Source organism: Muscardinus avellanarius, assembly GCF_963383645.1.
Source record: "Muscardinus avellanarius genome assembly, chromosome: 4".
Lineage (NCBI taxonomy): Eukaryota > Metazoa > Chordata > Mammalia > Rodentia > Gliridae > Muscardinus > Muscardinus avellanarius.
The window spans coordinates 103,338,174-103,482,352 of NC_137789.1; the positions used below are offsets into that span (position 1 = coordinate 103,338,174).

General features: G+C 43.9%; 2 protein-coding genes across 3 annotated transcripts; both read right to left on the minus strand.

Moving 5' to 3' along the window:
* Window positions 1-3,656: 3,656 nt before the first annotated feature.
* VSTM4 (V-set and transmembrane domain containing 4) lies at window positions 3,657-102,048 on the minus strand (the record flags this gene model as incomplete). 2 transcript variants are annotated; one of them, XM_080694670.1, is made up of 8 exons in its annotated part: window positions 3,657-3,782; window positions 33,951-34,012; window positions 35,821-35,927; window positions 51,206-51,239; window positions 60,436-60,543; window positions 69,537-69,605; window positions 93,592-93,990; window positions 101,988-102,048. In XM_080694670.1, 8 exons carry the CDS (start codon window positions 102,046-102,048, stop codon window positions 3,657-3,659), a joined length of 966 nt encoding a protein of 321 aa, XP_080550796.1. The 2 variants fall into 2 exon arrangements, with proteins under 2 accessions (XP_080550796.1, XP_080550795.1); XM_080694669.1 differs by having other exon boundaries at window positions 3,657-3,822; window positions 33,934-34,012.
* A 12,950-nt stretch (window positions 102,049-114,998) lies between these two features.
* On the minus strand, window positions 114,999-117,346 carry FAM170B (family with sequence similarity 170 member B; the record flags this gene model as incomplete). The annotated part of the gene is made up of 2 exons (XM_080694796.1): window positions 114,999-115,741; window positions 117,217-117,346. 2 exons carry the CDS (start codon window positions 117,344-117,346, stop codon window positions 114,999-115,001), a joined length of 873 nt encoding a protein of 290 aa, XP_080550922.1.
* Window positions 117,347-144,179: the final 26,833 nt, after the last annotated feature.

Here is a 144,179-nt window from a genome sequence, read left to right on the forward strand (position 1 = left end):
TATCTTCAGAGCCTGGGAAGGGTCTAGTCAGGCAGCACAGCCCATAATACAAGGGAGCTCACAGCTTCAAGGATCAAAGGTCTTCATATCCACAGGTTTCTACCCACAGATTCAACAAACTGTGTATAGAAAATATTTGGAGGTAAAAACTACATCGACAACAAATAGGTATAGACTTTTTTCCTTGTCATTATTCCCTAAATGATACAGTATGATAACTATTTACATATGATAGCATTTACATTGTAGTACATATGATAAGCAATCTAGAGATGACTTAAAGAATACAGAGGGATGTGTGTAGGTGATATGCAGATACTATATGTATTATCTTTTACATAAGGCACTTGAGCATCTGCCAGTTGGGTATCCACTGGGTCCCTGGAACTGCTTTCCTCAAAACATTAAGGAATGTGTCTACAGTCTTTGGGTGTGGTATGAGCAGGCTCCTTGGGTAATACTGTGCAGTGGATTTTGATTTCTTTCTGTTCTGGGAAGCAGATTTGATGTACAATCTCTTAAAAATCCTTTCTTCTACAATCTGACTGGCTAGATCAAACTCAAGATCTAAGTACAAGGATAATGAGGTAGTCCATGGGATTATAAGAAGATCTGAAGAAAAGAGAAGAGTCTGAGGATTTTTAGGGCCTGAGACTGGGATTCTATGCTTGCAGGTCAAGCCCTCCCCATGTCTTTCTTTGTCTCTGTCATTGTCCAAGGTTTCCCCACTTGGCAGAGATGCTGCTGTGGGCCAATCTGCTATGCACCATCCTGGCTTCCCTGCCCAGGGAAGAGAGTTTCTTTCTCCTGAGGTTCTGATTGTTTCAGATGTGCCACATGCATGCTTTAGGCTATTTTTGTAGCCAGGAGCATGAGCGCCATTCTTGGACCAGCCTAGGTTGTAGACACACATATCAGAGTGAAAAGAAAGGCCACAAAGAGTCCCTGAAACTGACTCTTCATGCTTATGGATGGGTGGGCCCACTCACCTAAGTATTAAGTATGCATTCAGAACTCTGAAGTGCCCTGTGTCATGTTCATATCAATGAGAAAATGAAGGTGGCAGGCATGGCTTTTTCTTCTTTTTCCTGTGTGCTAACAGTCACAGTGCTGTCACGAAGAGGTTATTTAAAGTTCTTTCAGCTTTTCCTCCATGATGGCTGCTTTCTTGCAGGATTTGGGCTTTGCCTTGTTAAGAGAATTCATTCAGGTGTAAATCTCCTTGCTTCTTGTGATGGGTTTCATCACATCAACCATGGCCAAGGCCAAAATTCCTCACCCAATTTGAGCAAGCCTGCACTCTCCTGTAAGAAGCCTCTGCAATTTGAAGGACAGGTCCTTATTTGTTTTAACTTCATCAAATGCAGGCAACTCTCCACACTGGAAATGACTCAGTATAGTTGTTTCCATGGATACTATATAATAAGAACAAATTGAAGAATTTTTCCTAATTTTTAGTTGAACGCTGCATTTCCCCCTTACTTGGCTTTAGAAACATCAGTGCATGGCCAGTGGTATACCTGACGGAGAATGAATGAGTGAACTTGGGGTTTAAGCTCATGATGGAAAAGAATAACAAAATTTGTCACCTTAAGTAAGTACCAGGAACAAATCATCCATTGCCTCTGTTCTGAGAAGTTCTTGCACAGTGCCTTCAAAGCACTGCACAACCCTCTGCTGGAAGACGGCTGGGAGAATGTTAAAAATTCCCTATTATGATTTCATGTGAAAGCTGTGCTAAGCACATGCCCTCCTTCCCAAAGATGATGCCCTGGGAAGTTCTCAAAAGCTACATGGTAAACTACTACCTTTCAGATCTGCCTGAGAGGGTAAGGAATGAGAGGCAGGTGTTGGCTGGAGAAGATAGATTTCCACTTTGTAAAAAAGCAGGCCATTTTTGCTTTCAGGAAACCAGCATCTCTTTCCATTTGGAGCCTTTCCAATAAACCATGAATCACTCCTAAGGTCTCATGGGACTTTGGGAGCATTGCTTTGGGCTTCTTGTGGACAAAAATCTGTCATTTTGAAAGTGGCTACAATGAGAGCTTTAGAAATTTTCCTTTAGAAAATGCAAATTGGCTATGGTATGAATCTCAAAAAAGATAATTTGTGCAGCAATTTATCATTTCAAGAATCTGGCAATACTCCTTATCCCAGTTTACTTAAGAATTCTATGAGACGTTAGTTCACCTTTACTTACACACAGAGTCTGAGGCTATTAGGGGATAAGAAACTCCAGCAAAGTCACATAGTAATATAGCACATAGTAATATAGAGGGGCACAGCTCACATCCCAACTGTGTTTAAAATAGATAATTTAAGCCGGGCGTGGTGGCGCACACTTGTAATCCCCACTCTTGGGAGGCGGAGACAGGAGGATCACGCAGGTTCGAAGCCAGCCTCTCTGGCTTAAGAGACCCTGTTTCCAAATAAAATATAAAATAGGTCTAGGAGTGTAGCCTGGTGGTAGAAGGGTTCATCCCCCAGTACCACAAAAAATAGATAATTTATCATACATACATGGTCTATTATATAGCCAGTTGTAGAGTATGTGATTAATGGCCATCCAGACTACATTCACACATCAAGAAACATCCTTAACACCGGAGTGACAGGGTGTCTTCCTGAATGAATCCACTGTCTGTGAGCCTGAGATTCCTGTACATTGTGCAGCTCCACAGCACAATCTCCTCAGGGATTCACACTCACATGGCATCCGTGACGCCCACCCAAGCCCACTACAGGTCACGTCCAAGGCCACGACGGGCACAGCACTTGGCGAGCACAGGGCCTTCATGGCACAGGTTTCTAGGTGGCTTGTGCTTCTGAATCCTCTGCACTGAGGGAACCGGGCAGGCTCTGCTTTCCCTCTCATGGCCGGTCAGTGCGAGTTGACTGAGCTCAGCACTCTTCCAAGGAGCCTACTTGCTCCAGTGCACCCAGTTGGTGAAGAACTTGCCTCTTTAGGAAAGGGCTGGGCAGTGCATTTCTCAGTCGGTCTAAGCTCTACCCCTTTACAATGGCCTCCTTCTAAGTTACCTGTGTCCTCGGGGAATTGTGGGTGGGGACACAGGTGCCAGAGTTTTCAGAGACAAACCTTGCATTTCCCCAGAATGAATCCCTCTGCCCTTAAATTGCCAGTATGGAGCATCTATTGTAAACAATGGATGTGCCTTAAGTGGCTGCTCACCTCCAAGGACTGGCTGTGCTCTGGATGCCCTGGCAATGTTATCTGTGCCTCAGAAAACCAATTGCTTCATATCTGCCAGCATTTACACCTTGGTCAATAATGGCCTTTCCCATAGCTATCAACTAGGAACTTGGAATTAAGGGATACAGGAAGGATAGAATTAAAATTCAGATTTTCAAAAAGATTTTAAACAAAATAAACCCAGGGAAAAAAGAGAAGAGGTGGGGGTGGCTCAGCAGTCTCTGGGTGCTCCAGACAGAAGCCCTTGCCACAGAGGCCTCTCTGTGGGCTGCAGTTCCTTTTCCTTCAGGGAGGGGCATGGGGCCCATTCCAAAGCACCTAGAATATAGTCGGGAAGGGGCTCTCACCACACGGGAGGCACAGGTGGAAATACAAAAATAGAAACTTTGTCTCTGAGATTTCATAAATAATTGGGTGGCAGGGCCACAGACGAGGAGAGGCAGAGCTAGAGCTTGTTCTCTTCAAAGAGGATCTGCGCGTACACGGTGCTGCTGGGCGCACCCTTGGCAGCCTGGTGGGGCTTGATCAGCTCCAACTCGGCGTAGGTCAGGTTTTCCTCCGCAATCTTTGGCTGTAAAAACAAGAACAACACAATTGTAACTGACCACGGGCTGTTCCGCAGCACACATTCATTCACCGCGAGTGTGTTTTCATAGCCTTGGGTTGGGGAGGACATCAAGGCAAAGGTAGATGCAGAAATAAAGAAAGGATACATGAACCCAGTAATGTAATTAATAAGAGAGATCTCGTTATCGTATACAGACTGCTATGTCCTGCAAAGAAATGCTGAAATTTGTGTTCAAGTTCCACTCACAAAAAGCAGTCAGACATTAGGCTACAAAGAAAATGTTAGCTGGGCACAGTGGCATACAGCTGTAATCTCAGTCCCTGGGAGACTGAGACAGGAGGATCACAGGTTCAAAACTAGCCTCAGCAACTTAATAAGACTCTCGGCAACCTAGTGAGACACTGTTTGAAAACAAAACAAAACAAAACAAAAAATATTTTAAAAGAACTGGGGAGTTGTCTAAAGGGGTTGAAATCAGAGAACTACAGTAACATATGCATATCCATGTTCATAGCAGCACAATTCGTAATAGCCAAAATATGGAACCAACCTAGGTCTCCATCAACAGATGGATGGATTGCAAAATTATAGGAATTGCACACAATGGAATTCTATTCAGCTATAAAGAAGAACAAAATCATGTCATTCGCAAGAAGATGGAAAGACCTGGAGAACACTATGTTAAGTGAGATCAGCCAAGCACAGAAAGAGAAGGGACATATGTTTTCTTTAATACGCCCAAATTAGGGATTATTAGAAATACCAGAGGGACTCCAGATAATGGAGGGAAAACCTCAGCAAAGCTAAAATGAAAGGATAAGAGAGGAAGAAGGCTGAGGTTAATTAATGGGGGGGCTACATCCGAATATGTGTAAAAGTATGAATGCAGCATGGTTAACCTGGACACTCATTGTTGGGAGAGGAGGAAGGAGAAGCGGGTGGGGGGGAGAGGGCACCAAGCACAGTCTAAATGTGTACCATTTTTAATATGTTCCACATAAAAATAAAAAAAAATTAAAAAATAAAAATAAATAAAGAACTGGGATATAGCTCAGAGGTAGAATGCCTGTGGGTTCAATCCCCAGTAAAACACACACACACACACACACACACACACACACACACACACACTCTAAAAAGTAAAAACATAATAGTTTCTGTTTAAAAGGGAAATATAAAGTTGAAGGCAGAAACACCTTCCTAGAAGTTAAAAAACCTAGAAATATTAAAACTTATATAAGGCTAAACTCATAGGCTTAAATACTTAAGTCAAACAGCCTGCACAGGACAAAGCACAGGCCACGAGCCTTGTGAACTTGTTCTTATCACACCAGACCTCACTGGGAAGTGTAACTGCAACGTGCTAATAAAATGATTAAATTTTTAAGAAAATAATAGAAAAAATGCAAAATACCGAAAAGAACAGCAAAGGAAAAAAATAGATAAAAACAAAACCAGACTGCATGAATAAGGAAACAGATGAATAATAGAATCCTTAAAAGCTGGTGCCTGGAAAATACCAATGAAACAAGTAACTGAAAAATAAATTAATCAATATAAAGAGGAAAAAGTACAAATTAATAAACTAGGTAATGAGGAAAGGAATGAAATATAGATGAAGGAAACTTTTCCAAATTTTTTTTTTCCAGTACTGGGGATGCAACCCAGGGGCATTCTACCTCTGAGCAACATCCCCAGCCCTAATTTTTTATTCTTTTTATTTTTGAAACAGAATCTCACTGAGTTGAAAGGGGCCTCACTAAGTAGCTGAGGCTGTCTACGAACCGTGATCCCCCAGTCTCTGCCTCCCGAATGCTGGGATTACAAGCCTGCGCCATGACGCCCAGCAACTTTTCCAAATTTTATGTGGCTATTTTGTTCAAGTTTTTGGAAAAGTTTTTGAAATCAGGGTGAGATGATAATGTTCCAAAAAATATAAATGAAAAATGTTAACTCCAGGAACTCTGAATATAATACTTACCACTAAAAATAAATTAAAAAGAGAGGAAGGAAAGAAAGAAGAAAGGATTATCTCTCAACAGTACCAAACTAGCAGTTTTTAAGGGAAATTTCTAAAAAAATTTTTTAGAAAACAGATAATTTCAATGTAATTAAGCTTATGAATGGACATAGGAATAGAAAGACAAATTCACATAGTTTAGGATGATATCTTAAATAGTTAAGCAATCTTAAATATTATTTAGGATAGTTATTATTATCCTAAATAATAATGATATACTAAATAATTATCCAATGCAATTAAGAGGATAAAGGGACATAAGAAAGAAAAGAAAACTTCACATATTTTAGGATGATAGTTTCTTAACATAAATTTTAAGTCAAATTTATTCAGATAGAATGAAGAAATGCATTGAAAGATGGATAATTATATTCAAGTTGATTCTATTCTAAGGAATGCAAACATAATTCATTGCCAGAAAAGTCTATTAATGCAATCCATAATAGTAAAAGATCAAAAGAGAACAATATATAATTATCTGTACAGATACTAGAAAGGCATTTAATAAAAATTGTTAAACATTCTTGCTAAATTTTTTAATAAAGTAAGCACAGACCTATATTTTAATATAATTAAGAAACATTATTAAAATAAAAAATAATTGGTGACCCACCTCTACTGATATTAAAAATAAAAAGCTAGACCAATTTAAATACTGTGATACTTGCAGATGAATGAACATATATACCAATGGGACTGGTGAGAAAGTCCAGAAATTAGCCTAAATGTTATTAGCCAGGCATAGTGGTACACACCTGGCATTTCAGTACTTGGAAGGTTGAGACAGGAGAATCCCAAGTTCAAGGACAGCCTCAGCAGTATAGCTAGATTCTCAGCAACCTAGTAAAATGCTGTTCCCAAAAAAAGAAACAACAAAAATATTTTTTAAAGGGGCTGGGAGTGTTGCTCAGAGGTAGAATATCCCTGGTTCAATCCCTAATACCATATAAAATATATACATTATTAAAAAAAAATCTCTTGGGATACTTGAGCAGCCACTTGAGAAAAAGATAAAGTCATAAGTCTTATCACTAACTCATTATTTACATTCAGAAAAAATTCAAATGAATTAAACATTTTAATGTGAAAAATAAGCCCATTAAAAATATTGGAAGATCCAGCATGGTGGCACGTGCTTTTAATCCCAACATTTTGGAGGCTGAGACAGGAAGCTCTTGGTTCGCGGTCAGTCTCATCTACTTAGTGAGGCCCTTTGCAACTCAGTGATGCCCTGTTTCAGAATAAAGAATAAAAAATAGGGCTGGAGGTGTAGCTTGGAGGCAGAATGCCCCTGGGTTCCAGCCCCAGTACCGCAAATATATATATATATATATGTATATATCCAGTGGTGGTGCAGTCCTATAATCCCAGTATTAGGAGACTGCAATTTGGCAAAATCCCCAGTAACTTATCAAGACTCTGTTTCAAAGTAATAAATAAAAAGGACTGGGGGTGTTGCTCCGAGGTAATGCCTCTACTTTCAATCTCCAGTAGCAAAAAAAAAAAAAAAAAAAAAGGAAAGAAAAAGTTGGAAAAATGTGTGAATAATTTTCAAACAATAATCTCAATAGTATGGAAGCAATAGAAAATCTAGGGACAACAGAAAAATGATGTACATTTTCATGATATACGTGGCAAGACACTCTCCAAATAAAGTCAAAAGACAATTGGGAAAAACATTCGCAGCCTACACCAAAGGGGCTTACAAGTCAACAGAGAGAATCTACTTGGAAAATAATCAAGGGATAATAGGAATCACCAGACTGCAGGAAAGGAAACAAAAGTGGGCTTGCACACAGAATGAGACGCAACCTTATCCATCTAAATCTTGATTTAAAGACACCCACGATGTTTTGTCTTTCAAGTTGCCAAATGCAGAAGAATTTTAAACATTTGCCCCCCAAAATGACAGGTTCTCTCATATATTGTCGGTGGGAATGTTTCTTGGGGAACAAGCGAAAACCTGAAACCACTTAAGTGGGCACCAATAGGAGCGTAGGGCGTTCATATAATGGAATGCACTGTGTAACCTAAGAAGATCAATGCACGGTGTATCTCATCATCATTGTAAATACATGTGTATGCATGTATGTGAGCAAATATGTGTATATACATCCTAGATCTCTAGAAAACCGTAGGACCACTGGAAACTACAAATGGAGAATTTATCAACCATGGCTTCTCCTAGGGAAGTACACTGGACAGTGGGAGAGAGATTCATGTTTTATGTTGTATGTTGGTTAAAACCTTTTGGGTTTGGTTGTAGGTGTATGTATTTAGACAATTAATTTTGGGTTATTTTGGTGGTACTGGGGTTCATGGAAGCCCTTCTACCTCCGGGCTACTCTCCCAGACCTATTTTTTATATTTTTATTTGGAAACAGGGTCTCTTAAGCCAGCACGGCTGGCTTCGAACCTGCACGATCCTCCTGTCTCCGCCTCCCAAGTGTGGAGATTACAAGTGTGCACCACCACACCCGGTGACAATTAATTAATTTTAATTCACAATTAGAAAATAATTTTGAATTAATTTTCATTCACAATTAGAAAATAAATGTGGTTACTAATTTTCAATTAAGGTTTGCTCTCTAAAATTAGGCATCAGACTCAAGGTATTTTGGCTTGAGGTTTTGGCTTTAGTTTATAGTCATTATTTTTATTTTTGTCTTTTTTTAAAAAATATTTTGTCCCAGGCTACCTTTCCTTCCATTGATGTTTCAGTGGAAAATTTAAGTGCCTTCCATGGAGAAGTAGCTTACAGAAAACATTTTGGCATATCAGAAAGACTGGGTAAGACTAGAAAGCTGGTATTCAAGCCAGGCGCTGGCTTAGTTATCTCATGGAAATTCAGGACAAGTAAACTATTTACATTCTACTTACATTTCTTGAAAACCATGCCAAAGCTGAAAGCCTCTTTTCTTCTAAGATGAATCAGTGTATCAGGATGGGAAGCAAGAGGCAGAGAGAGAGTAAAAAGAACTCCTTAAAGCCTCACCCTCTGGTCCGGGTCATCACCAGGCAACTGCATACATTTTCTTGCCATTTTTCAAGTTCTAAGTTAAGAACCTTTATGGAGCTGAGTCTCTGCTTGTCTCTTGACACTAAGAGTCTTTATATTGCTTCTTAGTTGTTCCTATCTTACAGGCCAGCAAAAACCCTGTTTACATTTCTGCCTTTCTGTTTAATTACATTTCATACTTAATGATTCTGTTTAGAAATGCCATGTGTTCTCAAATAAGCACTCAAAACCCAACTCATGTAAATTTTAGAACCAAGATTTATGAAATCATATTGTCCAGGTGTTTTATTACATTACCTTGAAATTGCATTGTTTTCTAGTGTAGATTATCTGTTTATTCTTAAGTTATTTTATTATGTTTGGATATGAAAAATAACACTAGTGTTCTCAATACAGGTCACCAGGCTGGTGTGGCTGATGTGTTGTTTTCATACATTTTTATGATGTTCCTATAGTAAGCATAATTTAATAAAGCCAAAGCACACTAAATAAATAATTGCATCTAGAAAAGCAATAAAAACAAATAAAATTAGCACTTTCATAAGTGGGAAAGGTACTTCAATTACTGCTACAAGCAGCAACCCACCATAAAGTGTGCGCAATCATTTCCCTTATGCATATTTCTGAAATATAATAATTTGATTGAAGCTATGAGGCAGCAACGGGAGGCTCAGGCTAGTGAAGGGAACACACTTTCCAAAGGAAAATGCATTATACCAGTCCTTGGCATCTTTAAAGAACCGATTGTTTTTCTGGCAGGCACACTTGGCCAGCACCATCAACCATGTACTTAATTACATTTCCAGCGTGTTTAACTGGAAGGAGATTCCGAGTGGCCAACAGAGAAACAAATGAATATTCTTCACGAGGCTACCTTTCTTCACATGGACGTTTCCATGGGAGACAGAGGTGTGTCTGAGAAGTAACTGAGAGAAAAACTTAGGGCACATAAGTAAGATGAAGTATTACTAGACAATTGTTAGCAAACCAGGAGCCAGGAAGAGTGTGTAATGGTTAAGCAGGTGGTAGCAATGTAATGGTTAAGCAGAGCCAGGTGAGGACCTGCTGTAGGACCCACCTGTGCTCATTCTGATTAGACAAATTAAATTTGCTTTTAAAGCTAAGAAATCATTCCCAGTGTTTATTGGCATTCCAGAACTGAAGAGCAGCAATCAGGTCTCTGAAGACGAATCGAGAAGAACTTTGCTAATCCCCTATGAACTGCTGACCCTTACAGCGGCCCTCTTCCAGCCCCCTTCCTACTCTACGGGTGCAGGAGAGATAGAAGTACAGTCAGTCTTCTATATCCATAAATTTCCCAACTGTGAATCTACCGATTGTGAATAGAAAGCATTTGGGGGAAAATATCTCATCTGTATTGAACATGTAGGCCCTTTTCCAGTATAATATCTATTTATATAGTACTTAAACTATTTCAAGTTCAACAAATTATCTTAAGTAACCTAAAGATGATTTTAAGGATATGGGAGGATATGCACAGGTAATATGCAAATGCCATATATAAGAGACTTGAGCATTTATGACTTTTTATATCTGTGAGGGGCCCTTGGAGCCAATCCCCCAGAGAATTAGAGGAATGACCGTGTATGGCGCTTCAGCGCTTAGAGTGTAAACTTAAATAATGTTGACCTGACTGTTCACAATTACTCATTTGTATAACATTAGACCCCACTAAAAGCATAAAGGGATATTCAGTTCACAGACCTCAGACCTGAGGGCCATTTATATCCAGAGGATTTCCTAGTTTCTGGAAAATAGGTAGATGATGCAGACAAATTGCTGAGAAGTCCTGGTAGGGCCCCTTAGAAAAAGGCCTAGAACTTTCCACATACATGACGGTTTCGTTTTATTTCCTTTTTCCTTTCACTCAGCCTCCAGAGACTCCTGGGCAGATTCTCTTTTTTTCTCTCAATTAAGGCCTGGTATTCATTGTGTATTTGATCCTCTGTATGTGATTCCAGGAATCCACAGATACCAACATCTAACAGAGCTCCACATCCTTTATATAATATGGTAAAGGATTTGCATAGAATCTATGCATACATCCTCTAGGTACTTTAAATCATCTCTGAATTACTTATAAAACCTAATACAGTATAAATTCTATGTAAATAGTTGTTGTACAGTATTGTCTAAGGAATAATGCCAAGAAAAAAATTCTGTATGTGTTCCCTATAGATGCAATTTTTTTCCAGATGCTTTCAATCTATGGTTGCTGAATTCACAACTACAGAACCCACACGTACAGAGGTCCAGCTGTGTTCACGATCGGTATTTCCTATGTACTCAATGCTTGTCTTATGATGTTAGATTTAGAATGTTCCCCAGAGCTGGGCATGGTGGTACACGCTTGTAATCCCAGCCCTTGGGAGGCTGAAACAGGAGGATCACAGGTTTGCGGCCAGCCTTAGCTACTTAGTGAGGCCTTCTGCAACAAATAAAGAATTAAAAAATAGGGCAGGGGGTGTAGCTCGGAGGTAGAATGCCCCTGGGTTCCATTCCTCAGTACCACACACACACACACACACACACACACACACACACACAGAATATTCCCCAGATCTCACAAGGCAGCCATGTTCAATGGGGGTTAGATGAGGCAGCCATGCTGGAGGTGGGGCTTGGTTGCTGAGGAGGAATCCTGGGGTGTAGCTTTGGAGAATATATATATATATATATATATATATATATATATATATATATATATCCCTTCCCCCCCCTCTCCTTCCAGGATGTGACTGAAATCTCCAGAACTATGAGTACATAAGTCCTCTTTCCTCTAAATTGTGGTCATCTGGTATTTTGGGTCACAGCAGCGAGTAGTTGACTGAAACATGCCTGTATCTTTAATCTCACTTTCACATATTTTCTAGCAATCATGGAGAACTATGAGCAAGAGAAGACAGAGGGTCAGAGACAGACAAATGTCAGTGAATCGGAGGAACATTTGCTGAAATAAGTGTCCTGCTCTCAGCTGAATGACAGTGTTCTTGGACAGGAGGTAGGGCGCAGTGCTTTGGTATCTGTGTAGCTACAGGGAGAATCTGGACCTCTGTCAGGTCAGTTGTGTGGCCTGGGGCTGTTCCATGGTCGATGAACAGCAACGATGCACAGAGTTGAGGATTTAGATGAGACACATGTGAACTCTTGGACAAAGAATCTGCCCATAGGAGTCACTAAATGTGCATGCTGAAGAAATCATAGTTTTAAGTTTCAGTGCATTGTCTTCCTGCTAGAGAGTAACCAAAATAGTCTCCATTTGTGCATTAGGAAGAACTATGTGAGCTAAGCAGCCTTGGATCGCTCTTGACTATAAGGAATAGATTCTACAAAATTAGTTGTTAGGGACTAAATTATGTTCGCCCCCTCCCCCAATTCCTATGTGTAAGTCCTAAAGCCCCGTACTCAAAATGGGGATGGAGATGGAGTCTTTAAAATGGTAGTAAAATTAGGATGAGATCATTAGCATGGGCATCTTGAGACCCCTGAAAATATCAAGGTCAATTCTAAGGATGTACAGTTGCCTGTGTAAGCTGCTGGGCATTCATCCGTCTGAAATTTCCAAGTTGTTTCTGTTTACCAATACCCTTGGCATGAAAGTCCCTCTTTCCCCATGGCAAGATGGATTCTCTACCTCTCCAAAACCCAACCAGGCCTCTGAGTGACCTCCTAACATGCTCCATGCACCAACCTGTGTGATGTTCTCTAGCACTACACTGGGAGATGCTGGAACCCTTCCTGGCCAAGGAGTAAAGAGATTTTATAGTCAATTGTAATAAATAAATATGTTTATATAAATAAAACCCGAGGACATGCTAAGTCTGACATGTTCTCAAAGGTGTGCAGGCACATACACATACACACGTACGCGTACACACACACACACACACACACACACACACACAGAAACCACATGTGTGCAAACTCAGCCCTACTCACACCTCCTGCTATGTCTCCTAGTCACATAAAGGAATTTTTTTTTAATGAACGACGGGGAGTAAAATTGACTTGTTAAGTGTAGAGTCCATGAACTGTGGCATGTGTATAGACTTCTGTAACCATGGCCACCATTGGGATGTGGCCATGACCCTCCCCTATTCCACTCTCTGTCACCTTCTGCCCCACTCTCTGACCACTGCAGATTTGTTTTCTATCACCATGATTTGATCTTTTAGTGCCACAAAAAAAGAAATTATATAGTATGTAATGTTTTAGAACTGTTTTTTTTTTAATTCCACATAATTCCCTCAAAGATCCACTCAAGTTGCTGTATAAATAGCGTGCCTTCTTATTGTTGAGAATGTCAGGGTGTCCTATGTACTACAGTTAGCACATGCATTCCCCTACTGAAGAGGAACTGGATTCTTTCTAATTTGGGGTGGTTACAAATAGTCTTGTCATAAAATTCATGCAGAGGTTTTTATGTGATGTTTTCAGCTTTTCTAGAGTAAATATCCCAGAGTGGGAATCTGGGCCCATATGGCAAGTGCATATTGAACCTTATAAAAAACAGCCAGCTGGATGCGGTGGCGCACACTTGTAATCCCAGTACTTGGGAGGCTGAGACAGGAGGATCCAGGTTCTTGGACAGCCTCAGCTACTTAGTGAGGCCCTGTTTCAGAATAAAGAATAAAAAGTAGGGCTGGAGGTATAGCTTGGAGGTAGAATGCCCCTGGGTTCAACCCCCAGAACCACACAAGAAAGAAACAGCTAGATGGCTTGTAAAGAGTATTTACTCTGCCCTTCCTGCTCATAACCTATGACAGTCTCAATTGCTCTGCATCCTTGTCAGCACTTACATTTTCTTTTAGCCACTGTAGTTGGTCTTTGTGGCACAGTAATCACCCGCCATGAGGAACCAAGTGATCCTAAATTTCAATTCAAGGGCTTGTTGATGACTGCTAGACCAGATTAAATCCTCATATAGTACAGCTTCCCCTCAGATAACTTAGGAAAGGATTATTATGAGACCAGATCTCCAGTGCATTGGTGAGGTCTCCTGGCTCTAGGCGTAACAAGGTGAGCGTGCAAAAGTTACAGCTCCAGATGGCCTTTCTGGTTTCCCCCATCATCCTGTCCCACCAGAGGTGAGGCACTGTACCCACAGATGACAGCTCTGGCTATATCTCCCACCTGTAATTTAAGCCTCCCCCCACCCCAGTTTTAGGGCAATGGTTACAGATAATCTATCCATGGGGAAGGAATAACTTGATTTAGCTGACACTGGAAAAACCGAACTTAAGGGATTAAAAGATCATCCATCTCTTTGGAACACATCCTACTTCAAACTCTTAACGAGCAGTTTCGGAGTATTTCATTTTGTGTGTGTGTGTGTTTCCATGATTCCAGCAGAAAATTCACATTCCTGCAGGAGAGGGGAGGGACTTAGCACCCTCTCTGCATACTCCTGAGAAGCAATAGTTTTCATGGGAATCACAGTTGGATGTGCGAGTTAAGTTTGAAGAAATAAAAGAAAAATGCAATTACAGCACTGCAAGTTCCCCGATGTCGAAAGTTCAATTGGATGATACCATTATCCCGGCAACAGATCGATAGTCAGGACACGGATGTGGATGCTAACGTCACCTTAGAGCTAAAACACGGGGCTGCAGTTCTACAGAGCTGCACTCTCAGGAATCTGTTTACCCAAGAGAGGAGGAGAATTGTTAGGAGCAGACTTCCTCTTCGCCCTTCAAGATAAGTGCTCATTTTTTATTCAACAGAGAGGTAACTGGTAAAAACAAACTCTCCCAATCAACAGCCCTTGCATATGCAACCATGGCCGGCAGGAGCTCTATGCTGGAGGGGTCTTTCTCCATAAGTCCAAGCTCAGGAAAGAAAAGTACGAGGCGGTCCCCATGGGTCTTACTGGAATCAACGTGCCTTGGATATGGACTTGCTTACTGGCATACTTACTTGCATTTTAAAATATTATGCAAACAGAATGTAGAGTTTTCTAATGTGCATGTTAAATAAAAATAAAGAATTCAAACCCAAAACAGAAATCCCTGCTTGGACGTGAGTGCCCAGCAGCAACCAGGCAAGCCACACAGGTAACAGTGGTCCCTCCCTCAGAAGCAGCCTGAGAGCCCAACAGGGAAAACAATTAAGGGTCCTGGGCACAAACCACATGAGGGGGAAGAGGCTCATCTCGGCAGGCAGCATGCAGTGCAGTGAGAGGGGTCCATCCTCATTGGAGACCTGGCTTGGTATGATGGACAGAGTGCCTGAGGCCACAGCGTTCTGCTGGCAGACATGCAGAGGGAGCGGCCAACAACTGCAAAGGCGCTGGCATGGGGGTTGGGAGAATCCGGCTGGAAAGTCTTCAGATGACCCTGCGTGTCTTTCCTCAGCCTCCCTCCTCCCGAAGACACCTGCCTCCAACGGGGCAGATGTATCTCTGACTGACAATGGGATGGAGGTGACCATGGTGCAGGCTCTGCTTTGGTCAGTCTGCATGTGAGTTGGCAATGGAAACCTAGCTGGAGGTGTTTGCTGGCTAGGTGAGATTATGTGGTGGAGTGTCAGACAGAGTAGAACTGGAGAAATTTAGTTTTTTTTTCTTAAGTAACTACCAAGAAGAGCCAATTGCCAGGTGTGCTCTCACCAGCTCCAAGGAGCACAGATCACTGGTCCACTAGGATCTCTGGCTCTAGAGAGAGAATCTGCAAAATTCTCAGGCACCACCTCAGCTGATAGAGCCAGAGGTCGCAGTGACCCCGTGCCTTCAGAGACAAGGGCTGGAATCCAGTGGCACTCTAGCATGTAAGCATGACTGTTGAATTAGGGGTACTTTGACAATCCAAGCTAACGTCCCAAGACACAGGGGACCCAGGCACAAAGCACCTCACCATCTGTAAAGCCTTGGGATTATATCAGCCTAGATTCCCACCTCCATCTCACCTGTTTGTGGCTACACAGTGACTAATGACCAATCACCCAATGGGTTCTAGGACTATACAAGCGGATAAAAGACCTGGATCTCAGAAAAGGAGCCCTGGATGGAGAAGAAGATTCTGGAGATGAAGATCCAGGTCCATTGGCCCCGTGGGTTGGAGGAACCACCAGGAAGTTCTGAGCAGAACTGATTCACATCATGCTCCTGAGTCCAGAGACCTCAACAGATGTTGAGCAAAGCTCATTCTCAGATTAAATTCAACATGACAGGAAGTCACATGCTCCAGGTAACTGCTCTTGGGATAGAGATGACGGCCAGAATCTGCCACACCACATGCAGAAAAGCCCAGGGCTAAGCTTACTGGTTTAAGGTTTTACAAGTCACCAGACAGATGTATACCTCTAGATTTCACCAATGCACGTTTTGCAGGCAAAAATGAGATTACGGATAATGGATTTGGAGAGGGCCCTGACACATGAACCTTTTCAGAGTTACATAGCGACCGCTGCATGATCTAATAGTCATTCATTTCCTCTTCCCTCTGGACCACGGATATATGACCTCTCAGCTGCTTTCCAAAAGTACTTTTACTGGCAGTATGGTTCAAGACGATGTTTTTTGCTTAGAGAGAGAGTGGTTTTATCCACCTCAACAAAGCAATGTACTTTGAGGATCTGCAGTCTTCAATATTCCCAGTCTTCTAACCACCTGAAACTTTTATTTATTTATTTATTTATTTATTTATTTATTTATTTATTGCACTGGGGATTGAACTCAGCGACATTCTCCCTTTGAGCAACACCCCCAGCCCAATTTTTATTTCTTATTTGAAAACAAGGTCTCACTAGATGGAGGAGAGTCTCACTACTTGCTGAAGCTGTCCTCAAAACTGCGATCCTCCTGTCTCAGCCTCCCAAGTATGGGATTACAGAGGTGTGCCATCATACGAAGCTTGCCTGCAACTTTCAACACTCTTCTCAGCTTGTTGAGTGTGTCTGGCGGTGCCTAGAGCATGTCCTCAGAGACAGAAGCGCTCTTTACAAGCTGTGTGACCTTGGACAAAGTACTTGACCTCCCTCCTTGTGCCTCATTTCCTCATCTACAATGTAGAGCTCATAATAGTACCTTTCCTGCAGTGTTATTTTGAGAATGAAGTGCATTAATGCATGTAATGTACTTAGAGAAGAACCATAAGCATATAGTAAATGCAATATAAGTGTTCTGTTATCATTACTATTGCTATTATTTTTATTATAGATTATGAACAAGTATTATCTTAATGATTGGTCCTTTGAAATATTTAGAGGCCGATAAAGAGGACACTCAGAAATATCTTGGAAAATAGTATGTGCTAGGAGCTGATGGATGCCCCTGGGCCTCAGGCCAGAGCCAAATAAATCCAGTGATTTGTTTTGTTTTTCTTTTTTTAATACTAGAAAAGAGCTTGGTGTGGTGGTGCATGCCTATAATTTCAGCACTTGAGAGGCTGAGATAGGAGAATTGCAGGTTCAGGGCCAGCCTTAGCATCTTAATAAGACCCTGTTTCAAAATAAAAAATAAAAATGGCTGGAGTAGTAGTTTTGAGGTATGTTCCTGGGTTCAACCCACAGTATTACATACACACACAAAAATGTAGTAAGAAAGAAGATTTTTCTAAATGATAAGCTAACTACACCCATCACTTAGCTGCAAAAATTTCCTACTGGTTTCTCATCATATGCAGAATGAGACTGATTCCTTACCAGGCAGGGTCTCAGGATGGTTAAAGATCCCATTCCTTCACAAGCTGATAGTCTACGCCCTTCCTCCTCGGCTCACACTGTGTGTCTCCCTTGCAGCCAAGGCTCCAGCCCCATTCGTTTCTCTGTGTTTCCTGGACACACCTGGTAGCATCCTTGATCAAGCCAAGCTCAGGGCCCTTGCCCATGCTGAGACGCCTGCCTGGAAGGTTCTTTCCTCACACTGAAGTTTGTCTGTCTCTTTTTCTTCATAACATAGCAGTGTTTAACAGATGAAAACAGGGATAAGCAGAAAAACTCCCAGCAGAGGAGGAGTCTCAAAAAGGGTTTCCTGCCTTGCTTCCTCTCTGCATTAAACTTCTTCTGCGCAGTGCGCTTCCCATCAACGCGCTCCCTCCCCACTCCATTGCCCGACTATCGCTCTCACAGTGTGCATGCAGGGCTCCTTGGCATTGGTTATCTTTTGTCTTCCTCCACCAGAATGTGACAAGAGTGCTTCATTCGTGTTTTATTAATTCAATAAATCCACCTGGATTAAAACATCCTTGTTTTGCACATGGAGACATGAAGGCAAAGAAAGGGTATGTGTGTCTGAGTCAACAGTTACACAGCAGTGTTAGTGCTAGAACTCAGCTCTACCACACCACCAAGCTCTGCACAGTTTACTGTTCAGATTTACTCAAGGCTGCATCCAATGGTGTGTGGGTAAATTCTGAGCAACAGGCTGAAAAGCACCTTTGATGTGTAGTGTTTACTGACTAATGTGTGTAAATGCCCTGCTTGTGAGTTTGGGATGAGATCTGTTCTCTCTAGCAGATGGCAATGAGTTCAAGCATGCTGCGGTCTGTGACCAGAGCTCCTAGAAAGATACCTGGTTCAGGTAATACCTGGCACATAGTAAGAATGCAATACCCATTTTTAAGTGAGTGAATGATAAAACACAGTGGAAGATAACCAGACTGATATTGTCATTTGAAACACTCCCATAGATATCCCTGACCTCGGGAATACATGGAGGGGATGTTCTCCCCAATTAACTCTCTTCAGTCCTGAGTGTCTCTTGGGGTCACATAATGACTCTACTTAGGAGGACACCTAGATTCTAGGAGCTGGAATCATAAAATATGCACACATCAGCCAATCATGATGATACATTCCTGCAATCCCAGTACTTGGTGGCTAGCAGCCAGCCTCAGAAACTTAGCAAGATTCTGTTTCAAAATAAAAACTAAGCCAGGCACGGTGACACATGCTTGTAATCCCAGCATTTGGGAGGCTGAGACAGGAGGATCGCAGTTCACGGACAGCCTCAGCTACTTAGTGAGGCCCTTTGCAACTCAGTGAGACTCTGTTTCAAAATAAAAAACAGGGTTGAGGTGTAGTTACAGTAGTTAGTACTGTAAAAAATTAAAAATATAAAAAAACAAATGAATCTGGAGGTGTAACTCAGAGATAGAGTACCGCTGGGTTCAATTCCCAGCACCACAAACAAAAATGGACATGGCTTTCAGGTCAGTTTAAAATATGGATAGATTATTGTTCAATTGATACACATAAATTGTTATCCTATTTCAGGGAGGGTACAAGGAAATGGTCATTACCACCCTTTGTTGATGGGAGAACACAGTAAGCAAGGCTTTTTTAATTGTGATGGTAAAATATTATAAAGATTGAAAATAAGGGCATATTTCCATATAACAACCCACTTTTAAAAATCTCTCCTACAGAAATACATTAAATAAAGTTGCCTGCAAAAATATATTTTCTGAGCATCCATCTAAATGTGAAAAATTAGAACAATCTACATAACTACAAGTTGCAGACTGATTAAAGAAATGACACATTACAGTCATTAAAAGGATGGGGTGGTTCTACTACATGCGATGGTGTAGAAAGACATGCCTGATGTGCTGTTAATGCAAAAACAATTCACTGTGTGAACACTACCATCATCTCAATTGTCATCACCATCACCACCATCATCACCACAGTACCACCACAACTGTTTTCATCACCCTCAGCACCATAATCACCATCACCATCATCATCATCACCGTCATCATCATCACAGTACCATCATCACCATCATGGTCATCATTAAGTAGCATCAGGTCATAGCCATGATGTAACGGGCACAAACCAAGAAGTGAAACCAAGTCTAAAATAGTAGCAGGAATGCCTGCCCATTTATTAAATTTATGTTGTATGTAATATAAGTGATAGACACATATAGACTGAGTTAATAATTTGTATTTTTCATCTTTCTATAAACACTTTCACCATAAATTCATGAGTCTGTGTCTTGGTGCCTTTAGGTTATCATATGTGTTTACTGACAATTTACAAACTTAGCTTTAAAAAGTTATAATAATAAACTATAATTTAATCAACCTAAGGGAGAAGAAACCCCTCAAATCTCCACAAATTTTGTTGTGAACTCAGAATTTCAAATAGAGATTTTCTTCCTGATACTTTGGATGCCTAGCTTGATGCTATAGATATGTCGATTTTTTTTTCATTCTTTCCAAAAATGACACTTCATTTCTAGTATTCTCCATTTGAGATTGAAAAAGTCTTTTAATAACAACTCTGAAGTACTCTGTGTTCAAAACTGAGGTTTTAAATGAAATAGACTTAAAAAATCAAATGTGAGCAGAAATGATATTGTTTCATGAGATTATAAAAATAAAAGAGAGTGAAAAACTTTTTAAAAAATTTCCCAGTAGTACAATGATCCCAGAAATGAAGTGCCCAATAAAGACAGCAAATCAGCCAAGCTGAGATGGAAAACAAGATACTGCTCCACAGGGAGGGACAGTCCCCAGAGACAGGCAGGGACAGGCCTGTCCTAGAGAGGAACCCAGGGCCCCCAGGAGCAGGACCGTTCACTATGGGGCAGGCCCTGCCAGACGTCTATCTCTCTGCCTCCTGTTCCCTCTGTCATGGAAACAGCCTTGTGCCCTATCCCCATAACTCCTCCTGTGCTGTCCATGAGTCCCCCAGTGACAAATGGGGAATAAATGGGCAGAAGACTGCCAGACGTCTATCTCTCTGCCTCCTGTTCCCTCTGTCATGGAAACAGCCTTGTGCCCTATCCCCATAACTCCTCCTGTGCTGTCCATGAGTCCCCCAGTGACAAATGGGGAATAAATGGGCAGAAGACTAGGAAGCCCATGTGGATGAAGTCAATGTCACAGTGACCAGGAGAAGCACTAAAGCCTGTGGTGCTCACCGTCCTTCTCAAACCATGAAGCCACACTACCCTTCCACAGGGTGGCAGCATCCTGGGTCTGCGGCACTGGTGTGTGGCCCCAGCTTCAATAATATCAGAGCCTCCCTAGCTTCTCCAGGCATCCAACACAGTGAAAGAGCGTCCTGCCTGGTCAGTTCTGTAGGAAACGCACAGCCTGTGTGGAGGTGACAACTCTGTGTCAGAGTGACCAGGCTCCCCGCTGGACAGTCTCCCTTCTACGTGATCTCCATCACAGCGCCTGTGTGTATGGACTGGGAAGCCCGGGAAACAAATGGCTCCTGTTTTTCTTGCTCTCCTCCCTTCCAAAGCTTCGGCATCCATTCTCCCTCCAGCCGACATACATAACTCCCCGTGACAATAATGGGATGTGCATGCGCACCAGGGGGAGCATAGAATTTTTATCTCTGTAAAAATGGTGCAAGCATGGTACAAGCAAAGTTTTTGTTTTTTTCCCAAGGCTTATACTTGGGCGATATATTGTGCATGTGGTTGTGGATTTTTTTCCCTCCTTTTTAATTTTAAATCGAGATTAGGAACATATTTTATGCAGGTTAATATATCCTTTTCATATAAAATTTAACCGAAACCAGCTCTAGCGCATTAACGACAACAAGAGAAATTCTCTGGCTTATTATAAACATTCTTCAAGAAACCTAAAATGCGTGTCCTCTGGAAATAATTTTGCTGGGATTTGGATTATTATTAAAATCCTCTGTGAATTCTATCACTGGTGTCTAATGTACCTCAAAGCCCTTTCCTGCAACTGATCACAGGAAAACTCTCTTTGGCTCTGGCAGCGCCTTCTCCATGATGAAAATGGGGCGGGGGAGGGGGAGGCTTCTTTCCAATACCAGGCAGCACAGAATAGAGAGTAGTCTCAGCCCTGGTTAACCAGTGCTTTCCACCTGGGCGGGGAATGGCAGGCCCCTCTGAGCTGTGATGAGTAACCGCTCCCTTGCTGTCCGTTTCTTGTGCTCTGACCTTTGGGTCTCATTGAGAGGAGAGAAGTTTATTAAGACTTTAAACTTGAGGCAATCCTGAGGGCAAGCAGGTTCCAGACACTAAGAATTCCCTATCGATGAGGGACCCTCGGAGACCACAGAGAGAGACTACATCTCACCATGGTGGAGATTGTACCATTTCAAATTCTCATGCTTAGTCTTTGTCTACTGATAAGGCAACCAGCCATTCTCCCGGGTAGACTGAATTCTTCTATTAAAATATAAGTAGAATTATCCCCAGATATCTGGGGCAGTAACTCTGAATCTTGACAATCTTGACCCAACGGAGGATGGCCACTTAGTTGAGCAGGATACTAAGACAATGCTTCTCCAACTTGAATGTTCATCAGCTTCACCTGGGATTTTGTGAAATTGCAGAAGAGGCTTCAGTAGGTCTGGGTCGAGGTCTGAGATTCTACTTCCCTAGCCATCTCCCAGGCAATGCCCTGGTCTCTGGACCACAGTGTGGGCAGAGGGGACCAAACACTCTAACCACAGATCCCTGACCTCAACCATTAATCTCTCCAAACTATCTGCAGAGTGTCTCCACACCCTGTCAGCTGAGAAAACACTGCCGATTCCAGGTTTCCCTGCTAAGGGCACTGCAATGAATAAAGCAGTTCTCACTGACATTAAACCAGTTCTCATGAAAATTTATAACACCTGGGCCTCTCCTAAAGAACATCTGTAATAGATTGAAAATAGGATGGATGAAAATAGTGCCAAGTTATGTATGTGAGGACTTGATGATCAGAATATATAAAGAACAACAAGTCAATAACTTCAACAATAACACACACACACACACACACACACACACACACACACACACACACACACCTGATTGAAAAATGAGCAAAGGACTTAAGTAGATATTTTCTCGGAGAAGGTTATAAATGGCCAATGATAACATGAAAAGATGTTCAATATCACTAATCATTAGGGAAGTGCATATTCCTGATTGCTAATGTCACTGAACACTTTTCATATATGTATATGAAATATAAACATATGTATGTATGTATATGCATGTATATATATGTGTGTGTATGTGTGTGTGTGTAAGTGTGTGTGAGATACTGGAGATGGAATCCAGAGGCCTTCTACCTCCAAGCTATACCCCCAGCCCTTTTATCTTTATCTTTATTTTGAAACAGGGTCTCGTTACGTTGATGAGAGGCTCGTTACTTGCTGAAGCTGTCCTCAAACCTCCAGTCCTCCTATCTCAGCCTCCCAAGTACTGGGATTACAGGTGTGTACCACCACGCTCAGCTTTTCTTTATATAGTTATTGGCCATTTGTATTTCTTTTTTGAAATGTGCCTATTCAGTTTCATTGCCCATTTTTGATTGAGTGTTTTTAGTATTGAGTTTCCTTTATATATTCTAGATATTAATCCTGTATCAGAGGACCAAATTTAAACTATTTTGAATTACCACCTCACATCCATTAAAATGTCCAAAAACGAAAAGCGGAAGGAGAAAGGGGCGGAGGACAACCAGTGACAAGGACCTGGAAACTGGAGGCTTGTTCATGGTCAGTGGGATTGTAACCTGGTGCAACATTTTGGAAAACACTATGGTGGGGCCTCAAAAAATTAAAAGTAGACTTACTTAAGACTCAGAAAACCCACATCTAGGTATATATCCTAAAGAATTAAAAGCAGGACCTTGAACATAGATATTGCCATGTCTACACTTAAAGGATTCACAGTAGCTGAATGGTGGAAGTAACGTCAGCACCATGGATGGATGGATGGATGGATACACAAACTGTTGTGCATTCATACAGTGAAATACTATGCAGCCTTAAGAAAAGAGATTCTGACACTGGCTACTACATAAATAAGCCTTGAGAACACGATGGGAAATGAACTTTCAGTCATTAAAAGACCAATATTGCATGATTCCATTTCTAAGAAGGCCTGAGAGTAGTCGAAGTTAATAGAGAAAGAAACTGGAACAGCAGTTTTCAGGGCCTAAGGAAGATGAAACAAGACAGGGAGTCATTATTTAATTTCAGGAGTTGGGGATGGGCAAACTAGGGGTCATTATTTAATGAGTACAGAGTTTCAACTTTGCACACTGAAAGAGTTCTGGAGATTGGTTGCACAACAATGTGAATGTACTTAATGCTACTGAATTGCACACTTAAAAATGGCTAAGATGCTCCTTAATCAAGATCGGCCTTTCTCCTCTCCTATCTTTCCATTAAAACTTAGCTAGTATTTCCCCTCTAATATCTGGGGTCCTACTGGTATCCTTTGTGTTTTCTAGTTTGGGCATATTAGAGGAAACATGTGTATCTTCTCCTTCTGTGCTTGGCTGATCTCACTTAACATGATGCTTTCCAGGGCTTTCCATCTTCTTGCAAATGATATAATTTTGTTCTTCTTTATGGCTGAATAGAATTCCATTGTGTGTATTTCCCACAGTTTTGCTATCCATTCATCTGTTGATGGTGATCTGGGTTGGATCCATATTTTGGCTATTACAAATTGTGCTGCTATGAACATAGGTATGCATATGTTGCTGTATTTCTCTGAATTCAACCCTTTTGGAAAGATACCCAGGAGTGGTATAGCTGGATCATATGGTGGATCTATTCCCACCTTTCTTAGGAATCTCCACACAGATCTCCATAGTGGCTGAACTAGTTTGCACTCCCACCAACAGTGTAAAAGAGTTCCTCTTTCCCCACATCCTCGCCAGCATTTGTTGTTGTTTGATTTCTTTATTTTAATGCAACCATTGGTGGGGGGGGGGAGAGAAAACGGGGGCGGGGGGGAGAGGGCACCAAATATAGTGTAAATGTATACTATTTATGTTCAATAAAAAAATTGTTAAAAAAATTACTTTTGTATCAAAGAGTTTAAGATTTCAAAAGATTGGTGTTCATATGATTGATATTTTTCTTTCTGTTTTCTTTCTCTTTCATGTTTTGAAATGTTATATCTATATATCTCAAAGTCATATTAATATACTCAAGATTTTCTAACGATTTTGTGATGTTTTTATCTTTAACTCTCCAGTGTATTTTGAATTCATTTTCTCATAAACTATAGGGCAGAAATAGTGTGATTTTTCAAAATAGGTAAGTTAATTAGGGACAAATTGACATGTTTACTAGATTGTATTCTCATTAAGAAATAAAACATTTCTCTCTCGTTAGTCAAAAATGTCTGTCACAGTTATGTGTAAATATTATACTCCCTAATAAATTTTAGAAAACTTAAAAAAAAAATGGCTAAGATCTCACAGGCTTGAGTCCAGCCACAGCAGCTTAGCACGGTCCTCAGCAATCTAGTAAGACCCTGTTTCAAAACAAAACCTAAAAAATATCTTGGGGTGTAACTTAGAAGTATAATACCTTGGGTTCAATGCCCAGTACCAAAAATAAATAAGTAAGTAAGTAAATAAATAATAATATATTAAAACAGGGTAGGGAATATATCTCAGATATAGAAAATCCCTAGGCCAATAATAACAGTACCACACACAAAAAAAACAAATAATTGCTAAGATAATGAATTTTATGTTATGTGCAGTATACCACAAATGAAAAAAAAATAGTTACCACCATTTGTGATATCTAAAATGTCTACGATGAGCTGGACGTGGTGGTGCATACTTGTAATTCTGGTACTTGGGAGGCTGAGGCAGGCAGATAGCAGGTTCCAGGGTAGCCTCAAACTAATGGAGACTTTGTTTCAAAACCAAGAATAAAAAAGGGCTGGGGGGTATAGCACAGAAGTAGAATTCTCCTGGGTTCAACTCCCAGTGCCAAACAAACAAACAAAAAATTTACACAAAAGGTGTCTATGAATGACCTTTGTAGTATAAGACACAGAGGTCACGTGGTATAAAAAAACCACCTGGTTCTATTAAGGCCGAGGCTCGAGGTATGGGAGGAAGATGGCGGTCACATGGGGCACTGTGGTGGTGCCATGGGAGGAAAGGACACACCGAGAAGGCACAGAAGGGCCCCAGTCACCAGTGGACAGGTTGAGCAGAACACACCAGATCCTGGATGGGACTCCATCACTGAGGCAAAGGTGCCCCTGGGGGAGCAGGCAGAGAGGCAGTGTGCTTGGGTGGACAGAGCGGCCGTGGGTCTCACAGCACAGTCAAGTAAGTAGTCACAAGACCTGGTCTGGAATTGCCTTGAAGATGCTGGTCCAGGGACGGATGGGCTGTGCAGGTGGCTGCCACGCATACGTATTAAAGTGTTGACTGTCCCAGGAAAAGCGCTCAAGAAGAGGAGCCTAGAGACAGCAGCCACTCCAGAGAGGTGGGGAGAGGAGGGTGGCCTACCCAATGGGAGGGAGCTGCAGCCAGGAAGGAAAGCAGGCAATAGGAGTCAGCGAGAGGCATGTCACAGTCACCTGCAAGGAGGATGAGTTTGGCAGTATCAATGCTACCAGGGATCAGACACAACAGGTGGACTGAGAAACTGTTCCGGAGGAGTCAAGCAGCCGAGCACTGGCATGAAGGCATGACTCTGATGCCTGGCTGAACCTAGATTTGCAGAGAAGTGGGGTTGGGCACAAAAGGACTCACAAAGACGGTGGCGATGAGCTCACTGCACTTTGGAGCTGAGCAGCAGCTCTGCAGGAGGATGAGGAGGGCAGAGATACGGAGCACATGGGGTGGGGTGGGGCCAAGGGAGCAGAGACAGATGAAGATGGCCCGCCTGCCACTCACAGGAAGCTGTGCTTCATCCTGGAGGCAAGGGGGAGCCATTCGAATATCTTTAAGCAGGGAAATGACATGGTTGGAGTGGAGTTTTAGGGAAATCCCTGGGTAGCAATGTGGAGGATGGATGGGAGGTACTGAGACAGGCGGCAAGAGCCCCTCTGGGAAGCTTGTGGTAATTAAGCCCGCAATGTTCCTGATTTTTCTGTCTTCAGTCTCTTACTCACAAGAAATCATTTTCTCCTTAGAGGACGGGGTGGCCTGACCCTTCCAGCTCTCCTGGAGCTTCCCACTGGCCACTTAATTACAGAGGGAGAACACACAGGTGCTTCGCTGAGGGGGCGCTGACGCCGGCGGAAGCCGGGAGGCGCGCGGCGGAGTTCCCTTTGCAGGCTCACTCCAAGGATGGTGTGCGCTTCTTTTTCGGTTAATTTTTGGGATGCTATTACCACCCTCCTCTCCAGCTCTGGTAACAAAAGCATTTCCTGCTGCTCTTTTCTCTTTAAACCCTGAGGTTCTACTTCCATATAACCAACATTGTGTGTGTTTCCTCCTCCACTTGGCTTCTAAATCAATATCTAATCCTAATGCAATAAAAATAAATCAAATGTGATTCTGGTTTTTGCCGTTTCTCTTGGAACAAGGAAGCAATGGGGGTTTTCCCTGGAAGCATGTGCATTCATCCACAGGCTCTGAGAGGATGCTGCAGGGTGCCTAACGAGGGCAAGGATACTCAAGGCCCAAGAAGGCTTCGAGGGTCTTTGGGTCAGTGCTTCAATTTAAAAGAAAACCACAGTGCATGTGCTTCTGTCTTAAAGTTTTTTTGTTTTTTGCTTCTGCAGTGCTGAGGATGGGGGCCTCGCACATGCTAGGCAAGAGCTCTACCACTGCACTACCCCGTCCCGGTGCATAGTTTTAATTCCGCAAAAGTGTTTGCTTGTTCCCAAAAGGATGAAGGACCACTTATGTGTCAGAATAAAATCTCACTATACACATGTAAACTTATTAGAAAAACTGGTTGCACTGCCAGACATTCAAAGGAGCTTGCATGATCCAGGGACCTCATTACCCGACTCAAAGAATTTGGAAAGTAGGTTGTTACATTTGATTGTTTCGCTAAAAAAAAAAAAAAAAAAAAAAGTGTGTGTGTTGGGAGAGAAGAACAGTTTTGATATTTTGATCATAAAATGTCTACAATAGTTTTCTTCTTTCCTTTTCTTGTCTTATGTCCTACCATTTTTAAGAACTTTCTGACCACTGATAATTTCTGATATATATACATATATACATATGTATTTCTTGCCAACCGCAATGTTGTCTTGGAAGCAGGAGCAAAGATTCCAGTTTGTTCATGCCTTGGAAACTGTTGACACTGAGGCTGAGATGAGCAAGATACACCACGTAGCAGCTACAGAGGAGCCGGGACACAAGTGCTCCACACATGGAAGTCCTCCACGCCAGCCTCATCCCTTCTGGTCAACGAGGAGGACAGGCTGGCTTCTAGAAGGAAGGGCTATGGCCTCTGTGGCTTAGAAACCAACCAGCAATCTATTTTGCCACAAACATGTGGCACAATGTTTACTAATAATTAGAAGTGAGTGCCCACAACACAAACAGAGCTTGTGGCAAAATAGTGCAATTACAAGACTAAACATTTAGTCTGCTACTGTCCAACCCACCCCACTCCCCAAAACAAGCGTCTCCGAATTATTTTCTAAATTACCTACTAAAGTGTTCATGAGTCAACAAGTTGTATTGACTTTAGTTTCTGCTACCATCAGGACTTATTGATCTGAGAAATAAATATTGACCGAATTATGACTGAGTCGATGCTGGTCTCCTGGGAGAATAAATCTTAATATTCGCCAAACCCTGCAGACATTAGGCCTGAAATGTTTTACTCTAAACTGCTAGCCAGACAGAGGTCCTATTGAGGTCAGCTCTTTTCCTTATTGTGAATTTTTATAGGTGTAAAATGGGATCCAAACTGACTTGTTTCTGGAAAATTTTCTATAAAAGTTTCAGATTTTTCATATTTTCAGTGATCAGAGAATAATTTGGTACTTAATTAAAGAATTGTTACTGAAAGTACTTTCATAAAACAAGTAACCCTCTTGAAATGCATATAACTGCCCTGACCTACTTCCTGTGAAAATTAAGAATTTCCTATGTTGAGTCCCAATCCACACAAGCATGCCGGCCCAAACATACAAACAAAAAACGTCAACCAAGAAAACCCGCAATCCGAACTTCCGGGAAGATGGTGACCGATAAAAGTGGGGCTTAAGAGCCCCACTAACAACCAATATCCATTACCACAAAATCAGCGCCTTTCATAGCCAGAAAACACCATCACCAGAGAAACAAAAAAATCACCAGGCTCCAGAGAGAAAGCAGACTGAGAACAGAGCTCAGAGCCACAGAGGAGATAACCGGCCTCACGCCCGAGGACGCGGCAGCAGCGTCATACTGCCGGCGGCAGCTGCGACTTCACCGGATGGCTACAGCAAGCCGAGGTGAGCCGCTGCGGAACAGCCAGGCGGGATTTCTCGCCGCAGGCAAAATCTAAAGCTCCCAGTGGCTGAGCTCAGCACACGCTGCAGGGATTCAGAGTGGAAATCAAAACCAGGAAGAAATACGCCAGCCTCATGGCCGAGGGCGTAGCAGCGGCGCCATATTGCCACCGGCGGCAGCAGCAGAGAATTCACCGAATCCAGTACAGCTACATCTGCGAACTCAAGAACAGTGAGTCAAATTGTGGGCCACAGAGGAGAAATCCCAGTACTGTACTCCCTGGGACTTGACCCAGTCGGGGAGGGGCGGTGGCAGAGATATCACACCATAGGAGAACGTGCAACCTGGAACCCCCCCACAGCCTAAAGCAGCCTCTATCGACTCTCTGGGTCGGAGACTCTGTGATACAACCCAGTAAAGGAGTAGTGGGGTCTGAGATACTATTGACTCAAGATCCAGAACACCTTAAGTGAAGTCATAGTGACCCAAGGGAAGAACCCAGAGAAGGCACAAACTTCCGAAATCATGGGAAAGAGGAATAACACTAGAGCGATGAATGCCCACAACCCCACAACATCAGAACCCGATAAAACAGAAAATCAGAGATTTCTAGAAGATCAAATCAGGAAAATAACTGTAGAAATAATAGAGGTGCTTCGAAAAGAACTCAGAGAGAGCCAAAAAGAGATAAAGGATGCAATTAATGAAGTAAAGGCCTCAATTCAAAGCACAAACAACCAATTAGAACACATGGAGAACAGAATCTCACTCTTAGAAGATGATCATTCCAAAAATGAACGCATAGTTTCTAATCTAGGAAAAAATATCCGACAGCAGGAATCTGATATTGAAGAAATATGGGCCCATTTTAAGAGAGCTAACCTAAGAATAATTGGAATAGAGGAGGGAAAAGAAAGTGAAACCAAAGGGATCAACAATCTCTTCAAGGAAGTAATAGCAGAAAATTTTCCAAACATAGAGCAAGAGGTTGATACACAGATCCAGGAAACTTATAGAACTCCCTTTAGACAGGATCCGAGAAGAGGATCCCCACGCCATATAATTGTCAAAATGACCAATGTGGAAGCCAAGCAGAGAATCTTAAAGGCAACAAAAACAAACGGCCAAGTGACATTCAGAGGCAAACCAATTAGAATCACTCCAGACTTCCCAAACCAAGTCATGAGAGCCAGAAGGGCTTGGAGTAACATATTCCAAACTCTGAAAGAAAACAACTTCCAGCCAAAAATTTCCTACCCAGCAAAACTTTCTATCAAATTAGATGGAGAAATAAGAAGCTTCCATGACAAACAGAAACTGAAGGAATTTTTGTCTTCAAAACCAGCACTAGAGAAAATACTCAAAGAGATTAACTACAAAGAAGAAATAGGTAACACACACCAGAACTAGAGAAACAGGATTTTCCATCCAACAGACAACTAAGATTGGTTATCTGTGGAGATTCATTACTTATGTTAGTCTTTTACCTATCTCTAAATGGTATTGTTTGCCTTTATTGTTGTTAATTTTTAGGATTTCTAGTTGGAATATTAATATACCTTCAGATATAGCATTTGGAAATATTTTATCCCATTCTATTAGTAACTGTTAACTCTGTTTACTTTGTCTTTGGATATACAATATTTTTTTTATTTTTTAGGGAGTTTGTATACTCCTCTGTTGCCTGTGCCATTGAAATCATATCCAAGAAAGCACTGCCAATTTCAGTGTTGTGAGGTTTTATGACCCAGATTTTCTCCTAAAAGTTTATAGTCTTAAGATTTATATTTAGGTCTTTTATCTATTTTGAGTTAATATTTGTATATGGGATTAGGTAAGGGTCCAACTTTATTCTTTTCCATATAATTATTATGTTTCAACAATATTTAGTTAAAATATTATTATTTCTACCACCAAATGATCGTGGAAACCTTATCAAAAATAACTTGACAATATAGGGAAGAATTTAGCTCTAGGCTTTTATTTAACTCCAATGGTTTATATATCTGCCTTTAGAATAGTACTACACTGTTTCAATTATTGTAGCTTTATATGGTTTGAAATCAGAAAATATATATCTTCTAGCTTTGTTCTATTTCAAGATCGTTTTGGGTATCTAGAGTCCATATTCCATATTAGGATAGAGTTTTTTTCTGAAAAATAAATATATAAATATATGATAGTTTCACCTAAAAAAATAGAAAAAAATATTCTTTGGTAAGAAAGAAAGTAAAAAGAAATATTGAAATGTTATCTTTAAGTCATAAAAAGCTTGGTATCAGACAAATGAAACTGTTATGTGAGATTATCATTTTTAATTTTGGATAAATTGCTATAATACTAGATGTCAACCACTAAGCCAAGCATGGGAGGAGGGATGGGGAGAGAATGGGGTGGGGATCGGGTGGGGGCTGACTGGGCGATGTGTGCATGTATGTCTACAAAAGTTTGTATCCCACTATGATGTATGAATACAGTGCACCAATAAAAAAAAAAGAAAAAAAAAGAAATACAATACTATCTTTAAATTAAAAAAAAAAAGAAAGAAAACCCGCAATCCAAACGGGAGTCATTTTTGAAAATACTGTTGAATCCAATCTTTTGGTAAGTGGCCAAAGCAAAAACTGCTAAGGACAGCGTTTGGATCAAGAACTGCATGGCTGACTTTTGTTTATGTTTAACTAGTAAAAGAAAGGTAGAGACACCAGACTGGACACTAGAAAAAGTTGTTTAATTTCAAGGTTGATGCTGCTCTTTCCTATGGGGTCATCGTAGGAATTCCATCACTTTTCTTAAGCCAATTATTTGTGAGCCCTTGTATGCAAAATTGGAAGGTAAACAAGGAATCCTATTATAAAAGTTAAATATGATGGCATACAAAATATGCTTTACATCTTTCTACATATATAGATACATAAAGCATATATGTATGTGCATATATATACATACATATATACACATACATACATACATACATATATATGCATATATATGGAGTCTCCTTGAGCTATATCCCATCTGTGGGATATATCAACAGAACATCAATAACTGCCTTTTGCAGTACACACACATTTTAGCATAACTTTGACAATCTCTCTCTCCACCATCTCTGTGCCTGTCCTTCTCATACATATATACAAACACTGAACAACAAAAGCAACAATCCAATAATAATGTAATTAAAAACTAAAAAATATTAAATAAATATCTATGCATTCATATTGACGTCAAGGAATTACCAAATCAACAAGTGAGGGAAATGAACAGTTCTTCCTTATTGAATAATTCCAAACATAAATATGGCGGGATTGAGGGGAATGGGAAGTCACCATTAGTATGCCTTAGTAAAAATTGCTGTAGGCAAAATGCACTTCTGAAAGCAAAATTAGTGGGAAAAGTTCAAAGAAAAAAATACATGCATGGCCTTGACATATGTCTCCCAATAATATGTTCTTATGTCCACAAACTCTTAATTTCTTTCCTTTGGGAGGTGGAACATAATTCCTCTTATCCACCTTGTATGAGAACTGGGCTTATGGATTGGTTTCTAATATGTACTGTATTGTATAGGAAGGAAAACATAAAGATTTTACAGGAAAAAATTCTGGCAGACATGACCTTAACCATGGACTGAGATGGACATTGCCACTAACAGGACACACAGTAGTTCCCCCCCTTGCTTTTTATTTTGTTTTCCCCCATATCAGCTACCCAGAGTCAACTTTAGTCTGAAAATATTAAAATTATAGAGAAAAATTTCATAAGATTAAATAACTCTTATTACAGTATCTTACTATGGTCATCCTATTGTATTGTTATTATTGCTAATCTCTTGTACCTCATTTATGAATTGAATTTTATCACAGGTACATATGTGTGGGAAAATATAGCAATTATAGGGCTCAGTACTATCTGTAGTTTCTAACACCCATTGAGGATCTTGTAACAGGTCCTCTGTGGATAGGGAAAGCTTCTGTATGGACAGCATCACTCCAACATGATGCAATGAAAAGGGAACTGCCCCTCTGTGTTCTTTTCCCCCAAATTCACAAACTCACTTCTAATTATTAGAAAACCTAGGAATCCAAATTAAGGGATGTTCTAAAAAGCTAACTGGCCACTACTCTAAAAATGTATCAATACTATGAGAGAAAAAAAGAAAGAGGAGCTGCCATAGATCAGAGGAAAATAAGTAGTATGACAAGTAAATACAATGCTTTATCCTAAATTGGAACATCCATGGAAAAATTACTAAAATCTGGCTGTGTCTGAAGTGTAAGTAACAGTGATATGTCAATTTTATTGTCTCTGGATAAATATACCATGGATACACAAGATTTAACATTAAGAGAAGGTGGATAAAGAGTATACAGATTCTTTTTCTCTATCTTTACAATTTTGCAAATCTAAAGTTATACCCAAATAAAAAGACTTAAAATGTTTTCTGGAAAATTCTTAAACAGTATCTCCAGAGTGACTCATCAAGTAAATTAATTAATGCAACAGATCTACTTTCTAACTTAAACATTTCTAAGAAAGAATTTTCTCTCTCTCTCTTTTTTTTTTCAGTAGTGGGGATGAAATCCAGGGACATTCTACTTCTGAGCTACATCCCCAGCCCTATTTTTTATTTTATATTTTGAAACAGGGCCTCATTGAGTTACAAGGGCCTCACTAAGTAGCCAAGGCTGTCCACAAACCATGATCCTCCTGTCTCAGCCTCCCAAATGCTGGGATTACAAGCATGCACCACCACGCCTAGCTCTCTTGTTTTTTCAAAAGTAGCATTGATAATAAAATATCATTTCATTGGATTTTTAGAAAGTCATTCCAGGAACTGAGCATGTTGAAAAGTAGACTCAAAAGCTAACCAAAGGAAGAGAGTATGCACTCATTTTGGGGGGAAGTTACCAAGAACTTTCAGCATGTTTTGAGTCTATAAATGTACTGTTTGGCATCGGAGTGCATTTAGGGCCTGAGAGACAATTACCACACAGAATACAGTTACTCACCAGGGCGAGTTTCCTCTGTGGTTTCAGCAGCTTTGGTTTGTGGAATGCGGTGGCTATTGGAGCTGCAGAAGAAAGTCAGGCTTTGATTAATAACTCTCCCAGACTTCATAATGCCCACCTAGTATGCGCATCACAGACATGTGCTATGCATATTTGCAGACCCCTTCTGGCCAACTGGAAGAGTTCTAGTTTCTGAACTGAGTACCCCTCATTGGGGAGTTGTTATAGTTTGTATTTGGAATGTCTCCCCCCAAAACTCATGTGTTGAATGCATGTCTCCAATGCAGCAGGGTTCAGAGGTGGGACATGGGTGGAGGAGGAAGGTCACTGAATACTTTCTTTCTTTCTCTCTCTTTCTCTCTTTTCTCTCCTTCTCCCTCTCTTGCTCCCTCTCCCTCTCCCCCTACTTCTCCTTCTCCTTCTTCTCCTTCTCCTTCTCCCTCTCTCTGCTTCTGGCCACCATGAACTGAGAACAGCTTTCCTATGTCATGCCCTACCTCTCTGTTACCAATATATGTCACCCTTGCAGCCAGCCATCAATGAACTGAACTTCTGTCTGAAACCATGAGCCTGGATAATCCTTTCTTCCTCTAAGTTGTGTTTGTCAAGTATATTGGTCACAGAGATAAAAGAGCTAACCAAAGGAGGGGAGACCCTCCCTAGTCTTTGGACATGCCATTGCCTCCCCTCAGCCAAGTCAGTAAAACAATTATGCACAAATAACTGCCTCTGTTTAGAAGTCAAGTGTGCAAGTGACAACCAGGTACACTTGATAAAGGCTGAAGATGGGACCTCCACGAGGAAACTCTATTTTACCAGCTCACCCCAATAACAATGACTGATCCTCACACTGTCCTACAAGGTAGCAAGGAGGCTCTTAGTATCCCAACTTAACAGAAGGAAACCAAGGCTCTTCCTCCAATATCATGTAACTAGTCTTTGGATTATTTGAAAGTTACACTAAGCATTAAAATCCCAGCTCTATGACTTAGCTCTCTAAGTCGCATGTTTATCTTTTGTAAGTTAAGGTAACTGGGAATGAATGAGACAATACAGATACATGAGCCCTGACCCAAAGAGAGGGGTTCTCTTCTCTCTTCCCTCCCCAGATCTAAACTGTACTTCTCAGACCACCCTAATATGAACATTCTTCTAGTCCTTCTTTCATTCCTTCCAGCTGCACCATCACTGGCTCCCACCACAGGGCTCTGCAGGGCCTCAGGAGATGACATCCTATGGTATCCTCTGAGGACTAGAGTACATCTTGTCTTGTGGCTAAATTGTTGGCATGGGAAATCTGTGTATTCCCAAGTAACTTTCAAATTTGTTTAGCTATGAACCTCTAAATTGGCCAGTGATTTAGGAACCCTCAATAGCCTATCTCGGCTTTCCTAAGTCTTATTCAGTTTTTTCCCCCCAAGATGCACCCACCTTCCTCATTCGTGTTGTTTTAAATCAGAAGTGAAATCACAGGATACCCCTCTTCTTAAGACACCACATACCCGTTTGACCTCTTTAGAAATCCAGAGCCCCTTCTTTCTCTGGAATGGATTGAAGAAGGGCTAACACCACTTTGCCCCCACCTGCCATGTGTCAAGCATTTTAAAAGTTCAAAGTGAAATACACTATTGGCTCCTCTGTGCATGTCGAATTTCCACCCTGTGAACCTATGTTGGGCTCCGAGCACCACCCTTATCCCTATTTCTGGGATGAGCCAGTCCAGCACCAGTTATGACCAGAACCTCAATACTGCTGAACCCCGTGTCCTTCATCAGTCTTTTACCCTGTCCTGATCCCACATTGAATCCCAGGTCCATCCTGGATCCATCAAGGTGATTTCCACATAGGCAACCGAAGGCCAGTCTCCTACCTTTAGCAGGGACTGCAGGAGGAACATCTGTCTTCTCCTTCCGCCTCTTGCCCTTCTTGGGCTGTAGTGGGGCCAAACTTGTCATGCTGGTGACAATCTCCCCTGAGCTGCAGAAGAAAAAGGCCCTGATAAAGCCAAACTCTGGTCTGTTGTTGCAAAGCGGAAAGGAAAAGAAACTGATAGTTTCTAGTTATTTTTCATTTTCCATGCTGCCCTGTGCAGTATTGTATGGAAGGGTCACCTTAGAGCTGGACAGGAATTACTCCATGCTCATTTCTTGGGGTGTCTGGAAGCCTGGTACTGACCCCTGGCTGAGATAAGGATGAGCTGAGCCGGTTTGTAATTTACAATGTAATGTTTAAAGTTCAGGATCCCCTGGAGGGACTCAGGACCAGCTTGTCCACATGATTTAGGGATGTACGCATTGATGCTTTACACCTGGCCTGATGGGTTACACAGTCTGGCCTGGCAATATACCAGTAGGATAGTAAAGATGTCACCAGAAACTTTGTCTTGGGCTCTCCTAAAACTCAGATTCTTTGCCCATGTCTTTGTGGTTCCTGACCCCAAAGCACAGTGCCTCCTAGGCAACTAGAAAAGGATCCTGGGGAGCTGCACCTGGAAGTCTCTGGGCCTCCATGACTCTTGCTATATGACTGCCTTTAGTCCATGCTGTGTTCAGCATGAGAGGCGCTGTGCTTCCTGCGAGCTGACCTTGTGTCAGTGTTCCAGTACCAGTTTCTTTCTAGGTGTTATCCATGGTAGCCACTGTGACAGGGATGGCATGCCCTCTATTACAAGAGAAGACAGCCAAGACTTGCCAATGCTAAATGACCATCCTGAGAGACATGTTGGTGAGCAGCAAACCTGGAAGCTAAACCTGTTCCTGGCTCTGTGGGTTACCTGGACACCACAACTTCCTTGAATGTTCATCAGTCTTGTTCCAGAAGTTTCCTATTGGCTCCAGCAGCCCAGGGAAAGCCTCTTTTAGAAACCCCGCCCTCAGGTACACATTCCAGTTAGCGAGGTATGGTTATACCAAAAGACGCTATCCCTCAACACATAAAACAATGTGATCACCTGCCCAGTCATCAAAATGAGCAAAGGCAGTAAACGGGCAGTTTTCACCCAAAAGAAAAAGCTCACTTACTTGTGGAAACTTTACATTCCCTTCTAAAAGAGGATTTTTTTCCTCCATATCAGAATGGCAACAACCAAACCTGAGGCAAAGTAAAATTCCATTGAGTTGTAATCGCAGAAAAACAAAATGATGTAATTTGCAGTAAAGTGGATGGAACTAGAGGAGAATGATATGCTGAGGTAGGTCAACTAGTCTCAGAAATGAAGGGTTTTATGTTTTTCTTATATGTGGAAGCTAGAGAGAAACTAGGAAACAAAAAGGACCTTAGATAAATGAATAATGGGAGGGGACTGGAAGAGAGAGGTAGGGAGGGAAAAAAGCAAAAATGATTAATAAAACAGTTCAAATAATGCTATATGCATATATGAAGGTATCACTACCAATCTCATCACCAACCTCAGGAACATGTATGGATGGTGGGGGGAGTCCTGGGGGTATGAAGGGAAACACACCCAGTGCTGTGTGCATGTGTGCTCGCATCACTTTGAATCTCACTATGATGTATAATTAGGGTGCACCAAGAAAAGAATATAGACATATATATATATTTATACACACACCCAAGGCAAAACGCTGTTTTGACAAGAGTGTGGGGCTGGAGTAAGAGCACACCTTTCCTGACGAGAAATGATATGGCAACCTCTACCAAAATGACAGAGGCTTCGACTCTTCAACCTGCAAGCCTCACTTCTGGAAATGCATAGTATACATATCCTTCACATATACACAGTGGTGCAGGTATAAGATGATATATTCCAGCACTGTCTGACTAGCAATAAATGAGAAGCAGCCCAAGCATCCGTCAGCTGGGGACTGGTTGAGTGAGTTATAATTATCCATTCATGGAGTTTTCTCTGGCTGGAAAGAGGCATGAAGAAGCCATCTATAGCCTGATGAGGAAAGATCTGTCGTTTAGTGAAAAAGTTCGGTGTTGGACACTGTAAAGTGTTCCACTTTTTATACAAAATAATATATATTAGTATTTACTTGTGTATGTATACAAAACTTTAGAAATAGTCACGAGGAAATAAAAATATAGTAGTTTCCAAGAAAGAAGGTACTGAAGAACTGAAGAGATGGGAAATGAAACAGAGAAAATTATTACTGGATACGTTTAGGATTAAATACAAATAAACATATACCTATACTTTATAAGAGGTAGGCTATTCTAACAATAGTCCTAGTTATTTAAAAATAAACAAAAAGTCAATCACGCTGTGGGAGAAACTCCAAGAATGTGGTTCCCACTGAGATTCCCCAAGGACAGCTTATTTTCATTGGGAACAGAAATGCTAACTGGTCAGAACGTCAGCTCAGCGTACAAGGCCAATCCTGCAAATTCACAAATAGCTAAAAAGAATGTGCGTTTACAAAACTCTGACCACTAATAGCAAATGAGGGATTAGAAATACTCAGAATTGCTTAAATATACAAACACATGTACAACTTGGTTCTGCAGCTTTTTAAACTCTTAGAATGTTTATTTTTTTCCTTTCCAACATAAAGCAGTGGAGATTCATGTTTGAAAATGGTAATTACAGTCATGAAGATGAAAAGAAACAAGCCCGTTATATCCAAAACACAAGCTCTAAATATTTCCACAACTTCTCTCCCTCTCCCTCTTCCTCTCCCTCTCTTTCTCTCTCTCTCTCTCTCTGTCTGGTGGTACTGGGGCTCCTGGAAGCCCTTCTACCTCCTGGCTACACACACACACACACACACACACATATATATATTTTTTAAACAGGGTCTCTTAAGCCAATGAAGCTGGCTTTGAACCAGCGCGATCCTCCTGTGTCTGCCTCCCAAGCGCGGGGATTACAAGAGTCACCATGCCCAGCATCTCTTACTTGTTTTTGTTTTTGTTTTTTAAACAGATTTTAAGCTGAGCGTGGTGGTGCACACTTGTAATCCTGGTAGGTAATTGGGAGACTGAGACAGAAGGATCTCAGTTTTGAGGACAGCCTCAGCAAATAGTGAGATTCTCATTACCTAGCAAGGTTTCAAATCAAAAATAAAGAAGGGTTGGGGGTGTAGCTCAGAGGTAGATTGATCCTCCTGTCTTTGCCTCCCAAGCGCAGGAATTACAAGCATGTGCCACCACGCCCGCCAATAGAAACAGGATCTCTTAAACCAGCGCGGCTGGCTTGGAACCTGCGTGATCCTCCTGTCTCCACCTCCGAAGTGCGGGGATTACAAGTGTGCGCCACCATGCCTGGCACATTGGTTTTTAAAATCATACTCTAATATAGTTTAGTACCTTTATTTTTATTTAATTATATTATTAAATTCTCACAGTATTCCAGTGAGAAAGTTGATTAAGCCTTTCTCTAACATCTAAACATCTTGTGTGCTTTCCAATTTGATATACATGTATATTTGTATATTTTAGCAGTATTATTATTATTATTATTATTATTATTATTATTATTTGGTGGTACTGGGGTTCCTGGAAACACTTACTACCTCAAGGCTACACTCCCAGACCTATTTTATACTTTTTTTTTATATTAGAAATAGGGTCTCTTAAGCCAGCGCGGCTGGCTTGGAACCTCCTGTCTCTACCTCCCAAGCGCGGTGATTACAAGCGTGTGACACCATGCCCAGCTTAGCAGTGTTATTATATGTAAATATAATAATAATGATATATTTGTGTATAATGATTTTCCATTCCTAGACTTTTTAAAGTTAGACTCAAGTTGGAATTATCATGTCAAAGAGAACTACCAAATTAATTAATTAATCCAACAAGTTAGTACTAGTTTATAGCTCTACAATGAGCCAATGAATGAGAGTACCATTTTATGGTTTAAATACTGAACTCACAGATTGGCAATGCAAAAATGTCTAGAGGTGAAGTATTTGAATCAGGAATCTAGTCTCATCAGTACATGAATCCACAGAAAGTAATTTAAATGGATTCACTGGGTAGTAATTTAGGCAGGTGGGGTGTGGCTCTTCAAAGAAGGGTCAAAGGGATGTGTCCTTGTAGACTTTATCTGTCTCTGATCACTTCTTGCCATACTCTGCTTTCTTGGCCATGAGATGAGCTGCTGTTCTCTGCCACGATGTCTGCCTTGGAATCTGCCAACTGTGGACTGTACTCTGAAACTGTGAGACAAATAAACTTTTTTCCTCTGTGTTGTTCCTGTCAGGTATTTTAGTCACAGCCACAGAAAAGCAGACTGAAACACCTATGATGTCATGCTCTTTAAAACCAAGTCTGCTATTTTAAAAAATTACTCATTAATGAATAAAAACCATGAACCCCTTTTTACTTGCATTTCTCCAATTGCTTGTGAGAATGAGCATTTTCCAAATTTCCTCATTTCTTATGTATCTGCTATTATTTACTTAGGATCTTTGGGTTTTCTTAGAGATTTGCATATTCCTTTTACATCAGCCTGACATATTAATTGCAAATACTTCCTCCAATTCTATTTGAATTCTGGCTTTTTACTACATGCACATTTTTTCTTTGTTTTGGTGGAAATCTTTTGGTACTTTCCTCTCTTCTCTTGCCTCTGAGCTTAGATAGAATTCCCAACTGTACTTCACACCCTGCAGAGTCAAATACTACTCTTGTTTCTTCCTCTTTTTTCTTGGATTTAATTCTCTAACTCTTTCATATCAAATAGGCTGCCAGAACAGCACTGACATAAACTTGGACCCTCATACTCAGAGCTTTCAGTAAGCTGAGAAAGACTTACTTCGCCATCACCATTTTCCCTCAAAACAGCAAGACTGCACTAAACTAAATTTAGTTCTAATTCATAGTTCAACAGGCAACCTCATGCAGGCAATGAGGCATTACAGTGACACAGGGCATTTCCTCCTCAGACTCTTGTTTCTCCCACTGAGCCAGCAGGGCTAGTAGGACTTTTTGACTAAAAAAGACTATCTTGTAATTAATTCACAAGAAAAGTATCCCACATCTTGGATTGGAACAGGGCCATATTTTGTCTCTGACACAACAGAGAGAGACTTGCTCTCTGGTGCCAGACAAACAAAAAAAAAAAAGGAAAAAAAAGAAAAAAAAAAGATGGAAAACAGGGCCGGAAACTCCCTCTAAATTAGAGACTGTGCAACTAGAGAGAAGTTCTATTTGTGGGAACTTATTGTTGAACAGGGCTGGCTTGCTGGCTCCAACAAGGGCAATGAAGGAGGGCGGCACGTGTGGGGCCATGTTGTAAGATGTCCACAGTTTCTGCCTGGCCAGATCCCAGGAGTCTCCACCCCACAGGCACTGTGATCTGTGGTGGCTGGATTTAGTGAACAGACTGAACAAGAGGCAGAGAACCTGTACCCAAGTTGATTCCACTTTAACTGGAGAGGTGACCCCTGGTAAGTCATGTATTTCCCAGCATCTCCATACGCCAATCTGTAAAATGGCAACAAGTACTTGCTAATTATCCACAAAGTTGTAAGAGTCCAATGAGATAGCATGGCCTGAATAAGATGGGGCATAAAAATGGCTAAATTGCAATTGACTCTAGTATCTAGCATGTGGATATTTTCCCATGCAACCCTGGTAGTATTATCTTGCCACCTGGGTATTCCATGCTGCCCCTGTGTCAACTCTGGGGAAAGGGCTGCATGTCTCAACTGGAACCTCAATCAGAAAATTCTCTGCCTAGAGTAGCAAAGCATGCCTCCCCCGAAAGATGCCCCCCCCCACATATAGTGGTGCCAAACACATACCAAGGCAAGGTAGGCCAGGCAGCCAACGAGGCAGCCAGGCTGCAGCCCTGAGCAATGGACTGCTGCCGCAGCATATCGGGCAAAGTGGGTGTCATAATTTGGATCTGAAATGTCCCCCAAAGCCTCATGTGTTGAAGGTTTAATTCCCAGTACACAAAGTGTAGAAGTGGAGTTTTCAGAAAGAAATTGAATCATGACAATTCTGACCTCATCACTGAGTTAATTCACTGATGGATCAATAATTTGATAGCACTATTGGGAAGTGGTGGAAACTGCAGGAGGTGGGGACTAGTCAGAGGAAGTCAGTCACTGGGGGTATAACCAGAAAAGATATATATTTTGCTTGGCTCCTCTCTTTTCCTCTCCTCTCCTCTCCCCTCACCTCCCATACTCTCCCCTTCCTTTCCCTTTCCTTCCTTCCTTCCTTCCTTCCTTCCTTCCTTCCTTCCTTCCTTCCTTCCTTCCTTCCTCTTTCCTTCCCAGCTGCCATCCATGAGCTAAGCAGCTTTTCTCTACCATGCCCTGATGTTCTGCCTCATCTCAATGAGGTAACCAGGCTATAGCCTTGAGCAATAGACTGCTACCCCAGGGTACCAGGCAAAGCAGGCATCATGGTTTGGACCTAAAATGCCCCCCAATTGAAGCAATAGAGCCAGCCTGCCATGGACTGACCTCTGAAACCATCAGCCAAAATAAATCTTTTTTTCTTTAAATTGTCCATGACAGGTATCTTCATCCATTCAACAAAAAGGTGACTAAAACAGCAGATGACCTTGATTTTGCAAGATACTGAATAAATCTGGAGTTACCACTTTTTATAGACATCAAAGTTAAAAGTAGTAATAGCTATATTTGTGTCTAGTGCAAGCTGCTGTGCAAAGGGTTGAACACACATCATAGGCTGCCCTCTCAGATGAGAAAACTGGTCCTCACAGAAGTCCAGGCCTTTTCCAAAGGGCACCAGCTAGAATGTGGGATTTGTTTCAGAGCAGCCTGCCTCACTGGCCCTGAAGCAAAGACCTTGAGCACAGTCCAGACAACAGAGAGCCAGAAAACTGGGACAGGAAGAGTCAGCTGAACCAGATTCACAATGCCTGCTCAGGGCTCACACTAGCTCCTTAAAGAGAAAGTACCGGAGGCGAGATCAACAACTGGCAATTTAAGCTTGTTTTTAAATTCAGGCATAAAACAACTGCTCAAGCACTCTCTTTGGTGGGAAAAAAAAGGGCCAACCCAAGTGCTGGGGTTTCAGGGGCAGAGCTTTGTCTGTTTCCAAAGACCAAGGACCATTCTGGCCCAAGAGTGGGCAGAGAAGGAGGGGAGCCTGTGTCTGGAAACTATTTGGGGTTTCGTGATGTCAGCCACCATGATGTTGAGTGTGGTGGGCTAGCCACATGGAAATTCTATGTCTTTCCTCTCTAGAGCTAGGAGTATCTGGAAGTAGAGAATGAAAGGTGGGAATAAAACACAATAGACTGAGCTGAATCAACCAAAGAACCTAATTTTAACACACCTAAAATGCACACACCCAGCACACCTGCTTTCTTAATTGTGAATTCAAAGCACATTCTGGTTGAAACACAGTGTGAGGCTCTCTGAGGTCCCTTGGCAATCAAACAGCCATTCCCATACAGTCTTGTCTCTGGGATAGGTTAAGATGCAGTTAAACACGCAAGCCAAGGGGCTCTTATCCCATAAGCACTCGGATGCCAAGTGTTCTCTTTGTTTCATCGCCATCTTTGTGCCTGGAACATACAAGTAATGAATCCAAATACTCCCTTGAGTTCTGCTGAATCGCAATATTTGTGGATCATGTAGGTGCTTCTCAGCCCTGTACACAAAGCTGTCCATTTACTCCAAAGGGATCTGGTGTGTCTGAATGGGGCAAGCTAGGAACAAAGACCCTCACCCAGTAAGCCCTTCCTGAGCGGGGCTAAGGAGGCCACGCTGGCTCTGGTCCTGCTGACACCCTTCCTTCCTGGCCTGCAGAGCTCTTCTTGCACCACAATGTCTTTGAAAGGTGAGGCTTCAATTGTTCATTCAACTCCAGAAATTTCCCCACGCTTCCTTTCTTCCTGCTTATATTTCTTGGTTCTGACCAGAAGAACACCTGACCTAAATCACGAGAAAGATTCATCCATTCCTTTCCAAGCAGCTCTATTGACCCTTTTGCAAGATTTCATGCAAGACACTTGACTCCTTATAACGCTACACCCAACAACATTAAATGTGGAATCTTCTAAGTAGATGATTTTATTAGTGTATTCACAATTATACATCACAGTGAGATTCTATGGTGTGTTTCCCTCCATACCCTACTCCACTCCTCCCCCTCCATACCCACAGGTGTTAGTGAAATTGGTTGTTATAATTTTATATATTGCCATAGTATTATTTTAACCATTTCTTTCTTCAATCTCGTTCTTCCCCTCCATAACTCTCTTCCCTCATTTACTTTCACTACTCTACAGGTCTTTCCTCACATTATTTAAAGTCCCTTATGTTTCCTATTTTTTTTCTCTAGTTCACACATCTAAGAAAAAACATATAATCATTGTTCCTTTGAGACTAGCTAATCTCTTTTAGCAGAGCATTTTCTGGTTCTATCCACTTTCTTGCAAATAACATAGTTCTTTTTTTCTTCTTTATAGCTGAGTAGAATTCCATTGTTTGTATATACCATATTTTCTTTATTCAGTCATCTGTTGACAGATACCTGTGTTTGCTCCATACTTTGGCTATTGTGAACTGTGCTGCTATAAACTTAGATATACATGTATCACTAAAGGATTCTGACTTCAATTCCAGTGGAAAGATACCGAGTAGTGGTATATCTGGGTCATATGATTGTTTCATTCCCACATTTTTTAGTCTCCAAACTGATCTTCATAGTGGTTATACTGATTTATAATTCCACCAACGGTATATAAGAGTTCCTGTTTCACAAAATCATCACCACCATTTGTTATTGTTTGTATTCTTGATGAGAAATAAAACTTAGAATCAATAAATCATATGACATCAAATTGAAAAGCTTCTGCACAGCAAAAGAAGCAATGAAGAGTCTAAAGACAGCCTACAGAATGGGAGAAAATTTTTGACAGCTACTTCATCTGAAAGAGAGGACTAATATCTAGAATATATAAAGAACTCCAAACACTTAACACTAATTAATAAATAAATAAATACCCAGCTGGGTGTGGTGGCGCACGCTTGTAATCCCCGTGCTTGGGAGGCAGAGACAGGAGGATCACGCAGGTTTGAAGCCAACTGCACTGACTTAAGAGACCGTTTCCAAATAAAAATATAAAAACTAGGTCCAGAGGTAGAAGGGCTTCCAGGAACCCCAGTACCACCAAAAATAAAAATCAAATAAATAAATAAATAAATAACCCAAACAAAAAATGGGCAACTGAACTAAATAGCCACTTCTCAAAAGAAAAATATAATTGGTCAATAGATACATAAAAAAATGTTCACCATTAGTGAACATTAGCAATTAGAGAAATGCAAATCCAAACTACACTGTGATTCCATCTAACTCCAGTTAAAATTGCAATCATTAAATGTGGAATCTGGAAAGATTGTTGTCTATCCCTAAAGCTATAGTAGTAATTTGCTTTTGTTTAAAAAATGATGGTAAATAATATTAATAACCACTTCCTTCCCAAAGTCAGCTCCCACTGATAAAGAACAAGAACTTGGGGGTCAGCCTCGCTGGATTAAGAGACCCTGTTTCCAAATAAAATATAAAAAATAGGTCTGGGAGTGTAGCCCAGAGGTAGAAGGGTTCCAACCCTAGTACCATCAAAAAAAAAAAAAAAAAAACACAAGAACTTGGGTACAGCGTGCAAGTTTCCTGATGTTGAAAATCTCACCCTAGGCTTTCTATACTTGCTTCAAGACCTGTCACTTAAAACTACCCAAAGCAAACATTATCCTATGCCAGGAGCTGCTAAGAAGTTGCATAACTTCATTTTCAAGATGGGTGAATGACCTCACCCCATCACAATGACCCTCTTGAAACTTTTATTATTAAATGAGTAACTCATATAGAAGCATCTGTTCTGTGGCAAGCACTTAATAGATGACACCAATCATTATCCCACCAGTGCCATTGCCATCACTGTTACTAAGAATCTGCTCTCTTAGTGTCTGAATGCAGAATGAGGGAGGTAGTGTTCCCTAGATACTAAGCCAGAACCAGCACACCTAAAAAGAGCCACCAGACCCTTGGGTGTCATGGAGCATTTTGCTGCTCTGTGTTGTGACCTTTTGGTGCACATATTCTGTGTAATATCAGAATAAAAGCTGTTCCTTTGTGGGGTGGTTGCCAAGGTGGCTCTGGGTCCACAGCATCCCCATGGCATACATTGTAGGCAGACCATACCACCCAAAAAGTTCACTGTTAGAGCTGCTTCTGAGACAATTCTTCAGCTGTAAGGGAAAAGTTCTTCCTCTGCAGTCTCTGCCAGCCTTGGGAATTCTGGAGCATGGGCTTGGCCAGGCTGGCATTTCTACTTGACCTTAGAACTCTGAACTCTAAATGGGAAGAGCAGGACACGTTTCATTCATATGAAGGAGTGCCATTCAGGATCTTGGTCTTGGGTCATAATGAAGGTGGCAGGGAGAGGTCACCAATGCCCCAGGGATAAGGCTGCCTGCTTGGGTGGAAATAACAACCCCACAAGCTTGGCAGTCTTACTCCAGCTGTAGTGCTTGGAAGCTGATCCGAGATTGGGGAGATCAGAGCTGTGTTTGCTGGGTTGAAGGAGAAGATTATACATACGCCACGGGTGGGTGTGCATGGACCTGTCCCTCCTGGCTCCTTTCCCTTCCCCAGGAGGGCTGGTCTGGCCTGAGGACAAATGGCCACCTGGAGTCAGAGCTGCCCAGAGAAGGACAGGGAGTGGAAGCCATACCTCAGCTCTGTCCCCTCTGGACTGACCCGCCCTGAGTTCCCCATCGCTGAGCCTGCCAAGTTGCTTCCTGGGTAAGGACATCCTAGCTGGCTTTTGATGGCCTGAAAGGAAGTTTCATAAATGATAGAAAGCTCCACTGATCTAATGGTTGGCAATTTTAGTCATGTTCTCGGTCTGCAGAGACTAATTTGTACCTTGCAGTACAAATTGTGAGGATCACAAAGAAATCCCCACAAGGCGTTCGGCCGTCCTGGGACACAAGCGCACCACAGGGACTGGGAGGAAGAAGGCCACAGAGACGTCAGGGCTCAGGCTCTGTTATGTCACCCTTGTTCTATGGTCTTGTAACCTGTTGAATGTGCAGGGTGTGAGGCCGTACTCAACAGCTACAGCCTGAATATAACAGAACCATTTGCATAGCACACACTCCTCACCAAGTATGTTGGAAGCACTAGGCACGCACTGACTCATTCAGCCCTCCAAACAGCACTATGTGCCAGGTCCGTTATTGTCCCATTTTTTCAAAGAGGTTGAGAAACTAGCCAAGGATACTGTCAGTGACAGCTTAGAGCTGAATGAGGCAGCCTGGACCCTGAACCTCAATTTTCATGTCAGACTGACTTCCTCAGAAAGAATCAGTGCCGTGCAGCCTATTCAGCATCGTAAAAAACACATCTCTAAGTTCAGAGTGCACATCTTTAGGTTCTTTGAAATCATATTTCTGTCTTCTTCTGAGATCCCAGACAAGTCATTTATTAGTTAAAATCCATACCTCCATTAGCATGCGGTGTTTAAAAATCTCCGGTGCTTCAGAGATGACTGAAAGTACTTTAAATTAAACTCACAAACAGGGAGCAGAGCCCTCTTTATCCACAGAAAGAGAGTACACAGAAGACAAGAAGAAAGTCAGGTGGCTCAGCCTTGGCGCTGGTGGCTCAGACAGCATGGTGTCTACTGGTGTCTCACTTGCGAGCACTTCATTGCCTCAAATCCAGGAGACCCCCGGCTGGAAATTGCCTTTCCTGTGTGCCCATGAATCCTTATAACAACTTTCTTAAACTCGACCTGCAGGCAGGAGTGTCGCAGTTCTGTGCAATTGGTGGGTTCCATCTGATCTTCTAGGGCTTTGGGGACATTATCATGCTTAGACAGAACTGCTGTCAGGGCTGCGCACCCCAGTGAGGACATGCTTTAAATCCTGCAGAACCCTGCAATGTTCACTCTGCTCCCAAACGTCTGCCTCCTCAGAGCACTGGGCCAGGAGAAAGAAACACCTTCCCAGCCCTGAGGTCAAGACCACCCCTTCCCAGAACATGGCAGCCTCTGACCTCAGGGACAGTAGACTGATGATGATGGCAGTGATTCCCTTCCCTGCTCCTGGAATGGCTAAGCCACGGGCTTCCTAGTCTCCAGGTCCTGCCTCCAGGTCACTTGGCAAGGCCCTTCTTTCTGTGACCACAGCCTCTTCAGTGCCAGCATGTGGCCTCTTCCTGATGGTCCCTCCCCTGCCTGAAGGTTTCCATTTCTGCCATTTTGCCCTGGTCCTGCGCTTTCTGCCCATCACCCCTTAGATGAAGTGGTCATAGGACAGGAAAGGACACAGATCCTCATCAGAGCTCAAGATCCCTGAGACCCAGCTTCCTGCTGCATCAGTGCTAGGTAGGCCAACAGATGAGGGCTTCAGGACCCAGGGCCCCTGGCCAGCTGGGGACAGGAGGAGCTGCCTGGGCCAAAGCCAGATGCAGAAACAAGAACTGGCCGGGCGTGGTGGCGCACGCTTGTAATCCCCGCATTTGGGAGGCTGAGACAGGAGTATCTCACAGGTTCGAAGCCAGCTCAGCTACATAGTGAGGCTCTCAGCAACTTAGTGAGACCCTGTTTCCAAATAAAATAGAAAATAGGTCTGGGAGTATAGCCTGGAGGTAGAAAGCCTCTAGGTTCCACTCCCAGTACCACCAGAAAAAAAAAAGCAAGAACTGACCAGTTCACACCTGGAGACCCTGGCAGGGGATCAGGCTGCACTACATCAGCAGGCATGAGGTCCAACCAGGAAGATGAATTCTCAGGACAGTGGGGCCAAGGCCTGGTCCAACACACCCTCAGTTGCAAGTAAAGGCAGGGTTTCTAGAGGTAAATCTGGCCCAACAGGAGGCATGCCCCTGGGGAAAGCTGCAACTCCACCACCCAGCTTCCGCACGGGCAGCACCCAGCACAGGCTGGCAGAGAAACAGAGGCATTTGAGCAGGACTCTGACCACCCCTGACCCCCATGTGATGGTATGGATCTTCAGCATCTCCCAAAAGCCACGCTCAAGGTTTGATCATCATCCTGTGGTGCTACTGGGAGGAGGTGAAACCTGACAAAGGTTAGTGAAAGTGAAGTCCTTGGGGCCTGAAGGGAATGTTGGGACTCCACCCTCTCTCTCTTTCTCTTCTCTCTTTGCTTCCTGGCAACCAGGAGGCAAGGAGGCAAGCAGCTTTGTCCCGCCGTGGGCTCCCCACCATAATGCTCTCTCTGCCTTACCACAGGCCCCAAAGCAACACAGATAACTGACCATGGCCTGAAATCTCAGGCCATGAAACCTCAGAAACCATGAGTCAAAATAAAGCTCTCCTCCCTTAAGGCTGATGTTTTCAGGTATTTTCTAACAGACTTCCTGTCTTTATAAATTTCCTTTTTCTGGACATTTTTGTTAACATAACATCATACAGCATATAATGCTTTGGGGCTCGTTCTTTTCACTTAGCAGCGTTTCTGAGGCGAGTTATATCCATTATACTTCATTCCCAAGCAGTATTCTGTTGGATGGATGCACTAAATTTTGTTTACTAAATCACTAGTCGACAGACCTATTGAGATTGTCTCCTGTTTCTGGCTATTGTGAGTAAAACAGCTCTGGACAAACACATACAGTTCTTTGTGTGGGAATATGCTTTCATTTGGCTTGGATGAACTCCTACAATGGAATTATTGGGTCATATGGAAAAGTTTACATCTTGGGAAACGACCAAACTATTTTCGAAAGTAGCTGCTTTCCACAATCCCACCAGCAATGTACAGGATCCAGTTTCTCCATCTCCTTGCCAGCACTTGGCATGGTCTTTTTAGATTATAACCCTGTCCTCCTCAGTATGTGTGGTATCACATTGTAATTTTAATTTGCATGTCCCTAATGCCTAAGGTTATTGAACATTATTTCATGTATTTATTAGCCATTTGCTTATCTTCTTTAGAGAAATATATACTCAATTCTTTTTGCCCATTTTCAATTATGATATTTCAATATTTATTTTGGAAACAAGTTCCATAAGAGATATCTGATTTACAAGTATATTCTCAAATTCAGTGGCTTACATGCTACCTCCCAGGTACTACCCCAGCCTGTTAAAATTTTTTGTTTTATTTTGAAATAGAGTCTCACTAATTTGCTGAGGGTCTTGTTAAGTTGTTGAAGCTGGCCTTGAACCTGTGATCTTCCTGTCCCAGCCTCCCAAGTACTAGGATTACAGACATGTGCCATCATAACTGACTTAAATCTTTTATTTTTGTAGGCAGTCACCTGTTTAGGTTTATGACACAATTCTGGCCCACTTCTGTGGGCTTTGGTTACAAGAAATTCTTTTTCTTTTCAAAGCCTTTCTAGTATTCTTTTAGTTTGTCTGAATTATTTGGCACTGCCTGATACAACGGAAGGACTTTTCCTGTTGGGGAGCTAGATGTCTCTTGATGGACAAAGGAAGACTCAGGCCCATGGAGATGAAGCAGCTTCCAAACCAGGGCACTTACTGTGCCTGGATGTCTCTTTCTGGTTCTTCCCTTCAACCCTGGGATCATCTGGGGAGGGCAATCTCAGACCTGGTGGGGAAGGAGACCCTTCCCCTGGTGCTTATCACGAGAGGAGCTCCCAGCTCACTTTTCTGGGGTATAGGGTTCGGCTGAGATTGTCAGAGAAACTCCCATTAGACCTGGGGAAGGAATGAACCTTCTGCCTCTAGGTTGGAGTACAAAAAAGTGGGTCAGCATCACTTTCTTCTGTTGGGGGGGGGGGCACAGATGCTTCTCAACTGTGCTACTCCTCTATTCCAGATATCCCAAGCCAGTCTGTCTTCTTGCCACCTCCCCAATTCCACCTTTGGTTGCCTTTTGTGTTTCTCCAGAGTTTATAGACATGCGTAGGGAAGAGCAGAGTGTAGTCAATCTATGCTATCTTGTTTGGATTAGAAGTCCCGAATTTTTAAACAATTTGAGTTTGCTCTATCTCTTTCAATAATTATGTTCCCTGTGAGGTGTATCCCACCAGGAAAACGCAGGGCAAAGATGGCATTAGTGGAAGGGGATTGAGAGTGTTTGGCCCAGCCCTACAGGAGCACACTCCAAGCCTCCCCAAGCATGTGGATTGGGCCAGCATGAGCCATGTAGTGTCTAGACCCCGTGGGGTGATAATCAGAGTGAGGAACCTTCAAACATGTGAATACAGGCCAAACACACATTGTTAGGTTTATGCACTTGTAAGCAGACTTGTAGGTAAAAATAGATATTTAACCAACTTCTTGGCCATAACAAAAATAAATAAAATAAAATAGCAAAGAGTTTCATTTGAAAAAAATGAAATGGTTCCTACCTGTTCTGAGGGCATTTCACCAAATAATGTCTCACTGTGAAAGAAAAAAGAATATAAGAAGTAAATAAATGCATACATATATTCCAGGAATTATCTGAAATACAGGGCCCAGGTCTTGCTCAGATGTCAATGCTATACCAGCCAATCTCAGAGCTTCTGGCATAATTCTCTCTGGGGAAGCAAAGCAGGGCTATCTGGGAGAATTGATATCAGTCCCATTTAGCCAGTCATAAAGTTATATATGCCATAATATACATGGCCTGGTTACATACCCCATAATGCTCATTTTTGGTCAAAGTGGGTTGTGTTAGTTCTCAACTCAACCTCTGAGCTCTGCTTTAGTCTTATAATACCGTCCTCCTGTTTCAGCCTCCCAAGTACTAGGATTAGAAGAATCCTAAAAGAGTCATTCAGGAGTTAGATCTAACACAATGCTCTCGTAGCCAGATAGGACAACTTGTCTCCATTTAGAAGCTTCTCATTGTAAAACAGTTTGCATACTTGATTTAACACTCTTCCAGGACTCCAAAGAGGCCCCTGGGAGATCAATCTTGAAGCAAGACATCCTTCTGTGGCATATCTCCTTGGGGAAAACCAAGTGATTCTGGCTGCAGAGGACACATGAGAATGTCTAGCCACTTAATCTAACAAGTATCCCATCTAAAGCTTATGGCTGAGTTGCTATAAATAGAAGGGAAGCTTGGACATCCAGGGGAGCCTGAGTGGTGTTGCAGGTGATTGCATCAATGGTCCTCATGAATCGTGCCTACGTGAATCTGTCCAGATCCATGTAACCCTCTCCCACTCTGACTCTGGACTTGGCCACATAACTTGCTTGGGCCAAGGGAACACTTAGCCCATGTGTAACAAGCAGAGGCAAAAGAGATCCTTGGACTCTGGGGTCTGCTTTCTCTTGTTGCAGGTAGCTGTCCTGCCACCATGAGACACCTGGTTGGCCCACTAGAAGTTGGGACCCCATAGAGTTAACATCAGTCACCCCAGATGAGACCCCCAAAGCAACCAGGGCCCCCTGATCCACCAACAGAGGGCACCTGCACCTATGTCTCTGTTGAGACCAGCAGAGGAGCTGCTCGCTGAGCTTAGCCCAGATTGCTGGTCCATGGAACTGCGAGTAAATGAAATAAATGTTTGTTTTAAGCTGTGATATTTGGGGTGATCTATCACACAGACAGCCAGTACAGATTTCAGGGCAATATGAGAGATTCAGCTTCAGAGGGGCTGTACAGGTTTATCTGGTCCAACTAATACCTAAGCTCTTCCTTCCTTCAGCTTACAAAGCACCTACTGTGTGTGAGGTGCTTCACAGATGCAGTGACAATAGCAGCAACCACGGCGCTCATTAAATAATGCAATATTTATGCCGCTCTTCTAAGCCCATTACACCGTTAGGACACTTCTAATGAAAGCAATTTCCAGACCTTCATCTCTCATGTAATTCTTCTGTTTTCTTTTTGTTTTTAGCGCAGGAATTTGAACTCAGGGGCCTTCTAACTCCAAGCTAGACTCCCAGCCTTTTTTATTTTTTTATTTTGAAACAGGGTCTTGTTAAGTTGCTGAGGTCCTTGTTAAATTGGCTGATGCTGGCCTCAAACCTGCAATCCTCCTGTCTCAGCTTCCCAAGTACTGGGATTATAGGAGCGCACCAATACACGCAACAAAATTCTACTCAGTCATAAAGAAGAACATAAATATGTCATTTGCAGGAAAATGTATGGAACTAAAGAATAGTATTCTGAGGTTAATTCTTGAGCAGGCAAAGAACCCCTGGAATGACTCAGGTTCTAGTTATAGGCCCCAGGATTGGTGTTTTTCGGGAGACTCTGTTTCAGTAGCCCTGGGATGAGATTCCAGGCACTGCTGGAGTTAACAAAGATCAGGGATGGAGATTGGCCCCTTGGGAGAGGAAGTGGAAAGCATGTTTGTGCTTGGCCAGCAACACATGGGTGTAATTAACTCCAGCCCAAGGGAGGGCTGAGTGCCCTAGGAAGCAAAGCAGCAACACATGCCAGGCTGAGGGCAAAGCTGGGGAGGGTTGAGAACCACGAGCTGGCCTGTGGCCCCTGCCTTCCTTCCGGGATGGGCTCTGTTTATCTCCAGGGCTCACATTGGGAGCAAAGCCAGCTGCTCTGATGTCTGTCCACACAGATGTTGCTACAAGATCCAGAGAACAGGTCCTGAGCTCAGCTCTACTGTGCAGGGTGGGGCAGCCTGGAGAAGTGCCTGTCTCTGTCCTTACCTTGACACTGGCTAGAACCTGCAACTTCAGAATCACTGCTGCCCCCACCTTTATCCCCTTCCATCCCTGTTTGGACACGTGGTCCCTGCTCTTCAGGAACCAGCTGGTTGCCAGGAAAACAGCTCAACAGCCCAGACTTCCAAGCTCACAGAGGTCACCTTTATGGCCCAGCCACCTGTGGTAGACTGGGATATATCCTTCCTCCTGCCTAAGTCTAGGCCTCCCTCACTTTCAGTCTGACAATAAGGAAATAAAGTTTTCTTTGAGTCATGGTTTAAAGACAACCACCAATTCCTTGCCACTCTTCCCCTAGGACCTGCTTTAACCAACAGACGTGAATGACAATTCCAGTGTCCAGTCTAGACAAGTCCTTGGAGCATAAAGACACCACACTGGGGGCTCTGGCTACCATGCTGTTGAGACCACAGGGAAAGAGAGATGCCACCAGCCCTGCAGTCCCATTCATCTCACAGGAGGGACCCTGGGCTCGCAGGTGGCACCATCTTGGATCTCTAGTCCAGGGCAACTCCAGATGTTGGAAGCCACACAGATGACTCTAGACTAGAAGAACCCAGAAAAGCCCAGCCCAGATTGCTGAAATAAATGTTGTCTTGGGCCACTTCTTTTGGGGTGTTTTGTTTGACAGCAATAGGGACACAGATACTTTCAGATTTCCAGTGTGTGATCTGTGGGTGAGGGCCAGTTCGATGATTGCAGTTGCAGAAAAATGCAACGGCTCTTATCTTTAGATAAGGACAGATGTCACTGACCAACTTAAAACAAGACTGTTCGTCAGATCCCATCTGGATCAGGTTATCACTCATGCTGTTAAATTTCACCAAAAAGAAAAGGTAAAGCCAGGTGTGGTGGCACACACTTGTAATCCCAGTATTTGGGAGGCTGAGGCAGGAGGATTATAGGTTCTTGGTCAGCCTTAGCTGCCTAGTAAGGCCCTTTGTAACTTAGTGAGACCCTGTTTAAAAATAAAAGAATAAAAAATAGGGTTTGAGATATGGCTCAGAGGTAGAATGCCTCTGGGTTTGATTCCCAGTACTGCAAAAAGAAGAGGAGAAAGGAGGAGGAGGAGGAGGAGGAGAAGGAGGAGGAGGAGGAGGAGGAGGAGGAGGCCGGGTGTGGTGGTGCAAGCTTGTGATCCTAGTACTTGTGAGGCTGAGATAGGAGGATTGCAGGTTCAAAGCCAGCCTCTGCGATTTAGGGAGGCTCTCAGCAACCTAGTGAGACCATTTCCAAATAAGAAATAAAAATTGCTTTAGGAGTGTGTAGCTTTGAGGTAGAATGCCTCTGGGTTCAATCCCTTGTACCAAAAAAAAAAAAAATAGGAAGAGTCCTATAATCCAGGCCTCTTGAATTGGAAGCTCATGGTTCCTCACGACAATTCTGCCAAGCTGCCTTTGAAACACCTCTGGCTCTAAGCCAAGGGCTGCCTTCCTTGCTACTTTACAGGCAAGTGAATAATCTCTAACCTACTTGCAGTGGCCGGGGCCCAGGAGGATAATTTCTATTGAGATTTTTCCCCCAATTTGGATGCAGACAGTTGGGTTTGGGATGCTGAGCCATGGTAGGGAAACACACTACCTTTTGAATGTCTGCTTCCTCACCTAGAACTTGAACTTAATAACAGGACCTATAACCAGAGACAACACTGGGACAGAAGCAGACCCGCCTAGGGACAGTGTTATGGCTTGGATTTAAAATGTCCTCAAAGCTCACGTATGAAGCCATGTAGCCAGGTTCAGAGGCAGAGCATGTCTGGAGGTGAATCCCTGGGGATGGGATCTTGAGTGTATCTGTCCCTTCCCCCTCCCTTTCTCTCTTTGCTCCCTCAGCCATGAGGAGAGCACGGATTTTCTTCCTCTACCATTCTTTAATGCCCTACTATGAAGCATATTCTTTTTAGGAGCCTAGTGATCATGAACCAACCTCTAAAGCCTCTGAAATCTTTCTTTAAGTTGTGTTTTTCGGTTATTTTTATCACAAAGATGAAAAAGCTGATTAGATTAGCAGACAGTATGCTGTTTGCTAGGCCTGTCCCTGGGTTCCTGGAGGTTTTGTTTCCTCCAGATCAAAGGACAAAATATCAGACCTAAGAAAAGTCACCTCAATGGTTGCATTTTTCACAGGGCGTGGCCCATCCCCAGAAGCAATTCGGAATTCTCAGGGTATACTTCTGATTATTCTTATAATTTTTGTGGTTACTGGGGGTGGAACCCAAAAGCTTTTCTACCTCCGGGCTACACTCCCAGGCCTATTTTTATATTTTATTTGGAAACAAGGTCTCACTAAGTTGCTGAGAGCCTCACTAAGTAGCTGAGGCTGGCTTCGAACTTGTGCTATCCTCCTGTCTCAGCCTCCCACGCACTGGGGTTACAAGTGTGCACCATCAAGCCTCGATACTTCTGATTATTCTAATACCTGACAATTAGCAGGCAGAGGGCATGAATACTGGACATCCAGAAATACACAGGACGGTTCACAAGTGAAGACTTGACCTGCTTGACTTTGAATGACTCTCCTTTCATTCTCTAAGAGAAAGGAGCTATTCAGGAGAGCCTGGCATCTAAGTCTTTTCTGTAGGAGGGTACTTGGAATTGAACCTAGGGGCATTCTATCTCTGAGCTGCACCCTCAGTCCTATTTTATTTTTATTTGAAACAGGGTTAATGAGAGTTTTACTTCTTGCTGAGACTGCCCTCGAATCTGCGATCCTCCTGTCTCCGCCTAAGTACTGGGATTACAGGCATGCTCCATCATGCCTGGCTGATTTAAGTCTATTTTGCCTAAAAAAAACACAAGGTACGTTTGTTGCTCCATTTTGATGGATGACAAATTTTCCAGAGTGTGAAAACCAAGTGAAGAGTATTTTTATTTGAAACCTTTTATTTGAAACCTTACCAAAGTTGGGAGTTTTTGGGTACTGCCACCCCTAAACTTCAGGACATATCTGCATCATCTGCACTTGTATCTGTCACATATATCTGGAGTCTTCATATGCACATAGGTGTGTAGCTTTGTGTATGTGTGGTACCAGGGATGGAACCTCTGAGCTACATCCCAACCCTATTTTTTATTCTTTATTTGGAAACAGGGTCTTACTAAGTTACAGAGGGCCTCACTAAGTAGCTGAGGCTGACTGTGAACCTGTGATTCTCTTGTCTCAACCTCCCAAGTACTGGGATTACAAGCGTGTGCCACCATGCCCGGCCATATGTAGCTTTTATTTCAAGAGTCAAATATAAAGGAATATTGTCTTCTGTGAACTCAAACTTATCAAAACAAAGGTGCAATTTAAAAGTTTGTTTTTACTATATTACAAATTACTTTCCTCGTATTTCTCCTCTAATTGTAGAACACTAAATTGACTTGGGGACCAGCCTGTGAGAAGCCCTAGTACTGCAAAATTAATCCCCAGGACTGCAAAAGATAAAAGAAAATAAATTGGTTTGGGGGGAAAACCAGTAGCATGTCTTACCCATGAAGTTCATTTAAAAAATAGCCATGAGACCATTTTTAAATGTTTGTTGTGAAAGGGGAGCCACATGGGCTATGGTTACAAAGATCTGGCTGAAGACCATGCTTCTCCAAGGGCGGCCTCATACCAGCCCAGAGCTGGTCAGAAGCACAGGTCTTCAGACCTGCTGCAGATGTGTCACATCAGAGGCTGGTCTTGAGCAGGTGAACGATCTTTCCAGGAGGTTAGGCTGCTGCTCTAAGGCTCCTGGGCCCAGTTGAGGGGAACAGCTGGGCCCACCATGCATGCAAGGCATTGTGTCCTCAGCCCACGGTACAGATGGAAGTGCCTGGCTTGTTAGGCCACAGTGAGCAGGACCTTCACTGGCCTGGGACTAGTAGTGGGAGTCAGGCCAGGCCACAGCAAGACCTCAGCAACACTGCCGTGAGAAGCCGCAGGAACATCCCCCCGCCTTGGACACCCAAGACGACTTAGGTTTTCTTAAACAGAACATGAGAGGCTGGGGATGAGGCTCCCATTCCTGGCTCAGGACTTCTTCGAGCTCCTCAGCCATGGTCTCTTGCATATGGCAGCCATGCAGCTGTCATGCAGGACTACATGAAGGCGTGGTGGAGCCAAGCCAGGTGTCAGGCCCATGACAGGCGCTCAGACAACAATTTTGACAGCTGAATAGGACTTTGGATGCTGTGCACAGGTGCATGGGAGGCCACTTGGAGCCTCCAGGGGGACGCAGCAGCTGGGACTCGCTCTCTGAAGCACACATGCTACTCTGCCTTTCTGGGCCTTTCTTCATTTTCCTAGTCCTGCCATAAACCTCAGGGCCTACAGTTCAGGCCAAACTTCATGCCCACGCCCTGGCAGAGGTACCCTTACAGCACAGCCGCTTGGAAACTGCTCTGAGGCTTTCGGATCCCAGTGTCTGGGAGCCAAGCAGCTGGGAAGCCGACCCGTTTGTCTCCCATTTGTTGCGCATCTGTCACGAGCCAAATTCCAAGAAGAATGGGTTACATGCCCGGTGCCTGCCTCACAGCGTCCTGTGGAAGGGACGCAGATGCTGACGCCCAAGTGCAACCTGTGCCCTGAGCTCCCAGAAGCAGCCAAGGGTTAAGAACAGGAGTAATAAATGCTCGGGCGCCACTGATGAGGGGGCAGATGCCATGGAGGAAGGCTCTAGGAGCTGGCTGCGGAGGATAGCACACAGCCATGGACTAGGTCGGTGGAAAGGAGGACCACATAGGAGAATGCTCCGGGCTATGTGCGTGCATGTCCTGTGCTGGCCCTCCCATCCTCACCCACCCTGGCCAGCCCCTGGGCTAACCTCTCTGCTCCTCTGCCCTCTGGCTTCTGCTTGGCTGCACCTAAGGGAGGGAACAGCCAGAGATCCCAATGGGGGAAAGGAGAGGCTAAGGAGCTGAGCCAGGTATTGTGGTGCACACCTATAATCCCAGGACTTGGGAAGTTGCGATAGTAAGATCACAGGTTCAAGGCCAGCCTCAGTAACTTAGTGAGACCCTGTTTTAAAATCAGAAATAAAGGGGGCTGGAGGTATAGTTCAGGGGTAGAATGTCTCTGGGTTCAATCTCCAGTACTCTCCCTAAAAAAGAAAGAGGGGGCTATGGATGCATCATCCTGGCCCTCCTCCTGCCCCTGGCTTATTTGCTGAAGTCCTCTCCTGTGGCCCCTGTGGGTGACACCGCTCATGTTCCCAGAACTTCTCCTCCCCTTTCCCCTTGAGGCACTGGATGGAAATGACTATGTGCAGGTGGACACTACTCCCTGGATGTGTGCCCTCCCTCCTTGGTTGCCTTAGCCTGCCCACACCTCTAGGGAGAGTCCCCTTTGTAAACACCACTCAGTGGCCCTGTCTGAGGGTCCATGGAAGCCCTAAGGACTGAGTTTAATTCTTAATTTAATTTAATATACATGACCTTGGGCAAACTGTGATAATTATGTATAATGACAGCCATTTATACAGGACACCACCACCCTCCCTAAACTTAACCCTCAGAACAATCCTATGAACCCAGAACACCCCTGCTCCCCCTCATCTCAGGTGAGAAGGAGATATGCAGAGAGAAAGCCCTTCTGGGCAAGGAGGCACTGTTGGAACTGGGGCAAATAACTCCAAAACCCAGCTCTTCCCATGGCCATCTGAGAGTGATGGCTTACCTGGATATCTTGGAAATTCTGGAGGGAAGGAAGGGTTGAGGGAGGAGAACTCAGAGAAACATTCAAGGATTAGACAAGATAAAAACTCAGGAGCGACTGAGGAAGTGGCAGACGCCACAGGGGAAGGCACTTGAACCTGGCTTTGCAGGACAGCACAGACACAGGGCACTGGACAGATTCCCAGAGCTGGGAGAGGGGCGTGTGTGAAATGGAAGTTAGAAAGAGGCTGAGTACAAAGTCCAGGGAACCAAGGACACCCACAAGAAAGGAGGGGCACTCGGGCTGCATAGGAAAAGAAGGGAAGGAGCTATGCGTAGTGGCACATGTCTGTAATCCTAGTACTTGAAAGCCTAAGATAGGATTGTAGGTTCTAGACCAGCCTCAACAATTTAACAATATCTTGTTTCAAAAAAAAAAAAAATAAGCAGAGCATGGTGGCTCACACTTGTAATCCCAGTACATGGGAGGCTGAGACAGGAGGATTGTAGGTTCGTGGCCAGCCTCAGCAACTTAGTGAGGCTTTCAGCAACTTAGTGACACCCTGTTTCAAAATAAAAAATAAAATATGGCTGGGGATGTAGGTCAGAAGTAGAATGCCCCTGGGTTCAATCATGAATGCTATAAATAAATAAAGGATCTGGGGCATAGCTTCGAGGTAGAATGACAGAATGGCCAAAAGAAGAAGAGGAAGAAGAAGGAGAAAGAGAAGGAGGAAAATGAAGGAGAAAGAGAAGGAGGAAAGGGAAAAGGAAAAGGAGGAGAGGACGAGGAAGGAAGGAAAAAGGAAGGAAGGAAGGAAGGAAGGAAGGAAGGAAGGAAGGAAGGAAGGAAAAAGGAAGGGAGGAAGGAAGGAGACAAGAAGGAGGAGGAAGACATTTCCAAGTCTCACCTGCCTGCCAGGTGGACACTCATAAGAACTTTTCATCTAAACAAGGGCATGTTGAGCCCCTTTCATGAATGAGGAAACTCAAATCCAGAACAGTTCTGGAATTTGTCCAAAAACTCAGCCTTAACCAGAGCCAAAGCGCAAGCTCAGGCCCGGCCAGGGCATGGCCACTCTGGTGTTAGGGACTCAGACACTGAGGAGGAAGGGACTTGGTGGAAGGGGAGTTTAAATGAAGTCATCAGTGATCACTGTTTACTTTCACGGTGTCTGAGGGAAGCACAGCTCCTCTCTTACTTTGCTTACCAGTTGCAGGAACATAACCCTGACTTCAGGTAGTTCTGCCACCAACATGCTACTTTGCCCGGCACCTTGTGCCTGTGTGGGCGGGCTGTCCTCCCAGTCCAGACATGACCTTCTCTGTTTTCTTACCTCTGGATTTCTTCTTGTGAAACACAGACTGCCAGGCGATGACCAAGGTGAAGAGCAGAACGCTGAGGATCCCCACACAGCACACGAGGACGGCGTACACATAGAGATCTGAAAAGCAAGGGCATGCACAGGGTCATTGCCATGGGGCACAAGGCTGAGACACAAAACCAGTCAAAACGGAAGTTCAAAGATCCCCATGCTGCAGTAATCAAGGTAAAGTGTGGTACTAGTGAAGGGACAGACAGATTAATGGAACAGGATCGAGAGCCCATAAATAGACCCACACAAGCATGTTCAAATGATTTTTGATAATTTCAGAAGCAACTGGGTGGCGGGAAGATAGACTTTTCAGAAAGGGTGCTGCAGTGACCAGACTCCCAATGGCAACACAAATGATTAAAGTTAACCCCTCACGTTATATAAAAATTAGCTTAAAATAAATCCCAATGCTACATTTAATATGTAAACCAGAAAACTTTTAGGAAAAATCTTTGAGATCAAAGACAAGGCAGAGTTCTTTGAATTGACACCAGAATTATTCTTCATATAAGTAAAACTTGTAGGGGTGTAGTTCAGTGATAGAGCTCATGTCTAGAATGTGTGAGGCCCTGAGTTCAAAGCACTATGAAAGAAAGGAAGAGAGGAAGGGAAGGAGGGGAAGAAGGAAGGGAGGGGAAAAGGGAGAGAGGGGGGGAAGTAAAATAATAAATTTTATTTCATCAATATTGAAAACTTTTGTTCTTTGAACAGTCATAAGTAGGGCTGAAAAGTCAAATTAGTTACAGACAGAACACATTTGTAGAAGCCGCATATCCAACAAAGGCTTGTATCTACAATATAACTAACTCTCAAAGCTCAACAGCAGAAATATATAACAGTCCTCTTAGGAGAAAGAAGAAAACATGGAGATAGTTCACCAAAGAGAATAAATAGGTGGCAAATAAACACACGAGAACATGTTCAACTTCCCTAGTCATAAAAGAAATATAAAATGAAAACACACCAAACTGCAGAGTGGTCAAAATAAAATGTTGTGCTCACACCAGATGCTGGCAAGCTTGCGGATCAACTGGCTTCCTCAGACATGGGCAGCGGGGGATAAAATGGCGTAGCCACTCTGGAAAACTCTTGGTAAACAAAAATGCCCGCATCTTTTCACTGCTGGCCACACGGTGATCCCAGCTGCCGTTTCCTGTAACAAATGACTGAACCCTTAATGCACCTCTCACAGTGTGTTCTTAAGGTTAAGTTCCTAGAAGAGAAACTGCTCAATCAACAGGAAGTCACCTTTGTAAGGCCCTGGGGCTGTGGAGAAGCAGGTAGTGAAGTGCTTAGTGAGTGGAGCCTGGGCATGCAGGCGGGCCAAGGGCAGTGAAGGGGAAGAAGAGGTGGATTCAGATATTCAGGCACTTTCTGCTCTCTCATCCCCGACCCAGGCCCCAAGGAGGCCCAGTGAAGCCTCTACCCCAGAGTCCACGAGGATCTTTCATCTTGGAGTTGGTCAGCATTTGTCCTAAGCCAGTTCAAGTAGGTTTCTGTTTCTGGCAATATAGCAGTGTGGACTAAAAATGAAAGACAGTCAGCCTTCTGGATTGAAAATATTTGAAGCAAACATTGGGATGGTCCTGAACATCTATAGACGTTTTCTTGTTATTCCCTCAACAATGCAGTGGGATAGCTAGTTGCATGGTGTTTACACTGTCTCGAGTATTAGACACCGTCTAGAGACGGTTTAAATATGATAAAGGGTGTGTAGGGGTAACATGCAAGTGTGATGACATTGTATGTAAGGGACTTGAGCATCCACGGATACCACAGATGTTGGTATCGGGGAGGGGTGGGTCCAGTTCAAGTGGCACAGGGTGAAGCTGCAGGAGAGGAAAGCAACTGCAACAATATTTAACATGTTAAGTCCCAGTTTTCAATTCTGAGAAAATAAAAAGTATTCAAGTATTATTTTGAAGTTACCAAAAGTGATATATTTGTTGCTCAATTTAAGTCTTTATCAGTATTCCACTTCTGGGACAACAGGGCAAAGTAGGTAAAGGGAGTTGGGCAGGTGGGTGTCCAAAGAAAGAATCTCCCACCAAGGAACTCAGAATCTGTCCTGGAAGCAGAGAGGTACTGGAGGGAAGGTACTAGAAGCCAAAAGTAAAGCACTGGAAGAAAAAGTTTTACTAGCATCAAATCCCGCTGGAAAACAACCACTGTGTATTTCCACTCGGATGCTCCTGGGAAAGTCTTAGATGAAAGCCACATCAGCGGTACAGGGAACAGAAGCCAGGTTAGAGGTGAGGGCATCACTGGGATGTGAGGTGCTAGAGATGAAAACAGAAAACTCTCCCGTTACTAAAATAAAAACCTCCTTTCTGTAGAGGTGCCTGTGTCTTCCACTCGTGAACTTTGTATTTTTAATGGGGAGGAGAAACATCGAGTGGACAAGACAGAGGCTCTAGACTTCATGTCAGCAAGTGGAAACTTGCCAGTGGACTCTGGGATACGGACAAGATCCTTCATGACAAGCTGAGGAACAAAGCAGGTCTACAGCCCAGGACTCACGTCCAGGAGACCAGGACACAGAATGGCCAGAACTCAGCGACCCCACTGCCCGTCCTGGATTTGCACACCATTGAGCAAACAACGCTGAGAACAGAATGCAGAGACATCTATGGTAAAGAGCACAGTCATGTTGCCAGACCAGGCAGAACTGGGGCCGTGTGGGGAGCCATTAAGGCTTTCCCCTAAATTAATATTTCTGACTCAGCTGACTGTTCTTCACCCAGAGTCAACAAGGTTTGGGGTCATGGAAAGTTCAAAGTAAAAGGTCTGGGAGAAGATCAGAGGGTGATGTCACGAGGGTACTGATTAACCTATCTGTAATATATGTGCTTTGGATTGGTCTTTATTGTATTCTGGTGGTGGTAGCGCAAGGATATTGATTGACCTGTAACTGTATAAAGACCTCTGGAAAAACAAACCCAGCGTCAGCACAATAGAGAATGCTGACCCAGGAGTAGTCGTCGACCAGTAGAGATATTGACCCAGGAGCAGGGGTCGGCCAGTAGAGATAGTAGGCTGGCGGCTCCCCCATGTTAGAATAAATTAAATATTCTGAGAATCAAATTCTTAGAGTTAAATTCTTCATCCTCATGCCTCTCTTCAGAACCCGTACTTTTGCCAGCTGGCTCCGGCAGGGCCGCCTTGAAGGCATTCCCAGAATGTGCACCCCTGACCAAAAGACAGGGTGACCTGGCTTCAGTGTCCACCTGAAATGAGAGAAAACTGTCTTGATGAAGTTCCCATGCCTGCGTGCTGAGTGGTCCGACCCAGGAGCTTGCTTTTCACCGCAACACTTTCCTTGGTTTCAGGACTGCGATTGTGGGTGATGGCTGTAGCCCACCACTCTCACATAAGTGCCCAGCAGCATCCAGCACACACCTGGGGCCCACCCAACCCCGGTGCAGGCAGAGGCCGCCAGGCCCAAGTCACAGCTTCAAATCACAGCCTGGACATGGCATGCAGAGCAAGCTTTCCCCAGACTCACAAGACATCTGGCCCGTTGGAAGGCTGGGCTCCTCCGCCAAGCACGCGGGCCCTCAGGGCTGTGGACCAGGACCAGCAGGCACCGCCCGCCCATATGTGGGTCTCCACAGGCACCGGAGCAGCCACAGCTGTTCTCTACATTGTTCTTGAAGCCACAAGAAACTGAAGAAGTGTCACTTTCCAGGAAGAGAAGATCTCAGAAAGAATACCTGAGTTTCCCCGGTTTGAGCAGTAATGAGTACCCCAAATTCTTCTCCTTCACAGGCACCCCAAAGTTCTGAGATTTTGCTGTTCAAACAGCACCTGCCCCCGAAGTTCTAGCTTTCTCTTCTATTCCGGTCATTTCTTTGCTTCATAAAGATAACCCATCCTGCTGAATCTGCTCAGATACTGACATGCCATCCTCCCCAGGTGTTCTCTGCAAACAAACAAGATTGAGCCCACAGGATCCCAAAATCTAAGACTACAGGGCCACTTCTTCCAGTGACAGCATGCCCAAGCCCCACACGACTGTTCTCAGGCTGGAATGGCCCAATGCTACCTTATCTTTTAACTTGTCCTTTAACTATTTATGAAAACAACCTCTCTAGTTAGGAATGTTGGCTCAGAAATTTCCAAATCCAGACTTGGCCAAACATTTGTCCAAAAAGCTGAATCTAAACCTTCAAGCCCAAATTTAACAAAACATCTGGACTTTACTGAATCCCGAATTAGCTATGAAAACGCCCCCCACCCCCACCCCCAGGGCTGGAGTGCGTAGAACGCTTGCCTGGCATGCACCAGGGGCCTGGGTTTGATCCCCAGCACAACAAATATATAAATAAATAAATTAAAGTTAAATATCACATAGACATGCACACTCACACTAATTACAAAAATTATGCCACAGCCCCTGAGTTCATCCACAGTTTTATTCTTTGCCATTGGACTTCCAAAGGAGCCATTGCCATTTTTAGACACCATTGCAGAAAATGCTCAGGCCTCCCCTAAGCAGATGGCAAGGCCGACAGGCTGCAGTGGCCGCCACACTACAGGAAGGGGGCCCGGGGGCAACAGTATCCTATGCCAGTGCTCATCCACCCTCCCTGACCTCGCAGGCAATCCTGAGGAGCTGAGGACACCTGTTGCTTGGCATATCACTAGGGGATTCAGCAGGGCTTTGAACGAGGTGCCACGAGCCTTTCTCAGCACAAAGATCCCCACTTTCCTCCAACATCGCAACAAGAAAGGCAGAACGGTGTTCTACATTTCCAGAGCAAACCTAAGACCCTAGGAGACTGCAGTGCTGGCAATAAAACCCTGTGTACTTTTTTTTTTTTTAATGCAGACTATAATACCATCTTGCTCAGGGCAAATACCTGAGCGATAGCCCTGAGGGATTTTAACTCGCTGCAGCATCTCATCAAGAGACCTGACAATCAATGCTTGCTTTGTTCCGTGGGCACACAGCCAGGCCTAGTGAAGGCGCAGGAGGATGGATATCCATCCACAGCCCGCGCTAAAGCAATCCCGAACAGGAACAGAAGGGCAAAAGGCCTGGGATCCTGTGCCAGGGAGTTTCAACTGTACCCCTGGCCTCACCAAAGCCATGGCAGGTTTAAAAAGCAAAATACGCAGGCACTGTTGTTGTTGTTGTTGTTGTTGTTGTTGTTGTTGTTGCTGCTGCTGCTGTTGCTGCTAAAATCATGGGGCAAGAAGGCTTAGAAAGAGCTGCCCCGAGGCATGCTTTAGACTATAGTGACATCAATTCTGACATTCTAAAGGGACTGGATTCTCTCTACTGAGAAGAAACTTCGCGCTGCATTACAGATTTCACAAGGTAGGTTAGGCTGGGAGCAACGCTGATATCCCATAGCTACACATGAATACAAAATATAGTTCATAAAGTACATGCTTCACACTTGTAATCCCAGTCTGAGAAAGGAGGATTGCAGGTTCGAGGCCAGCCTCAGCAATTTAGCAAAATTCTGTTTTAAAAGAAAATAAAAAACAGCTGAGGGTATAGTTTAGAGGTAGAATGCCCCTCTGGGCTTAATCCTTAGTACCAAATAAAATGCTGCCAATATGTAAAGTGTTTTAGAGATTCTGATTATGCTACAAGATGTATCAGGACTAAATGTTATAATCCTTACAAATATATAGTCTTTTTTTGTCCCATCCTATTTTTAAAATATGGTTCTCAAGTTGAGCACAGTGGTGCATGCCTATAATTCCAGTACTTGGGAGACTGAGACAAGAGGATGGCAAATTTGAGGCCAGTCTCAGCAATTTAGACCCTCAGCGACTTTGTGAGATCCTGTTATAAAACAAAAGAATAAAAACTGCTAAGGGTGTAGGTCACAGGTTGAATGCCGCTGGGCTCAATCCCTAGTATCAAAAATCAAATTAAAAATAAAATAAATGAATTAATAAAATAAGGCCCTTGGACCACTTGCATCAAAACCACCTGGGGCTATGAGAAAATACAAATTATTTCCTTCCTAAAGGAATGATCACTGGGGAGAGGGCTCTGAGTTCTGAGTTTCACTAGAGGATTTTTCTGTTTTGTTTTTTGTTTTTGCTTTTTTTTTTTTTTTTTTTTTTTTTGCTGGTTGATTTCAGAACCCCACTGGCATTCTACCCCTGAGGTATACCCCCAGCCATATATTTTTTTTTTTTTAATTGGAAACAGGGTCTCACTAAGTTGCTAAGGCTAGTCTCAAATTTGTGATCCTCCTGTTTCAGCCTCCAAAGTACTGGGATTAAAGTGTGCACACTAGGGAATTCTTGGAAAATGAGAATGCACAGGGCTTCCTCCTTCATCTCCTCCAGCGTCCTGCCTTAGGGATGCTCCCACCCCGGGTCATTGCCACAACCCCACACATTACAGTGCCAGGTTATGGCAGCTCCAGAAAGTCGGGGTACAAACCTGCTGGGTCGCTTCAGTTTTTCTGAACTGCAACAAGAAAGGCGGACCTTGATTTTCTACTATTTTACTCTCTGGGGAATAAAGTCACTTCATTCCTGCCCACAAGCAGTCCCTGAATGAGCGGTGAAAGGAGAGACCTGGAGATTCATCTGCTCAGAGAAAGTCACTGAATAGAGAAAGAGCCAGCAATGAGCAATGAAAGGTGCAGAGGAAAAGTCAAGGGATACAAAGAATCAACGCTGGAGTGAAGGGCAATCTGAGACATCAAACAGGCATGACTAGAAAACTAAGCAACAAGTCCCAACAAAGGAGATGGCTCCTTATGGTCCCAAAGGATGCTCACAATTAAAATTCCATTTTCAGCCGGGTGTGGCGGTGCACGCTTGTCATCCCCGCGCTCGGGAGGCAGAGACAGGAGGATCGCGCAGGTTCGAAGCCAGCCGCGCGCGCTGGCTTAGGAGACCCTGTTTCCAAAATGAAAATGTAAAAATAGGTCTGGGAGTGTAGCCCGGAGGTAGAAGGGCTTCCAGGAACCCCAGTACCACCAAAAAAAAACCAAAAAAACAACAAAACAAAACAAAACAAAACAAAAAAACAAAAATAAAAAAGTATAAAATAGGTCTGGGAGTGTAGACCGGAGGTAGAAGGGCTTCCAGGAACCCCAGTACCACCAAAAAAAAGAAAGAAAAAAAGAAACCAGGGGCATTCTACCTCTAAGCTACACCCCCAACCCTATTTCATGTTTTATTTTAAACAGGGTCTCAAGCCGGGCGTGGTGGCGCACGCTTGTAATCCTCGCGCTTGGGAGGCAGACAGGAGAATCGCGCAGGTTTGAAGCCAGTTGCGCACGCTGGCTTAAGAGACCCTTTTTCCAAATAAAAATATAAAAATAGGTCTGGGAGTGTAGCCCGGAGGTAGAAGGGCTTCCAGGAACCCCAGTACCACCAAAAAATAAATAAATAAATAAAATAAAGTTCCATTTTCTAGGAGGGAGGTGCCCTCGCCAATGCTTCACCACCAGTTTCCGGAAGAAGTGGATTCAAAGGCAGGTGCTCTCCTTCAAGGCAGTCCCTTCTGCCTCTTCCTCCCCATTGGGTTCCAAAGGTGATGGGGATGACGAGGACTCAAGGCACAGGTCTCTTTGATGCTTTGCACAGAGCCATCCCTCATCATGATACCTTCGCAAAACAGTCCTGTCCAAGTTTCTGGCCCTCTTTAACATGAACCAGTCTTTCCCTGAACAAAGGCTCTGCCCTACAAAGTACATGTTTTCATGACTCACATACATAATCCTCAGCCATTTTGTGTGTGTGTGTGTGTATGTGTGTGTGTGGTACTGGGGATGGAACCCAAGGGCATTCTACTTCCAAGTGACACCCCAAGCTGATTTTTTTTATTCTTTATTTTTAAACAGGGTCTCACCGAGTCGTGGAGGGCCTCACTAAGTAGCTAAGGTTGTCTGCGAACTGCGATCCTCTTGTCTCAGCCTCCCAAATGCTGGGATTACAAAAGTGCGCGCCACCATGCCCGACTTTCCTCAGCCACTTTTTGAGCAAGGTCTTTACAAACTTCCCTCTCTCCAAAGCAGAATTCTCTACCCTGGGCATTCTTGACATCTGGGCCCAGATTCTGCTATGTGATGGCTACCCTGCGCATTGCAAGACGTTCTGCACCATCTGTGGCCTCTGTCCACTTGATATGAGTAGCACGCTACAGTGGAGCAACCCAAAATGTACCTGAGAGGAGCACAAATCACCCCTGCTTGAAATTCTTGCTCTAAGGCTCAAACCTAAATATGCATCTCCAAATTGCTAAACTCCAAATTGCTGGGCGCCACCCCCAGAGTTTGGACTGCAGCGAGGTCACAGCTCCCAGGTGCTGCTGCTGCTGCTGCTGCTGGTGGTCGGGGACACTCTTTGGGAACTACTTGAGCCCTAGTTCTAGCCTGTTCTGTGCTGGGATCATCTATGAAGCTTTTAACAGGTCTCCAGAGATAAGAGTCCAGATGTTCATGTTTTTAAAGCTCCCCACTGATTCTAACATGCTTGGAAAGCCATTTGCTTAAGGTTTTCAAACTCTTTCCAGAACCTCGGGTTCCTTTACAATTTTGGGGGAAAATGTAGTCATGGTAAATGTACTTTTCATCTTAATATTGCTTAAAACTCCTTCCTCAAAATCACCTAACAGTAGGAATTCTGGATCAAAACAAGATGAACCCAGAAAAATTGTGAAGATTGGGGTTTTTACCTCCATTTTTTTCAGACCTGTAGGGTGAGTCCATCAGAGATACCCATGTTACTTTTGAGTACATTTAGACAAAGAAAAAAACTTGTCATAAGAGCAAAACTAAGAAAGTACAGCCTATTCTCTTAGTCTGTTCTCTTCCTACTGTCTAAAAGTGATGCCAGTGGGGCTCAGTGGTGCACACCTATAATCCCAATACTTGGGAGGCTGAGAAGGAGGATCAAAGATTTGAGACTAGCCTCACCAACTTAGAGAGACCTACTTTAAAATAAATAGAAAATAGGGCTGTAGGTATAGCTCAAAAGTAGAATGTCTCTAGGTTCAATCCCTGGTAACTCAAAAAAATAAAATAATATAAAATAAAAGTGAGGCTGCATCTTATAATAAAGAAATATGCCAGACTTACCTTCAAAGAATGCCCAGGTCTCTTTCTTTTTCTCAAAGGATGATTCTTCAGAGTCATTGAGGGAAATCACTGCAAGACACAAAAGAAACATCAGGGCATGAAGAGCATGGAAGCTCATGGGCCTGGCCCACACTGTAACCCGAAATAACGCCACACGGCACATAAGGCACTTAAACTTATAAAGAAACGTTCACATTGGCCAAACCACATGGAATGGCCACAACTCACATGCAAGGAGAGGCCAATGACTTACACCAAAAAGATGGAAAACCAGGGCCCAACACAGGAGTAAGTTGTCGGTGTGTAAAAGCTGGGAAAGGGCAAAGCTGAGATGGCGATGCTGTCCAGTAAAAGTCTCACTTGTCTCATAGGCTTGCAAAATAGATTCTCAATGGGAAGCCCAAGAACCCGGACATTATTTATTTTACCATTTCAGTGAAAGTCTTTCTAAATTGTGTGTATAGTGAGAGTATTCCAAGACAGAGGATCCTGGAGTTGTGCATTGACTCGGCTCGGCACACTGAGCGCTCTTCTCCATGCAGGCAGCCCCACGAAGCAACTGGCACCTGGTTCTGGGGTTATTTTGTCTACTTTTATTTGGTGGCTGATTGCTGAATTTTCTGTTCCTGTTTTCAATAGGCAGGAAAACAGAATTGAGTGATACTGTGTAAAGCCCTGAGTAAGGACTCTGGGACCACGGAAAAGTGGCAGCCTAAGAGTGACAGCATCACAGGTGGCAACCTAAAAATTAAACTTGGCCAAAATGCACAATGTCGGGGAATGAGATCATTGCCCAGAAGAACTCTCTGGGATAACGAAGACAGTCTATATTTTCACCTCCAATAGAGTAGCCATTGGCCACGTGTGGCTACTGAGAATTTAAATGTGGCTTCTGTGACCAAAGGACTTTCTTTGTGTGTGTGTGTGTGTGTGTGTGTGTCATACAGGAATTGAATCTAGGGGCATTCTACCTCTGAGCTACACCCCCAGCCCCTTTTTTTCCTTTATTTTGAAACAGGGTCTCACTAAGTTGTGAAGGGCCTCACTAAGTAGCTGAGGCTGGCTGTGAACCTGCAATCCTCCTGTCTCAGCCTTCCAAGTACTAGAATTACAAGCGTGGGCCACCACCAGGCCCAGCTACCAAAGAACCTTTTAAAAAATTTATATATTATTATATGTATAATATATACATTATATATTATATAATTTATTCATGTGTTTGTGTGTGTGTGTGTGTGTGTGTGTGTGTGTGTGTGTGTGTGTGTTTGTAATACCAGGGATCAAACTCAGAACCTAGTGCATGCTACACAAGTATTCTGCCACTGATCTATACCACATAGCCCTTATTATTCTGTTGTTGTTGTTGTTGTTGTTGTTGTTGTTGTTGTTGTTATACTAGGGGTTGAACCCAGGGGAATTCTACCTCTGATCTAGACTCCTAGTCCTATTTTAATTTTTATTTTGAAATTGGGTCTTGCTAAGTTGCTGATACTGGTCTTTTACCTGTGATCCTCCTGTCTCAGCCTCACAAGTGCTGGACTTAAAAGTATGAGCCACTGCATCCAGCCTTTATTTATTTATTTATTTATTATTTTTTGAAGTACTAGGGATGGAACTCAGGGGCATTGTACCTCCAAGCTACACTCCCAGCCCTATTTTTATTCTTTATTTTGAAACAAGGTCTCACTGAGTTGCAAAGGGCCTCACTAAGTAACTGAGGCTGTCCGTGAACCTCGATCCCCCGTCTCAGCCTCTCAAATGCTGGGATTACAAACATGTGCCACCATGCCAAGCTCAGCCTTTATTTAATAATAATAAAATAAAGGAGACAGGGTCTTACTAAGTTGCTCAGCCTGACCTCAAACTTGTGATCCTCCTGCTTCAGCCACCCAAGTCACTGAGATTCTAGGTGTGTGCCACTGAGCCTAGTTATAATTTTATTTAAATTTTTAATTTATTTAAATAGTCACATGTCATCTATGTCTAGCAAACTAAAAAAAAAAAAAAAAAAAAAAAAACTCTAAATAAGGCAATGTAGGACTTGAATTAGAAAAAAAGAAGCCGGGCGTGGTGGCGCACGCCTGTAATCTCAGCATTCGGAAGGCTGAGACTGGAGGGTCGTGGTTCACACACAGCCTCAGCTATTTAGTGAAGCCCTCTGCAACTTAGTGAGACACTGTTTCAAAATAAAGAGTAAAAGATAGGGCAGAGGGTGTAGCTCAGAGGCCGAATGCCCCCGAGTTCCATCCCCAGACCCAAGGGGGAAAAAAAATAAAGAAAGAAAAAAAAAAGAAAAAAAGAAAGTAGTTATAATGGAGATTCAATCAACATGACAGTCAAGGAGTATGGCAAAGATGGCATGAAACTTTAATTCAGTTTACTGAACTTTTCACCAATGTTTAAGTTATTATTGTCATAGATTTTAATTCTAAACTTCTTGTCCTTTTGTCTTTATGGCCCTTACATTGTATACTTCTATTGACCTGTCTTCTAGATTACTGATCTTCTCTTCATCTGTGTCTAACCTGTTACCAAAGCCCATCTATTAAGAGGCTTTAATTTTATTTATTGCATTTTTAGCTCTAGAGTATCTAATTCTTTTAATGCATTTTTATAATAAATATCACCAGACTGTCATCTAATTCTTAAATATATTAATCATATAATTTGATTTTGTACTGAGAATTGAACCCAGGGGTATTCTACCTCTGATCCCTTCTCATTTTTTTTTTGAAACAAGAGCTCTCTAATTTGCTCAGACTAGCCTCAAACCCGCAATCGTCCTGTCTTAGGCTCCCAACTACTGGGATTACAGGTGTTAGACACCCTGCATGGCTTAATATATAACTTTCATTTCCATGCCTGATGACTTTCTTAACTGCCTCACCCACAGACTTGATTCTACTATCTGTAGTTTCTTTTGTTCTTGTCTATGGGTATGCCTGATATTTTTCTATAAATGAATGCCAGACATTGTAGGTGGAAATTCATGAAGGTTCTAGATAAAAGTTTAGTTTCCTGGTAGGAAGTTAGAGAGGGCTGATTAAAAAAAACAAAACAAAAACAAAAACAAAAAACCTCAATCAGAGTTTGAACTGCTTAGAGCTAGTTTCAATTTTTATAGAGTCTAGTCTTTTTTCTCTTTGTGCTTACTCTTTGGGGTCAATTCTTTGGAGTTCCCTGTATAAGCCTGAGATATTGCAATAGCCATTCTGGGTTTTGTCTCAATGTTAGAAATACCAAAACTCATCTACCTTCTGCAATTCCTGGTTGTGACCTTCTATATAGCTTCTCTCAACTAGCACAGTTGAAGTATGGTGAAATTTCTTAAAAGAGTTAAGTGACTCTGAGAAGTGGGTAAATTTGCTGCTTTTCTCTGTAATCTCTCTACCTACCTAAGAACAATTGGGAGAGCTGAAATATATGAGCACATATAGAATTGAGGGACTATAAAATATAAATATATTTGTGAAATATAGAAATCAACTCAGAAGGCAGATATGAAAATAGATTTCTTTTTTTTCAGCTTAATTATTCTCAGAAGAAGGTCTTTGGTCTGTTATAAGCTAGTCTGACATTTCCAGAGAACTTCTCCATTAGAACCTAAATTCTTTAAAACCAGTAACTCTGCCTTCTGCCTCCAGATCCCCATCATTTGGAATATTAACTGGCAGCCGATAGATGTTTGGTAAATAAGTGTTTTATTTTTTTTCCTAACTAATCAATTGTGTAAGCAATCTGGACCTTCAGGAACAAACTCTTAGTGGTCTTGCACATAAGTCAGACAATTTATCCATCACACCCAACTTGCCTGCCTACTTAATTTTCACTTATCAGAGTCCCTTAATTTACTGACTGCCAGAGCAACCAATCAGATTCCCTCTTCAAGAATCTAAAATAAGAAGCAAAGTACATATGGCTATGGTAGACTTGGGGAGGTCTGAAAGAGCTGGTAAGCTTTGGGGTAGGGCACGGTGTTGGGAAACAGGAAGCAGAGGTGAGAAGCAGCACAGAGGGTGGCGGGGGTGATGGGACTCCAGGTTCCAAGAGACCCCATATGTTGTTTACTACCTTTACAACCCATGAGCTTTGTATCCTTAAACCATCCTGTCCCTTTCCTGAATTAGCTTCAATAGGTTTTCCTGGCTTCAACCCTATGAACCCAAACAAGAATGTATGCAAAAGTTCTGATGGAGATGATGCAGAAATGGTTAATAAACACATCTCCAAGGTGCATTTATCCTCAGGAGACAAAAAATGCCCATCACAATCCAGAGCCTTGCTCCGCCAAGTGTGGTCCAGGGACAGCATCGTGTGGTCCCAGGTCCAGGTGTCGGTGTCACCTGGAGCTTTCCAGAACTGAGGAACAGCAGCCTCTACTCCAGATCTACTGAATCCCATTCTGCTTTCAGCCTAGACCCCGACGAGTTGCGTGCACTTGAAAGTCTGAGGTAAGCTCACACACACTGGGTTGAGATACCAAATTGCCACTTGCTAATAGTGGGCCTCAGGAAAGTTTCTCAACTTCCTTGTGCCTTGGGTTCCCCATCTGAAAAATCAAGATGAGGTCAAGCACCCAATGCGACGATGTCAGGGTAGGTGTGGAGGTTACATGGGTTGGTGTGTGTGAAGTGCTTAGAAAGCGCCTGAGACCCAGTGAGCCGTCTCTCTCCATGAGGACGTTAGCTCCCTAACAGGTTGTTTGTCTATTTTATTCAGTGCTCTAGTTCCTGTGCCTAGAGTGGTCCTTTGCTGTCAGCCCTTGGCCTCCAAGTGTGGATCTCCAATTGTCCACATGACCAACAAGAAAGGGCCCCTGTCTTTGTGGCTACGTCTCTGCAACTGCCTCCATCCTAGTCAAGGCAGCTGCCTGCACACCTCGTTCCCTCCTCTCGATGGCCGAAATGGGGGTCTTCGATTTAATCCGATTACGGTTCCCTTTGCTTAATTTGCACTAGAAGTTAGCAAGGTCTCCTAATATATGTGTGGAGACCTGCTGAAAAACCGTACAATCTGGGATTCCAAATGAATGCTTCTCTCAGCAAGGAAGCAGTGGTGAATGTTCTCACCCTGCCCAGAGCAGTTATTTAGTGGGAAAGTGCAGGGACTTTGTGTAGTATCAGAGATTAACAACACCAGGCACAATCTTATCTGTTCCTACAAGAAAGAAAAATCTTAACATGTACCCTGCTAGAGCTACAGAAATTTTCCCATGGCTCTGCAGTAACTATCTGGTTTCAGCTGCTAATCCTGTACTATCTCCCAGTATATTTGATACATGGTCAAAAGATGTGCCTGAATTCTCTGGCTGTAAGGAATCAAGGCTGTCGGATAGAGCTAGGCCCTTTGTAGTAGACAGCCCAAGGCTTGGCTGACTATTACCACACCTCCCCCCAGAGCATGGCTGCCCCAGCTGATATAATTTCACCCTGTTCATCCTGTCTTATCCTGAAAAAGGCCCTGCAGGGTGGACAGGCTGGAGGATGTTGAAATGCTTAGAGGAAACATTTTAATAGGGGATAGGGGTGGGGGAGAGCTCCATGGTAGAATGCCTGGTTAGCATGCACAAGGCCCAGCTTTGATCCCCAGCATGGCAAAATAAAAATAAACGTTTTATAGACTAAGGAAAGAGTAGCACATTTTCCAACCAACCACAGACGGATTTGTGTCAGTCAGAGGCCTGAAATAAAATTCTAGTTTCTCTGTCCAGGAGCATCTGTGACAGTTTCCCATGAGTTTAGCTATTAGAAGGCTGTGGACTTTCCAATAATAGATTATAAACGTAGTCACTTTCTGTTGTGTGATCAGCTACACACCCAGACAATTGGGAAGAAGGCAAGGACAGTCTTTTATAACCAAATTTCTTCTTTTTAATTCTAGGCTTTAACTATTTTTTCTTTTTTAGAATTTTATTGATGCATATAATTATACATTCTGATGATACATTCATCTATGCGCACATCTCGTGGTGTGGTTCCCTCCTGAGCCCATCCCACTACCCCTTCCTCCCATCCTATAAGTGCTAGTGATGTTGGAAGTGATACCATCATTTATGGACATAATCTTATTTCTGTTTTCCTCCTCAAGCCTCCTTCTTTCCCCTCTTCTCTCCCCAACCTACCCCCTTTTTAAACAGGCTCAGGGAACACTGCCCCCCACCCCGTCACCATGCTGGAGGGAGTTCTTGGCCTAATCCCTCAAAGATGAAAATTTCTGCACCTGTGGGTTGTCCTGTAGGGTTGTGATGGTGGCTGGGCTCTACAGCTCTGTGCTGGGGTTTCATGGTGGGGAGCAGGGGGCACAGCCCCACTGATGCTGCCAGGCTCTCCCCTCCATCTCCAGTCACCCCCTGCTAACTTGTGAGCAGAGAGGGTCCTATGACCCAGAGGAGCTTCTTACCATGCCCCCTTGCCAAACCACCTACAAGGTGGCCTGTGTTTTGACATGTGCTCTGAGACTAGCCTCCCTGCAAAGGCTACTTGGGGCAGACACTGTTCTCCCTTGAAAAAGTCCCCCCAGCTGCCCCGAGTGAGCCATTCCCAGGGAGCCTCCACTATGACATTTGTCCACTTGCCAGGAGACTCAGGAGAGAGGATGTACAAGGACCCAACCTCCTCCTCTCAAGGGATGTGGGAATTCTGTCCCCCTGTGGGACTGGCTTGGGGGTCTGGAGCTGGGAACAGCAAGTACCACTGTCAAGGAAAACAGAAGGAAGCTCAATTTGGCCTCAGCACAAAACCACCTTCCTCAATTTGGCTTTATCACAAAGTGGTATTTGGGTTTCTGTTTGACTTCCACACCCATAGATCAATCGGATTGAGGCTCACAGCAGAGAAAACCAAAGGGTCCCCAGATCTAAGACATCCCTCATTCTATAGCCTGCCTCATCATTAACTTGGGAATTGGCACTGAGAGGTCGGAGTCCATCTGTCCTTCTGGTGAGACAGACCCCTGACAGCTGAGCTGTGGGCCATTCTAGGCCCTCCCCAGGAGAGCAGAATGTGAGAGTATCTAATAAGGGACAAGTTGTGAGAGCTCCCACGTCACTGTCCCTCTGGGAGGAACAGCTGAAAGTGGCCACAGGATCAAACAGTCAGGAAGAAGGCAGCCCAGAAGTTCCAGACAAACTGATTCTATCAGTCTGTGTCTGCAGGAAGTAAGCTGCAAAGAAAGAACCTCCGTCAAGTCCCCTTTGATGGGCCCGCAGGGAAACCATCACTCAGAAACAAGCAAACACCACGAGGCTGGATTCCTCGCTTGGAAAGAAAGCCGCACCAACTTCCCCTGGGCAGGGCGTTGTTTCTAGGGCAGGGGCTTTGAGTTCTCAGGTCCTCGGGGCACCGAGGGGCCTCTGGCTCAGGAGGCTGATGCCTGTTATCTGGGCTAACATCAGCCACCCATGAAAGAACTGGCCAAAGATTTTTAGAGGCCCTGGGAAATATCCACCTCTCCTAAAATGCTCTCTCCCCATTCACCTGTGCCCTCAATTACTTAAACAAAGAAGTCTACAGTTGACAGTTGACAGAGCCTGGATTACAACTGTAGGTTACATCCAAAGTAAGATGACCAATTTGACATAGAAACCCTTCTGACACATAGAATTTAACAGAGAGGGTATAGGGGTCCACAGGGGCTACAGAAAAGATGAACAAAGACTGACCCCAAGTTGGGGTGACCAGCTTTGGCATTTTTGTTTCTACTGCTGGTCAGACTGGGCTAAAATATTCTCCCAGCTTCTGCAGGGCCTGATCTGAAAGGCGGTCACCTTCCTTTGCTCTCAAAGGCCAAGAGTTATAAAACTTACTATTTGAAATCTGGCTCTTGTGAGGATGAAGATTCCCAGGCCATTCCCAGAGCATCTGGGGCTCTTGGGATTCTTCCTAATTAGGGAGACACTGCCCAAAAGATTCTGAGGCTCCAGGTCCCAGGACCACACGTGGACAAACCCTGCCTTAGGCACTTCAGGAAGAGAGATGAGGATCAAGCCATGTTGAAGAGGGAGAGGAATGAGACATGAGGAAAGAGACTTCACACCACAATCTCCTATACAGTCCAGGGCAGGGTCTACAATGCAGAACTTAACAACTGCTCTTCAGTTCAACCCAAGGAAAGCAAGAGGAACAGCCAAAGAGAGTAAGTCTATCACAAAAGTGTTCTTCACCAAGGACTCCAAGAGTGTCCCTTAAGTAGCACATCTGGATATAGGAAAATATGATGTGCAGAAGACAGGTTTCAAGGAAAAGTTACTTTTAATAGCAGGTCATCAATAAGGACACATGTGTCCTTTTGAGGCATTGGCCCCCAAGCTTAGAAACTGGAGGCAATTTGAGTCAGAGAAGTCCTCCTCCTGTGATAAACTACTAATGCACAATCTCCCTTGTTGCTAAATGAGTTTACCTTAAAATACACCACTACCACTGGACGTGGTGACACACACCTGTAATCTCAGTACTTGGGAAGGTAACATGGAGGATCACCGGTTCAAGACCAGTCTCAGCATCTTACAAGACCCTCAAAGACTTAGAGAGACTTTGTTTCAAAATAAAAAATCCACTGGGCGTGGTGGCGCACGCTTGTAATCCCCGCGCTTGGGAGGCAGAGATAGGAGGATCGCGCAGGTTCAAAGCCAGCTGCGCTGGCTTAAGAGACCCTGTTTCCACATAAAAAAGGAAAAAATAGGCCTGGGAGTGTAGCCCATGTATCCCGGAGGTAGAAGGGCTTCCAGGAACCCCAGTACCACCAATAAATAAATGAATAAATAAATAAATTAATTAATTAATAAAAATAAAAATCCAAAGGGCTGGAGCTACAGCTCAGAGGTAAAATGCCCTTGGGTTCAATGCCCAGTACCAAAATAAATAAATAAATAAATAAATAAATAAATAAATAAAACAGCAACAACAAACCAACCCATCACTATCAGCAGAGCGTATACTTTTTATTCATTTATTTTGTTTGTTATTTTCATCTGGTTTCTTCAATTTCTAGAGTCCTGCTTGACCCACAGTTCAAGTCATAATTACTTTGAATAAATAGAGAAAGTCAGGCATGGCGGCTTGCTACTGTATTCCCAGCTATTCAGGAGGCTGGGGCAGGATGGTCACTTGAGCCCAGGAGTTCAGGGCCAGCTAAAGCAACAGAACAAGACCCCATATCAAAGATAAAACTCTTTAAATGAATAAATGAATGGTGGGTTATATTAGAGAGTGAAGGCTGCCCAAAGGGAATATGGGTCCAGGAAGGCTGGAAAAAGAGGCCAGGGGATGGGGCCAATTCTACTCAGCATCCTTGTGTTACCTGGGGACCAGAAACCATAGGAACGCACCAGCACACCAGGCCACGGCTCCGGCCTTGGAGTTGGCATGCTTTATGTCTGTTGCAGTTCACCTCATGGCCTCTGAGTTTTTAGTTTCCTACAAGAGGAAAGCAGGAATTCTTAAACAGAGGATGACACTTGGGTTCTCTGAAGTTGAAAGAGGACCGAAAGCATGAAGTCCTGGCCCAGTACGTGGGCCTTGCTGATCTGTACCTGGGGAGAGAGCAGGCATTCACCGCGTCTCAGCTTCCTTAGGCAGCATCTTGCCCAAATCAATGGGAGAGAAAAATGTCAGATGATGGGTCAGAAGAGGATGATATGAAGTAAGCATAAGATAAATAAAGATGAATCAAGACCTCTGCTCCAAATTCAAAGGTCAGTATGCTCCGAGAGCTAACCCTTCCTATTCGAGGGCAGGCTGATTCCCAAGGAAGCCTGTTAAACTTTAGCTGTCCCTGCTATTTAAACCCAGATCTGTGTTCCCAGGGGAGGCAACTGCAGCCCCAGGGAGGCACAGAGACTGCCTCTGTTCTTCCCTCAGAAGCTAGCCTAGGGCTTCTTTCCGCTCTTGCCTCTCTGAGACCCAGGTCAAAGACAGCCTCTCTCGGACTCAGACAAAACCATGGATGTCCGCAAGACCTCTGTGTGACCTGAATGGAGCAACCCATGAGAACAGTGCAGCTCCAGTTTTGTCTGGTGCAAGTCTCTCTTCCTACTACACTTCCTCTAAGACAAATTCTAGAACACAAAGCAAACAGAGCACAGAAGAAAAAAACAAACAGATATTAAGTAGACTTCCCAAGATGTCAAGGCAGTTGGAAAAGAGGTTTACATTCTGAAAGAGAACCAGCTGCAGAATCCAAAGGTCATCTTGATGTCCCCTAACAGTGGTCAGGAAATACGGAGACTGAGGGCTTGGAAACTGACCCTCCCCACATAGCACACCCCTTTCCGCTCCTTGTTGCCCTTTAACTGGCCATTCTACCAAAGAGTTTACATCGCTCATGCATCCCTTCATCCAGACCCTTGCTATGGTGTGCGTAAATGCACTGTGTAAGAGCTGAGGCTCACCAAAGAGGATCTAGACCCACAGCTGCAGCCTCCTCCTCCAGGTTAGGAGGCTGGGCCCATGGAGGATGGGGACGACCCTGCCACCTTGGCCTCTCTCTGGAATAAAAGTCTCATACGCCGAAGCTTTATGTGTGTTTGTGAGTTTAAGCTCCGAGTCTGAGGTCTCCCAAGACAACGACAGTGGGCTTGAGGGCCAGAACAAGGATAAATGGTTCTAACAATGTTTAAGTTACACTCCTGTACTCGTTGTTTTCCCTTCAAGTGTCTGGACCTGCCGGCACTTTAAATACCATGCTGTGCACTTGCTTAATGAAGCAGTAGCTCTCAATGTTTCGTAAATCTCATTCCTAATCATCTGTTTCACATCTCCAGAGAAAAGGGAATTATTCAGCTAATTTCTTTCCCTGGAACTGGAAGTACCAGTTCCCTGTGGTATTAACTTCAGATCTAATTATTAAATTTGCTCTCACATTTTGAGAGGTCAAATAGTCAGATGATAAGTTACAGCCAGTATCAGTTTTTTCCCAAAACACATTTAGGGAGTTTTCCATTTGTTGCTTCTACTTATCACACTGAAATCTGACTTTTATAATCATTTTTTGTCTGTGTGTGTGGTACTAAAGATTCAACTCAGGGGCATTCTACCTCCAAGTTATACCTCTAGCCCTATTCTTTATACTTTATCTTGAAATAGGATCTCACTAAGTTGCAGAGATCCTCACTAAGTAGCTGAGGCTGGCCACGAACTTGTGATCCTCCTGGCTCAGCCTCTCAGGTACTGGGATTACAAGCGCATGTGCCACCATGCCTGGCATGATTTATATAATCCTAAATTAAATAGCAAATTGTAAAAATGTGCTGTGTGGGATTAACATAAAATGCTGACTTAAGTGTGGGCAAAGGCCCTTGTAAACAGATTCTGTTAATAGCATTTTTACAGTTGATGAAGGTATCTTGGTGGCGGGCTTGGTGGCACACGCTTGTAATTCCCGCGCTTGGGAGGCGGAGGCAGGAGGATCGCGCAGGTTCGAAGCCAGCCCCTCTGGCTTAAGAGACCCTGTTTCTAAATTTTAAAAAGTATAAAATAGGTCTGGGAGTATAGCCCGGAAGTAGAAGGGTTTCCAGGAACCCTAGTACCACCAAAAAAATAAAAAATAAAAAATAAAAACATGAATATTTATTTCATTCAGAATGTTGGATTGCTTCTGAGACTATCAGTTGCAAAATGGGAGGAAAAACCAGCAATGGTCAGGTGCTCTTAGAAATGAAATCCACAGCATCCCTCGCAGCAGAAGTCCAGAGTGAAAGATGATGCCACTCATGCAGCTGTGAGCCGCCTACCCATCTCAGAGTTCTCCACCTGTGACCACAGAATGTGTGACACCAGATCAGTGCCCTGAAAGTCTTGGGGTAGTGGATAACAAGCAGAGTTGAGAATACTAAAGGCAGGCAACTCGCAAAGCTTGGGAAGGACAGAGGAGGCAAAACAAAGAAAAGAATTTACTACAAAGAGCAAAGACAGACAACAAATACATGGGGGCAGAGGTTAGGGCGATGTGCTGGGGCCATCAAGATTCTGATGTGCTGGTAACTGGAAGACAGAGACTTGTTTCACAAACTGCATGGCCAGCATAAGTGTGGAAGACAGATGCAGGTTCAGACGTGACCTCTGCATCCACAGAGACAAAGCACATTTCTTCAGAGTCTTGTTATCTGAAAGAGCATTTACTGAAACTAGCTATATACAGGTTGAGCATCCCTATGGCAAAATCCAAACTCCGAATTGCTCTGAGGCCTGTTTCAGAGTGAGGTACAGGCCAGTATTGCAAAATCTGAAACCATGAAACACTGTCCCCAGCATTTCAGATAAAGGATACCCAACCTGTCTTATTTCTTACCCATTTATGTGAGAGATTCTAGCCCCTAGAATATAAAATCATCATCTCATTTCAAAGGTGATTTCAGAATCTACCCTGAAAAAGATCAAGAAAAACTTAACGTTGGTCTCTGGGGACATAAGATGCTCTTGGTTTTTATGACAGAGATGCTTATCATAAACTGATAAACTGTTCGACCCAACTACTTTAAAAGAAAAACAATTTGCTGACTGTTGTTGTTGTTGTTGTTGTTGTTGTTTTGGACCTACGGACACCAAGACCCAAGAGCATTTGGGAACCTCTGTATTAGACTCTGATGCCTGCCAAGTACAAAACTCAACATCCCAACAAGCCACCCCTTGAACAGAAAGAGACAGGCTCAACAATTATGTCTTCTTGTTGAGAACACCCCACCCGCTTCTCAGACTCCCTCTAGTTTCTGTCTTCCCTGTGCCACCCACTTCATCCTTGAGATGCCCCCAGGATGTTGGGCATAGGGCACCTCAGACTCAGCCCTTTCCTTGAGCCCTGGGGCAGAGGCAGGGCATTATCTTACAGTATGCATCATCTCTTCTTACCTACAAGGAGGCCGAGACCTGCATCTCACCTGCTCATGATGAATGAGCAAGAAGCTGCCACTTAGGGAAGGTTGTCATGGGAACAGAGGATTTGGGCCTCACTAGGATGATGAGATCAGGGCCTCCTCAGGCCTCCTCAGGAAAAGCTGCTGCCCCTTATCTTCCAGTCACACCTCTTCTATGAGAACATGGTGCCCTTCCGGAAAGCCAATGGGCTAGCCTAGAGGAGCCTAGACACCAAGCCAAGACAGCACCTCCCACTGCTCTGAATGTTGGTGTTTGCCAGGGCTCCGGCCTTGTCCCCCACTTTTGGAGGGTCTCAGCCACCCACAAAACTTGCTTGCCTGTAGGTCAACTCTTGCTAGAAGGATAACAAGGGGGCGGTTTGGGTGAGCATTCCCCCATGTATGATCCAAACACCATACATACACACAACATAAAGGAAGGAAGATTTATTTGCTTGCAGGTCTGGAGATTTAAAAAAAATTATATATATATATATATATATATATATATACATACATATATATATATATATTTTTTTGTTGTTGTTGTCCACGCAGATGGGGCTTCAGGGGATGATCATGGAAAGGAGATAAGGGGAAGGCATGAGGGCCATATATAATCTCTAAGGCCATGCACCTGTGACCCACCTCCAGACACACCCTGCCTTCAGAGGCCACATATCCACTGACCCCACTCCCAACATGGCAGCCCACAGAGCCTGAGAATGAAGGAACATTGACTTTCAAACCATAACGGGACTTAGACTCACATGTGCCTACTGGACACCCCACCAGATGGCCGCTAGCTACCTCTTTCTCCACATGGTCAGTGCAAAACCTGCTCTTTAGACCAGCTCTACCTCTTGAGATCCCTTTGTCAGCCACAGGTACCATTCCACACATACCAAGGAGACCCCTGGGTCCATCCCAAAGCTCTCTGGCTGACACCAGTCAATGAGGGCAGATTTCTCATTTGTCCCCTTAGTGTCCCTCCATTTCTACTGAAAATTTTACAACTCTATCAGTTCAAGCCTGAGAAACTACAAATGACTCTAGCCTCTACCCTCTAATTCCACCCCCCATATACACACACAAATCCATGTCCCAAAACAGCCAATAGAGAAACCCATCAAAAGATTTGAAATGCTTCGAAGATTACCATGGCGTAAAGTACTATATATTTCCCCAGTAGCCCCATGGTAATATATCCCCTCCACTGTGTGTTGCAGACTCAGATTCTATCCCAGACCTAATGAACCAGAATCCCTGAGGCAAATGCTATGGATATGCATGCTAAAAAATGGCCTCAAAAATTCTTATCACCGGGCAAGGTTGAGAATACTGACCTAAAAAAATCAAGGGGGAAAACTCCTTTGTGTTCCACATAAGCCCCTGCATCACCCACAGTATCTGATCCTGGAGTTACCCACTATCCTCTTCAGACCTTAAGGGACATTCCCGTCCACTCCCATGGGTGTCCAGTGTGCAATTCTGACCTTACACTCACATCAGAACAGCCTACCTGTGTATTGGCCCCCTGTTATAGTTGGGTTTGGAAGATTTCCCCAGAAAGAAAGGCTCATGTGTTGATAGCTGGCCCCAATACAACAATATTCAGGGATGAAGTCACTGAATCAGGGTTCTATTCTCATCAGTGGATAAATACACTGAAGGATTAATCATTTGAATGGATTTACAAGGTGGTAATTTAGGCAGGTGGGTCATGGCTGGAGGAGGTATGCTACTGGGGGTATCGCCTCAGGGACTATATTTGTCCCTGGTGACTTACTTTCTCTATCTCTGCTTCTGGACACCATGAGATGAAATGAGTTTTCTTTCACCAGGCTGTACTGCCACCATGATGCCTCTGCTTTGGAGCTAGCCAACTATGGACTGTATCTCTGAAACTGTGAGCCTAATGAACATTTCCTCCTCTAAGTTGTTCTTGTCAAGTATTAGATCACAGTCACACAAAAACTAAAACACCTCCCACAGATTGATCAACCCATTTGTTCCCAGGTTTCCATTACTGCACTGAACTGGAACAGAGCAAATATTGAATTACTTGCTGTTGTGTTTTGAATGTGTCACCCAAGAGTTCATGTGTTGGAAGCTTGGTCCCCAGTGCAAAAGTATTAAGAGGTGGGACATTGATAGGTGATTGGATCCTGAATTGTGAGGGCTCTGACCTCATGAATTGATTAGCCATGCATGGGTGAATAAACCAATAGTTATCACAGGTGTAGCTTTGTTATACAAATGAACTTTTGGCTGGGCACAGTGGCACTTGGGAGGCTGAGACAGGAGAATCACAAGTATGAAGCCAGTCTCAGCAACTTAGCGAGATCCTATTTCAAAATAAAAAATAAAATATGGCTGAGGTTGTAGCTCAAAGGTAGAATGCCTTTCCTGGTGTCAATCCCCAGTACCATAAAACAAACGAGCAAACACAAGTGCCCTCTGGTATGCTTATTCTGTCTTGCCATGTGATGCCCTCAACCACATCATAATTCAGCAAGAAGTCCCTCCCCATATGCCAGCACTGTGCTCTTGGGTCCCCAGCCTCAAGAACCAGGAGCTAAGAAAATCTTTATTGTTTATAAAATACTTAGTCTCAGGTATTTTGTTGTGGGAACATAAACAGGCTAAGATACAGGCCCACTGAGAGAAGGGTACATGAGTCCGCCTAGCACTGGCTGATACTATTTTCCAGGGCACTTTCTTCATCGAGCAGAGCCGAGCTCCTTCAACTGGCAGAACAGATCATATCCCTGAAGGCTATGGCTCATTTCCTTATCACATTTGATTTTCTCCTCAGTTTGAATCTATTTTTCTGGAAATGAGGTTCCTGAAGCTGACTGTGTGGTCCCATTAGGGTCTCATGATGTAGCGCACAGGACATGTTTGCCTTCCTTCTTGGGGACTTGGGAGTGTTTGTACGTGGACAGAAAAGACAAGTGCTGCTACGCTGCGGTATCGTGTTGCAGAAGCACATCAAACTCACCATCCACTGTGGCTCCCATTCCCTTTGCAGAGGCAGCCTCCTGGCCTCCCAGTGACTATCCTACAATGCTTAAAATTCATGTTCCCCCGAAGTATTCCTTTGCCTCTCTTCAAACTGAATCTCATTTTGTTATTTCCTGCCTCTATTTCTTACCTCTCTGGAATCATTTTTATTATGGTTTTGCTCTACATTGGCATGTAGAATATGTCCCAGTTTTGCATTTTCTGTAAAGTTTATTTGGGTGATGTGGGCACCTTGTTGAATGTCATTGATAAAACAATTAGATGAAATCAAGCCTAACATTGACCCTCATGATTTCTATAGGAAACCTCTCCTGGAAGTTTCTGTCTCTATCTGTCTTTGGGATATTTTTTCTCTAAGCAGAGTTTCCTGGTTTTCTTTTTACCTTTGCATAAGAAAAATGGCATTAACAAGTTCATCCACTGACAGAGTATTTAAAAGAAGCCAAGCATGGCCCCATTGTTCTCTAGAGAGCTACACTTTCACTCTTCATTTCCACTGTATCAGATCTGTGTCCCAACACACTGACAACCCTCGGCATTAAACTGTGGCTTATTTGCAAACCATTGAGTGTTGGATTTGAGAGAGTGGAGAGGTAGCCCCAGTTTAATATTCCCCCACTCTTCAAAGTCCCTACTCTCTACCATATTTTAATAATTTTGATGGCAAAACATGAAACAGCAGACCCAGGAATTCATTTATGAGTGTAAGGTTTTTTCTAAAATCTTACTACTTATCTTCTTATTACCATAAACACATGTTCAAAGAATAGACTCGAGTTTGAAAGAAAGCCAAAATATAAAAAGAGTAAAGTTAAACAAGTAACACTGGGGATACTGACGTTGGTTGGTTATTTGGGTTGATCTTGGTTTCTTATCATTTTTCTGATTTTTTCTTTCGCATGCTGTCTGTAGTGCATTTGACATGCACATAACTAACAAGCAGGACTTTGCCAAGGCCACCATCTAAGGGATGCAGTTTGAAAGTGACAGGCTGCGGGTCACGCACGAGTTCCTGAATATCCCCTGTGATTCCATTCCTTTCTCTCCTGCTCAGAAGAGCAAAGCAAAGCACAGTGGTAATGGACCGATACCATGACAGTAAACTTGACTCCACTGTGACATGTGGCGACAATTGAAATCCCAAGCCGTGGCACCTCATTTGTGGCAGCCCAAGAATATCAGTGGGTTGAATCTATTCAACAACCTGGCACAGATTTTCCTGGTAATGACCTTTTGCAGCCAGTAGGCTCACACACTCATTCTCTCCATTCCTTCCTCAAAGAAGGATCACTGACCTTTCCGACAAGGTGAACTTCATAGTTAATAAAACAAAAAAGGCTGTAGCTAAGAAAAAAATGAGAAATCTTCAAAAATGGACAAAGTGCTGATACACGCTTGTAGTCTCAGTACTCAGGAGGCTGAGGCAGGAGGACCGCAGGTTCTCAGCCAGCCTCAGCTACTTAGTGAGATCCTGTTTCAAAATAAAAAAATAAAATAGGGCTGGAGGTGTATCTCAGGGGTAGAATGCCCCTGAATTCAATATCCAATACCACAAAAAAGAAAAGAAAGAAAAATGCCATATAACTAGAGACCTGAAAATGTCATGTTTAAAAAAAAAAGATGTAGGTTATAAAAGATACAGGCTAAACTGGGCATGGTGGCGCACACTTGTAATCAATCCCAGTACTTGGGAGGCTGAGACAGGAGGTTTTTGCAAGTTTGTGGCCAGCCTCAGCTACTTAGTGAGATCCTCCACAACTTAGTGAGACTTTGTTTTAAAATAAAGAATAAAAAATAGGGTTGGGGGTGTAGCTTGGAGGTAGAATGACCGTGGGTTCAATCCCCAATTACATACACACACACACACACACACACTCTCTCTCTTTCTCCCTCTCTCTCTCTCTCTCTCTCTCTCTCTCTCTCTCTCTCTCTCTCTCTCTCTCCAGGCTGCTAAGCCTCTCATCTATCTCTGACAGGTTTTCTAGAATGGAATTTTAAGTAAGGGCTTTCAAAAATTCAAAAAGTAGAAGATAAGTCACTAAGAGATATTGTCTGGACAATCCCAAATGCTTTTCTGATTGTTTTACTAATGGCAACCATGAAAAAAAAAAAAAAACAAAGATAACATAAAGCTGGCTTCTTATTAAGGCAACTAACAGTCTCTAATAGTGGCTTAGAGCAACTAGATGGAAAGATGTAATCAAGATAAAACCCAAATGGCAAAGTTAAAATTCACTGTAGTGTCATATAAAAAGGATGCTTGGAGTTAGACGTAGTTCATTGATACAGCACCTGCCTAGCATCGCAGCATGTACAAAGCCCTAGGTTTGATTACCAGTGGGAGGGAAGGAGAGAAGAAGGTAAGTAGGTTAGTTGGCTTTTCTATTCAACAAAAGACGTACTATATTGCCCAATGTGGTTAGAAAAAGTAATGGGAGCTGGGTGAGGTAGCACATGCTTTTAATCTCTGTACTTGGGATGCTGACAGGAGGATCATAAGTTTGAGGATAGCCTCGGCAAATAGTGAGACTCTCATCAACCTAGGGAAACCTTGTTTCAAAATAAACTTGAAAAATAAAGAAATAGGGCTGCGGTTGTAGATCATGGGTAGAATGTCTCTGGATTCAATTTCCAGTACTTCAAGGATGGAGAAAAAGTAATGAGAGTTAGGGGTGGTGACACATGCCTGTAATCTTTGCACTTGGGAGGCTGAAACAGGAGGATTGCAGATTCAAGATAAGCTTTAGCAACTTAGAAAGACCTTCAATAACTTAGAAAGATCCTGTTTCATTAATAAAAATTCACAGACACGTTAAGAAGCAACCAAAAAAGACATCTGAAATAGTATTGCTTATTATGCTGCCAAATACAAGTCAATAAAATCAAACTCTTCTATCATCAATAACTATTTCAATTTAAAAGTTATGGGTGTGTGTGTGTGTGTGTGTGTGTGTGTGTGAAGATGGAGAGCTAGATACTAATTGCAACTACAAAATATCTAGAAATAAGCATGATTGTAAAAGTTCAAGAAACATGTGGAGATATTTCTATAGAAAGACAAAAAACACCTTGAATTACATGATGGGCTGGGATAGGTTCCTGGATAGAAACATTTAAAACATAATGTATAAGATGCCACAGTGTTTTGTCCACTAAATATACATAAGCTAGAGACTTAGTCCCCAATGAGGTAATATTAAAATGTGGTGGAACCTTTAAGAGGTGGAGACTAGGGAGAAAAGGGTAGGTCATTGGGAGTGTGCCCTCAGAAGAAATTAATGTAGTTCTCACAGGACTCCTGGCTTTCTCTCTGGCTTCCTGTCTTAGCATGGAATTAATGAAGTTCTCATAGGACTCCTGGGTTTCTTTCTGGCTTCTGTCTTAGAACTCTCCTTCTCGCACTTGCCCCCATCCTGAGATCATCCACCATGCAGGGGCACAGCCAAGGAGACCCTTGGGCCAGAGAGATGAAGCTATTAATCCTGTGCTCTCGGCTTCCAAAACTGTGAACTAAATGAAAGTCTTTTCTTTATGAAAAACCCAACTTCAGTTATTTTGTTATAGCAACAGAAAACACTGATAGAGATGCATTTGCATTCCCCAAAGTAATTTATAAAGTAAGTTAATAAAATTCCATTCAGGCCCCAACATAATTTTTCACAAAACTAGGTAAATGTGAACAAATAGCCATAATACTGACTTAAGGGATAGTGAAAAGATGTGTTCTATTCTATACTAATTATAATAGCACTATGAACTGGGCTTCATGATGCACGTCTATAATCCCAGTTCCTGGGAGGTGGAGACAGTAGAATTGCAGCTTCAAGGCCAGCCTTAGCAACTTAGTGAGACTCTGTTTCAAAATAAAATATTAAAAGTAGGGGTGAGGCTATAGCTGAAAGGGAGAATGCTCTTGAGTTGAATCTTCCTAGTACCAAAAATAGAAATAAATTAAGGTGATTTTTTAAAATGTAGATTTTAAGACAAGGAAGTATCTGTTTAGTAGATAATATAGGGTTGAAAGTTACCATTCAAAAACAAAAAAAAAATTAGCTACCACATACAATATATATAAATAAGCAAATTTCAAAAAGATGGAAAGTTACAGTTTGGATCTGGAATGTCCCCAGCTGGTATCAATATTGGGAAGTAGTGGAAGCTTTGGGACATGGAACCAGTTGGAGAAAGTAGGTGACCATGAGGTAAGCTGCTTTGCTCTGCCACACACATCCCTTCCACGATGCTCTACCTCACCTCAAGCCCACAGCCATGGACCGAACCCTCTGAAGCCATGAACCAAAACAAATATTTTCTCCTTTAAGTTATTTATCTCAGGCATTTTGTTACAGTGACAGAAAGCTGATGAACACAAAAAGTAAACCTTCCTTTTATCCATTAAAAAATAAGAGGAGCTGAGACAGGAGGATCACAAATTTGAAGCCAGTGTCAGCAAATTAGTGAGACCCTGTTTAAAATAAAAAATAAAATAGGCCTGGGGGTGTAGCTTAGAGGTAAAATGCACCAGGTTCAATTCCAATTACCACACACACAAAAATAAATAGAGAAAATTATGGAAAACACTTATAAGATTGTGATGGGAAATATTTTTAAAGATTAGACATAGAACAAAGTTACCATGTATAATTTATGGAATGCAAATTACATGTCAATAAAAAATTACTATTGAGAGAAGAAACTCCATAAAGGAAAGAGAACAGATTTGACTACATAAAAATCCTGAAAACTTGAAATATCTATATGTTAAAAGAAAACATTAGCTGGGCATAGTGGCTCATGCTTGTAATCCCAGCATTCAGGAGGCTGAGACAGGAGGATCCAGGTTTGCAGCTACTCAGAGAAGCCCTTTTCAACTCTGTGAGACCCTTTTTCAAAAAATAAAGAATAAAAAGTAGGGCTGGGGGTGTGGCTCGGAGGTAGAATGCCCCTGGGTTACATCCCCAGTACTGCAAATAAAAACACCAAAAAACATAAAAATAACAAAAAACATGAACAGAGTAGAAAGGTGAGTGATAATCAGAAAGAAAATTTTTGCACCATAAATAACAGCTAAAGAATTAGCAATCAGAAACACACACAGACACTCACATACACACACACACACACACACACACACACACAGAGGACAGCATCCCAATTTTGGAAAGTAATGATTATGGACAGTCAATTCACAAAAGAATTGTTTTAAATGGTCAATAAATATAGGAAGAGATACTACAACCACACTGATAATTGAATAAACCACAGAAGCTAAACCTATTATATTAAGTGTAATAATTAAAATAATAAAAAATTTTCCACAATTGTGATAAATAATGAAAAGGATTATTAATGAGGCTCCAGGGAAGTGGACACTGCCATGCAATGATGATCAGAGTATGAACTTGTGAACTCTCATGGGCAGCAGCATTTTGCCACTGTCTACTAAAGTTTTAAATATGTATAGCTTTAGGATCAGAAATCTCTTTCCAGAAATCCAACCAATGGAGATACTAGGAAATACTCATAAAATTGTTCACTAAATCATTTTGTGTTAGCGAAAATTGGAAGTGTCCTAAGTGTCTATCACTGGAATAATGATTGGATTCACACTTGTCTTGTCTCACTATATAATCTCAACCTAAAAAATATAATACCATCAGTAATAATTATAAAGCAGTATGTGTACTATTGTTAAAAATATGGTTGTGTGGGTATACATGAGTGGCAGTAGAAGGACTTGAAACCAAGTGTGACAATGATTACCTATGGGAATGACAATAAAACCAGAGACATTAGGTTTGCAGACAGACTTGAAAAGATGAACTTTCATATTTTCATGTTTTCCTTGTACTTTATTAGCTTTCCTGTTGCTGTCACCAAAATACCTGACAAGCACAATTTAGAGGAAGAAAGATCTATGCAGAACTCATAGTTTTAAAGGTCAGTCCATAGATGGCTAGCTCCATGGCAAAAATGGCTCAGTGGCAAGACAGAGCAGGACAAATAAGCCATCTCACCTCCCAGCAGCCAGGATGCAGAGAGAACAAGAGGAGAAGGCCAGAGACAGAGACAGTTCCCAAGGCCACACTCCCACCGAGACACCTCTACAAGCCATGCCCCACCTCACTTCCAAACCTGGCTAACTGCCTAACACATGAGCTTCTCTGGAAAACATTTTATATCCCAATCATAACACTTTGAATGAATCTTTTACTCATAATTTTCATACCATTCTTGTTTCATACCAGCTGAAAAAAGATAGTATAGCCACTATACAATGTTGTGTAGACTGTACCAAAATTATAATCTGAAGGATGCTAGAGGCAAGAGAGCTCTCCATGCATTGGGACACTCAAAGAAGGTATGCTGGAAAAGGGAAGATGGATGTGAGACCTCATATAAGATGTGCAATTGAGGTGAGACTACATCCCCCATATCATAGCTGCCTCAGAGGCATTCACAGCAAGAGATGCTAATGCCACCTAACAAAGAGCACTCATTCCTTCATCAAGTATTTACTAAGTGTTAACTGTGCACCGGGCACTGTTTCTAGGCACTCATAATCATCATCATCATCAATCTCATCCTTAAAACGAAAATAATATTGTATCAGTCAGTTGGGGTTCTACAGAGAAACACAAACACATCTAGAAATAACATTTTGCCAACAATCAAGGCTTCCCTAAGCCAGTCAAGTTAACACTAACCATTGTGATTTATGTAGACTAATCCATTGAAAAGGCATTTTTGAAAATGCTGGTGGGAATATAAATGTGTTAACTATTATAGAGGTCAAATCACGTCTTTAAATTTATCAGGCTTTAAGTTGGATATACCTTGGACCCAGAAATCTTATTTCTAAGACTCTAGGCTAAGAACAAGTTAATTGGCAAGGATGTAGTGTAGCTTAAATGTCCAATGAGAATAAGTAGAAAGCTAAATTGTGGTGCATACATACCATGGAGTATTATCCTGCCATTAAAATTGTACTATGGAAGCATATTTAACAAGGCAAACTGTGGACACTGTTTAGTAATATCAAAAACAGGCATATATATATATATATATATATATATGCAAATATATATGTGGATACAAACAGGAAATGCATATGCAAATACAGATTTATGCATATATGTGAACTTAGATTTTATGTTTTTACTTTCATAGAGCAGGTTGTACCTGGATGGAGTTAGGGTAAGTTTCTCCTTTAGACCCTTTCAGTATTTTTCCATGTTTCTGTCATTGAACTATATTATTTCTTGCAATAGAAAACAATCAACATGTGGCAAGCAGGACAAATAGCAATCGTTCCTTAAATATTTTGGTGTGAGTCGTTCTCCAGCTGCCAGGAAAGACGCTTGCAACAGCAAGCTGAGAAGTGACCAGACACTGGCCTTTGGTCATAGGCGTTTACAGTGAAAGACAAGTTTATCCCACATTGGAATATGGAAGAACACTAAAGGAAGAAGCACATGGGTAAGTCCAGGGTGAAGGGCAAAGGCTGGGGTAGCATTAGTATTAGGGAGGAAATCTCAAGAAGCAACCCCCTCTGCCAAGGACAGCTTGAGAAGGGGGCAGACAGGAGGAGGTACAGTGACACCTTCGTATATGGACATAACATTATTAGAACTGCTTCCCCCTCTACTCTCCTTTTCACCCTCTCATAGCCTCCTTCCCTTGTCCCCTTCCACAATTCTACTGATCTCTCTCATTTACCTGAAGTCCTGCTATTATTTGTTTTCTATTTTCTTCCAGCATCATTCTCCCTCTAAAACAACCAGTCCCCTTTGCATAAATCAAAGTTGAATTCCATTTATGCGGAACTCTTTACCCTATTGCAATAGCTACTGCTGGATAAAATGTCCTGACCCCTTGAACTAGTGCCTGGCTCTGTTTATCTTTCACAGTGCACAGTGTGTCCGATCTTTCAGACCTGAAAGAGGTTCTGCCTGAGGAGCAGGCTGGTGACCAGGGCAGATACCTGCTTCTTTCAATCTGCACTTCCAAATTGATGTCTATGAAAAGAAGACTCTTGTTCCCAATGTTCAACTCATGTGGCTGTCACCCTCAAAGGCTGGCAGATGTGTTCTAGAGCCAGCCCTGGGGATACCTGCATGGTGACAGGGAGGACTACTGCCCCCCACCAGCCTCTTCCTGCAGAGCCCAGCATGCCCTTACCTCTCACTTCCGTTGCTGAGGAGCTGTTGGACCAAGACATCCACTTGTTCCTGTGCTTGCTGATCTCCTGGACTTTGCAGATGTAATGCCCTTGGTCGGCTGGACGCAGGCTCAGGATGGACAGCCTGTAGAGCGCGCCCCTCGTCTCCTCCAGCAGATGCAGACGCTGCCGGTGCGCCCTGCGGCTGAAGTTTCCATAGTAGAGCACCACCCGGAGCTTGGTCATCTTCACCATCAGGACCTCCGGGGAGTCAGCACGGGCAAAGAACCAGCGCACGGCCAGCAAGTTCTCCTCCCGCCTCTTCTGGGACACGTGGCAGAGAAGAGTGGCATTTTCTCCCTCCAGGTAAACAACCACAGGACCTGGTGACACTGTGACATTGAGAGCCCCGCAGACCTCTGCAGAGAGAAAGGGGGAAGGAGGTGATGATTGAGGCCAGGGAAATATCTGGGCACTGTTGCATCCACGCAGAGACCCCCTCACTTCTCCATCTCACTCCCCACAACAGAAGAGGGGGTTCTTGGGGGGAGCTCCTCAGCTCCCTTGCTCCTATCTATGGGCAGTCCCGTTTACGTGGAAGGTCAAACACTGAGTCCCACCCCCACTCCTGACCAAACATATTTTTCAAGAAGTTTTTCTATGTTTGTAGCTGCACAATTCATAATTGCCAAACACTGGAATCAGCCGAGATGTCCATCAACAAATGAATGGATTACAAAATTATGGGATTCTACACAATGGAATTCTACTCAGCCATTAAGAAGAACAAAAGAATGTCAGTTGCAGGCAAATGGCTAGATCTGGAGAATATTATGCTAAGTGGGATTAGTCGATCACAAGAAGTGAAAGGGTGGATGTTTCCCCTCATATGCAGAAGCTAGAGAGAAATCGGGACAGAGGAGGGACTCCAGAGAAAGGGGAAGAAACCTTAGCGGAGTGAAGGAGGGAGAGAGGCGAGAGGGAGGAGGAAGACTTGAAGAGGGAAGCACCACAGTGGACATGATGTACATACACAGACTCCTCAGTGCCAATCACCGTCATGCATGAGAAAGTGGGAGGGAGAGGGAGTGGGGCGGGAACTGAGGGAGGGCTCGATGAGTACCGTGCGCATGTATGCCTCTATCACCCTGAACTTCATCAAGATGTATGATTATAGTGCACAAGTAAACTTTTTCATTTATTGCTGGTGCTTAAAATTAAATTTGGGAGGTCTCATAAGAATCCAGATTTGTGGCCAGGTGTGGCAGTGCACACTTGTAATTCCACTACTTGAGAGGCTGAGACTGGAGGTTCAAGGATAACCTCAGTAATTTTGTGAGGCTCTCAGCAACCTAGTGGGACCCTGTTTCTAAATAAGAAATAAAAAATTGGTCTGGGGATGTAGCTCGGAGGTAGAATGCCTCTGGGTTCAATTCCCAGTACCCACAAAAAATTTGAATTTTTTCAAGCTCTGGAAATGTCCAGCCCATACCCCATCTTCCCCACCAGTCTCCCCAAGGACTGTTTTGATCAACAGCAATGGTTCTGTGAATCAGGGCTGCTTCCTCTGATGACCCGTCCACCAAAGACTCAGCCTGACCTTTCTCCCTCCTTTCTCCAGTTGAGCTGCCTAAACTCTAACTAGGGCAGAGGGTCAGGAACAACACCAGGTGGTGCTAATAGTGCCAGTGGGACAAAAGGCCAGGGCTCTTCTTTGGACTCAGGATATCTGGTCACAGGAATGTTGTACAAGACAAAAGAATGAATGAGGCCAGAGAGCCCAGGTGGGGGGCAAATGAAAGACCCTCCCAATACCTCCCAATGCTCCAAGATTCCAGGCCCCCTCAGAAACTTAGGGAGGCCCTGTTTGAAAATTAAAAAAAAAAAATAGCCAGGTATGGTGGCGCACTTGTAATGACAGCATTCAGGAGGCTGAAATCAGAGGATCAAGGTTCGCGGACAGCCTCAGCTACTTAGTGAGAGGCCCTTACTTACTTAGGTCCTTTGCAACTCAGTGAGACCCAGTTTCAAAATGAAGAATAAAAAATAGGGCAGGGGGTGTAGCTTGGAGGTCGAATGCCCCTGGGCTCCATCCCCAGACCCGCAAAAATAAATAAATAAGTAAATAATAAAAGGCTAAGTGTAACTCAGAGGTAAAACACTGGTTTCAATCTTCAGTACTTCAAAAAAATAAAAAGAATTCCAGTCCTCTTCTACTCTTTCTTGTCCTTTGGTTTCTTAGTTCAAGCAGCTGAGGGCTACCTACCCCAGCCACAATTCTGCCCCTGAGATGGTTATTACCTTTCCCCACAACAGGAGGCACTATGCATGGTATGGTGTAGGCTGTGTGGTGTGGCCATGCTGCCCTAAAGACCAGAGGCAGAGCCCTCTTCTGTCTTGTGGTTGGAATGTGCTCCCAAAGCCTATGTTGATGGTAGGTAGAGATAGGGACTTTGGGAGGTGATAAGGATTAGATAAGGTCATGAGGATGGCCCCCAGAATGGCATTATAAGAAGAGGAAGAGAGACCCAGCTGTCTATCAGGCTTGCTTTGCCTCACCAGTGAGGCCCGATGCCGGGTATGGATGCCGGGTATGGATGGACAAGACCCTCAGCCGAGGCTAAGGCCTGGTGCCATGCTCTTGGGCCTCCCAGCCTCCAGAACTGTGAGCCAGAGGAACTTCTTTATGAATTTCTGGGTCTCTAGTTCTTTGTTATAGCAACAGAAAATGAACTAAGAGGCTTTGGCAGACAGAGCCCAAGAAAAGATGCTTTGTCCAGAATAGCAGAGCCTCTTTCTGGCCAGTCAGGACTGACTCACCATGACCCAGCCCTAGCCCCGGATCATCCAGGGCACAACTCCAGGAGATACCATCCACTGTCCACCCAAACAAACTAGCAGGTGCCCCCAAGGGCATCTCAAACCACAGCCCTCAGACCCCAATGTCTCTGTCTAGTCACGTGAATGAGTTTGGACCCCAGATAGCAAAGAGTCACCAAAACCTTTGTCCCTTGGTCAGGGCTGCAAATAAGGAAAAGAAAGATGGAGAAACACCTGAAGATTTGACAAGGAGGCCATGGATCTACAAAGGTGAGGCCATGTTGGCGGCAGGAGAGGGATAGTAGACAAAACATACTCTTCATTGTAAAAATCCCAGGAAGAGCTCATCCATCTTAGTCCATTTTCTGCTGGTAATAACGCGGTGCCACAAACTAGATACATTATAAAGAAAAGAGGCATATTTGGGCTCATGGGTCTGGCCCAAGGTTTAGGGGCTCATCTAGTAACTGCTGGCAGAGTCCTGAGGTACACAGGGCATCGTTTGGGTGAGACAAGGGTGAGTTAGAGATCTAGTCCCCCTGCATTCACAGCAGTCACCCCCCACCATAATAGCTCATTAACCCATCACCTGCATGAATAGAGTGATCCTTTCAAGAGGGCACAGCCTCTTAATATCTCATAGCAGATAATAAATTTCAACCTGAGTTTCAGAGGGCACAAGCCACATGTGAATGGTAGCAGTCACCCCTTATACTTGATTTAAGCTTCTTACTATTGAGTTAAGGGACTGAACATCTGGAAAGCTAAAATGCCCTAAGGTCAAGTTCCCTTCTTCTTCTTCTTTTTTTTTTAATCTCTTAGAAGCCAGGCATTATACCACAGGACACTCCAGAATAATTCCAGCACCTTAACTGCATCCATACAGTGCCTTTGGTCTGTGGGGTGACATTCAGAGGATAGTAGAGAAGTGAGACAGGCTGTCTTTGGGAACCGTTACTCAGCACACCACACAGATTAAGGGGTGGCCTAGATGTCCAGTCTTAATTTTGGGAAACCAGTGAATGTTACTTTACATGACAAAAGGTACTTTAAGGATGTGATTAAATTGAAATTCTTGGATTGTCCTAGAGTATCCTGTGAGCTGTTGCCTGGCTTCTTTGGTAACAGACCCATGGATGTCAAAAGTCACTCATAACCAGCAAAAGAAGGGGAACAGGCCCACATCTTCCCTGCATCTTGCCACCGGGTGAGCGCCCTGTCCCTGTGCCATGTTAAACTAGTCTGATTGTGCTTCCTCTGCGGGAGGCTGGGTCTGAGGTGCCCAGGGGCCTGATGGAGGAGCTCCTGGTGAGCCAGGAAGCAGCTGGGACACCCCACCAGGCCTGGGGTGGACGAGAGGGGCGAGAGCTCAGGGACACAACAGCTGGCTTCCAGCATCCAAGTCCAGCCCCACCCACCCCCAGAGCTCCAGCTGGGGTCAGAGAGCCAGAAGGCAGGAAATGGAAACAAGATGGGTGGGATGAGCGTGGCTAGGACCCCACGCCCCGGGCTCCTCCTGTTAGCGCTGCATCAAGCAGAGCTTATTTATGGTGCCTGAAACCAGGAGAACCTGCCAAGAGCTCCAGCCCCGTGGGAGGTGGATTCCATCCTGGAGGAGAGCCAGTAACCCTTCCACTTCCGTCCAGGCCCAGATCCCGCTCGCTCCCAGAAAAGCCGTGGACTGAGCCAGCTTCCCAGGGAGAGCCTTCTTTCCTCTCCAGCAGCACACCTCTTGGCCTGTATTTGGGTCGATTTTCTCCTACAAATGACCCAAGTATCTATTCCTCCCACCAAGGTGCAAAGACCCTCTTGTGGACTGAGTTATGCCCCCCTCTCTTCAGAAATTCACATGTTAAGTCTTAACCCCCAGTACATCAATTTGGACAATGGAGCTTTTATTTTATTTATGTTGGGGGTAGAGGTGCTGGGGGTTAAACCTAGGGGTGTCCTACCTCCAAACTTTACCCCTAGCCCTTGTTATTTACATTTTGAAACAAGGTCTTGCAACATTGCTGAAGCTGGCCTCAAATCTGCAATCCTCTTGTCTCAGCCTCCCAAGTACAGGGATTTTTAGGCCACTGTGCCTGGCTGACTTGGGGCCTTAAAAGAGGTGATTAAGAGCGGCATGTGGTGGCACATGCTTGTAATCCCAGTACTTGGGAGGCTGAGACAAGAAGATTGCAGGTTTGAAGCCAGCCTTGGCAAGTTAACAAGGCCCTCCACAATTTAGTGAGACCCTGTTTTCAAATAAGAAATAAAATTGTGCTGGGGTATAGCTCAGAGATATAGTACCTCTGGGTTCAACCCCTAATGCCACACACACAAAAAGAGGTGATTAAGTTAAGATTAGGTCACTAGGACAGGCCCTAATCCAATATGGCTGATACCCTTGTTAGAATAAATTACGTCAGACACACCCAGAGGAAAGACCTTGAGAAGACACAGGGAGAAGATAATGTCCTTTGGTGAATTGTGCCCCACCATGGCCCAGACTGCCACCTCCACCTGCCCGTGGTCCTTGGGAGGGGACTCTCCACCTCAAACAGGAACTCCAAGAGGACAATACCTGCAGGAAAGAGCCTGGTCCAGAGAGAGGGACAGGATTCCTGCTGCCAGGGCCCCACTCTTTCAACAAGCACATGCTCTGATACCGGGGCACCTGGGCACCCTGCATGGGCCAGGTGCTGGGATGTGCACAGTCCCACGCGTTCCCAGCTCTCTGGGGAGAAGCCATGAGACCTAGATGGAAGAGCTGGGTGGAGAGCCAGGGGCTGGTATCCAAGAGAGCTGGCTGGACATCCTGCTCTGCGAGGCAGGAGACTCTAGGATGCTCAGTTTCTTCATCTAAAAAATGGGAAAATGATTCCCTTTATGGGGAGCCTACGGGTGCAGTGAGGGCAAGGTCTTTCAAATGCAGATGCTCATTGACAGGCACTGCAACTTGGGGAGGTGGGAGCAATAGAGAGGGTGACCCTCAAGCTGACCTTGAGCAGCGTGTGTGCAAAACCTGCGGGTGCACAGGGCCCTACTTTTGGACCCCCCACTTCCATTTCTATTTTGATTTCCTGAAATTTTAATCATTTTTTTCACAACGGGCCCCAAATTTTCACTTTGCACTGGATCCCATAAGTTCCTTAGGTCATGATGATTCCACATAAACTTTACATTCTCAGGGAAAAGAATTTGTCTGGGGGTGGGGGGTCTCACCCCTCTTGTTTGTATTTTGGGATCATTTCATGAAATGGAGCCCACAGCTCTAAAACCACATTAAAAGTGCATCCATGTAGCCAAATGGTGCACAGTCTGCTTCTCCTGCAGCAGCTGAGGGTTCGGGACACAGCTCTCAGGAGCAGGGACTACGTGTCCTCGGGCAGAATCAAGACACCAGCCTCTTCCAGGACCCAGAAGTGGACGTGGCTCAGGCTCCTCAGTTCTGACCTGGTCAGGAAGGTGCTGGTGGCACTGGGACCCACCTTCCTCTTTCCCTCGAGGGTCTGCCCCACTCATTTCAGGGATCCACGTGCCTCAAAGTTTATAAGGAGCTCAAAGTATTAGGACTGGGTCTGCAGCAAAGAGTTCCTTCATGTTAGGAGGGAGAGATAGACTGAAATCATGACAGTCGGTTTTGGGGAGAAATACACTTAAAAATCCACATCACTTACTGAGCACTAAGAAGAGGTACTAGCCCTTGGGTGATTTATACTAAGCCATCACGTAAAATTAGCTCCTGTCCAGGACAAACGTTTTCACTCTCCTCACAGATAGGGGCTAGCATCTGCTCATGTGACCCTACACCAAACACAGTTGTGAGCAATTCGATGTATGTTCACAGTCTATCCTCATCCTCTGTAATCTCCGTGTTACAAACAAGACTGAGGCCAGAGAGGCTCGGCAACGTGTTCAAGCTCACACAGGACATGGCAGAGCTGGAATTCGAATGTAGAAGATCGGGCTTTAAAGACAATTCTATCCTCTAGACTGCGGCCTGAGTATTTTTAGAAAAGGACAAAATATCTTAGTAAATATTTTGCCCCCTGGTTTTCTTTTCTGTAACATGAAAGGTGGGACCAGGTGACCACCAAGGTTCCACGCCAGCCCAGATGACACAGTGCAGGGCTTGGAGCCCAGATGTATGTATGAAGCTGGGCGGCCAGGTCTTTCCTTGAAGGATTGTGGCAAGGAGTCATGGGTCACAGGTACGTGCTGAGTACCACAAAGGCAGGAAGTGTGGGGTGGCCCTGGACACTTAAAGGATCCCAGATTTGGGCTCTTGAGAGCTCCTAAGAACCTAATATATGTTTTTGCCCACCGAACAGTCGATCTTGGGTACGTCTCTGGCAGTGCCTGCAATGAAAACGCAGTCATGAAGCACAAGAGAGGGAGGACCCTCGGTCCCCTTGCAACCACTGGGTACTGGCTACTCCATCGAGGCCACGAGAGCTGGCCTGGCACAACAGTCACAGCAGGATGCCCTGTTGTTCCTGGCCAAGATGGTGACCTGAGACTGTAGGCTCCCGCAGGCTCTGTGACACGTGTCAGGGATTTGTGGGGCGGCTGGATGGGTTTCCTCCTGCTGGTACCCAAACCCTTCCACCTCAGTTGCTCATGTGCACCAGCTCCAATGCCAGCTCCAGCACTTGGTGGCTGGGCCACCCTCTCTCATGTACAAAGCAAAGGCAGGGCAGATTTGCAGCTATTAGGCCAAAGTCTAGAGCCAGGATTCCTTGGTTCAAATCTCACCTCTGCTGCTTAAAAGTCTACTGACAAGGCAGATCAGTCCAGAGGCCTGTGACTCAGTTTCCTCCTCTGTAGCATGGGGAAAACGGCATGGCTCTCAGAGGTTGTCACCGGCTACAACACTGAATTCACATTTGCTGAAGTGTTTGGATCTATACACATTGGCCCTTGTCATCACTACTTAGGAATACTGTTGTGGATAAACCAGGTAGTATACACCTGGCTCCATAGGCACCCAGGAAAAGTGAGCTATTGATGTAGTTGTTGCTATTTTTCTAGCCAGCATGACTCTTACAGCAGGGAGACAGCTGGCAGAGTCCTGGGACAAACAGAGAGGAAAGTTCCTCTGCAGTCTACAAGCCAGAGCCATCAAACCCCAGTGGGAGCCCGTGGTGTGGACAGAGAGGCTACCCCAAACCAGGGTGCTCCTGGGGAAGAAGGGTCCTGCTCTGCCTCAAGGCCCGGTCACCTCAAAAGGCCCCAGTTCCCAGCGCAGAGTCCGGCCCCTAGGGACTTCAGTTTCCCAGCCACCCTGCAGAGAGTTAAGGGAAGTCGTCGTTGTCCAGGGAGCAATTTGGGGTCCTGCCTGGGGGGAAGGGGGATCAACTAGGGATGGATCGCGCTACTGCTCCAAACTTCCCCGCCGAGGCCAGCCACTTGGGGGGACCCGGGTGTCCCGGGAGAAGTCTGCGGCGCAGAGCGGGGACGGGACAGCTCGGATCGGCCCGGACTCGCTCGGGAGGAAGTCGCCAGGCGCCGCCACACTGCGAGCCCGCGCGGCGCCCACGGGCACAGCGGCTCCGCGGGCCTCCCCGCCGGCCAGCCCGGCCTCGGCGCAGCCCGCCCGCCCGCCGCTTACCCGGAGCCGGAGCCGGAGCCCGCGCCAGCAGCAGCGCCGCCGCCAGCGCCACCAGCCGCATCGCCCCGCCGCCGCCGCCCGCCCGAGAGGCCGCCGCCGCCCCGGCTCCGGCCGCCGAGCCTCGGCTCGCCACGCCCACTCCCCCGGAGAGGACGCCGAGGTCCGCCGAGGCGGCGCGGGCGCTCCGGGACGCGGGGCTGCGGTTCGTGGTCTCCCTGCCCCGGGACGCGGCTACGCCCGAGGGGCGGGGACCTAGGAGATTGGGCGCCCAGAATCTGACCTGCTGGCGCTGGACTCCTCCACTATGGTCCACAGGGACCTTCCTGAGCCCAGAGCAGGGACCAGAGGAAGAGAAGCCCCTCTGCCGTCTCAACTTGGAGATGGGGGTCAGAGTGGGACCTCTGAAATATTTGAGGGTCCACATAAATAAGTCCAGAATATGTGGGGACTACTAGCAATAATAACCATTAGGGCACCTTTATCCAGGTCTGGGCCAAGTGGTTTGCACTGAGTGACCTAATTCTTCCACTGTGGGCCCCTCGGGTAGCTTTCTAATTTCTGAGTGCCTTGGAGGTGAAGGAACAGACCCGGACTCCCACAAGCCAGCCAACAGTGACAAAGCCACCGGGCCCAGAGGACCATGAGCCCAAATCTGGGCTCTAAACTCGGGATCTGAGCTCCACTGATCTGCCAGTTCAGAACCTCTAAGCAAGATGCTGTGTCCCTATGGCTTGCATGTGTCTATCGGGGAGGGTTTTGTGGGGTTCCAGAACAGGAGAGCAGCAGCCAGCAGGTGGGCCCTGGTTGAGGGTGCGTCCCAGGAGGAGCAGGAGGACCGGGTCCCCATCTCCTTCCCTCTGAGAGTGAGGAGGGGTGGGGAGACAGAGAGAGTGTTGCTAAGCCTTCAAGTGAGTCCCAGAGGGAGCATCTGTCCCTGTAGCCCAGGCCACTGGAGCAAAGGCTTTGTGAGATTTCCAAATACCAGGAACTCCCTGGGACCCCCAGGCCCTTTGAGGTCTTCCATCGGGGGACCATCTCACGGAGTGGGGCCATGTGGGGACTGGACTTGACCATCCAGGCAGCAGGAAAGGAGCGGCAGGCTTGTGTACTGTCCTCGAAAGTCAGTGGTGAGCCAGCCACATGGTCACTGCATCTGATGCCAAGGACAAGAAGAGCAAGACCGTGGTCAGGCTGAGTCCTGTAGCCCAGGAATGCAAACACTCCTAGGAGGCTTCCAGAAAAGAGCTTGGAGACCACGAGGCACACATGAGCCAACCTTCCATCCCACCCATGTGAGGTCCCAGGCCCTGTGTTACAGATTAGTAAACTTGGTTCAGAGAGGACTGGAGCCAGATGTGGTGCACATCTGTAATTTCAGTACCTGGGAGGCTGAGACAGGAGGATCACAGGCTCAAGGCCAGCTTTAGCAATTTTCAAGACCCTCAGCAACTTAGTGAGATGCCGTTTCAAAGAAAAAAGAAAAAGAAAATGGGCTGGGGGTGTAGCTCAAAGATAGAATATTCCGAGCCGGGTGTGGTGGTGCATGCTTGTAATCCCAGCACTTGGGAAGTGAGATAGGAGGATTGTGCAGGTTCAAAGCCAGCCTCAGCTACTTAGTGAGGCTCTCAGCAACTTAGTGAGACCCGTTTCTAAATAAAATATAAAATAGATCTGGGAGTATAGCCTGAAGGTAGAAAGCCTCTGGGTTCCATCCCAGTAACACACACACACACACACACACACACACACACACACACACACACAGATAGAATATTCCTAGGTTCAATTCCTGGTACCCCCCCCCCCAAAAAAAATAGGACTGAAGATCTTCCCAGGGTTCTGTAGGCCACAGAATGTCTGAACTGGGAGTTTGGACTGTGACTATGGACTACCGGCTTGATCCTGCAATCCATGGCAGTGTCTGAAAGGACTGGGGAGAAAGTTCTGGATGAGGGATACTGGTTCAGAAAGCAAACTTGCATCCTATACTGAACGACAGCTGTGGGTCCTCGGCAAGGTGACCTCTCTGAATGCTCCTGTAAGGTGACATCTGTAAAATGGCATCTCAACATGGAGCCGTGGGGCCGTTGGCTGTCCTCTGTGACTTCCTAGCCTAGCCATGGTGCTTGCAACCTACCGTCCCAGTTGATGGAGACATGTTGTCCACACTTGGAGGAGCCAAATCCTGCTTCCATCGGTGTGCTTTTCTAAGGACCCTTCTCCCCTTGCAGAACTGAGCAGCTGTTCAACCCAGCCAAGCTCGGGTCTGTTTTCTCATCACCCAAACTGGTGCTTGCTGGAAAATTGGGGTTGAAAACCATGTTTTTCTTTTGCAGTTCCATGATGTATAACATTGTGCTGTTTTCAACTGTATACCCTGTGAGCAGTTTTCATTTCTTCCTAAATGATCTAGCAGAACATCTCAGTAAATCCTTTGCTTTATGCCACAGGAATGAGGTATATACCCATGGATAGTCTCCACGAAAGACACTGCCAATGTCCCCAGAGGCTCAGTATTTCAGCTGTTCTGAAATACATAAGCAGAAACTTCTGTTTCCTTGAGATTAGTTGAAACCCTCCACTGACTGATTTATTCAGCTCTAACTCGATCAGACCTGACATTATTCTGAATTAGAAGAATAATGCTCAATTATTAAAAAGGAAAAAAAATTGCCTCTCCTAAAATCCCCATATGGTATTTCTTAGTAGGCACTCTGACCACTCTAAAGTTGATCCTGGTCTCTGTAGACTTCAGACACTCAACTAATCCTGAGCTCTACCAGTCACCACAGAAAGAATCCCATAAATCCAGGTGGTCTCAAAAGGTGTGCACTTCGTGTGTGTCAAAATCTGGATCAGAGATAGAAGAGTATTACATGGTTTTGTAATCCACTTGATTTGATGCAAGCAAATATATCCCTAGGCTCAGAGCGCCAAGGAAAGCTATCATCTTCTGTCTTGGTCAATATTCTCACTGCTATGCCAGGCATGGTGGCGCACACTTGTAATCCCAGCATTCGGGAGGCTGGGACCAAAGGATAGTGGTTCCTGGACAGCCTCAGCTACTTAGCGAGGCCCTCTGCAACTCAATGAGACCCTGTTTCAAAAAATACAAAAGACAAAAAATCGGGCTGGAGATGTAGCTCGGAGGTAGAATGTCCCTAGGTTCCATCCCCAGTACCACAAAAAAATACACACACACACACACACACACACACACACACACACACACACACACACATTCTCACTGTTATAATTCAAGACAACTGAGCACACAGCAAGAGGAAGGAAGGTTGATTTTCTCACCGTTTTTTGGAGACCTTGGAGTTTCAGGCCATTGGTCAGGCTGGCTACCTCTGCAGAGCTCAGGACACACTGACAGGAAGCAAAGAAAAAGAGAAAGCAAAGGCTTTCCTCACACTTCATGGAGGGGGAAGCAAGAGAGGGCCAGAGAGTGAGCAAGGGAATTCAGGCACAGGCACGTCCCTAAGGCCACACCCCAGGGACCCACCTTCTCCAGCTGCTCCCCACCTGTCTAGGGCTACCACCAAAAAAATCCATTACAATGAGTCTATATTCTGATGAGATTACAAACTTCCTGACTTAATTATATCAACTCTGAACTTTAACACATGAGCTCTTCAGGGGACAGTCTGTATCCGACCATAACACCCTCCTAAAGTGTGTGGCAGGTTTTGGTGTATTCCTCTTTTAGCCTGGATGTATCCAAGTAACTTTGAAGATTTCCTCCTCTGTATTGCTCAAAAGCACATTACAACCAAAAGCAGTTAGATGCATGCTTGAATTACCTCTAACAGGGAGTGAACAATAAGGTTTTCAGCTGTGACTGATGGTAGGGAAGATAAGACAGAGATCCTAGTTACAGGTGACCCATCCATCCATCTCTCCAATCAGAAGGAAAAGCCTAGATCTGCCCACAATGGAATTTACATCAGCAGCATCTCCCCCCACCCCTTGTACAGCTGGGGGTAGAGTTTGGAGTGCGCTGGTTTTTTCTCTTAAAGGTAAGATAATGTGCAGTTTTGTCCTGACAGTGTAGACATTTCATTGGTGGTCCTGATGGATGGGCACCGTTCTGAACCTGAGCAGTAACAGTGAAGAAAGTTAATGATCCCTTGCCAGGGACACAGGAAGCAGGAGCTTGGGTCAGCTCCCAGAAAATGGTGAACTTGGGTTTATAGAAAGCTCCAGAAAAGGGGGTTGGAATAAGGAAGAGCCTAGGAATTGGACAGATCATCTGTATAACTGGTCTATAGCTGACTACCAAGAAAATTTGAACCGATCGCTCATGTATAGGACTAGACATTTTAATCCATTCCTTCTACTCAATGAGTAAAAATACAGAATGAGGAACTGTACAGAACAAAGGAGGTTAAAAAAACTTAACTAATATAATCCTGGATGGGGTTGAGGACCAGAACAAAGTTCTAAAAAGGACATCATTGATAATGTTGAAAAATTTTGAATATGAATGGGCTGTATTATATACTATGTAAGTGTTAGTTTTCCCAAGTGTAACTGTGGAAGAGAATGATTTTGTACTTTATGAGGTCCATACTGAAGTATTTGGTGTTAACAGACATGTGGCTTCAAATTACTCTGAAATGGTTCAGCAAAATAATAACTATTATTATGTGGCACATGCCTGTAATCCCAGTACTTGGGAGGCTGAGACAGGAGTATTGCAAGTTTGAGGCCTGCCTTAGAAACTTAGTAAAACTCTGTTCAAAATAAATAATAAAAACGGTTGGGGATGTAGCTTAGAGGCAGAATGCCCCTGGTTTCGACATCCTCAGTACCAATACCAATAATCACAATAACAACTAATAATGCGTGCTTATAAAATGTATATAGAAAGCGGCTGAAACAAAAGGAGAAAGATAAAATTGATAAGTCTAGGAGAAGAGTATGTAGCATTCATTGTACTACAATGTACTGCGACTTCTGTCTAAGTTTTAATTTTTCACAAAATCAAATTCAAAAATAAAAGTTTGTTTATGGCCAGGCATAGTGGCATGTGCCTGTGATACCAGCCATATGGGGAGACTGAAGTGGGAGGATTTCTTAAGCCCACGAGTTCAGGTTTTTTTTGGGGAAAAAAAAAAAGTTTGCTTTAAAATATCTCAGAGACCTTTGATTTACACGCGGGTTACAAGCATCCTACAACTATCTAATATATCATGAAATTTTTTATATCTATTTGTTAGGAGATGCCACTGATTATAAAATGCTCCCTCCAAGTTTCAGAGGTATTACAATAAAATGCAGTTCTGGTGTTTTGTGAATATAAGCAGAAAACTCAGGATATAGAAAAGTTTCTATTCTGATCTCTTCATAATTTGGAAGATTGAGACACTTCTCTGTGTAGAGATGCAAAGATTCCCAGCTTGGAGCAAGTCCAAACTAAAAGTGTTACCAGTACACTATGTTATAATTAGATATAAAATGTCCTAAGAGCTTATTTATTAATATTCAGAGTTGATATAGTTCAATCATGAGGGTTGTAATCCCAACAGTGACTAAATCCCTGGTAATGGATTTACCTGAGCGGTACCTGGCAGGCCAATAGGATATGGCTAGAGGAGGTTGTCCCTGGGCAGGCGGCCTTGGAAGATTATATATGGTTCCTCCTTCCCCCTCCCCTACTCTCTTGGCCCAGGGCCTCCATGGTGTGAGGAGCACAGCCCATGCTCCCTCTCCCTCTCCCTCTCCCTCTCTCCTTCTCTCTGCCTCTCACCGCCATGCCACAACAACCCTTTTTTTCCACCCATTTCTTATTTCAGATATTTGTTACAGTAGCAAAAGCTGACACACTGCCTTTCTCACTTAGGCAAGGAGGCACTGACTAATGCACATGGTCTGTACACCTTGTAATCTCTTCTTGAAAAGTCACCAGTTATATTGAATGAGGGCTATCCACATGAGCTTATTTTGCTTTAACTATCTCTTTCAAGATTCTATTTCCAAATATAGTCACTTTCTAAAGAACTAGAGATTAGGACTTCAATGTAGATATTTGGGGAGGGTACAATGAAGTCTATAACCACATCCATCACTGAGTCCTCGGAAACTGTTGCTACCCATGAAAAGCTCTGTTGGGATCACACCACCTTCAACGGGGCCACCCAAATCCCCTATCCAAACCCCACTGGTGATGTCCTGTTTCTAGGGATTGAATCCAGGGGTGCTCTACCACTGAGCTGCACCCATAACCCTTTTTATTTCTTTTATTTTTAGACAGGTCTAAGTTGCCCAGGCTGGCCTGAAACTTACAATCCTACTGCCTCAGCCTTCCAAATCCCTGGGATTACAGGTGTGTGCTACCACACCCACCATTACATGTTATTCTTAATAATCTGGAACTTCTCTGTTTCTCTCCCTATCTCCTTATCAACTTCCTCATCTTTCCTCCAATTCCTTTCTCACATTCTCCTTTTATGGACTTGTTTACAGGATCTGTTTTCTGTCCTGGACTCATCTTTATCTTTTCTCCCAACTGGATTCCCACCGTAGTTGTCTCTTGCGAGCTTCTTGACCTAAACGCAAGAACACATTTTCCCAAAATATTTGTCATTTCACTGTCTTGAGTTGGCTGAGTCCTCATCTGTCAGCAAGTGCTCTTAACATTAAAGCTAATAAAATCCTGAAGTGAACGGATGATGATGTTAAGAGATGGTCTGCAGACCACAAGTCAGAACAAGGAAAGCCCCAACGTTACTCCAAACTGAGATATTATAATTAAATGTTGAATTGCCTTTCTTTCTAGAAGATATACTTGCTAATACAGAAAACTTATAAAATAATGCAAATTAAAGGAAAATTATCAACTAGAGATAATCACTTGGCCATTTCATTGCATTTGCAATATTTCTGCAAATATCTCTGCTCATCTAGGGTACGGTGCTTTGAATGATTCCCCCAAAAGTTTATGTGTTGGAAACAACCCTCAAATTCATCTTTCAATGGTATTTGAAAATGGATCCTTGTAGGAGGTAATTAGAATTAGATAAGGTCCAGAGGGTGGGGCCTGGCATTAGTGTCTTTAGAAAAAAAGAAAAGAAAAAAAGAGCTGAGTGGGCACACCTGCCCTATCTTCACATGTGATCCCCCACCATGTTATGATGCAACAGGAAGCCCCACCAGGTGCCAGCAGCGCGCTCTTGGGCTTCTCAACCTCCAGAACCAAAGCCACATAGACCAAGTCTTTGTGAATTACCCAGGTTCGGGCATTTTGTTACTCAAACAGAAAATGTACTAGTGGGTGAAATATTTTCCATGTCATTTACTAATTTGCCATTTCTAATTCACAAGAAATATTTTGATATGATTTATATCTGCTATTGTCTTTTCAACAGTTTAGTTAACTTATTTGAGCTCTCAATTTCTGAAAACTATACTTTTATATATATTATATATAAGCTTTCCGTTATATGACTTATGAATTGATCACAACTTTTAAAATAACATCAAATACAAATTATTATTATATGTGACTTTTAAAAAATTGATTCCAAGCCAGGTGTGGTGGCGCACGCTTGTAATACCCGCGCTTGGGAGGCGGAGACAGGAGGATCGCGCAGGTTCGAAGCCAGCCACGCTGGCTTAAGAGACCCTGTTTAAAAAAATTATAAGACCAATAGTTATGTGCACTATATTTTAAATAGATATATAATTAATATACTATAAAATTTAACTTTTTCAATTTTCCAATTGAATGGTTTATAATTTACAAAGTTGTGTAATCATTACTGCTATCTAATTTTAGAATTTCATAGCTCAAAAGAACTGCCCTATTAGCAATAACTACCATACCTCCTCCCACAAATCCTTGGCGACCACTAGTATTCTATATTTCTAAATTTTTCTACTTTTGTATATACACATATTTGTACATTATAAAGCCTTTTGTGCCTGGTTTCATTTCACATGTTTTCAAAATTCATTTATATGTAACATAGACCAGTTCTTTTTATGGCTAAATAATATTCTATTGTAAGGGTATATATATTTATTTTGTTTATCTATTTATCATTTGGTAAACATGTAGATAATGTTCACACTTTTCCATTGGGAACAATGTTGCTGTCAATAGTCATGTACAATTTTATGTGCTGAAGTGTTTTCAATTCTCAGAATTTACACCTACACTTTCTCTAAGACTTTTATACTTTTAGCTCTTACACTGAGGATTTTTACTCTGAATTAGTATCTTTGTATGGTGTGAGGGAGGGATCCAACTTCACTCTCTTACATGCAGATATCCAGTTATTTCAGTATCATTTGCCGAAAAGATTATTCTTTCTCCCTTTGAATTATTTTGCTATCCTTATTGAAAAAGGACTAACCATAAAAACATGATCTTAGTTCTGATTATCAGGCCCTTTTAATATTTGTAAAAAAAATTTAAATGAATTATTTTTAGATATAATTTTTTACTATCATCAATCAAGAAAAGACCCAAACTCAGTCATGGTGAATTATTCCTATATTCTGTTAACTTTGATTTGGGGTTTACAAGTGAGAGTAATATATCATTTACTTTAGAGATAATCATCTTTGTCAGGCTTTGTTATCAGGTTTGTGTAAGTCTTATAAAATTAGTTTCATATTTTTTATGGGTTGGGAAAATAAAGAGTTTAGTTAATGATCTACAATGTTTGGAACCATCTGGAAGGATTTCCCTTATTCACCTTGATAATTTGTCTTTTCAATGGAGGTTCCAGATTTCTGCAAAGAAATGTTTAAACCACAAATGAATGCTTACCTTGCTCTTGTGTAAGAGCAAGTTGTGAGCTTAATAATAATTTTGTCCTCTCCTCTTCCGTCTATGTCAGCCGAAGCCATCCTTTGGAAGCTGGCTTACCTGAGGTTGTTCTTATCCTTCATTTATCCTAAATGCCCATTATCTTTTCCCTGATCTCCAGCTGCTGCTACTTAAACTGAAGAAAATACAGCCTGTGGAGCTGACATGTTTGCTTTCCTAAATACCCTGCATCTGTCTTTACATTAAAGTTTGAGCTTCCGTGTGATGGTTAGGATGTAGGTTTGGAGCCAGGCTGCCTGGGTGTGAAGCTGGCTCTGCCAGGCACTAGCCTTATGATCTTGGCAAGTCTTTCAACACACTGATAAAACAGGGATAACAGTAGGACCTACACCTCATTGGATTGTAGAGCATACATGAATTAATATTCACAAAGTATTTAAAACAAGTTTGGCCCATAGAATATCAAAGTTTAGCCTATTTGTCTTTTAAAGACTGAAATTCCAGGCCTTAGCTATTATGCCTTATTTTAGCTTTCTAACCTACTGATTTTTAATTAATTAATTAATTAATTTTTTTTTTGCGGGTCTGGGCATTCAACTTCCGAGCTACACCCCCTGCTATATTTTTTATTTTTTATTTTGAAACAGGGTCTCACTAAGTTGCAGAGGGTCTCATTAAGTAGTAGCTGAGGCTGTCCACGAACTGCAATCCTCCGGTCTCAGCCTCCAAATGCTGGGATTACAAGTGTGCGCCACCACGCCCGGCTTCTGATTCTTTAAATAAAAATATTTTCCCCTTTATTGGCGCTCACTATTTTTGGCAGCCTGCCCTTCCCTCAGGTGATTCTTGAATTCCATCTCCTACTGAACCTACTGAGTCCCCTCCAATGCCATATAGCTCTGCTGAATTTGACAATGTTGGGACCCCTTTTTTCCTTCCTAAAGATCCCTCAGTCCCTTTCACGATGCATTTAGAAAGCCCATGGCCTCTTCTGAACCTTGAAAGAGTAATATCATCCTCATACCTTATGCCCACCTCAGAGGACCTAGTGGCTTCCTGCTGCCCTTGGATCAGCAGAGACAATGCACCCAACCTGAGGCTGGCAGGACACACCCTGGTCTCAGTTAACTGTGCATCTATAGATGACCACAGATCTATCGCCATCCTAGTTACCACTCTTCCAATTTCAAACTAGCTCCCTTCAGGATGTTCATATCTTAAACTCAGACTGTGCACAAGTGGGCTTATCAGCATCCCAGCCAGCCATCATCTTCCTCTCCTCCTCCTCTTCCTCTTCATGTTCCTTTATTTGCAAATGCCACCACAGTCGACAGCTACCCAGGAAAACAAAATGTTATTCTAGTCGTTCACTCCCATGCCCTCATCCAACATCAGCTGTGCCCCGTAGTTGTAATATTCTACATTTCCTTTGAATTCCGCCCAGGGCCACCTGTTCACCTGGATTCCTTGACCTTGGTGATGTTCTCCCTCTCTCATCCCTCCTTTACCCTGTCCACCAGGGTGATCTTTCACAAACGCAAATCTGACCTGCTTAAATTCCTTCCTTGTTATTTTTTGGGGAATGTCAAAATTCTGTAACTTGTGCTTCACATCCCTACCTGACCTAACTATAGTCTGTGTACAACACGGGACACAAAGCCACTCAGTTCTGGGCCAGTTTCCCCATATCTTCTCCATCCTCTCTCTCCTGCTTGGCTTCTCAGAGATGGCCCCAGTTTTTGCTAGCACTATCAGTCTCTCTCTTCGGGATCATTTCCATGCTCATAAAGACTTTCTAGCACCTTCCTGATTAAATAATTTGCTTTGGTCCAGCTGCAGTCATGCTAATCTAGCTAAACTCACCAGCAGGAACATCGCAAGCTTGTCTCTGGAGGTTTGTCTTGTGGCCACTACCAGCCCATATCCATGTGACACCTCGTCAGCCACTAAGACTACCTTAATGGAACCGTGAGCCACCTCCATACACCAAAGTAAATAAAATATGTTTTATCTTCAGCTTACTCTAAGTGGCCCTAGCTCTTAACACCACCCTCTGTAGAGGGTGCCCTGTAGACCCTTGTTTTTTTTTTTTTTTTTTTGTGTGTGTGTGTGTGTGTGATACTGGGGATTGAACCTAGGGGCATTCTACATCTGAGCTATACCCCAGCCCTATTTTATTTTTTATTTTGAAACAGGGTCTTGCTAAATTGCTGAAGCTGGCCTCGAACCTATGATCCTTCTGTCTCCGCCTCCCAAGTACTGAGATTACCATGCCTGGCTCACTATTGGAATCTTAAAAATGGTACTATTTAGCCAGGCATGATGGCACATGCTTGTAATCCCCACGCTTGGGAGGCGGAGACAGGAGGATCGTGCAGCTTTGAAGCCAGCCCCTCTGGCTTAAGAGACCCTGTTTCCAAATTTAAAAATTATATAAAATAGGTCTGGGAGTGTAGCCCGGAGGGAGAAGGGTTTCTAGGAACCCCGGTACCACCAAAAAAAAAAAAGGTACCGTTTAGCTAAGCATACATATATTTATATATATATATATATACACATGCATATATAATGTACTATGTATGTATATATGCACACCCATTGGCCACAAACTTCACAGAGCAGTACATATATCTCGTTTGTTCCCTTAGTTCACTTTTTATTCCCTTTGCCTCTTACAATGCCCAGAACAGAGTAGGAGCTGAAACTTTATGGAGGATGAGAAGAGACAATTACCTCCAGCTTTATAGCCAGGTCAAGCTGCCTGCAGTTCCCAAACATACCGTGTCATCTAAAGTTTCCATTTTTGTCTAGCTGATTGGTTTTCAACCAGGGGCAGTTTTGTCCCTCAGGGAACAGTTGTGTCTGCAGGTATTTGAGATTGTCATGTGCAGGGGAGGGGATGCTCCTGGCAGCTACTGGCAGAGGACTACCCTCACAGCAAAGAACTAGTTAGTCTATACTGTCGACAGTGCCGCCACTGAGAAGCCCAGTCAGCTTATGCTCCCTGTCCTCTGAGCCCTCTGGGCATCAGTGAGCATCGCCTTTCCTGGGAAGTTTTGCTTTCTGATCAGTTTGTGTTTGGGAATCCTCCTCTGGGTTCCCCAAACTTTCTTGATGTCATTTCTCCCCTTACCTTGCAACTGCCCCTGTGTATTTGCAGAAGTGCTAGAGTTTGACAGACAGATTGAGCATTCCTACCTAATTCCCACACCTGAAATCTGAAATATTTGAGATCTGACATGACATCTCAAATGGGAAATTCTGTACTTTACTTCATGTGGTGAGTTCAGGTCAAACCCATAGGCACTAAGAATATTGCTTAAAAGTACCTTCAGGATGGTAATTTTAATGTTGCATGTAAAAAAAATTGCATTTAGATTTGGGTCCTTTCCTCCAAGATATCTCATTACTTATATGCAAATAGTCCAACATTCAAAACCATCCCAAGCTTAAAATACTTCTGGTCCCAAGCATCTCAGAAAAGGGATGTTCAGCCTGTTTTTGTTTCAACAGCAAGTGTACCCAACACCCAATAGGCCAGGACCAATGACTTTTCTTGAATGAATGCAGCTCCCTGTACCACCAAAGGGTAGGAGGGTGTAGATGCATTTCATGGCAACACTTAACAACTTATGGCTGACATATGGGAACCACAGAACAGGAGGACTTCCTGGGCCCTGTCTATATTCAGTGAAACTATCCATCTCCCCATGTCTGCGCTAGTCTGTAACTTACAGAAATGGCCATCACTTATGGGTATAGTTCTCAGGGTATGGGTATAACCTGAGACACGGTTACTCAATCAGTCACTGCCTTCGACTTAGTCATTCAAGTTTAATCCCAATAACATCAGACATAGAACTAGGGCATATGACGGACTTCTAACAATGAAAAAAATAGGGCACAGCTTCGTGTGCCGTTGGTTGGCCTGTGAGTCACATCTACTTACACAGCCAGCATGCACTTGCTGGCCCCCAGCAAAAATAGAAATCCCTGGGGCCCCACATTTGCGTGTTTCAGATCTTGTGCCCACCATGAGAAACGCCGAAGCCCCTGCTTTGGATTCGGGTTTTGCAGTGGACTTGGTGGAAATGCTGTGCCCTGGGGAAGGGCTCCTCCCCTCCCGCCCTGCCGCGCCACACCACCCTGGCTTGCCTCCCCTGACCCTGCTCCTCTCTCCCTGTCCTGGTGGCGCCAGGTGCGGGAGACAAGGCACCTCTCTCGCCTCATTGCTGCTGCGGCAAAGGCAGCCCCTTGCCCTGGGGCCGGGGACATTCGCTGCTGTCGGAAGGGCTCTGTTCCTCCTCCTCCAGCTGTTGGTCCTGTGCCTGGTCGCGGGCCCGCCTCCTCTCCAGCATCTCTTCAAAAAAGATCTGGCAGCTGAAGCCGTCCTGGATGCCGTGCTGCGCGTGCTCCAGCAGGGCCTCGAGCGTGGGGAAGACGCGGCAGCAGGCCAGGCAGCGCAGCCCGTAGTTGGTGGTGACCAACCAGTCGGGGTGCGTCTGCATCTCCTGCAGGCAGCACTCCAGGGGCTCCAGCAGCTCTGTGTCCTCGGGGTCCCGGCCGCGGTTGTTCTTGCTGGCTTCGAGGTCCCAGCGCAGGTCGGTGTTGGAGGCCATTTCGAAAGAGGAGCCTTTCCGCCTCTGTCTCTTGATGAACTCGGCTTCGTGGATGACTGGCTTCCTGGTGACCGGCTGGAAGCCGCCCTCGGTCTCCCAGGCCACCGCCACGCCGCGCACGGTCTGCACGTGGGTGTAGAAGGCGCAAGCGCTCTGCGGGGGCGTGTTCTGGTCCTCGTACGGCCAGGAGCAGCAGGACTGGTACTGGGAGTAGGACTGGTACTCGGAGGAGGACTGCGACGAGGGGGAGCTGCTCCAGCTCAGCATCCCCCGAGCCCGAGCCCGGGCTGACAGGTGGATATCCTCCATAGGTCCCAGCTGCGGAGATGTTTCCTCCCCCTTTGTGGTCCCTGGGAAGCAGAAGGACAGTTTCATCAGTGCTTCCTGAGCATCGGTGCGTATCCCACCGCAGGGGCCCGGACTCGCAGGGGCTGGCGGTGAGGGCCTAGGGCAGGCATAGTCGCTGCCTCTGCTGGCGTCACTACAAGGAGGGGGCAGTTATGCCTGCTTCGTGGGGCAATGAGAAGGCACCAGAAACCTGGCTACACCCAGAAAGGCATCAACTGGTGACTACACGGACTGTGGTGAGACTGTAGGATGCAATCCTACGCGTGGATAGAGAGGGAACTGTGGGGTCTGCGCCACCCTCTGGGGGAGTTGCCTGTGCATTTTCTAAATAAGAGAAGCCAGATTTACAGGGTGGCGCAATATTCTATTTGTTAAATGGTATTCTAGAAAAGCCAAATTGGTATGGACAAAACAGATTGCCAAGAGCCCGGAAAAGGAGTGCAGGGGCGGGGCACTGACTACAGAGGTGGAATTATTTTAGGTCATACTGTTCTGCATGTTGATTGTGCAGTGGTTACTCAAATGCACGCATATCACAATGCTTCAAATTGTACACTCAAAATTGGTGACATGTGTGTACATAACAGCTCAGTGAGGCCTTTTTATTTATTTGGTATTAAGGATTGAAACCAGGGGCATTCTACCTCTAAGCTATACCCCACCCCTTTAAAAAAAATTGTAACAAGGTCTTGCTAAGTTGCTGAAGTTGGCCTCAAACTTGTGATCCTCCTGTCTCTGCCTCCCAAGTACTGGGATCACATGCTTGCACTATTGAGCTGCATGTAAAGGCTACTTAAAAAGCAAGGAGAAATCAAAAGTGCTGGAGATACTCAACCACACCTTCTCCGCTTGGGATGTGTCCAGTGGATATTCTAGATTAACTTGCATCAACTTACTACAAAAGAATATTTATGTCACTGCCAAAGTCACAAGGTCAACATGTTTTTTTAAGACATAGTAAAATAAATACACTATGGTGAATATTTGACATTTCCATCCACATGTCTTTTTTTTTTTTTTTTTTGGTGGTGGTGGTACTGGGGTTCCTGGAAGCCCTTCTACCTCTGGGCTACACTCCCAGACCTATTTTTTACATTTTCATTTTGGAAACAGGGTCTCCTAAGCTAGCGCACGCGGCTGGCTTTGAACCTGCGAGATCCTCCTGTCTCTGCCTCCCAAGCGCGGGGATTACAAGCGTGCACCACCACGCCCAGCCATCCACATGTCTTCTGAAAGCACCTCCTATACTCACAATGGCAGCCTAGTTCTCATCAAGAATCCCATAGAGAACTGTTCTCTCACCATTGTCCCCCATCTATTTTTATGGTCAACAACAATAACACACACACACACACACACACACACACACACACACACACACACACACATGCACGCGCACACACTTCCAGGAATAGCATCAGGGAATGGCCTGGTGTTTTTCCTTAGGTCTCCTTCCCAGGGAGTGCACCTAGCTCACCTGCAGCCCTTTCTTTCGACCCATATGGCGGGCACAATTCCTTATTCTCCTCTGTGGACTCGGGCCTGGTCATGCTCAGGGTGGTCCCATCGGGAGACAGTTCTCCCAGGTCCATGAAGTGACGTTTCATGATTTGAAATTGGTGCCCAGGGTCTCAGTGTCCAGCTGTTTGCTGAGAGCTGGCTTGGGCTCCTGAAGCTCTCCAGCTGGCATGGCCCGAGTGGTTCTGGGGTCCCCTTAGTCACCAGGATCCTGGCTACGTTCTGTGATGTCACTGATGACACGGGTCTGTTCTGTGACCCATGGCAAAGACAAAGACCCAGCCAGGGTGCCAGGAGAGGATTCTCAAGGTGACCTCAATTCTATCTTATGTGTTATCAGGGATACCCACCAATACAATATAGGGATACAAATGTGTACATGCATAAAAACACAAACACATAAACATACACATAGACACATAAACATGCATATATACATACATGATCTTTCAGACACACTGAAACTAAAACACACACACTACCATATACACAGTGACATAAACATATGCACACACATTTGTACCACAAGGACACAAAAAGGCATGTACACACTCAGCCGTGCACACATACATGCACACTAAACAGACCAGATTCACAGAACCACACACACACTCATATCCATACAGTCATCACCCAACATCAAAAGGCACCTACTTCCCACCAGAGAAACAGGAAGAACAATATCTTGCCTCCTCTGCACTGCCCTGGAGTTCCCACCTGGCCCTGTTCAGGCCCTGTGGCCTCGTGCCTCTGCCTGCCCCAGTGCGCACACCCTGGCTCTGCTGCTGCAGCTCTGGGCTCCTCTGCTGCCCAAGCAACTCCTCTGCCCAGCCCAGGACAGCCACACTGGCTCTTCCTCCTGCTCCAGGCTCTCCAGTGCCCCTCTGTGTGGCCCACACTCTCCTTCCCAACTCTGCTGAAATGGTGCCTTATCAGAGCAGGCTGCTCACACCCTCAGGAAGAGAGCAGTCTTCAGCCCTCACCTCTCTGCCTTCTTATACTGCTTCCCTTTTTTTTATTATGATGTTAAACATCTATCATGTCTGCATGCATGTGCATCATGGTCTTACCTGTACTTGTATCCTCTTCCTTAAGTTCAACCTCCAAGAGAGAAAGCCCCTTTACTTCTCCCATCATATCCCTAGTACCTGGAGCAATGTTTAATATGTTAACAAGCACTTGAGGAATAATTGTTCAATAAATGAATAAATAAATGACGAATGCATTGGGCTAACCAGGACCCACCTCGGAGTGGCTTCTGTCTGACCCTCAGATCTCTGCAGCATCAAGAAATTCTGGTTGTAGCCAGGCATGGTGGCTCATACCTATAATCATAGTACTTGGGAGGCTGAGACAGGAGGATCTCAGGTTCAAGACCACAGCAACTAAGCGAGACACTGTTTCAAAATACAAAATAAAATAAGGCTGGGGTATAGCTTGAAGGTAGAATGCCCCCAGCTTCAATCCCCAGTATCATAAGAGAAAGAAAGAAAGAAAGAAAGAAAGAAAGAAAGAAAGAAAGAAAGAAAGAAAGCAAGCAAGCAGTGGTTGCTTGCTGATTGTATCCCGTGAGGACTCAGCAGTACCTCCTCTTCTCCACTTGCACCAACCCTGCTTCACCCAGGCATCCTGGCCCAATCCCATCTCCAACCCCTGCTCAGTCTCACCAGCTCTATTCCTTTGAATTTCCAGAAAGGTGAGAAATTGAAAATAATCCCAATTTTATAGCAGTAGCCCCAGCACCACCCAGGCAGCCAGCATCTCCCCAGGTGAGGAAACTGCGTGGAGGAAAACATGGGAAACTCCAGTGATTGATGAAATATCACACCCTCAACAACAAAGACACAATGTTCCCCATTGGAAGAAAAAATCATAAATGTGGGGTTTTTTAATTTTTTTTGCCAAATAAAGAGATATGCCTTACAAAAACAAGGGAGTACCAGCTCAAAAGTAAGATTAGTGGAATATAAATGTGTGTTTAAAAATAGACATTGTAGGCTGGGTGTGGTTGTGCATGACTAATCCTAGTACTTGGGAAGCTAAGTCAGGAGAATTGCAAGTTCAAGGTCAGCCTTAGTAACTTAGCGAGATACTCATCAACTTAGTGAGACCCAAATAGAAACATATGTAGCTCAGAAATAGAATGCCCCTAGGTTCCATCCTCATTACTTCCAAAAAAATTTTTTAAATATACATGGTAGAATTTTTAAGGGATAATATAAATAGCAAATTTATAGGGAAAATGAAAATAGCCAGTAGAGATACAGAAAATTTTATTCAGTTATAAAAAATTAACTTTGATCTCGCCTCATGTAAAACAAATGAAATATTTTCATATGGTTCAAATGTTATGTCTTAATTAAAAATATGTAGAAAGTAAATGCAGATTAACATTTGTAACTGAAGGGAGGCTTTTCTACTACAAAGGTGATCTTCCTCATCTTTCTTAGTACATTGCTTCAAAAAGCCCACTGCTTCAATTTGCATTCCTCTGTTTTCGCAAGACCAAACAGAAAAAAAAAATCATTGAAGGAAATACACAGGGATTTCCCTGGAGAAAAAATGCAGATGGCTGATAAATATATGAGAAGATATTCCATCCAACTTCAACAAGAGACGACAGCTTAAAAATGCACAATATATACTTCGTTTTCCGCTTGTAAGACAGGCAAGAATTAACAAGATTGCCAACACCAAGTGCTGGTGAGGATGGGAGGGACTCCGTTACCTTACACTCTGTTAACAGTGAAACTCATCTTTCTCAAAGGAAGGTTGGTGGTGCCCATTACAATGTCAAGTAGGAATGCTACCTTACCATGCAGTTTATTATTGTTTCCTTCCTGGAAACAGTCACCTTTGCGCTACATGCATAAAATAGCATACTTTTATTGCAGCATTATTTAATAAGAGAAAAATAACCATTTCAAAGATCCATCATAATGGATAAATGATTGATTAAATAAATCATAATGTCACCAAACTGTGGGATTTCATTCCATAATAAAAGAAAGAGAGCTACAGGGACTAATAAATGAATTCATGTTTCATGGAAATGCAAGAAGCAAAGGAATATGTAGATGATACTACTTAAGTAAAATTAAACATCTTATCCTTCTCATGATAGTCCCAAACCAAATTCTGTAATGTCTACATATGTAAAGGTACATGGAAGATCTGGAAGTAATCATACGCGGGACCAGGGTTTCCCTTGGAAGAGGAGAAAGATTAAGTGAGGTTATGAGACACTAACTTTCTCGAAGTTGCCCACACCAATCTGTATTTTATCCTTCACACTCTTCTGTGAAGTCCACACTCTTCCTGTGTGGACTTTGCAACCACCTCAACCCATAGAACGCAGAGGTGACATTTGGTGCGTGCCAACGGTGGGTCATAAAGAATGAGGCAGTTTCCTCCTGATTCTCCCTCCACTCATCCACCATGTTGAGAGGAAGCCCAGACTACATGAAAGGACCAAGAAGGTGGTGCATGTATCCACCTTGTGTGGCATGGTGAAGTGAAGGCATCTTCTGACATCCTGCCTCCCAGCGCTCCAGCTGGAGTCCTGGACATCACAGAACAGGGACAAGCCATCACCTTTGTCCCCTGCCTGCATTACTCACCAAAAACATAGTAAAAGATGGTTTGCTGTTGGTGGTGGTGGTGGTGAGTGTGTGAAGAAAGGTACTGGGGATTAAACCCAGGGGCTTTCTACCTCCAAGATATACCCCCAGCCCTTTTTATTTTTGTTTTGAAACAGGGTCTCTCTATGTTGTTGAGGGTCTCATTAAGTTGCTGAGGCTGTTCTCAAATCTGAGCTCCTCCTATATCAGCCTCCCAAGTACTGGAACTACTGGTGTGGGCCGCAATCCCCAGCTGTGTTTTTAAGCACTAGATTTGGGAGAAATGTTTTTTGTTGTTGTTGTTTGTTTTGGCATTGGTGATTGAACCTGGGGGCATTTTACCTCCAACCTACATATGTAGCCTTTTATATTTATTATTTTTTAAATATTTGAAGCAAGGTCTCCCTAAATTGCTAAAGGTTTGCTTGTTGCTGAGGCTTAAATCTGCGATTCTCATGTCTCAGTCTCCCAAGTGCTGGGATTATAAGGTTGTTCTACTGTACTCAGCTAGGGGCAATTTGTTATGCCGCCATGGTAATTCATATGATGTTGATGGTCCCTGTGGTGTTTAAATATGTCCTACTGCAATAGTTCATTGACTAGCGCCTGTGTTCTGTGCACTCCTGGGGCCATGAGACCACTGTGTCTTTCCTAGGACAACATGGGAGAGAGGATGGCTCTGCCACCGCTCTCCACACAGCTGTTTGTTCAACACCAGTATGCACGTCCCGTGGCTTTAGCATCACTAACCCAACCCCATGGGAAACCACCTTGCCAAGGAGCTAATAAGGTTTGGAAATGGTTGCTGTTTCTCATTAGCCTTACAGTTTCTGATCTCTACAGGATTCTTCAAAGTCCCTGAGGTCAGCAACTCTTTTTCCTAGGATCTACATATGTATGATATGAGCTAATCCTCTCAATCCCATCAGGTAGGCACCATCAACTCTCCTTTTTAGAAAAGGAGGTTGGGAGGTGTTTGGGAGGGTGGGTGGAGGTCCATCTCAAGCCCAGAAAGCAGGGCTGCTCTGTCAGCTGCCCCCGTGCTGCCCCAGGGAGTGGCTTAGAACAAAGGCTGCCAGTGGTGTGCCATTGTCCTTGGCCCTCAAGTGGCTCCACGAAGCTCAGGTCTCAGCTTCTCCATGGGCCCCATGTAGATACACAGCTGAGACCACCCATGCTGGGCCCCCACCCAGCCCCTCAGCTCCAGCCCCTGCAGTTTTCCAGCTGGTCCTTGGGCCTAGCCAGGAACCTCCTTGCTTCGCTGCCTCAGCCAGTGGGCTGGTGTACAAAACCCCAAAAGAGCTGACGCAGCACTTTCTCAGAGCTCTGCCTGACTCCTGGCCAACTCATTGCATGTGAGCCGGAGACTCATCCAGAAGGCCTACAGCTTTATCCAGGCCTTACTTTTCTAAACCCTGCTCTTCCCAGCCTGTTTTTCTTAGCTGAGAAGAAGCCAGTCTCAGCAAGGACAGGATGCACAGATGCCACCTCTCAATCCATTGCTGTCCTCAGCTTCTAATTCCAGAGATTGGCCTGCACCATAATCTGGGCTACCCCGGGAGTCAAGCCATTCACCCCAGCACCAGGGAGAGTCCAGAAGTCCTGCCCATGGAGGTGTTCTTTGCAAGCATACAGGTGGGGGTCGCAGTTATGGCTTTCTGTAGCTGAGTTCCTGCTTCTTCTCATTACACTGAAAGTAGGACACCTCAAGCAAGAACAACTGCACCCCCAGCCTCGCCAAGGCACTCCTGTGATCAGACTCAACACCCAAGGGAGCTGCCCAGCCATGGTGGGCCAGGACGGCAGAGGAGCTGTGGGGGTGGGGGCTGGCACTGAAGGACTTACGGATGACCTCACCCGTGCTCAGCCCACAGAGAAAGTGTCAAAGTCATCAGATAAGTCAGGGATTATTGGAATGGGGAAAGTATTATCTTTTGAGTGCATTTTCTTTTTTTATATATAGTTTTGTCAATGCCTTGTAAGTATACAACAGAGTAAGATTCAAAGTGGTACGTTTTTGGTGTGTTTCCTCCCACATCCTGCCCACTCACTCCCCTCCTTCCTCCTCCTACTGGACAGTGATACCTTCATAGATGAGCATAACAGTATTTGTTTATGCCCTCAAGCCTCCTTTTCCTCTCTTCTCTCTCTCTCCACTGTTCTACTAGTCTCTCCTCTTTTATCTCCTCTTTTTATCTTATATAAAGGAGTTTCTTTCCTTTTTTTTTTTTTTTTTTTTTTTTTTTGCTAATGTCCACATATGATCCTTGACTCTCTGAGATTGGCTAATCTGAGCATAATATTCTAAAGTTTCACTTATTTTCCTGCAAATGATGCAATTTTTTCTTGTTTATGGCCAGTCAAATTCCATTGTGTGTATTTGCCACCCATTCATCTGTGGATAGACACCTAGGTTGGTTCCATAAAATGGCTATTATGAATTGTGCTGCTATAATTGTTTCTGAGTACTGCTAACATATTCTCACTTTAGTTTTTGGAAGCATGTCAAGGAGTGGTATAGCTGGGTCACTGGAGTTTTCATTCCTAGTCTTTTGAGAACCTCTGCGCTGATCTCCATAGCTGCTACGCTAATTTGCACTCCCACCAACAGTGTATAAATTTCCTATTTCCCACACCCTCCCCAGCATTTGGCCATGTTTGTATTCTTGATGAGTGCCATTCTAACTGGAGTTAGATGGAATCTCAGTTTAGTTTTGATTTACATTTTCCTGAAGGCTAATGATGTTGAACACTTTTTCTTATATTTGATGGCTACTTGTATATCTTCTTTTTTTGTGTGCGTGTGGTACTGGGAATGGAACCCAGGGGCATTTTACCTCCGAGCTACACCCCCAGCCCTACTTTTTATTCTTTATTTTTGAAAAAGGTCTCACTGAGTTGCAAAGAGCCTCACTAAGTAGCTGAGGCTCTGTGCTAACCTTGATACTCCTATCTCAGCCTCCCAAATGCTGGGATTACATGCATGCACCTCCACGCCCAGCTTGTATATCTTTTTGAGAAGTATCTATTCAGCTTAATTGTCCATTTTCTGAATTGGTTATTTGACATTTTGGTGTTGCTTCTTGTAACTATTTAAAGAGAAGCGAGTCAGTAAACCACATAAGGAAAAACTCAGCTAGCAAGAAATGTGATCCGGAGCACTGGTTGGTTCCTAGCTCCCTCAAGACAATGGGGACAGTAATTTTGCTTTTGTTTTTCTTCAGATCTAGTAACAGGATACAACTTTGGTGCAGGACTTTCTGTTTTTGAATTATACCTACACTTCTTTTTATTTATTTTTAAATTTTTATTTTTTATTTTATTTTATTTTATTTATTTATTTTTTTGGTGGTACTGGGGTTCCTGGAAGCCCTTCTATCTCCGGGCTACACTCCCAGACCTATTTTTACATTTTTTTTTTTAATTTGGAAACAGGGTCTCCTAAGCCAGCGCGCGCGGCTGGCTTCGAACCTGCGCGATCCTCCTGTCTCCGCCTCCCAAGCGCGGGGATTACAAGCGTGCGCCACCACGCCCGGCTATTTTTAAATTTTTAAAAAAGTGTCCTGCTACATTGCTGAAGGTCTCACTGAGTGGCCGAGGCTAGCCTTGAACCTGTAAGCCTCCTTTCTCAGTTTCCCAAGAACTAGAATTACTGGCACACATCATCGTACCAGATGGAGCTGAGATGTTACGTTATGGAAAGCAGAAGTGTCTTTTTCCAACATATTTTTCCTTGGAAGGGTGATCTAAGCCAAGAGGAAGGTCATCCCACTGTATAAGAGGCATGTCACATTGATGTAAAATACAAGAAATAAATAGATTAAAATGAGACAGACAGGACAGAAAGGAAGAAGAGTAAAATATAACTTTAATAAAAAAAACTTGGTACTAAAGTACCTCAATCTTTACTCCCCAAACGAGTTCTTTTTCCCAGGTCTGTCTCTTTCAGATTTCTGAAAAATCTGTAGATTGTAGAGTTAACTGAAAGAAATTATAATTGCCTTGTGCATGGTTAACAAGACAGATACACTATCTTGAAAACCATATAATTTAGGACACTCTCCAGCTTATCTGTTAATCAGGTAACAGAGACCTTGATCAGCCTGAAAGCCCTAAGGATGACCAAACCACCAGAAACTGCCTCAGAACCACTGGGCTGAGGTCATCCTCACCTACCTCCTCTAGCCCACCCCTTGCCAAAGTCCCCTGTAAGAAAAGAGCCTGCGCTCCCTAAAAGGCCTCTCTCCCTCTTGAGATGGCCCGCCTTTTCCCTTGAATGTGTATTTCCTACTTTCTTAAATAAATCTCGGTGTCTCTGACTAGCGCGTGCTGAAATTCTTTTCTATCATGTTAGCCAAAGACCCTTGCCCCCTGATCCTGAGTTCCCGAGTTGAGGAATGGCCCCATAACCCCAACAAAATTACCCAGGCGCCAGCATCCCAGCAGCTAACCAAGCCCTATGTATGTTCTTAGAGCCACACAGGAAATTCTGGGGAAAGGGCTGAGTCTTCCCTCTCCTTATGTCCAAAATAAGTTGGCCAAAGGCCACTTGGACAAAGCTCAGGCTGCAGTTGCTAAGTCTTTCCAAGTAAACCTTGGACAGCATGGCCTAGAGCTTTGACAGGAAGGGTGAGATCCCCAACCCCTAGAGCCCACAGCGAATCACCTTGACTTCTAAGTATGCCGTGCATACTCCAATGTAGCCTTAATACACATCCATGCCATATGGAAAGTTACTCCTGGAAAACAGCATGTGCATTCACAGACTACCCCTAGGAACAACTGGAATTATATATTTTTATCACCAATATTAAAATAGTCATTGCCAAACCCTGCCTTAATATTCTTTTCTTCCTACACCACCCTTCAGAGAGATGCTTCTGTTGTTTAAGGGCTGGGAGAGGAGTTCCAGAGGAAGGCTCTGTCCATTCCCCAGCACACTTCTCAAAACCTTGAATGAATCCCAGGGCCCAAGCAATCGTGAAGCATGGCTGCAGGGAGTGGCAGGGTGGGGGTGGGGATTTCTGGAAAGGGTGGATCAGGCTATGTGAAATTCCCTTAAGAAAGTTCCCAAGAAAGGAACCTGAGGCCAAGGCTTAGGGGCCAGAAAAGGAAGCAAGCCTTTCAAGCCAGGCCCCACAGCTGCCTGCTGTGTCTCAGCAATGTGGTGAGATTCAATAGACATAGAGGGGAGGGAAAAAGGGAAAGACCAGGAAAAAAAAGATTATGCTATGCACACATATAAATATACTTATGTACATCACTGTGAATCCCACTACTTTGCATAATTATAATGAACCCTCAAAAACTTAATCAACAAACAAGCCTTTCCTTGTATCTGGTTCTAATGCCTGGAGGACTGGATTAAATAAGTTATGGGATAACCAAACAATGGAAAGCAACACAGTTAAAAATGAACATGAGAAACTGTGTTCCCAGTCTCACAAGTAAAAACATATACCATATAATCCCACTTATGTAAGAGTTAGTGTATGTGTGTCAACACACCCATGCACACGCACAGCTTATACCTATACATACCCAAACTGTTATCAGCATCTATCTTTGTATGAGAACGGGACTTCCCATCCTTTCATCCTTATTTTCTAATTTTTCTATAATATTCATACATCAAAAGACAAAGTTAGTGATTTAGTTTAAGGATCTAAATTGGCTTTATTTTTTTTTCCCCTAGAATCAGGCAACACTTCATTCTATAAAATAGAACTAGTGTTTCAATGGGCCAAGCAGGAAAGATTTGTTTTATAAGCAGAAAATGGTGGGGAAAAGTAGAAACAAAGCCAGGCAGATGACACACACTTTTAATCCCAGTACTTGGGAGGCTAAGGAGGACTGAAGCTTTGAGGCCAGCCTCAGCTACTTAGGCCCTCTGCAACTTAGTGACACCCTGTTTCCAAATAAAGAATAAAAAAAGGCTGGGAGTTAGACTACCTCAGAGTTCCATCCAAAGAAAGAAAGAAAGAAAGAAAGAAAGAAAGAAAGAAAGAAAGAAAGAAAGAAAGAAAGGAAGGAAGGAAGGAAGGAAGGAAGGAAGAAGGAAGAAAGAAGGAAGAAAGAAGGAAGAAAGAAAGAAAGAAAGAAGAAAAAAGAAAGCAGAAACAAAAAACAAAACAGATTACATGCCAAAGTTACTTTCCATGTGTAAAAATGGAAATCAGGAAGGAAATGGGATCAGGGAAACAGAACAACGTAAAGATAGCTGATTTGTTAACACCAGGTTGCTTGTTATTTGTTCAGATAAAGGCAGAGAAAAGTTCATGGTCACTCTAATGGACATTGGCCTATTTGGGAATTTTAAGTGTTATTTCTGCTCCTAATTTCTTGAAACACCAGCTAACAATTGAGTTTCTTCTTGATGACACGGAACTTCAGCACTTTTTACTCCATTTTTACTTTAAATTTGTTTCTGTTGGGGCCCGGTGTAGAAGCCTAGTCACACGCAATGGCCTCCTCTTTTATACTTGTAAGAAAATGAGCAACATATTACATCTAGTTTTCTTTAAATGCTATTGAAAGGAGGGGCAGAGGGGCAGAGGGGCAGAGGCCCACAGGCAAGATATTGCAAAGCCTTGTCGTTCTAGGCACTTGCTCCTAGGAAATTGCGCCGGCCCCTCAGGGAGGTCCTGGGCGCTGAACTGGAGAGCAGCATTTGACTCAGTGGGTGCAGGAAGCGGGGCTGGGACAAGGAGGGTGACCAGGATATCTGACCAGAATGGCTTATAGGAGGAAAGTTTCAGAAGTTTCAAAGCTCCAGTCTGTGGTCAGCAGGCTTAAAGGGGAGAAAAATCACGGAAAATGGCAGAGGAACACTCCTCTCAGTTTGTGGTGCCTGAAACAGCGAAAGCAAGAGGAGGGGACCAGGGGCAGAGGGAATCCTTGAGGCCACACCCGCAGAGCGCTGGGACCCCTCTAGCGATGCCCTGCCTCTGAACCTCCCTGAATCACAGGCCTGCCTCCCATGCACCAGCATTTGAAGGGAAATTTCAAACCCAAACCAAAACAGAGTGCAGATTGCCTCTTCCACTCTGCTTAAATCCAACCAGCTAGCAAGAAACTGCTTGGGGAAGACAAAGGCATGACATCTCACAAGGTAACACCCATGAGGGCAAATGAAGACAGTGCACCGGGGTGCAGGAGAGGCTGATCAAAGCCAGCTGGGCTGCAGAGAAACACTCAAGGATGGACTGAGCAGCCTCGACCGTGGAGGACAGGGCAGCCTCCCTGCCTACGGGGACTGCCAGGGTGTGGCCAGCAGGAGCGTCTCTTGGGGAGGTCAGGCCTGATGGTCTTCAGGCCCCAGAGACCTGGATTAGCTGTTTATCTGTTCCCACTCCAGGGAGGAAGGCCCACACAGATCTGTCTTCTCAACATGATTATTTATCCTGGGCTTTTTCCTCCTTTGGACTTAGCTCTTCCACCCACCACCATTCCCCACACCTTCTGAGCAAGAGAGCCCCTTAGCACTCTTCGGCATCTTTCCAAAAGAATTAAAATCAGAATTCTACAGTAATCCATGCATATCCATGTTTTTAGCAGCACAATTCACAATAGCCAATATGGAACTAACCCAGGTGTCCATCAACAGATGAACAAATAAAGAAAAATGTGGCATACACCCACAATGCAATTCTCCTCAGCCATAAAGAAGAATAAAATTATGTCATTTGCAAGAAAATGGATGAAACTAGAGAATATTATGCCAAGTGACATGAGCCAATTCAGAAAGCCAAGAGTTGTGTGTTTTTCTCATATGTGGAAGTTAGAACGAAAGTAGAAAATTAAAAAAGAGACCAGTAGAATAGTTGGAAGGGATGAGGGAGGGGGAAAGAGAGAGGAAAAATGAGAACTGAGGGAGAAAACAGTTCAAATAATGCTTACTCCGTATATAAAGGTATCGGCCAATCTCGCTAATATGTGTGAGGAAGGGCAGGTAGTGGGGTGGGATCCAGAGGAAAACACAGCAAGTACTGTGTGCACGTGTGAATGTGAATGTACCACTTGGAACCTCACTATGATGTGTAATTACAATGTACCAATAACAGTCTAAAAAATAAGAAAGAAAGAGCATCCCTTAAAGGGCTAATGTGAGGTCCAGGCTTGGAATCACAGATCAACCCAACTTTAGATGGTTTTATCCACAAGTTTTTGATGTTGTGATGGTACAAAAGCAACAGCTATTTAGTAGAAACAACTGAATGTTGATTTTTAAAAATCTCTTTTTGGTGATGCTGGGGCTAGAACTCAGAGCTTTGTATGTGTTGGGCAAGTACTCTATCACTGAGCTACATCCCCAGGCTTTGAATGCCCATCTTTTACTGGGCTGGTGCTAAAGAGAGTAAAGCATATCACCTTTCTGAACAGCAGCAGCAGCAGCAGCAGCAGCAAGACACAGCTCCAGGCAGCCCCACAGTGGTGAGAGAGGCATCACTTCTACAGTGAGCTGTGCTGCCGCACTCCCACGGTCAGTAGGTTAGGTGTAGTAAAGGCATTTTAGCCTAGCATGGTGGCAAACACCTGTAATCCCAGTGCTTGGGAGGCTGAGACAGGAGGATCTCAGGTCTGAGGACAGCCTCAGCAATGTAGTGAGACCTTGTCTTGCTAAGACAGGGGTCAGGGGTGTCTCTTAGAGGCAGAACACTCCCAGGTTTATTCACTTTCAACTTTATAATGTTTTTAATTCACAATAAAGTTTTGGGGAGTTGAAGGACTAGAGCATCTTTCAATGTTTATGTAAAATTGTGCCAGGCAAACACACAAAGCACATAATGTAAATTATCTTAATTGAATAGCTCTTTCCCTTTGGGAGGCAAGCCACCTCACTGATTTGATTCAATGGGTTGTAGCTGAAGCTTAGAAGTCACGGTTCACTTCCAAGCTTTCTCAGTTGGCTGGAACCTAAGCATGACCTTCTGCTGTTTTCTTCACTGTCTCTAGGGGCACAGTTCCCGCTTCCCCACTCCAAGAGGGGAGGTGATAGTGGTGCTCCCTTCAGCCCCAGGTGCTATCTGAGGATGTGCCTGGCCTCCACCTGCCAATGCCAGGTGTCAAAGTCGCTTATCGTCACCATCCTCTGATTATGCCATTTTCCTGCATCTCCTTCTCTTCCTTTATCTTAGATGAGTCACGGCCACCCCCAGTTTTAAAGTCACTTAAAATGGAAGCACTTTAGCTCCCTGAGACCATCTTGTGCTTCTCCTAGCTGGCAGCCATCTTTCCTTGAAGGGACTTCAAGGATATCACATTGCCAAACTTCCAAAAGCTCTTCTCTAAATGCTATTACCTCTTTAAAGAGCTTCACTCCCATCGTACTCGTAAACTCTCTCTTTGAAGACCAGTTCCCTTCCTGTCATTGGCTCTTCTGCCTAACACCTTTCTTTAGAGAAGGGGTCTGCCTGGATTTGTCACAAGGGGAGACACCCCTGCAATTCCGGGGCATAAAGGCCTCCGAGTGCTTCAGCAACCAGTCTTTTGAGGTTGTTTTGTCATAGAGATGAAGCCACTAGGAAGTGTTGAGCATTTCTAAATTTGATGCCTACCACTATGCCTAGAGATTTCTATTCTGACTTAAGGCCATTTCTATTTCTGACCCTCAAGCTAATAGGAATAATCATTTAAGTAAGCTAGTGCCAAGTGGGGGAAAAAAGAGAGAAATTAATGTTCTCTGGCCATAATGTGAAGCCAAACCTGAGCTTGAAAACTCAAACAGGCCAGAAAGGACATGCTTCTGCTCTAATATCACGGGTCTAGAAACTTAAGAGACTAGAAACTTGGAGACCAGGATCCCCACCACTGCTCTTATTCAGATGTCTTCACACTGGCCATGCTACGTGCAATCTGTGGCTTTAGGAGTAAAAATTCTACCTACCCCTAGAGAAGTTCTCCCATCTGTGCCAAAAGAATATACACAAGAATTCTCATGACATGTGGTTTATACTAACAAAAAATTAGGAACAGTACATGCAGTGCATATTAAAAGACCAAGTAAAACATTGGCAGTGATTTCAATCAGCAAAACATGACAAAATGTTTAAAGGCAAAAAGCATTGCTGAGTGTTATCGTTGGATTGAAGTGTCCCCCAGACCTCATGGGCTGGACACAGCCATGCAGAGGTGGGACCTGGCTACTGGGGAAGGGTGCCTGGGGGCACGGCCAGGGACAGTGTTTTCCCAGGGTGGCTGCTGTAGCTTCCTGCTCTTCTCTCTCTCCTGCCACCATGAGCGGATACAAGCTCTTCCTTGCTCTATCTGGTCCCCACCATCATTCATGCCCTAAGGACCTATAGTCTTGGTTTCTGCTTGGCAGCTGGTGTAAATGGAATATATATATATATATATATATATATATATATATATATATATATATATAATCAGTCTATGTATAGTCCATATATATATATATATATATATATATATATATATATATATTTAGTCCATTATGTATGGACTAAAGCTCCATATCCATAAACAAACAAATATTTCTTCCTCTATCTTGTGCATGTCAGGAGTATAGATCACAGAATACTGAAGGAAACAGTGAGCATGTGGGAAGGAGCCCTGCTTATATATTAGTTAGTGGGAGGGTGACTTAGTAGAAACTCAGTAATGAAGTAATCATAGTTAAGCAGCAGTGTTACAACTTTTATGTTCAGTCCCCCCATCATCACGGTAATCAGCCTATCTAGTTTTCCTATTCTTTTCTGAGCCAAGTTTTCTGAGAAAATAATTCATTTTATCTAGATTTTCAATTTATTTCCTTAAAGATTTCTTATGCTTGCTCGGACTATTTGAACAGAGTGTGTAGTTTAAACAGTAAATGTTTAGTAAGCATCTACTTTCTATCTGATGTTGTTGTCCTGAGCTCTGGAGATAGAAGAGTAAATGAGACAGTTTCATGTCCTCAGGAAACTGCCATTCCCATGCGAGAGGAACAACACAGAGATAAAAGCACTGGCAGTGTCATGTCAGGGGTGGGAGAAGCTCTGGTGAGAACCTGGCCTACTAACTGTAGAGACGGCTATGGGGCTGCTCTCAGGAGGGCCTTTCTAGAGGATGCTGGAGCACTGAATGGAGGGAGGGGTGATCAGCCACTTGAGAACCTGGGGAAAAACATGCTTGTAATCCCAGTATTCGGGAGGCTGAGACAGGAGGGCTGTGGCTCCCAGCCAGCCTCAACTACTTAGTGAAGCCCTCCACAAAGTAGTGGGACCCTGTTTCAAAATAAAGAATAAAAAGTGGGGCTGAGGGTATAGCTTGGAGGTAGAATGCCCCTGGGTTCCCAGTACGAAAAAAAAAAAAAAATGGGGGAAAGTCTGAGAAACAGCTGCACTCAAGAGAAGAACTTAAGGAAAATGAATAGGAATAAATATCCTATGGTATTCTAAGCTCCTGGACCAGAACACAGAGCACTCGTGTTCTGAAAATGTAGAAAGTCCAGAAAATGTATGAACTTCAGTTATAAGTGATGTATCCATATTAGTTTATTAATTGGAAGAAATGTACCACACCAATTTAAAGTGTTAATGATAGAAGAGGCTGGCTGCAGGGCACATGTCAACTCTCTGAATCACCCTTTCAACTTTTGGGTAAACATAAAGCTGTTCTGAAATAAAAATTTAGCCAGATATAGTGGTGCACGCTTGTAATCCCAGAATTTGGGAGGCTGAGACAGGAGGATCGTGGTTCACAGACAGCCTCAGCTACTTAGTGAGGCCCTTTGTGACTCAGTGAGACCCTGTTTCAAAATAAAGAGTAAAAAAATAAGGCTGGGGGTATAACTTTTAGGCAAAATATCCCTAGGTTCCATCCCCAGTACTGCTAAATAAATAAATAATAAAAATTTTAGGCCAGGCCTGTTGGCACACACCTGTAACCCTAGTATTTGGGAAGCTGAGACAGGAATATTACAAGTTTGAGACCAGCCTCAGCAACTTAATTAGACACTCAGCAACTTAGCAAGACCCCCCCAAAAAAGTAAACAAAGATATGAAGGTATAGCTCAAAGATAGAATGCTCCTGGGTTCAATCCCCAGTATGAAAATAGTAACAAGAATAAAAATAAAAACTTTATTTAAAAATATGAATCAATTAATATCTAAGAGTAATTTCTTTTTTTCTTTTAAATTTTTTTTATTGGTGCATTATATTCATACAACATATTGGGGTAAAAAACTTGTGTGTACAAACATGTACTCATCGCTGATTTAACCCCTACCCAGTTCCCACCCCATTCCCTCCCCGTCCCTCCCTCCCTTGCTTGGCTTAGTGATTGACTTCGGTATGTTTAAGTACATTGTGTGTTTTACAGATTTTCCTCTTCCCCCCTCCTTTCTCCTCCTTTAGGTTGTCTTGTTTGCTCCTCTATTCTAAGAGTAATTTCCTTGATCTCATCTTCTCTGACTTTTGTATTTGGGTAAAAGTTAAAAAAAGCGATAATAGCCCATGTTTACATCAATGTGCTAAGAGCTTTACATGCATTATTTCATTGAATTCTTACAAAGATCCTACAAGGTAGGCATAGCTATTGGCCCACTGTTAACTGAGGAAGAGCCCAGTTCATTTGTCCTGCTCACAATGTAGCAATTAGCAGAGCCCACAACTAGAAACTATTCTATATTTCCTAGGGGGGGGGGCAAAGAAGCAAAACAGTCCCAAGCCAGTTGAAATTTGGACCATGAATGCTCAGACTTAAAATGTGCTCTGTGCTGAGGCTGGGCTGACGAGGCCTGAGTGACTACCCACACCCTGCTTGCCTGCACAGTCTAGGCAGTGTCCACCCACCTTTCATACAGTGGTAACATACTTGTGAAAAATCATATTCTTGAAGGAAGAGTAATTAATCTGACAACTCTGAGATTATGGCAGATGGCCCAGAAGGGAAGGAACCGGTCAGCAGGCTTCGCCCAGCACAGCCCAGACCCACCCGCCCCATCCAGGCTTCCCGCCACAGCCCCTCTGCCTGTATTTTGGGGACGTGCTGGGCTCAGCTGCCCTCTGCCTGAGCACCCATATCTACACATCCCATCTTGAGGGGAGGGAGTCCCATGTCTCCTCCAGGCTAGTTCTACCCACCTCATGGATCTCCCAGCACCTTCTAGAACAGTCTTCCACGCATGTGTTTTTAACCTCAGCTCTCAAACTTGAAACTCAGCGGGAAAGTGGAATTCATGCTCTCCAAATGCAGCCCATCTTGGTTGCCTAAGTGTCAGTGTAAGAGACCCACGCCCTACCTGCAGACCTATCTAAATCCCAAACCCGGGAATGGGGCTGAGCCTCCCCTTGTGTTCCTCCTCCCGAGACCCATCCCTTGGCGAGCCCTCAAGTCTGTTCACCCTTTGCTCCCAGCAGTCCAGCCCCAGCCAGAATGTCCCTGTCGCCACTTGCCTGATTTGTCTGCACCTCGCTGTTCCCAGCCTTTGACAATAAAAAAGGATCAGTATCGACTCTTCCACAACTTAAGGTATTTTTTAGAATTGCATGACATGTGTCCTTTAAACACACATACAAAGAAATACATGTATACACACATGTATTTCCTTATGGACCAATTTTAATTTAGATATTCATTGTGTGTGTATATATGTGTGTGTATATATACATATATACATATATACATATATATATACATACATACATATATATATATATATATGTATATATATATATATATATATGTATATATACACTTTTTGTGGTTTCAGGGATTAAACCCAGTTGCATTCTACCTCTGAGCTACAACCTCAGCCCATTTTACTGTATTTATTTTGAAACAGGGTCTTGCAAATTGCAGAGGCTGGCCTCAAACCTATATTCTCCCTGTCTCAACTTCCCAAGTACTGAGATGACAGGCATGCGCCACTGTGCCTGAATAGTATTTTTAACTTATAATTCTATAGATGGTTTTTAATTTTTTGCACTTTTCAGATAACCTGCTCCCAGCTCACCTTCACCTCCTCCCCTCCTCCAGTACTGAGTCCCGTAGGCCCCAAACACCAGCTCCAGGACTGCATTCGGGCAGGAGGCAGCAGCCTGCTTCATCCATGTGGGTGGCTCTTTCTTTCTGGTGTCCCAGAGTCCAGTGTCTCTTCCCTTTGGACTTGGTGTTCTTGTGCTGTGGTAGACTGTAGAAGGCATCTACTCTGGGAGCCCCAGAGCCCACTGGGCCAGGAGGGCCAGGTTCCTCCCAGTCCTGGCCTGTTCTGGCATGCCTCCAAACCAGGGGATGAAGACACAGAATGTCCCCAACTCAAGACACTGCACCAAAGACATAAGTGACTTGTGCTTCTAAGAGCTACTGCCCACTGAAGCCGCGTCCACAGGGGCTGCTCCCATGACAGGGCCTTTCAGGAGGCACTTCAGGGAGATCTCAATAGGACTAGGAGAAGGAAGCCACTGAGCTTGAGTTTGGGGTGTAAGCTAGGGAGATTTCATTGCCATGGGCCCCATCCTATTCCACCACCCAGATGATGCCAGCCTTTCTAACCCCGGCCTACAGTCAGGCACAGCATGACAGATGGGTCAACAACAGTCCGTGTGGATGACAATGGTCCCATAATACTGTACCACCTGGTGACCCCCATAGTCAACTTGGTTTTTGTACACATACTCTATGATGTTCACAGAATGATAAAGTTGCTTTAACTGTGTTTTTCTCAGACTGCACCCCCACTGTGACGACTTCTCTGTTCTTTACACAGGAGCCTTGTGCGAGTCTGACAAAGCCAGACTCCTGGAGCACTGCTTGGGAAAATTATCACAAGGTGCAGTGGCTGAAAGGATCCCAAGCTGTGCTGCATGTCTAGATCGTAAAATGGTGCCTGAGAAGCCAGAGGCTTTCTCCTTCAGCTCACAAGCATTCCTGCCATCTACAAGCAGGTTGTCTTAATTAAAATGCTGCTAAAAGAAGCAAATCAATTAACAGATCCCTTACAAGATGGTTTATTCTATCTTACACACAGAAAATTGCTTATGAGTACCACGTTACCACTTTAGGTTATCAGTTAACAAAGGCTGCTAATGAACAGCATTGTTATCAAGTTAGATAAAAGATGCCCTGGGAATCCAGGCAAATTATTATAACACAGCACTTCATTTTGAAATATATGCTCATCTTTCATCGAACACGAGGAGGGTAACCAAATCCAAGGAAAACCAGTCCACCTGGCCACCCTGTCCAGATTTCTGTAGAATGCAAAGGCAAAGAGACTTCTATAATACATCCTAGAGATGTGAGTTAACAATAGGAGCATGAGGAGTGGCCGTGGGGCCTGTGCCACAGAATGAGATGAATGACAGGGCTTCCGGAGCCTCTGCGTGCACATCTTCCGCGGGTACACCACGCACATCACAATAATCACCACAAAGTAATTCTATGAGGATAACTGTTTGCCACGAGGCACAGCATCTGCTTTCTCATCTGATCTTTTGTTGGCTCCTTCAGACTCTCAGGCCCAGCCCATGGCCACCAAGGGCACCTCCTCTCAGTCCAGCCCAGGCTGCCATTTCTCCGAGAAGATCAGTCTCCTACTGCCCCTGCACTGGAGACTGGCACATGGTTCATTGTTCCCCAGAATGTTCTCAGGGTCGATCTTTAACATGAGATTCTCCTGGGAGCTAAGGAGGGGAGGCCAGCAGTTCTAGGAAGCGCTCTGGATGTTGGTTCCCTTGTCCACATGCCACTGCTGTGGGTAGGTCCCACCGACATGGACATAATGCCATTGTGGAAACATAATTAGCTCTAGCACAGAGGGGTGGATAAGGTGAGGCAGAATTCCTGGCTTCCATCTTTACCCACTGCGCAGTTGGCTTCTTGCAGAGGAGGAGTGGTCTTGCCCAACAGACAGAGGCAGCATTGTTGTAATTTACCTCCTACATTGAGTCCCTGGGAAGCTCATCGCCAGCCACAGGTGTTCAAATTCAAACATCCTGAGACTGTAACTGTCATAGTCTGGACTGCTGGACATCTCCCATTGTGGCAGCTCAGTTACAGCTCGATCACTTGAGCCTCTCTGGAAAGGAAGAGAAACATCTGGAAGACTTATGAGCAGAGTGATTGTGTGCTAGATAATCCCTATGCTGCTTATGCAACACACTGAACAGGTGTGAGAGAGTTCATCAGCAAATGCCAGCAAGCAGGGCCCTTCCTCATTTGACACAGAGGCTTCTAGGTAAAGGAGGTCTTCAGATAGATCTCAACCTTGAGGCTGCTGTCTGTCTGCCATACCTGAGACCACAAAACCTCATCCACTTTGATGGAAAAAAAGAGGCAGGGGAGAAATGATTCCCTAGGCCTATTTGGGGAAAGTGTCACTTTCTGTCATTGAAGAGTTTGTGCAGATCTGGGCAGGTGCTATGAGGTAGGTAGACCTGTAGGAAAGTAACTAGGAAAGTATGTGTTCAAGTGTGAACTATCAGCTGTAGCACAGGGCAAGACTTCTCTATATTTAGTGAACCAACTCGAGCAGGAGGCAAGGGCAGCATAGATGGATTAAAGAGTTAGACCACTCCTCAATAGCTTTCCAAAATAATTTAAGTCAGAATACTAGAGTGATACATGCATACTCATGGTTATAGCAGCACAATTCACAATAGCCAAGTCAAGAAAATGTGGTATATAAACACAATGGAATCTTACTCAGCCATAAAGGAGAACCAACTATGCCATTTGTAGGAAAATGGATGGAGCTAGAGAATATAATGCTAAGTGAGATCAGCCAATCAAGTCAAGAGTTGTATGTTTCCTCTCATATATGGAAGCTAGAAAGAAAATAGGAAACGAGAGACTTCAGATAGGAGAGGAAGGAGACCAGTAGAATAGTGCAAGGGGGTTAGTGGAGGAAGAACTGATGAAGTTCAAATAATGCTGTGTCCACATATAAAGGTGTCACTGCCGATCATAAAGGTGTATGGGGAGGGAAACAGGGAGGGGGAGCGGGGTGAGAGGTGAAGGGTACATGACATGTGCATGTGTCTTTGTATCACTTTGAACCTCATTATGATGTCTAATTACAATGTACTGATAAAAGTGTTTTTAAAAAAAGAAAAAAATAAGAAGAACAGAAAAGAAAAAGTCAACTCACCAGACCAGATCCTGACACAAGAGAGCCTGAGCTGGGATTTGGGCAGTAACTGCTGTGGTCATTCAAGAACAGGGCTCACCAACACTGCATGCCTATCTATGCTGCCTTTGAGGACCCAGGACATAGGTCAAGGTCATAGAGTTCAGAGCTGACACTGAAGAAGCTGACATTGAAGACACCTTATGCTGGTATCAGAAGGAGCAAAAGATTTGCAGACACTTGATAGTTATAGTGGCTGTTAAACCTGGAATCCTCCTGTCTCATCCTACCAAGTACTGGGATTACAGGAATGCACCCCCACATCCAGCTTAGGGTATCCATCCTTAAAAGATAGTTTGGAAAGATGTTGCCATTCATTCATTCATTCATTATATTTTTAAATTATTACTATTAATTGAATACCTACTATGAGTCAGAAACTTTGTTAGGTCTGAGGTAAAAGAATGGGAAAGGAGGATGAGGAAATGGGAAAAGAGGAAATAGAAAACTATTTTTCTCAGCCCGGCGTGGTGGCACACCCTTGTAATCCCTGCGTTTGGGAGGCAGAGACAGGAGTATTGCACAGGTTCAAAGCCAGCCGTGCTGGCTTAAGAAACCCTGTTTCCAAGTAAAAAAGTATAAAAATAGGTCTGGGAGTGTAGCCTGGAGGTAGAAGGGTTTCCAGGAACCCCAATACCACAAAAACATTTGTTTTTCTGAGATAATTTATATAGTCTCTATCAACATGTTATGCAATTGATTTTGAGAGTATTTTTCCCCAAAATTTTATTAATTTAATCCCAAAGCTGATACACTGAAAGAAAATAGAGTGATTTTTAGAAATAGCATTGAAATAATAAAACTGCCATTTGTGAAAAAGATCAAATTATAGCTCATATAATGAATCAAGATAAATGCCAAATGGATCCGAGATCTAAGTAAAAAATTAAACTATGAAAGTATGTAGATGTACACGTATGTACATATATGCAAAAACTTAATTAAACAATTTTTATATGTAAATTTTTTCTTATTCTTTTTTTTAATTTCGAAATAGTGTTTCTCTGAGTTAGTGTATGCTGGGCTTGAACCTTCAACTCTCCTGTCTCAGCCTCCCAAGTACTAAGATTATAGGCATCCAACATCAAATGCAGTTATATGTAAAATTTTTAAATTAAATATAATTTTGTAAGAGGATCATAGGAAGAATAATTCAGAAACTGTTGGAAACAGTAACTTCACAGATCATGAATAGAGGTATAATGAGTGGATAAGAAGTTGTTGGGGAGCAAGATATTCACCTGGTCTCAAAGAACCAGCCCCTAAACTTTACTAACTACAAAGGGAGCAGACTAATCTCTACGATGCGAAGAGTGGACAGTGGCTTCCTGGACCACACCATCAAATGAAGCTTTGCTTTGATTGTGGTGTACTACAATCAAAGAGACACACTGTCATCTCCATGGGATTCTGGAGAAAGAACTCCCACTCTGTATCTACTTGGGAGGGTACAATCAGACAAGTCCTGAACATGGATTATACAAGACAACTGGCTTAGGTACTTCAAAATTGGCATGCTGTGAGGATCAGAAGAGGCAGAGAGACTGTTCAACACTGAAAGAGACTAAAAGGAAGCCGGTCTTGGTGGAGCACACCTGAAATCCAGTACTTGGGAGGCTGAGACAGGAGGATTGCAAGTTCAAAACCAGCTTCAGCAAATTAGCAAGACTCTCAGAAAATGAGACACTTTCAAAACAACAAAAGGGGGGAGGGGCTGATATGTAGCTAGGAGAAAGAACATCCTGGGTTCAATCTCTGGGACCAATAAATAAATAAATAAATAGGAAGAGGCTAAGAAGAGACAAAGTACCAAGACCTGTGTACATGGGTGTTAATATCACTTTGATCCTCATTCTGAAGTATAATTGCAATGTACCAATAAAAGTTTTTTTTGTTGTTTTTTTGTTGTTTTTTTTTTTTTGCGGGCCTGGAGATGGAACCCAGAGGCATTTGACCTCCCAGCTATACCCCCTGCCCTATTTTTTATTCTTTATTTTGAAACAGGGTCTCACTGAGTTGCGAAGGGCCTCACTAAGTAGCTGAGGCCGGCCACGAACCACAATCCTCTGGTCGCAGCCTCCCGAATGCTGGGATTTCAAGAATGTGCCACCATGCCTGGCTAAAGTATTTTTAAAAGAGACAAAATCACATACACATATTTCTTCCTGGATTGGACAAATATAACAATACAAGATTTTTGAAATAATCAAAGGAATTTGAATGCAGATTGAATAATACATGTTATCTTCTTAGAAGTAATTATTCTTGTATTGTGATTATGTAGGAGATACAATGGTAGTATTTCTAAGGGTGAAACATGATATCTTCACTGACTTTCAAGTGGATTAGCAAAAAAAAAGTTTATGTATACAGAGATAAAGCAAAGGCAGCAAAAATGTTAGTGAATCTGGGTGCAGGAAGTTTTATATATATATATGTAATTATATATATATAATTTTTTTTTTGGTGGTACTGGGATTCCTGGAAGCCCTTCTACCTCCAGGCTACACTCCCAAACCTATTTTATATATATTCATTTTTATATATTTTATATTTTATATATTTATATATTATATATATATTTTATATTTTTTTATTTGGAAACAGGGTCTCTTAAGCCAGCGTGTCTGGCTTCAAACCTGCGTGATCCTCCTGTCTCTGCCTCCCAAGCGTGGGGATTACAAGCGTGTGCCACCACGCCCGGCAATATTTTGACTTCACTCTTTTTTCAACTTTTATGTGGGTTTGAAGGTTTTTCAAATAAAAAAGAGGGGAGGCCAGAGAGCTCCGCGTGATGGTACACAGTGGCATTCCCAGTATTTGAGAGACTAAGACAGGATTGCAGGTTTGAGGCCAGCAATTTAGTGAGACCCTCAGGAAGTTAGCGAGAATCCATTTCAAAATTAAAAGGGCTGGGGGTAAAACTCAGAGGTAGAATGTCCCTGGGTTCAATCCCCAGTACAGACAGGAAGGAAGGAAAAGGAAGAAAAGAAATAAGGAAGAAGGGAGGGAGGGAGGGAGGGAGGAAGGAAGGATAGAGGGAAGGAAGGAAGGAAGGAAGGGAGGGAGGGAGGAAGGAGGAAGAGAAAAGAAAAAAAGGCAAGAGAGAAGACAGGGGTCGGGGTCGGGGGGCTTGGGACATCCAGAGGGGCTGCGTCTCTGGCCACAGCGCAGAAGCCAGGTGTGAGGTGGGGGAAGCAGGATAGGAGGTGTGGATAGACAAATAAGTATTAGGATAAACTGAGGGAGATTCTTTCTTCCCTAGGATTAGGGCTTATTGAATCAGGGGACCCAAGGTCCCATCCCTACCCACAGCTCCAGCCCTGCACAAGTGGCCTTAGTCTGTTCTGAGGCCTGAAGCCACAGCTAGAAGCAGTCTGCCATAGTCATCCAATACTTGCTCAATGACAAAGAGAGATGTTTGGGATTTTTTTCCCCTATCAAATGAACTAAGCTGGCAAATAATTAGATTGAACACTGTCAAAGAGAAAGTCTTAGTGTGTGAAAAAGTAAAAACTATCCTGTTAAAACCCAATTTTCTGGGTTCTATTTGGGTTGATGCCCATAGCTCTGCTTTAAGTCTTGCAAAAGTATCACCTATGAGAACTTGCCAAAGCATCCCAAAGGGGTGCCGGTACCTGGTCTCATGTACCTCGTAGCATGATCGTCTGGCCAATGGCTAGCAATTCCTCTTTGCCTGGATGTGCAGAGGCTTCAAGTCACATGGAACAGAGACAGCAGTGACAGCCTTCATTCCCTCCTTTGCATACAAGTGACTGATCTTGCCACCCAGCCCTCTGTGGCAGGAGCACACGCAGCTGCTCTGCAGCTAAGTGCCTTGCTGCCCTCCCCCGCTTCTTTTGGGTCTCCTTCTTCTAACTCCATCTAGTGTTAGTTTTGGAAATTTGAGCTGTGCCTGGCGTCTTCTCCAAAGCCCCTCTCTTCTTTCCTTCCCTTCTGCTCACCTCTTTCCCTCCCATCCCGAAGCTCTTCACGTGCATCTCCCCGTATTTTGCTTTCACAATGTTTATTATTTGAAGAACTGTTGCTGCCAGCTCGCCTGGATTATGGAAATTGCCTCTTGCCCTGATGTCTCAAAATAGTCCAAGCTGACACCTCATGTCTCCTCTGTCGCCTCCACTCGCCTTGCCCAAGCAGGACTTTGCAGCATGTCTGAATCGCTACAGGGCTTCCAGCATGGCTCCCAGCCTCCACCGGGGTCCCCCCACTCCATCCTATGATCATGAAAAAGCCTCAACCCTCCCTACTCTATGATTCATCAGTTGTTGGCCAGAGGCCTCAGGCTGGGGTTCAGAGTCCCTCACCTTGTAACCCAAGCCCCTATGATCCCACCCAAGCAGACACTACCTATCTCTCCAGACTCTTCCTCCCCCCCCCTTCATGCCAGGCATCTGCTTCAGTCTACAGCTTACTCGGGGCCAGCTGATGGCCACAACTTGCCAGCCTGCATGGACCAGGTACCCTCTGCCTGTGAGAGCTGCTCTTCAACCTTCCATGTGCACACTGGAGCTCACCTGCATCCCTGCACATCCTACATACCCCAAGATCTCTTGACCTGGATGGACATCACCTGTGACGCTGTGGACAAAGGGAGCTTGTCTTCTCTTTGCTTATTCCCAGTACCTACCCCATGGCCCCAAGCTCATTCATTCATTCACTCATTCAAAACACACACAGGAGTATCCATTCCTGATGATAGAAGTGAAAAAGAAGATTCCACTCTCAGGAGCTTACATTTTAGGGACAAAACCATCAAAAAAGAGACAATTTATCATATGATGGTGGAAAAAGCTACAAAGAAAATGAAAGCCAGGTTAGAGGAAAAGAATAATGGCTGGGGAGGTAAGATGTCTATGTAAAGCAGGTGCTTAATGCCTGTAATCCCAGTACTTGGGAGACAGAGACAGGAGGATCATAGTCAAGGCCAGCGTCAGCAACCTAGTAACACCCTCAGGATCTAGCAAAAATTTAGAAATAATAAAATAGTGCTGGGAATGTAACTTGGAGGTAGAGTGCTCCTGAGTTCAATCCTCAGAACAATCAGTCAATAACAGGCATTTGAAAATGAAATGGTGGTTGCCATTCTAACTGGAGTTAGATGGGATAGCAGTGTGGTATATGCACACAATGAAATTTTACTCAGCCATAAAGAACAAAATGATGTCATTTGCAAGAAAATGTATGGAACTAGGGAATATTATACTAAGAGAGATGAGCTAGACTCAGAAAGTCAAGCGTCATCTATTTTCTCTTACATACGGAAGGTAGAGAGAAAACAGTAAACAAAAGGGACTTCAGATAAACCAGGAGAGAGACCAGTAGAAGAGGACTGGGGGAGAGGCATGGGGAGGGGAAAGGAGGCTTGAGGAAGGAATCAGTTCAAATAATGTTGCATCCATCTACGAAGGCATCGCTACCAACCTCACTGACATGTACAGGGAAGGAGGAGAAGGGAGCGAGGCAGAATGAGAGGAAAACACCAACGAGGCTGTCTGTATCACCTTGAGCCTCATTGTGATGTGTAGTTACAATGCACCAATAAAAGTATAAAGTTAAATGGAATGAAGTGAAATGTCATGGTGGCATTGAAGCAGACACAGGGGAATGAGGAAGGAGGTCTATAGTGAAGAAAGAGCCTTGCCCTGATAGTGGAGAGGCCTGCCCAGGACTGTCTGTGGAGGACGTGGGCTCGATGGCGGACAGCAGAGGCTGGATGATCAGATAAGCAGGTAACCTGGGGCAGACTGTGTGTGTCCTCCTGAGCAGGCCATGGCCTCACCTGGTTCTGAGCCTGGACACTGGAGTGTTAGCCCGGGGCGGGGAGAATCTAACTCAGGGCCTGCAAGGGCAGGCCCAAAGCCCCTTAGGGCCACCCTGGGTCCCCACACTAACACCTGTCCACTGGTACAAAGAATAGGGGAGTAGGAAGAGGGCTGTGGAGATCACTCTGGTCCCTTAGAAAAAGCCAGGGTGATAGCAAAGAAGTATAATGGCTGAGACAGGAGGCGAGCGACCCTGATGACCACCTCCACAGCTCCTTACCTCGAGACCCTCTTCTTTCGCACAGTGGCATCTAAACAGAGAAAGCAGGAAGTTAGGAAGGAGGTCTTGTGACTGTTGGTGCAGCAGGAGAGAGGGGATCAGAG